This window comes from Aedes albopictus, chromosome 2 (genome assembly GCF_035046485.1).
Source record: "Aedes albopictus strain Foshan chromosome 2, AalbF5, whole genome shotgun sequence".
NCBI lineage: Eukaryota > Metazoa > Arthropoda > Insecta > Diptera > Culicidae > Aedes > Aedes albopictus.
This window is the reverse complement of record NC_085137.1, coordinates 197,257,934-197,371,156: the sequence shown is the minus strand read 5'-3', so window position 1 is coordinate 197,371,156 and position 113,223 is coordinate 197,257,934. Positions and strand designations below refer to the sequence as shown.

Below are 113,223 nucleotides of genomic sequence, written 5' to 3'. Positions count from 1 at the left end.
TATATATTTTGGACACCCGGTGTTTAAACTCGTTAGAAACTATTTTGGAAGATTATGCCGCTTGAATATGCTGGATCACATCCTAATTACTTGATTGACAAAGGATGATTAGACGAACATTGCGAATTTAATGCGCTAGAATGATAAACGTTTTTGTTTACATCTGCAAGTTTCCTCAGCACCGCAATCTCTTTTTGTAAACACGATGCGACACTTGCACGGATGACGAGATTGGCAAAATTTAATTTCAAGACAAATAAGGATATTTCCAGTGAGGAAATGATTGCAGCCCGTGCAGAGCAATCTTACTTAGCGAATGATTCTAAAATTTTCCGTCATCTCATCATTAAACCTGTGTAAGTTGTGATAATACGACCCAGGGGGTCCAAAATATATGGGGGTCCAAATTATATTGGTTACCCTATTATTCTCTAGACCACCAATATTCTATTGACAATAATTGATGGTATTGGTGGAACCTATACCAACAAATCAGTCAGAAGTCGGCTCCCGATCCGAGTTTGTCCCTTTCCCCTGTCGCTACAATCCGCTTCGGTTCATCGGGGTTCCTCTCCCGATCTCTCAACTTTGGCAACATTGGCACATACTCCCGATCTACAGAAGGACTGCGGGTTCGGCATCGTAACGCTGCAGGAGGTGTATTGGACAGGAGAACCAGGGGTGAACGTTTAGAGGTAACAATACCTTCTATCAGACTTGTGGCAACACACGCGAGCTGGGAACATCTTGCTAAGTGATGGGCGATATTCAGATGCGTGTGATCCGTTGATGGCCGATCAACGAAAATGTATAGATTGAGAATTAAGAGCCGATTCTTCAACTTCAACACGATCAACGTGCACACTGCACAGCCCTCACTCCGGAATCACTGCTGTTGACAAGGCCGCAATCTATGCGCAGTTCAAACGCGGGTACGAGCGCTGCACAAACCACTACGTCAAGATCTTCATAGGAGACATAAACGCTCAATCATATCGGGTCTGGTACGTTTGGCATAAGGCCGTTTGGCATAATGCCATTTGGCATAAGGACGTTTGGCATAAAGGACACTTGGCATAAAGGACATTTGGCATAAAGGACGTTTGGCATAATGGACATTTGGCATAAAGTACGTTTGGCATAAAATGATTTCAGTAAAAAGTGACATACATACTTAACGTAAAAGAAGGATAAGTATACAAAAGAAGGATAATACATTATAATGCCATAACTTTTATGGATATAATATGCAGACAAGGATGATTTGCTAGAAAGAACCATTACCGGAATCTAAATTGCTTGTATCGATGAAGAACAGCCTATATACAAAAGAAGGAACATTCCCCTTCCGAAAAAAAAACAAATTCATGGAAGCAAAAGGTTATTTCGAAAATATGAGATCCAATATAATGCACCAACAACAAGTTTGCCTTCTTTCCCTTGAAGGCTGTTCTTTAATTTTTCTCCAGAGGGAAAATATATTTCACATATTCTTTATGCCAAACGTCCTTTATGCCAAACGTCCCTTATGCCAAACGTCCTTTATGCCAAACGTCCTTTATGCCAAATGTCCTTTATGCCAAACGTCCTTATGCCAAATGTCCTTATGCCAAACGGCCTTATGCCAAACGTACCAGACCCATCATATCGGCCAGGAGAATAAATTCAGATTGACAATAGGAGAGTTCAGCGTCCCCCAGTTGACGAACGAGAACGGCCTACAACTCATCGATTTCACTGCTTCCACGAATATGGCCACCACAGCTCACGGAATCTCAAATCGATCATGTTCCCTATATAACGGATGGCACTTCTCGACATTATCGACGTCAGGAACTATCGTGACGGTAATATCGAATCTGACCACTATCATCTGGTGATGATCGAAATGCGCCCAAAACTTTCCTTCATCAACAATGTACGGTACCGGCGAACGCCACGGCACAACCCAGGGGGACTGAAACAACTGGATGTTTCTCAGCACAGAATGTCGAGGTAGCGCTCTAGAGGACTGCTGGAGTAGGGGTAGGCGGGGCAATATGGACACCCTAAGGTTTTTGCCAACTTTAACTGGCAAGATGTCAAAAAAGTTTAGTTTTTTGATACATGTACATATCCTTTTAAAGTCTATTTAGCATCTATTGCATAAGAATGCTCACGAAGAAAAATGATTCATCCACTTCAAAAAATGTTTTGAAAAATGTTAGTTTTTCATGACCGTCTTCAAGCATACGGGGCAGAATGGACACCCCCATGGGGCAATATGGACACCATGAGACTTTTACGAATTTCGTACATTATCTACACTTATAAAGTCATTTCATTACAAAACAACTATTATGGATGAATAATACGCCGAAGTAGTTCATTTTTGTTCAGTTAATTTAAATTCAGGCTGTTTTGGATAAAGCTTCGTTTTTGTCGGCATGTACTGCTGTGCCTAGAACAACTATTTGCCACTTCTGTCGTTTTTTGACCAATTTGTTTCACCCTATGTCTACTATAGTGAACATTTAACCGAAAATATACTGAAATCGAAGAATTTGATTGGTTTGTGGTTTAGGTTATATTTTTCCCTTGCCGCTTCTTTCAAAAAGGTGAGTGTCCATTTTGCCCCGGCAACTGAAGATATTTCCAAACTTGATTTTTTATATAATAAAGAAGAAAATATAAACATGTTAAGCATGTAGATACAGCAAAACTACTTGCATGTGTTCTAGAAATATCAAGTTTGAATCGACCTGCAATAAATTAATCACTAAATCTTATTTTAGATGGTGTGAAAATTATAATTTCCATGCACAAAAAACGGAGGACGCAACTTTTTCGTGTAAAATCAAGTATAATTTTAACTTCGAATGTTTATTTTCTGAAACTACGTTTTAGACAAATGGACTATATTCTCCATTCATTAAAAGTTCAAAAAAGTTCGCATATTTCAAAATATTGAGGGTGTCCATTCTGCCCCGGGTGTCCATAATGCCCCGCCTACCCCTACAGTAAAAGCAGTCATCAACGACGCAGCAGAGAGCGCCGCGCCGAGAACATGGAAAGGATGTGACGGAACGAATAGTTCAACAAGGAGTGCAGATGGATTTTGGGAAAGAAGAAAGTAGCGCGAGCGGTAATGCTGCAGCATAGAATCCGGTAGAACGTGAACGGAAATAAAAGAGCCGCGTCTTTCGGAAAGAAAACGCTGCCAGGAAAAAAAAGCAAAACATATTTCCCTCTTGTTTTTTTTTCTCACGTAAACCTTCACGCACATTCGACAATTTCATAGTCGCGAACAGAAATGCCGTATCATTCATTTTTTAGTATATATCTATTGAATTTATTCTTGAGTATACAGCTCTATACACTAATACCCTTCACACAATTCACATCGTTGACACAAAAGTTCTGTACCTAATAACTACATTGCATGCATTGTTTTGCCATTCTAAATGCGTTCTCTAAATAATACAGTTCTATTGTGAACCCTGGCAGCTTTATGTTAATACCTGTAACTTATACTAGACTAAATATAGTATATCCGGTTAATATTTTGTTCAGTCTTGCTTAAAACCTACCGTTGTTGGCGTACGAAACTTAACTATTCTAGGTTCAAGCATAAGTTAATACATTTCCTGACCGGTTTCCAAATATAAAAATCAAAATCCTTGGCAAATTTCGTTTCAATATCATTAAGGTGTCATCCCTCTGGATCCGGTCCCCTAGATCAGAACGTCGTTTGTGCTGTTAATGTTAATCGGTGGGAGGTAGATCGACCGTATTTGCGACCGAAGTCGAGCGATGTCCACGTCTTCGCGCTCGAACTCTCGAATGATTTGCTCAAACTGCACCAGGCCTTCGCGATTCGGTGGAAATCCGTACTCCTTGATGACGTTGATCTGCAGTTGCATCACCAGCGGAAACACGTACTGCATCATCTTGATCATCTCCTTGCCGGAGTTGGTCTTCGCCTCCGATAGTTTCTTGGCGTTTTCCGGCAGGTTGGCCGTCTTCAGCACATCGATCAGGATGGTTTTCCCGGTGTCGGCGGTGAAGTTCGAAAGGTACGACATGGCTCACTGTTCACTGGGATGTGCTATAAGCTTCTCTTTGTGTATATTACTAGAAGCGATACAATTAGAAGGCAGCTTTATTTCGAGATTGTTTATTTACCATTCACTTTTTTCTCGACCAAAATGACATTAATGATGGCCAGGAGAGCGAGTACGTTTACCCTTAAAAAGTAGCACGCAATGTTGTATGCAAATAAACTAGACCGGTTAACAGCCGTAATTAAAAGAAGTGTATGCATAGATTTTGTGGAATATAATTCATTCTGTAGAATGGAAATCTGGGAAACAGTTTTGTGAGTAATGGTTAAGTTTAGATAACATTAAAACATGTAATGATGCTCTTTAGTTCAGACAATACCCATGCATAAATCATGAATAGGTCGTAGGTGGGAGCTCAGGTAATATATCTCCTGGGCGTCCATGAAAAACCACCATATGAGGAATGAGAGCAACCCACCGTACCAGGACGCTGATTAGACCGGTAGTCCTCTATGGGCACGAAGCATGGACTCTACGTCCAAAGGATCAACGCACCCTTGGAGTTTTTGAACGAAAGGTGTTGCGTACCATCTACGGCGGGGTGCAGATGGAACACGGGACTTGGAGAAGGCAAATAAACCACGAGCTGCATCAGCTGCTGAGAGAACCAACCATCGTCCACACCGCGAAAACGGGAGGGTAGATCGCTACGGTGGGCCTGTCACGTCATCAGGATGTCGGATAGCAACCCGACAAAAATGGTTCTCGAGAGTCATAACAAGACAACAGTACAAAAAGACGTGGTGCGTTGCGAGCTAGATGGGTCGTTCAAGTAAAGAATGATTTGCGGACCCTTCACAGAGTGCGGAAATGGAGACAGATAGCCATAAATCGAGCAGACTGGAGACGACTCCTACGTTCAGCAGAGGACATTGAAGCCTTAGTCTGGCCGGTAAGGTAAGTACTTTTAGTCCACTCAAGTTCTGCCTTGCAATGAACACCCTCAGCAGAGCACTCAGCCATGGCAGCTATGGCTATCAACTGAAAAGTGGGACAAGGAGCACAAGAATGACTCACTCCTTTATGGAAGACCTGAAGCTGTTTACGGGATTAGTTCAGAGGCTACATCAACTGTAGCAGCTTGCGACGGTGTTCAGCAACAATATCGCAAGTTTACAAAATAAAACGAAAGGCGTGAACTTCTGTCAACGACCAAAATTTTTGAAGCACAATTTAGTGCTGATTTCGAAACCGACCTTGAAAAAATTTTAAGCAGAACAGTTTTTGAGTTTTAGCTCAATATCGAGTTTTGCAACTTTTCAAAAATATGTTATTTACTAAAATTCAAATATATTGCGTTTTGTTCAACCAATTTTAAATCTTTTTTCATAAATTAAAAGCTGAATACAATACCATTCGATCATCTGAATACAGGTTTTGCGTCACATTGATGAAAATTCAAGTTATTGGCGAGTTTTAGGGACGATCTTCTTAAATTTTAGCAAAATTCTCAAAATTTTTTGAAGAAATTTTTTTTTTCAATAAGTAAAAACCAACTTAAAAATTCTTTCTCGACGTTTATTTGACATATCATATGTCGGCGAGTTACATTAAAGATTTCAACTCAATCGGATCATTGATTACGGAGAACGAGATGTTTGGAGTGAGCGACTTTGCTAAAAAATAGATTTCAAATCATCAACCTTGTATGGAAAGTCGAAAAAAATTCCGCTCTACTGTAATTTTTTTCTTTCACGTTTTCGAACTCAGGGCATGATTCTACACCAAAAATGATCATCAGCTTACCGAGTTCAAAAATGCTGTAAACTAGTGTATCCGGATGGAGTTTGGAATTGACAAATATCAGTTCATCTTCGCCTGGGCAAATAGTGGATGCCAGTTGTTTCTGCGTCAACGAATAGGAGAAGATTCGGAATAAGGTTTGAATGCCAAGCGTACAAATACCTTGGCTTCCTGCAACTTAGAGGTATCCGCCACACAGCGATCAAGATGGAGCTGCAAGACAAGTTCTTGCATCATGTCAACTACTGTGTTCTGAGAGCAGTACGAGTGGCGTTCATCAAGAACCGAATGCGTCACCCAAAGTCGGTCATAGAGAGTGTCGCCCTGCCACGCGCAGTAGGAGGAGAAGGCGTAACCGATATTCAGGCACTATGTGTCTCCCAGATACTGCAGTTGCGACTATATTTCGTAGAAAACTAGAACCGCCACGAAATGTACCGCTGTATGTGAAGCTGACCACGGTTACTGTGCCCTGCATATGGCGCAGGAAGATTAAAAAGCTAAACTGCGACATCAAGACTGTAGACGAAATGATCGTAGCTTGGAAGCAGCGGGACGTACCCCATCAACTAGAACTCGAGCACATTGATAAGGTGGTGTCGAACGCGTGGCTGGTACGGGGTGACCTCTTCTCGGAACCAGAAAGTATCATGGTTGCCATCCAGGACCGGGTAATTGCGACGAAGAATTACCGGCGGTCAGTGGTGGGACATGCTTGCCGTTAACCATTAACGCATTTCAGACAAACATTTGCTTCTATTCCCACAAAGGTCTCTTAAAAGTTCACTATCAATGTTGTCCAATTTGCAAGTGAAGTGTACCTTTCTATTGAGATGGAAAAAGTTCAATTTGAACTTTATGTTTTTGAGTTATTGATAGGTTATTGAGTTATTGAACGGATAGTTCTCGTTAACCGTTTAATTGTGTTTTCTCATCAATAGCGCGTAAACTAAAAGCTCAAATTGAACTTTTTCCACCTCAATAGAAAGGTACACTTCACTAGCGAATTGAACAACATAATTAAAAGTGTCCTTTGTGGGAATAGAAGCAAATGTTCGTCTGAAATGCGTTACCGGTTAACGGCAAACGTGCCCACCTCTGACGGCGATCCATAACGAAGACGTGGAGGACCGCTGGAGGAAATGCAATTCAGTAGGAGAAACTATCGAACATGTCGTTGCAGGCTGTTCAGTGTTAAGTCTAGTACGCACCTGGTAAGAAAAGCACTCCAGAAAAAATCCCTCCAATTACCAAAGGAATTTTGACATCTGATTAGTATGGGAAGAAATGTCACTTTTCCTTGAGGAATAATTTAACGGAATATTTTTCCGCAAGGAAAAGTAACAGCTCCATTTGATTTACCCGGCAGGCGTTAAACAATTTTCATTTCTTTCCAGCTGCGGACCGCTCAAGAAATTTTGATCTTTTTCCACAGTACTTATCAGGTGCGTACTACCTTTTAGCTGGTTTAGCTGGATCAGCTAAAGATTGTGCGCGCCAGTGCTAAAAATTTCATTTCATCATATCTAAATACAATCACCAACAGCTCATTTTAGAAGCTGAACCTGAGAATATCATATATAAAAAACTTGTGCGGCTATACCAGTTCTGCTAGAGTCACGGAAAAAACCGCTATTTTTCGAAAATTTAAGGTAAACTAGCTGTACCCGGCAAACTTTGTCTTGCCTACTGCGTTTTTTGACGTTTTTAGTCTCTAGCTAAGACCGAATCCCCGGTCCCCGGTATGGAAGATCGATTTAAAAAAAAAAAAAAAACTATCAATTTTTCCATGCTTTATGTCTCATAAACCTTCCTTGGGTGAAAACTAACAGAACAAAACTAAGACGACCAAAATCGGACCTTCCGTTCGCAAGATATGCGCGGTCCCACGTATGCCACTGCATTTTTATATATATAGATAGATGTCACGGACTACCTTTGAAAAATGCCAATTGATATTCATCGTGAATATCATTGGCATTTTTCGAAGGTAATCCGTGACATTTACCTTAAATATTCGAAAAATAGTGTTTTTCCGTGACTTTCTTGCAGAACTGGTCTAGCCGCGCAAGTTTTTCATTTAGGGTAAGAAATCAAACTTTGAACTAGTCAAATTGTAATCTTAATTTGAACCATTTCAAAATTCATTAAAATGAGTTGACTGCCAACACTTGCATACGTCGGACGCTATTTATTTCGCTCTGTTTCGTTGGGAATCGGTGAATTATCATGTGCGCTGCTCGCGAAAACGTCCTAGTTGTGGACGTGAGTGTTCTCCCGGTTCGCCCCGACGTGGGAACAGTGAAAGAGTTCTTGGAGACTCAGTTAAAAATTAATTATGCTGATGTCAAAGGCATACAATTGCATCATACGCGCAATTGTATTCTTATTGAAATGGTGGACAAAAAGGTCGCTTCGCGCTACCAGTTGGAGCACAATTGTAAGCGAAAAATTGTGGCTGCCAATCAGGAATTTAAAATTCCTGTCTACGTAGATGGTGACGCAGTGACGGTTCGCGTTAACGATCTCCCATCAACGGTTAGCAACGTTGCTATTGCCGAATTCATGTTAAAGTTCGGAGAAGTGATTTCCATTAGAAACGAAACATGGAAGCACTATTTTCCCGGGATTCCTAATGGAGTAAGAGTGCTGCGAATGAACCTCATTCGCAACATACCCTCACACGTAATCATTGCAAATGAAAGCACGACGGTTTCCTACATGAACCAGCCAATTACTTGCCGCCGGTGCAATTACCCAGCGCATCCGAATAGGAGATGCGCCGATTCTTCCGGTACCACCACCGACGCTGCTGCAACAACAGTGGCACCGAATTCTCCTTCGCCGGACACGCTGTTTACTGGGGACGATTTCCCACCATTGACGAATTTCGCACCAACTCGTCTTCGGGGTTGGCAGCACCCCCTCAGAATGTTATGAAATTTTGTAGGTTTCAAGACTTTACCTTTTCAAGCAACTTTGCGTATTTTGTTTTTTCAAAATTAACCTAGACTAACATTTAAAAAGAGTCAAAGTTCTTTAACCGTTTTTTTTTTCACAAAAAATAACTCGAATATGATAAGATGTACAAAAAAGTGATGTATGGGTGACATTTAGAGAATTGTCCAAGCTTTCATGAAAAAATATTTTAAAAATTCTAAATACATTTTTACACGCTAAAAAATATATTTTTAAAATTAAAAGTCAATTTACAGAAAATGCCCACTTTTTTATGTTTTGAAATTTTTTTTCCAAGAAAGTCAATATTGTTGCCTAACTTTCCTCCATACATCACAAGATGGGCACTTTTAAGGAAAAAAAGTTTTTCTAACAAAAACTTTTTCATGTTAGTTTTTTTAGCGTGTTGCGCATTAGCCGTTTTTTCACAAAAAATATAACTCGAATATGATAAGTTGTACAAAAAAGTGATGTATGGGGGACTTTTAGGGAATTGTCCAAGCTTTCAAGAAAACATATTTAAAAAATATAAAAAAATGTTTTACACGCTAAAAAAATATCTTTTCAAAATTAAAAGTCAATTTACAGAAAAAGCCCACTTTTTTATGTTTTGATTTTTTTTTTCCCAAGAAAGACAATATAGTTGCCTAACTTTCCTCCATACATCACAAGATGGGCACTTTTAAGGAAAAAAAAATTTCTAAAAAAAACTTTTTCATTTTATTTTTTTTTGCATGTTGTGCATTAACTCGTACAGTAATGTATCCAGAATCCTAATGACAATCCATTAAAACTTAATGGGCTCAACTACTTTTTTAATATCTTAACGTGCTTGACATTGAAAACGTGCTTGATATTGGAAAGGGCTCAAGACAAATGTGCTTTTAGGGTTTTATATCAATGAAAGCGCTTGTGTATTGATGAAATATGTACATATGTATATGTGTATTCAATTATTTTCTTTTCTACAATATGTACATCCTTCTTTTATACATTCTATTGTAACGTTTTTTGAATATTAGATCTTTAGTCTATCTGAAACAAAGACAACTTTTTTGGATTATCTTTTGAATCCTAAATTGGCACAAATGAATGAAATTTTTGTGTACCAGGTATTGTTTTTACATGACTGTATGTGTATAGTTCTTCAAGTTCATCCGTCATTTTTGCATATTGTTCATTTGAAATAAAGCAGAAATTCAATTTTGTTATATGTATATCTGACTGTTTAACTGCCCAGTCATACAGTTCTCGAGGAGTTGTGATTGTGTTTCCATAATCTCGAGCAAGATTTGCTCGTTTTGCCATTCGCTTGAGAGTACCTCCAACAGCGTCACATGGACCTTTGCCATGTGACGTTGCGAAGAAGTGCCATTCTGCTTCCAATCCATAATTGGACCGAAAACTGCACAAACTGGCAATTTTTTTTTTGTTCTTATAATGAGCTGCTGCTCCATCTGACATGAAAGTAAGTTTTGAGAAATCAATCGATTGTTTAATGAAATCCAGCTGTTTTGATATAAATAACTGAACTGCTGTTGTATCGTGTGTAAGTACTTCAGATATTATTATAAAGCTCAAGTTTTCCAACTTATTTTCTTTTCTGTAGTACACTTCAAAGGGGTGAATGGTAGCTTGAGAATTATTCCAATGGTAACCTTGAGCTAAATTTTGAATGATAAATGAATAATTTTCTGAAAAGTCACAAATTGTTAATACTTCACCCTGTTTAAGAGATTCTTTTTTATCCCGCAAAAATGAGGATTGTTCTTTATAAATGAAATCATGAGTTATAAGCTTATCAACTTTTTCTACAAAATACGGAACAAACTCGTCTATAGTCTTAGTAATAGTTTCCAAATTGTATCGATCAGTGGTTAGCCATTGTTGAAATAAAACCGATTCTTTATCATTCGCTTCTAATAATGATGTTTGTTCACTGGTTCTAGGCACACAATAATACAATTTCAGCAAACAGAATGCTGTTTTAAGCATTCAGATATCAAAACCAAGCTGAGAAACAGGTTCTATTCCAGTTGGGATGTAACGCCAAGAAAAAGAAGGCACCCAATCAAACAAAGTTGTAATGCCCATTGAGTGTTATTAAATGGGTATAAGGATTCTTGATACATCCTGTACGAGTTAATGCGCAACACGCTAAAAAAAATAACATGAAAAAGTTTTTGTTAGAAAAACTTTTTTTCCTTAAAAGTGCCCGTCTTGTGATGTATGGAGGAAAGTTAGGCAACAATATTGACTTTCTATGAAATAAAATTTCAAAACATAAAAAAGTGGGCATTTTCTGTAAATTGACTTTTAATTTTAAAAATATATTTTTTAGCGTGTAAAAATGTATTTAGAATTTTTTAAATATTTTTTCATGAAAGCTTGGACAATTCTCTAAAAGTCCCCCATACAACACTTTTCTATAGGTCTTGTCATTTTTGAGTTACATCGATTTTAAAAAATTCTTCGAAAAAAAGTTAGACTCTCTTCAAATGTTACTCTTGAAAATTTTCGAAAATTTAAGTATGCAAAGTTGCTTATAAAAACCTAGTCTTTATGCCCACCAAGTTTCATTCGATTCTGAGAGGGTGTTGCCAACCACTGGTCGAGTTGGCGTGAAATTCGTCCATTGAGTAGCCAACAATTAGCTTCACCTCGTGCATCCAAACCTGATGTGCAAGAACAAAAGCCTCAAAACGACGACGAATGGACGGACGTCGACGATAATGAGCCATTTTACGAAATGACAACAATGTTGATGATGATATTGGTTTTCACGGGTTATGGACGCTACCTCCTGTCAAAATTCATTCATAAAATCGGCTCGTAAAATGGACTATCACGCTCGTTGAAAACTACTCTAAAGTGAGTCGTTTTCGACTCACTTTGGCAAAAAGTGGAACAGCTCAAAAGAGAGTATTCGATAGTTACTCACTTTAGAGTAAAGCTGATTTTTTACAAAAATAGAGTAACTCTAACTCACTTTTATTTTATTCGAAATTATCAAAATGAGTAGATTTCTACTCAGTTTTACAGATTTGTTTTGTTTTTTTCTTTCTGATTTGGATTGAAAAAAATTGCAAAAAATGAAACATATCACACACATTTTATTGCTAATTAAAAAGTCTAACAAAATAACAATGTTACAAATAATCTTAAACAATATTTTTGATCTTAAATTAAAGGTACAGATCAGCATACAGTTGGGATCAAGGTTGGATTCATTCGAAGGTTCCTGCGGTTCCTGCGAGGCTTCGAGGCGATGCTGCATCTCTTTGGGGGTCATGCATAATAATGTTAATTTGATGTTAATCGTGTTATATAATCCTTTTGAAACATAATATCGTCATAATTCGCGTAGCACCGCGGGGCTCTGGGCAAGTTCCTGGCTCGGTTCCTGGAAGACAATAATAATGAATTATTGAACAATAGATTCATTTTTCCGTATGTAGCTAATATAAATAAACTTACCATGCCTTCTTAAAACAAACTTCGCAGGAAACAAGTGGTCAATTCGTCTAATTACTCCAATATTCAACGAAGAATGAATATTCGGTGAATACTTTCACAGCAGCAACTTAGGATTATTTTACAAGATTTGACCGTTACGTGTGAGTAAACTTAAACAGCCAATACTCAAAATAGAGTAAAGCGCAGTTTTTTGTTAACTGAGTAGAAAGCTACTCAGTTCGTCAAAATAATGTTACTCACTTTTGACAGTTATTGCCAAAGTATTGAAGTGAGTCGAAAACTACTCACTTTAGAGTAGTTTTCAACGAGCGTGTATGGGAGCTCATCAAGTGACTACAACGAGGTTACAAACAAACGGCGGCGGTCGACTCGAAAGACAAACGAGCCCAAAAAAGTTTGTGTAAACCAGTGTTCCCCAAACGCGGGCCATGGGGAAACAGTTGGAGTTGCTTCGAAAGAAAAATCTTGTGTGAAAAATAAAAATGGAAAAAATGGTAGTTTTACTAGGTTTTACTGTTAGTAGTAACACAGACAAACAGACGTAACACTCTGATATTTTGCATCGTACACCGATTTAACGGTCTATTTAAATATTTGGTAGTTGGCCAACTGACCACCCGTGGCGCTCGCATCGTTTTTGCTTGAGTTTGACGTTTGCCCACTACCGCCACCTAGTTGATGGTCGGCCAAACTCAGTCCTTTTAGCATTGGGCGAACATGTTTACGTGACTATGATTTAATTTGAAAAATGATTGAAGTGTTACGTCTGTTTGTCTGTGGTAGTAAGAAATGATTTTCGGCCACGTAAAGCTGCATACGGCGAATTGGGTTTTTAAATTAAGAAAAATGTATTGATTTTTTTTTATTTTATACAAAAGAGCACCTTTTTCTGAACCATCATGATTTTTTTCAGATTTTTAGAACTTCATTTTGCTACCTAAAATCGCGTTCGAAGAGATTTTTCGAAATCACCTTTTGACAGCTGGCCAACTGCTTGACAGCTCCGCCCAGTACAAAATGCGACGAGGGGTGATTCGACAAATCGCTCCCATACAAACTTCAAAGTGATTTCTAAATAGGTTCCCGGGCACCAAAATTCGTGAAAATTTGGATTTCGGCTCAGTTTTGCATGCAGATTCTGAATATGGAATTATCTCAACACCGCTAAAGAAGCCAATTGGCCTTTAAATAAACGATTTGGATAAAAAAAAAAAATCATTAAAACGACGTACTTTTTAGGCAAATATTGTCCCGAAAAGGATGTTAAACAACTTTCCGTAATAAAACCTGATAACATGGACTTTAAAAGCATTGAAAAAAGCGTTTTTGTCATGGAAAACAGGCAATTGAAAATTTATTGTGATTTCACCCATTTCCCCCAGAGAAAGCACATTTTCGGTGCACTCGTACAGCTAATGCATTGTATCACACGCAATATGTGAACACGTCAAATGAAAGCTTTTTTAACGTAGAATCGACCAACCGAATAACAGGGGTAGGCGGGGCAATATGGCCACCCTAAGGTTTTTGCCTACTTTACCTGGCAAGATGTCAAAAAAGTTTAGTTTTTTGATGCATGTATCCTTTTAAAGTCCATTTAGCATCTATTGCATAAGAATGCTCACGAAAAAACATTATTTATCCACTTCAAAAAATGTTATGAAAAATGTTAGTTTTTCATGACCGTCTTCAAGCATACGGGGCAGAATGGACACCCCCATGGGGCAATATGGACACCATGAGACTTTTACGAATTTCGTACATTGTTTACACATATAAAGTCATTTCATTACAAACAACTATTATGGATGAATAATACGCCGAAGTAGTTCATTTTTGTTCAGTTAATTTAAATTCAGGCTGTTTTGGATAAAGCCGCGTTTTTGTCGGCATGTAAGCTGTGCCTAGAACAACTATTTTCCACTGCTGTCGTTTTTGACCAATTTGTTTCACCCTATGTCTACTATAGTGAACATTTAACCGAAAATATACTGAAATCGAAGAATTTGGTTGGTTTGTGATTTAGGTTATATTTTTCCCTTGCCGCTTCTTTCAAAAAGGTGAGTGTCCATTTTGCCCCGGCAGCAGAAGATATTTCCAAACTTGATTTTTGATATAATAAAGAAGAAAATATAAACATCTTAAGCATGTAGATACAGCAAAACTACTTGTATGTGTTCTATTCGACCTGCAATAAATTAATCACTAAATCTTATTTTAGATGGTGTGAAAATTATAATTTCCATGCACAAAAAAACGGAGGATGCAACTTTTTCGTGTAAAATCAAGTATAATTTTAATTTCGAAAGTTTCTTTCCTGAAACTACGTTTTAGACAAATGGACTATATTCTCCATTCATTAAAAGTTGAAAAAAGTTCGCATATTTCAAAATATTGAGGGTGTCCATTCTGCCCCGGGTGTCCATATTGCCCCGCCTACCCCTATTCCGCATTATTTGTCATAAAATTATCAAATTTAAGTAATTCTTACTTGGAGAATGTTATCTTAAGTTGAACCATTTGTTATCTTAATTTGAACTAGTAAACGAGGGCGAGCTTCCAGTGTCGGCCTGCAGACTGCGCTAGTGGTTGTTTTGTTTACTCTTGGAGGATGAAAAATTCCAAATTTAGTTTCCAATTTCCTGAAGAGTTTAGAACATTCTTAGTTGAAATTCCACTGTCTAATGAAGAATATTTATGGGAATTAGCAGATTCATGTGTTTTTCTATTGTTCAGCACAAAATTGGCTGTTGTGGGAGATGCTCGAGCAGCTGCCGCCAGTAGTTCAAATTAAGATTAAAATTGATTAAAATTATGATTACGATGGTTCAAATTAAGATTAAAATCATTGTTGACGAGAAATCGAATTTTTCAATGAAATTCGGTGCAAATACAAACTTTTTACCACTTAACAGAAAGCTTATACCCGTGGTTCATGTAGGGTAAGAAATCAAACTTTGAACTAGTCAAATTGTAATCTTAATTTGAACCATTTCAAAATTCATTAAAACGACGTACTTTTCAGACAAATATTGTCCCGAAAAAGATGTTAAACAGCTTTCCGTAATATAACCTGATAACATGGACTTTAAAAGCATTGAAAAAAGCGTTTTTGTCATGGAAAACAGGCAATTGAAAAATCACTGTGATTTCACCCATTTCCCCCAAGAGAAAGCACATTTTCGGTGTACTCATACAGCTCATGCATTGTATCACACGCAATATGTGAACACGTCAAATGAAAGCTTATTTATCGTAGAATCGACCAACCGAATAATATTCCGCATTATTTGTCATAAAATTATCAAATTTAAGTGATTCTTACTTGGAGAATGTTATCTTAAGTTGAACCATTTGTAATCTAAATTTGAACTAATAAACTGGGGTGAGCTTCTAGTGTTGGCCTGTAGATTGCGCTAGTGGTTGCTTTGTTTACTCTTGGGGGATGAAAAAATCCTAATTTAATTTCCAAATTCCTAAAGAATTTCGAACATTCTGAGTTGAGATTCCACTGCCTAATGAAAAATAGGTATGAGAATTAGCAGATTCATGTGATTTTTTCATTGTTTAGCATGGAATTGGCTGTTTTGTGAGTTGCTCGAGCTGCTGCCGCCAGTAGTTCAAATTAAGATTAAAATTGGTTCAAATTATGATTAAGATGGTTCAAATTAAGATTAAAATCATTGTTGATGAAAAATCAAATATTTCAATGAAATTCGGTGCAAATACAAACTTTTTACCATTTAACAGAAAGCTTATACCCGTGGCTTTCATATACATACGATTTTGCCGTAGTAAATTATTTCCATGTGGGAGAAAAAATTACTTAAAATTTGCACTGCTCCAGAAAGCCACAATTTGGTTCAAATTTTGATTACCTACCCTACATAAGATTTTGCCGTAGTAAATTATTTCCATGTGGGAGAAAAAATTACTCAAAATTTGCGCTACTTCGGAAAGCCGCAATTTGGTTCAACTTTTGATTACCTACCCTACCATATTCTCAGGTTCAGCTTCTAAAATGAGCTACAGGTGGTTGAATTCAGATATGTCGAAAGGACCGGTGCACGCACCAACAGCTTGCTTTGGAGCACAACTTGATCGACAGATTTGTACCTTACTACAAATACCAGCCAAACCCGGTTCTGGAAAATAGTTGAATAAAGCTAGATTATTACGGTAGTGGCTCGGGTTGTGGCACCTGGAGGACGTCCAGGTAGTCCCGGTTGTCCTCTTGGCAACTGGAGTTGTCCCTAAATCTCTCCTGAGGTCCCTAGACGAGCTGGAAGTGAAGAAAGACCTGATCCTGAACAGACAGTTCCTAAATCATCACAACTTAAAGAACATCCAAATACAGACTCATTAGGATATATATGCAAAACCGGCCAATGAGATCCACAGAGTGTAACCATAGATTTAATACTTTAATAATTTAATATGTTGGTGTAACCCTCTTTGGATTGCCAGATTGCCCGGAGTAGGTGAAAGTGCCCAGCATTTTTGCGGAAAAGTGCAAAATTCTATAATGATAATAACGACATTATTAACCTTCCGTAACTCGCGCGGTTGACTACCTGCGTCAGCACCACACTAATGCTGAGTACAAAAAGCGAGATTTTTTCAACGTGTTGTACAAAATACAACAGCGCGATCGCTCGAGGGTTAATAGGGGGATTCACTAAACAGCGTAAACCGATTAAACTGATTAAACATCGCGATCACCAAGGCAATCTTTGATTATTTCATCCGCAAAATCATGAAACATTTCAAATAATCAGAAAATCATGGCTTACGCAGCAATTTAATCTGTTTAGTGAATACCCCTAATAATAGAATCATATATTCCAGTATGCAAATAATTATAATTGATTAATGACTTACGCTTCGCAATAAAACTGGTCGTTTTGAATATGCTGCAAGAAACTCATTTTGTCACAATATAGTTCTTGCATAAAATAAACTCTAACCAAGTTGGATGGGTACTCGAAATTCATAGATGCAATCATTCGATTTCCCCTTGAAATGTCATTTTATATTTACCAACAATAACTGTGAATGGTAATTTTCCCAATTGTTGGGTAATATTGTAATACTCAGCATAGCTCATTGAACTTAGATTTAATAAACAAAATAGTAGGTGCACATGTTAATGTAATACCTTCAAGTTAACCAGTGTTTAAAACTTTCTATTAATGCTTTAGTGAAAGGGTAACCGTGACAACTGCACCAAAATGTTCATCTCTCGATCGATACCCCGACTGCTGAAAAACAGTGCCAGTGTGAATGCCTTCACGAGGCAAAACTTCTGTGCTGAGGCGTTGAACACTGCGACAGTTCCCACAGTCCGAAGCATCAAAGACAAGTGGATATCACGATTCCAAACCGAGAACATACCGGAAGCGGATGCATCTATAACCAACATTTTGGCACACGTCCTCAAGGTGCAGTGTCTCAGCGATGTGAACAACCGTCACCAGGAAACGAAGCTGGACGAATCCCAACTAGCGAAAATCGATGAGCTATGCGAGTGCCGGCTGGCTCGGATGCCGATTCAGTATATCATTCACGAGTGGGAGTTTCGCGATCTCACGCTGAAAATGATCCCTCCGGTGTTCATTCCTCGACCGGAAACCGAGGAGTTGATAGAGCTGATATTACAACAGATTGACGCCGAGAAGGAACTGAAGTTCCTGGAGATTGGCTGCGGAACGGGAGCCATCAGCCTGTCCATATTGAAGCACGTCCCGAAGGTAAGTGCATACAAATTATATTAAGAAAATGTTCGGCAATTTAATACTCGCATTTTAGTGTGAAAACTATTGAACTTTGGACATGCACGGTGCTATACCTATGTCTTATTTAAAGTGTTATAATAAGAATATACAGGGGATAGACAAAATGTTCGGGAGAGGCACAATTTCCACTTTACAAAATATGTTCAACTGTAACTTTACAAAAAGTGCATCAAAGATTCACAAATTGTCACTGTTAGTTGATCAACTAGTTGTGTATCAGTTGTCAAAATTTGGAAAATGGGCTATTGTGCACGAAGTTATAAAGATTCTAGAAATAAGATATAATTATCCGATAGCCAACTTTGAGCTGTTGTATCTCCGGATTCAATGAACCAAATGCAATGAAATTTTGACCATATATGACTTATATAATAAAATCTGAAAAATGTTTGATTTAACTTGAAATTATTAACAAGAGAAAAAGTTATAGCAATTTCCTTTAATTTATGATTTAGAAAATTGGTCTTTTATTTTAAATGCATCGCATTACTTCTTCAATTTATTGCCGTTTATGTTGTTACATTCTGTTCGCTCCCAACGCGAAGAACCATTTTGATTTTGACCTCATCTCCTCAACCAAACTAACCTCGAGTCGCCGCGAGTATTTTACGGCTCCAACCCCACTAACGTTGAGCACATAGTGGGTAAGGTGCGATGCAAAGAGATAAGAGATCGGATAAGCGTCGAAGCACACTCTGTGGAAACTATATGCAGAACGCATGAACCGTACATAGTAGATGAGTTGCGATGAGTGCGGAGATGCGATGGAGCTGCTTCGACGCATGTGAACGCAAGAGAACGCAAGAGAATGCTTGTCGGGTATAAATTTTATGATTTCGCTCGTTGTGTATGTAAAGCAATGCGGATTTAATGTGTTGGGAATGCTAGTAGGTAATATAAAATGCGTTAATATGTTGTTGTTTTTCAATATAACCCAATGCTTTTTCACATGACTTGTATTTTGATGAACCAGACGTAATAAAAATTTATCATACTGTCTATCGATCGCCATGTAAAATAACATATTTCATTGCATATAAAATAGTATTCCATCAAATCGTTTAAGTTTTTTACAGCATATTTTTGTTATTATATGTGTATAAAAAAACATTTTATTTTCTATGTTCGGGATTTAAATGAAGTGATCAATGTTTGATATGGTCGTTTGTTCAGTGCATGCTATTCATGTGCAAGTTAGAAAGTTTAAGGGATTTATGGTATTCAACTCAATTGCTAAAAGGATTCTGATTGAAAGGTTCAGCTTTTTTCTTTGTCAGGCAAAACTAGAAAAGAGTGTGACATCGATTTCAATTGATACTCTTTTACCTAATATATGACGAATATTGTGTACTTGGGTGTCTACTCATAACTCAAAATAAAATTCCCTGAGTTTTCCAGGTTTTTCCAGATGAAATTTTGAAAGTTTATAATTAAAAAAATAACCCAAATTTTCTAAAAATTATAAAGGGTGACTTAGGGTATCATCACCAGGTTTGTTCTCTTCGACATGAGGGATTTATGCCGGTCAAATTTACTGAAACTTGATCATATTCAATTTGGTTGGGAAGGATTTGATGCCAACTCTGAGTTCAACAGGTTTCAAAAAACCCCCCATGACGAAGAGAACAAAACTGCCAAAAATACGTAAGTTCCCCTACTCTTCAAAAATTCTTTCAATATTTCTGAGCATTATTCCTGGAATTTCTTCCAAAGTATCTTCCTGGCTTTCCGCAAGATTCTTTCACACGAGATATCTGTTTGAGTACGTCCCGATATTTCTTGCAAAGGTTTTCCGATATACTAGAGATTCTCGCTGGATTCTTCCTGAAGATCCATCCAAAACTATTCAAAGTTTCTTCAAGAATGTCGTAGCCATGCGATTAGAGTCCGGGTGGATGAGGGTTCGATTCCCGCTCCGACCGATGAAAATTTTCACGAGAATAGCTTCTAATCCGTAGCCACTCCGTGTTAAATTTCGTTCAATCGGTACAGCCGCCGGCTGAAGCCAGTGTCTATGCCTTTTTTAACGATTTTCCGGGACAGCTATCCATAAACTATTGGATTTTTACCGATAGTTTTCCGATATTCCTCTTGTTTTCTTCGCGGAACTTCGTCCGCAGCTGCTTTCAAGATTCCATATGGTTTTCAGAATTCCACCTTGGATGTCCTTAATATTTTTTCTCGGGATTACTATTATCTCGAACTTTTTTCGAGATGCCTCATTTTTTCTCAGGTTTTTCCTGAAGTTCCTGTCGAGATTTCTTCAATAACACTTTGCGGAGTTTCTCGCAAGATTTTATTTGAATTCCCTCGAATATTTCTCCATGAATTTCCTATAAGGTATTTCGTAAGTTATCTCAGGAGACATTCTGAGGAAAACCCGTAGAAGAATCCCTGCAATTACTTTGGTAGAAATTCCTGAAGGAATATCCAGAATCTCGGGACAATTTCTGGTAAAGATTCTGGGAAGAATTTTGGGAATAATGCACAGAAAATCTGTAAAAACTCTCAGGTGGATCACTATAAGAAATCCGGTACAACTACAAGAAACAGCCTGGCTCCGAAAATATGCAAGAGAAGAATTCAATGAGAAATATCAGCAATAACTCCTGTAGAAATCCCAGAAGGTACTCTGGAAAAAAATCTTAGGGGAAAATCCAGGGTATTTTAATTAAGAAAAGCTCTGAGAGACATCTCATGACCAACATCGGAAGGAATCTTCTGAGAGAAGTTCCAGGAGATACTCCGAGAAAAATCTCAGGTAAAACTTCAAAATAAACATTGCAAAAACTTTTAACAAATTCCTGTAGGAGACCAGGAAAAACATCTCGAAGAAAGCCCAAAGCAATGGTTTGAAGATATCACAGGAAAAAATAAAAGAAATCTCTTGAGGAACTCTTGCAGTAAATTCCTGAAAACTCCTTCAGAAATCCTTGGAGAAACTTTAGTAGGAACCCCAGGAATAACTTCTTTAGCAACTCTGAAAAACGTTCTGTGAAGATCTTCTGGGGAAGTCCCAAGAGGAACACCGGAAGGAATCGGGTAAAATTTTCGTGAGGAGTGCCGAAAGAAATTCCACGATTTATCCCGACAGACATTCTTATAGAGTATTCGGAATAAATTCTGGTAGAAATCCTACGAAGATTTCTTTGAGTAAAACACTGGAGGAACTCTGAGAAGAAATAGCATCCCCGTGAAAAACTCCAGGAGAAATCGGTTGGAATTCAGGAATCCTGGAAGGAATCCGGAAGTATACCTTTCCGGAAAAAAATCAAAAAGGAATACCAAGAAAAAAAAGCGTCAAAAATGCGGAATGGAATTTTATAAGAAATCCTGGGAGACATTCCAGGAAATATTGTTAAAGAAGTTCCAGAAAGAAATTCTGACGGAATTTCTGGAAAAAATCCTTGTAGCGAAATTTCTATATGGATTTTTACTACCAGGTTCATACGACCCAATGATTTTTTTTTTCGGAGTAAAATTTCCCTGAGTACTCAAGAAATTCCCAGAGTATTCCAGGTTTTTCCCTGTTCAATAAAATTCCCTGAGGATTCCCGGTTTTCCAGGTTTTTCCAGGTAGTAGACACCTAGAGACATCTTTTCTCGTAGATGTCGCAAAAAATTTTGTAATAAAAAAAATCTATACCCTTAAATAATACATACTTGCCGAATATTTGTTTCTTTTTGCCGAGATCAGCACAATGCCGAAAATCAGTATAACAGTCTCATATTGATTTAAATTGAAATCAACACTCAGATAGCTCAGTCCGAAAAGTAATAATATGTGTATACATAAAGACATCCCTCATGCGGATATAATTACATTTTATAATTCTTTTATCAAATAATTAATTCAATAATCTCAATCTCGTACAGTTACACCAAATTTGTTTTTTGAACTGGTCGGTTTTTGCTATTGCAACAGGATCAAAACTAAGTTATAGCAAAAAAAACGGCCCGCGCAAAACAAAAAGCAGGTGCATTTTATCTTTCCGCTCTTACAGATGAAACGATCATTTCACTACCCACATCCAAAGAAGCGCTTCAACATACAAGCGACTTCATCGATCAAATCACGCGAGTCGTTGATGCGCACGAAATAGGCGAAAAAGGATGTGAAAACAACATGCGCACCCTCATTGAAAACCTCATGCACTATGGCCTATCAAACTTCCCTCTTCTCATCTCATAACTTATCGCATCCGATCGCATCTCACCTTACCCACTATGGTCACAGCCTAACAATCACCCTATTCTCCTCACACACACCATGGCGTTTGTTTGCCCATCCAACCGACCGAGCGACAACGTGAACAAGCATGTGCGCAAGGATCAGCCGACCGACCACGCATGCATTGCGTGTCCTTATGTGCCAGCCGCCGACGACGCCCGAACCACCGCCGCATTGCCTATATACATACAAGGAAATTTCCACCACCGCCACAGCGCAGCGCAATTTTCTACCTCCATTCAGTCTCTACCGATCCTTCGAGAGGATTGCGTGCACAACAAAATAGTCTTCATTCAACCACGAACCTGTACAGACGTGAAATACAGTAGTTAAGTAGTTTTTAGTAGAAACCGCCTTTTCCTCCCCAGTGGAAGCCACAGCCTTTTCGTAGGCTAGTGTCCCCCTCCTTCCTATCGAGCTACCGGTCCTGTGTGTCTGTTCCTCCGACGGAACATTTGGTCCTAGCGAACCGGATAAAGGATCCAGTGCCTTGAGAAGCTGCAACCGCAGCTGTGTTGTCGCCAATCATCCGATTGGGGCAATTCCCTTCCATTGCTGTCGCCGACAGCATACAGTAATCCTACCGAGAGGATTGCTGGTGTTCCTGCCCCGGTAGTTCGACCCCAGTGTGTTTTGAAGTGATTTTCCATGGCTTTCATTGGCGGAGTGAAAGCTTTATCAAATTCCAAGTGAAGTGAAAAAACCCCACAAAGAAAAAAGAAGTTCGAACCATTCATCCCGAAAGTGAATCGCGCGCGTGAGCAGTGGTTCCCAATCACTAGCGGTTCCCAACCCCAAGAATGGCCGAAGTGAAAGTGCTGTTCGCCCAACGTAGCCACGTTGAGGCAAGTGTGAGCAAGATTCAAGAACAGATGCGATGTGACAGTGGTATCCAACCTGATTACTTGCGAGTGAAAAAGTTTGAGCGTGAACTTCAGTGCCACTATCAAGAATACCAGAGAGTGTATGGTCAACTTTTGTCAGCACTCCCAAACGACCGATTCGATGAGCTAGATGAGGATTTCTGGCGATTCGAAGATATCCACAACGAGGCCTGCGTTCTGGTGGAAACTCTGTTGATTTCCTGCCCGACCACCAGAGACAAAGGTTTCAACAAGCGAAGGTCGTCATCCAGTTGCTTTGCTACGACCACTACACGCTGGCTCAGCCCTCCTACCCGAAGAAGCCAGTCACCGAGCCAAACGACGGAACAACCGGTTCCGATTCCTGCCGTGGTGGAGAGGCCACGCTCGTCATTGCCGAAAGAGAATGAGGTGAGTACGAGTGGTACCGATCCAATCCTGACCGAGAACCCGTGCCGCTTCGAAGATTCCATCAAGAAGATTCCTTTGCGTGGACCAGCCGAGGTCCCATCCGAAAGTGATTTCGCCGAGGTCACTATTCCTGAGTCGGCAGCCCCGCCGACCGAAAAGGCAGCCAAGCGTGAAGAAGAGGCGACAACCGTTGCCTTCAAGAGTCCACCGTTTAAGGGTAAGAATCCTTCGACGAGCCAGGATGTCCTTGTCGGCAACGAGCCAGCCAAGTTTGTCGGCATTCCATCCGAAGATCCAGAGACACCGACGTCAAGCAAAGCGCCTTCCGGAACCAACCCGGTGGTGAACCCGTTCCAAATTCCATTCAACCCGGGTGGAGTTCATTTGAAGCTGACGACAGTTCCGATTCCTACCGGATTCCATCCGGTGCTGAAGCCGTTCCGATCGCCACCAGGATTCCATCCCAAGTCCATGGAGATCCCGAAGCCAACCGGATTGCCTCCGGTGACCCAGAGTCCGATCGGACCCTTTCCGGTACCACAGCCGCCCCAGTGCAAGACCGGTTCCCTACTGGCATACCAGCAGCAGCAGAGTCCGACCGGTCTCCTTCCGTTGCAGTCCGTGACCGAATCCAGTTCGGTAGCCCCATCGCTCCAGTGTAAGGCCGGTTCCCTTCCGGCATTCCAACCGCAACAAAATCCGACCGGTGTCCAGTCTACCACCGGTTCCTATCCGGTATCCCAGAAGCTGCAGTTCGTGACCGAATCCCGTTCGGTAACCCCGCAGTTCGAGTCTACGACCGGTTCCCAGTCCGGAGCCAGTCCGGTGGTCGATTCTGCCCTGATGCCCGTCGATACCCGTTCGGCGGCCAAGACGATCAAGAATTCTACCGGTACCCGTCCGGTAAATAACTCCGATATGATGTTCGTCGGTTCCAGTCCGACGGTCAAACCAAATAAGATGCCCATCGGTGCCCGTCCGATGGTCAAGTCCAACGAGATGCCTGCCGGTTCCCGTTCGGTGGTCAATTCCATCCAGGTGTCTGCCGGTTCCTGTCCGGTGGAAAAGCCACTCCTGATGTCCGCTGGTGCCAGTCCAGTGGGCAAGCCTAGCCTGCGTCCATCATCTATCGGTACCAGTCCGGTAGTCAAGACAACCGTCGATACCCGTTCGGCGGCCAAGAAATCCAAGATGTCTGCCGGCACCCGTCCGGTGGTCAAGTTGCACGAAATACCTGCCGGTTCCCGTCCGGTGGTTGAAGCCAACCTGATGCCCATCGGTTCCTGCCCGATGGTCAAGTCTTTCCAGATGTCTGCCGGTTCCCGTCCGGTGGATAAGCCACTCCTGATGTCCGCTGGTGCCAGTCCAGTGGCCAAGCCGATCCTGCGCCCACCGTCTATCGGTACCAGTCCGGTAGTCGAGACAACCGTCGATGCCAGTTCGGCGGATAAGACGCCCAAGATGTTTGCCGGTCCTCCTCCGGTAGCCACGCCGATCCCGATGTCCACTGGAACAAGTACGGTGGGCAATTGCGCTCCGATGTCCATCGGTTCCCGTCCGACGCTCAAACCGAATCCGATGTCCGCTGGAAGCAGTCCAGTAGACAGTTTCGCCCTGAAGCCCACCGGTTCCTGTCCGGCAACCAAACCGAAGTTGACGCCTATCGGTGCCCGTCCGGTGGTCAAGTCCGTCCAGATGTCCACCGGTTCCTGTCCGGTGGTCAAGCCACTTCCTGAATACGCTGGTACCAGTCCAGTACGAAAACGAATCCTGACATCTGCCGGTGCCCGTCCGGTGATGAAGTCCATCCTCCGATCCACCGGTGCCCGTCCGGTGTTCAATATTTTCCAGATGCCCGTTGGAACCTACCCGATGGTCGTGCGTGTCCTGATTCCCACCGGTGCCCGTCCGGTAACCAAGCTGTGGTCTGTCGGCACCTGCCCGATGGCCAAGATGTTCCTGAAGCCCGTCGGTACCAATCCGATGATCAAGCCATTTCCAAAGTCCACTGGAACCAGTCTAGTGGTGAAGCCGACCGTGTTGTTCGCCGGAACTAGTCCGGCAGCCAAGCCCTTCGTAATGTCAGCCGGTCCCCTTCCGGTAGCCAAGCCGTCTTCGATGTTCGCTGGAAGCCGTCCAGTGGATAAACCCTTCCTATTTCCCGTCGGTACCCGTCCGGTGACCGAGTCAAGCCTGATGTCAACCGGCACTCCTTCAGTGTCCCAGCCGGTGATCCTTCCTGTGATGTTAGCTGACATCCCTCGACCAGTGAAACTAATCCCGAAGCCCGCAACGTGTTCAACCTAGAAGCTACCTCCAACGACAGCCGGAATCGGTTCGGCACTCAAGCAGATCCAGAGCCTGGAAGAACGAGTTCCAAGACCGAAGATAGCCGGAACCCGTCCGGTAGTTAGAGAACCTCCCGAGAAGAAGAACTGGATCGTGGTGTTGTCGATGATGAACCAACCACCACTGGATCCACCGCCGGTCAGCCCGACTGGTGAATGTAAGCAGCTCCATTCCGACCCAAGGCCGAGGAAGCCTCCCGACGAACGCGTCCACCGAACGACCCGAAGGAAGACGATCCAGACACCACAGGTGAGCAAGCATTCGATCCGTGGTGTGTGAGTTCCCTATCCTGGCTTAACGTGGTTCCCCCAGTCCTCCATTGAAAACTCCTAACAAATTAACAAGTTCCTTTTCTCTGTCGTCTTTGTGTTGTCTTACCTTGCCTTTCGTACCCTTGCCTAACCCAGAATGAAGTACATATGAATAGAAAGATCTCCTTGAAGTTTGCGTCCTTTGAACCTCCTAATAACACACTATAATCCGAATCTGATTGCCTTGAGATTTCCTGTTCCATCGAAGATGAAGACCCTACTGAAAAATACAAGATCCTTTTCCTGAACTGCCGTTGCCTATCGATGTGGTCCTGCCCCACAATTCCGCTTGCTCTTCAAACGTTCTATGATGTGCTCCCCTGTGTTGAACGTGAATCCTTTTCCCCAATCTAAGTTAGTTTGAAGCCTCCAATCTTTAAGTCAGACAATCCAGCCAAGTTAAGTCTCCAAGGTGCCTAATACCTATTCTTGAATGATGCCCATGAACCCCAAGTTCCAAGTTCTACCAAGATATCCAAATACAGCCAGAAATACAGTCCACAATTGAAACGATCCACCTCCGGTAGAATTTGAGTTCCTAACATGAAGCACAAATTTGTCATAGATTGCTCTTCTAGTTTCTTTTCTACAAGTCCACATGATAAATTTCCCACACCTTGATGTTTCCTCCTTACCAAAAGACACGAAGTGATGATCCTAAATCTCCAAAGAAGCTCATAGTCTTCCATAAGAATTGAGTCCATGTCCAGTTTGAAATCTGTAAGTCCACCTAAGAAGTTTCCTAATGTTGAACAGTGAAGTGTGTCCGCCTAAAGTATGTCCTAAAACCCTCATAAATGATCAATCCTCAAAGTACCATTTGCAAGTTCCTTGTTCCTGTTATCCCTTTGAAGATACCCGAAAGTCATGCTCTTGAAAGTTGTCATTGTTTCCTCCTGATTGTTAGTCTTCCTAAGTTACCTCCCTGTCCAAACCATCCTAGCAAGTTCCACCTATTCCGGCCGGGGAGTATGTTCGCTCCCAACGCGAAGAACCATTTTGATTTTGACCTCATCTCCCCAACCAAACTAACCTCGAGTCGCCGCGAGTATTTTACGGCTCCAACCCCACTAACAATCACCCTATTCTCCTCACACACACCATGGCGTTTGTTTGCCCATCCAACCGACCGAGCGACAACGTGAACAAGCATGTGCGCAAGGATCAGCCGACCGACCACGCATGCATTGCGTGTCCTTATGTGCCAGCCGCCGACGACGCCCGAACCACCGCCGCATTGCCTATATACATACAAGGAAATTTCCACCACCGCCACAGCGCAGCGCAATTTTCTACCTCCATTCAGTCTCTACACGGTAAAAATTCTGCACGCTGGATGGAAGTGAAAAATCCCTTACTATTCAACGTCCCAATCAACATGATTAGAAATTATTTTCCTTTTAAATCGCAATGCTGTCAGTTTTGATTTGAAAACCAAAAGAAACCCACCGAAGAAATAAACTGAAAATCACTTCGATTTGCACTAATGTACAAAGTAATACAATCCAAAGGGAAAAGCTGTTTATTTGGTAATGACTGTTTTGGGCATGAAAGTAAATATAGATGACAGGTGGTAGAAAGTGTTTCGCTTCGATTCGTACCTCATCATCAGATGTGAAGTAGTGTAGTGGTTAAGCAGAAGACCGTGAATGTCAAGGTCCTGGTATCGAATCTTGGTGTTGCTGCGGGGGTACACTTTTTTATTTTATATTTTGAAATCAAAATATTGTCAACAATGAATTGAAGTGCACTTCCAGTAAAACTGAAGAGGCATTGGATGTTCTTTTGCAAATGATATTTAGATGATAACAAACTGTTTGGACAGTAGTGCGAATTCAAGTGCCAATCTGTTCATATCAGAGTGCATATTTTTTACCGTGTACCGATCCTTCGAGAGGATTGCGTGCACAACAAAACAGTCTTCATTCAACCACGAACCTGTACAGACGTGAAATACAGTAGTTAAGTAGTTTTTAGTAGAAACCGCCTTTTCCTCCCCAGTGGAAGCCACAGCCTTTTCGTAGGCTAGTGTCCCCCTCCTTCCTATCGAGCTACCGGTCCTGTGTGTCTGTTCCTCCGACGGAACACATTCCATCAAAACTTATTCCTACAAGTCAATTAGAGGGAATTTAATTGAACTAAACGGTGTTGAAGTTTTGGATAATTTTGTGTTTTATTAGAAAAATAGTCTAATCACAAATCACAAGTTTTCCATAGCACATTATATAAGTCATAAATGGTCAAAATTTCATTGCATTCGATTAATTGAATCCGGAAATATAACAGCTCACTACAGCTACTTGAATATCTTTTTGAAAAGTGAACATTTTTCTGTCCCGATAATTTTGTCTGTCCCCTGTATGTATACCTACATCTGTTAATCGATTATTGAATCAATTAGACCCTATTCTATTGACTTACGCTGAAAACACATCTAGGAAATGAGAATTTACCTCAAAACTGTTGAAAATTTAGCATGTGCTTTTAAAACCCCCGAGAGGCAGGGGCATGCAAGAGATTACAGTAGTTTACAAAATAAAATGAGAGTCGTGAACTTCTGTCAACGACCAAAATTTTTGAAGCATAATTTAGCACTGATTTCGAAACCGTGCTTGAATTTTTTTTAAGTAGAACAGTTAATATCGAGTTTTACAACTTTTTAAAATATGGAGTTTAATAGAATTCAAATATCGTGCGTTTCGTTCAACCAATTTTAAATTTTTATCCATAAATTAAAAGCTGAATATAATACCATTCGAACATCTGAATGCAGGTTCAGCGTCAAATTGATAAAATTCAAGATATTGGCGAGTTTTGGGGACGATCTCCTTAAATTTCAGCAAAATATCCAAAAATATTTGAAGACATGTATATTTTTCAATAAGAAAAAAACAATTTAAAAATTCTCAATCAACGTGTTTTCGACATGTCATATGTAGGCAAGTTACAGTAAAAAATTGAGCTCAATCGGAGCATTGATAACGGAGAATGAGATATGTGAAGTGAGCTACTTTGCTTAAAAATAGAACAAAATTCGATTTCAAATCATTAACCTTGTATGGAAAGTCGAAAAAAATTTCGCTCTACTGTAATTTTTTTCCTTCGCGTTTTCGAACTCAGGGCATGATTCTACACCAATAATGATCATCAGCTTACCGAGTTCAAAAATTCTGTAAACTAGTGTTATAGGCTTAGGGCAACGGTCAAATTTTGAACCCTAGAGAATTAAAGTTCGAGTTTACACTCTGAAGAATTTTCACGTCCGATTTGCGTGAAAAGATAGGTAGTTTTCGTTCACCATATTTTTCACGTAGCCTTCGCCGGAATTTCAGGTAGCTGGACACATTTGAGATTCGGTAATCGACGTGATGATTCAGGTAAATTTGACATGAATTTAACGCATCGTTCACGTGAAATGTGGGTCAGAGCTACTAGAATCTTAGGTAAATTTTACGTGAAACCATGATTAGTTCTACATGAATTTCACGTAATTCATACATGATTTTTGAATGAAAATAGAGCAGCCGCACCAGCTTGCAACGTATTTGAAGAGGCAGAAGTTTTAAAATCCTTACAAAATGCAATAAAAAGCCACCGATTTACCCTACCGTAAAAACGTCACAGCATTGCATAAAAATTTAAAAACTCTTGTCTCTTGAAATACGCTACAAGCCGCTACAAATATGTAACAATTAAATAAATAAATAATAATAATAATAATAATAATAATAATAATAATAATAATAAAAATATCTTCACCACCCAACTAATATTTATTGTGAATGTAAACGTCAACAAAGCGTCCTCAATACGGCTTGATGCTGAGTTACTGTGTTGTACATATAGATGGAAGCTTCTATGCAAGCCCTATAGAGATAAGTGACATTTCAACACACGAACACTAGCGCAAAATTTTCCTCACACAAAAGTGCACGCCGATTGAAAGGCTATTCAGATTGCATATGCAAATATTACCCAATCGAATTGGGTAAAACGGGTAAATAATGATAAAACTAACGTCCGGGGCAAGAGTGCAAATATTTTCCTCGCAGTTTCACAACTACGTCTACAAAAAAGGCACGCATACATTTGAACGTGATTACCTCTATACCAATGAATCTGGCGAACTTAATCAGCATGTATATGCTGTGCGAGAAGCTTCTATGCCACCAGGTCATAGCTCTTTTCTCGGCTCCTATGTAACCACTAACTGAATAACATCTTGAGAAGGCGCTTTTTCAGCCTTTTCGCAGTTGTTAAATAATAGTTATACGGCATCCCCAAATTAAACGATTAAATATAACTAGGTTATGGATATCGTGACGCAATACATGTGGAACTGGAATTATCACTTTTAAAATTGAATAATTAAAGTACTTGCCGCTCTTTGGAATCGAACTCCCGATCTCCGTATCCACTGGTCCCGATGATGTCCTCGCTGCCACACTGCTATATATAAAAACATAGAAAATAGCCCGTTTTCTTTTACTCCAGACAAGGCTTCATAATTGTGCCACAAGAAACCTTACCCAACTTCATCTTGCTGCAAAAGCTTGTGAAACGTCAAACGCAATAATGTTTACATTGAACAAGCTGTGTGGTTGCGCCAACAGATTCTTCTTCACAGCTTCTAGCTGAAAGAGTGTTCTTTAAACGGCTACGAAGCGCTGCTGTTCTGTGTTTTGGCAACATTACAAAACGTACTGTATAAAAGCAGCTATTGTAGTGGCTGGGACTCTTACTCGATTTGCACATCTTCCGGCATTGAATTAAAGTGCAATAAAAGCAACCCAAATAATTTCACAACACATACAAGGATAGCTGTAAAGAATTTGTGTAGTAGCTATATATTGCGACATTTGCACCCATTTAGACTCGGCCGAAATTCATTATCATCACAGTCGAATTTCGCACACGACTTCGCAGCGGCTGGCATACACAAGTTCGGTTGAGTTCATGACAGGGGCGTCGGATGCATAACAGGTAAACAAAATAAGTTTGATTAGTGTGAAATTTTGCTGGGAAATGATGATTCAGTGGATTCTCAAATTATCACAGTAGTCTAAACATTAATGAGAAACCCAATATCTAGCTTAAAGTTTATTTTGACAATAATGTTTATATCCGACAAGCCCTGTTGGTAAACCAACAGTTTCTTTATTACAGCTTCTAGCCGTAATGAAATCGCATAACGGCCTTTAAAGCGCTGCTGGTTTGGGGATTTGTCAGTATAATGAATTGTACTGTATAGTAGCAGCTGTTTTGTTAGTGGGGACTCCTATTCGATGTGTTCAAGTTTTCACATCTTCCGGGAAATCTCCCGGAGTTGGAATAGGGTGGAGTAAAGGCAGCCCCAGTGACAAGCAATGGATTTCTGAAAACCGAGTTTGGTAGCTGTATGGTGCTTGTTTTGCAGTCGTGTATTAGCTTATGATTTATATTTGACTAGCTTTCCTTTTATTCAGCGTTGACTGCTTTTACTCGATGGTTACACAACAGAAAGCAAATGACTGAAGCTTATAGCGCTGAAAATGTTAGTTGGGGTATTTGTTTACATCTGCAAGTTTCCCCAGAATTACATTTTTTTTTTTGTAAACAGGTTGCGACACTTGCACGGATGACGAGTTTGACAAACAAAGGATTTCAAGACAAATGAAGATATTTTCTGCGATGATTGCTACCGTTGCAAAGCAATCTAATCTTGAGAATAATTCTAAAAATTGTTGTCATGTCTTCATTACATCAATTACGTAGGGTCCAAATTATATTGGTTACCCTACGCTTCACAGTCAAAATTGCTTTCGTTAAGGTTTTGATCATCAGAAATGCGAAGTACAGTCATAATACAAGCGCATAAGAAACTTTGTAACATAATCGATCGGTTTCTAAGCAAGTTAATTTACATGTGTTCTAGCGTTGTCATCATCATTTATCATATTCTGTGCTCATACTGAAAGAGCTTCTGGTACCAATTGGAGTTCCCTTGGGTTTTTGATTTTTCTATTTTTTTTTTGTTTATATGTTTCCTCGAAGTCTATCGATTTTTTGAAACGAAAACATTTTGTGATTTGTTAGAATAGGGTAATTCGTCAATTGTTGAGCGGTTAGCACTGGAATTTTTTATGTGCATTTGGTTTTCCATGCATAATTTCACGATAATAGAAACATATCCAGTGTACTGGGATCTCGACCCAGTCAATTCTTACACTTTCCCTTGAATTCTATTTTCCAATAGAAAATATAACATTTCTATCGGAAGTCTTGAATCCAAATGTTAAGCGCATTCTTAAGGCGAAACTGGAAGCATTTCCTCACTTTTTGAATTTTGATTTTTTATTAAATAACGAAGTAATATTTTCAAAATCGGGTTTTGTACACAGTTAAAGGAAGGATCAAGGTATCTCCTGAATTTTTTTCAGGTGGAAAATGTTTTAAGGAAACCATTTTTGAATGAAATTTCACAAAAATATGGTTTTTGAAAATTTGGTAAAAGTTTTACACCTGAAAAAAAATCAGGAAATAGTTCGATCCTTCCTCTAACTGTGTATGAAAACCGATTTTAAAAATAGTGCTTCGTTATTTAATAAAAAATCAAAAACCGAAAAAAATGATGAAATGCGTCCAGTTTCGCCTTAAGCTAACTAATCGTATTGCTGACCGACTCTCGCTAATTGTTCACCCTTAAACGAAAGTGCACAGCGAATGAGTAACTTGCGAAAAGACAAAGGATTTTTCACTCATATTTGCGTACGACTGGATCAGCACAAAAAATGTGCTGATCCGGTGTTACACAAATTTGCGTTAAATTTCACACAAGTTTGCATAAAATCTTTTGTCTTTTCGATCGCTGCGTGAAAGTTACTCCTTGCTCTGTGTACATCGATCTTTCCGTGTTGAACGGTTCACTCCGGCAGCCGAAATTTTAAATTATCCGTTCCACATTTGGCAAATATTCCATTTTCATATTTATGAGAATTTAGAAGGGTTCCTGGGAGTTCCTTGGGGGGAACGCCATTCAAACGTTCAAAATTGACCTAAGCTCAGACAATATGTACCTATTACTTACGAATGATGCCGATTCATAAATTTGGATTTCTTTCGCTTCTAATATAACAAATAACACGCTCAGCTTATCTCTCCTAATACTTTCTTATTTTGGCCTATAATTTCAGGCCTCAGCGATCGCCCTGGACCAAAGCACATTGGCCTGCGAGCTAACTCTGGAAAATGCCACACAGCATGGCTTGACCGAGAATCTACGCATTTTCCGACACAAGCTAGTCGACAAACTTCCTACCGAGCTCGAAAGCCACAAGTTCGACATGATCGTCAGCAATCCGCCGTACGTTCCTTCCAAGCAGTTGCTCGCTTTGGAGCCGGAGATTAAAATCTACGAAGACCTGCGGGCGCTCGACGGCGGTCCCGACGGATTGACCGTGGTCAAAGCAATACTAGACATAGCGGGAAGGCATTTGGAGCCCTCTGGCGTACTGTGGCTGGAGGTGGACAGTTCGCATCCTCCGTTGATTGAAAAGTATTTGGAAGAGGCGGTTCCACAGTTAGGTTTGAAATTTATGTCGTCCTACAAGGACCTGTTTCGCAAGGAGCGATTCGTAGAAATAATGAAAGTTTAAACATGTTTCAATGCAATTGAAAAATAAATGCTTTATGTTGATGATTCACAGTTATAGCTAACCATAGTGGTTTTATTTATTTCTATACATACAATCATATTGTTAGGTGACTCACGATTACACACTGCTTCCTGAAAAAACAAGTTTGTGAAATAAAATCACGGGTTTGATCCCAGGAATCGAGACTGCCGGATTGGCCTATCAGTAACATGAAAGAACACAGAAACTACAAGCTACTAGTACTATACTAACCTTCGCCCGGGTCCGACAAACTTAAAGCAAACGCTGACGGCAGTTCTCCGCTCCACACTGACAGTAGAGTACCTTTCCGGGCACCGAACCTACGTCGTAGTTATAGTTCCAGGTCAACTCCGAACCGGCCCGTACGTTACACAGGGCAAAGAACGCCACCCAAGGGAAGCGGAGATCATGGGTGTCGACAAATACGTTTTGCACGAAAAGATTGGGATTACAGGAATGCTGAAATCGAACGAGATTAATTACTATGAATGTCATTTCGTTACTGAGTATAAATGGGATAATTACGTTGAAGTATCGGCCAAGGTTTCCGGATTTCTTGGCGTCCATGATGTAGATTTGTTCGTGTTTACCGAAATACTTCCGAACTGATCGATACTTGATGGCAGGGCTGGGAGCGTCTTCCTTCGTCATGTCCGAGTACGGTATCAGGTTTACCATCTCGCGCTCTGGAAGTTGGGAGAATGCTATTGAAGTACAATGAAATAAACGCGAAAATAGACAAGCTTACCATCATCTGATCCCGTTTTCGAATCTTCCTTTTTCTTCGAGGATTTCTGAAAAGACGCATCATGTAATCAATAAACAATATTAAACAATAATAAACAAATAGTTATAGCGAAACACTGATGGGCTACTGGATAGACCTCAGTCAGTTAAAAAATGCCAACGAATTTGCATGATGCAGAAGAACTCCTCCAGGAATTCCTTTTCAAAGTTTTCTATGAATTACTTCTGACATTCTTCCAAAAGGTCCTCCTGGGATTCCTGTAGAAGCTTATTTTTTCTGCTTTTCTTCTGAGAACCCTCCATAAATTATTTCTGGTTTTCCCAAAAGAGTTTCTTCAGAGATTTTGAACTTTTTCTTTCAATAACTTTCTTTCTGAGATTCTTTCAAGATTTTTATCCAAGATTCCTCTTTTTGAAATCGATTCTAGAGTCAAGGATCCCTCCTTCTGGGGTTTCTCCAAGAGTTCCTTTTAGCATGATTCCTACTGGAATTTCTGCGCAGGTGCCTCCCACAGCTCTTTTGTGTTTTTTCAGGATTTTCTTCTGATACTCCACAAGTAGTTGCTTCTACAATTCTTAACGGGATGCTTTCGAGCATTCCTGCAGTTACTAATTCAGGAACTCCTTCCGTAATTCTTCCAGGAACTCTATCCAAATTCCTCCACGAGTTTCATCTGTTATTTCCTTGGGTAAGTGGAACGGAGCCGGAAAAACGATAGATTCGATGATGAGTGTAGTGAGATTTTGGAAGAGTAGAACACAGCAAGGGCGGTCATGTTGCAGCATGGGACTCGGCAGAGCGTGGACGATATAAAAGAACGCAGAAACAGCAGACCCGTCTCTTCGGAAGAAAAAGCGCCGCCTGGAAGAAGCGAATTGCGGCCAAATGGAACTGCAATGCTGTTCACAAGAAACACGGAAGTTCTACCAGAAGCTCAACGTAGCCCGCAAAGACTTCGTGCCGCGAGCCGAAATTTGCAGGGATAAGGACGGGAACATTTTGACGGAAGGACGTGAGGTGATTAAAAGGTGGAAGCGCTACTGACGAACACCTGAATGGTACTGGGAGGGCATTCATGGAGGACTAAGGCAGCGGAAGAAATGACTACTTCAGTGCAGTTGGGAGCAACAACGAGCCAACACCCACGTTGAGGGGAGTTAAGGATGCTATCCAGCAGCTCAAGAACAACAAGTTTGCTAGTAAGGATGGTATCGGAGCGGAACTCATCAGGATGGGCCCGGGCTGCCTGCACCGGCTAATAGTCCGGATCTTGGAGGCCGCACAGCTACCGGAGAAGTGGAAGGAAGGGTCCATATGACCCATCCACAAGAAGTTGGAGTGTGAGAACTTCCAAGTGATCACAATTCTGAATGCCACCTACAAAGTGTTATCCCAGATCATCTACTGTCGCCTTCCATCTTAATTGAATGAGTTTGTGGGAAGTTATCAAATCGGCTTCGTCGATGGCCGCTCGACAACGAACCAGATCTTCACCGTACGTCAAATCCTCCAAAAATTCCGCGAACACCAGGTCCCAACGCACTACCTGTTCATCGACTTCAAGGCGGCGGCGTTTGCCAGTATCGACATCGACCGCATAGAGCAATGGAAAATCACGTACGAGAACGGCTTCTCCGAGAAGCTCACTGGACTGATGAAAGCAAGGATGAAAGCGACGATGTAAGAAACTGCGTATGGGTTTCGGGCGATCTGACCAGTTTGTTCGAATCTCGCAGGGGAATGCAACAACTCTCACGCCCTGGAAGGTGTTATGCGACTAGCCGCGCTCAACAGCCGGGGTACGATTTTCAAGAAATCCGGCGAATTTGTCTGTTTTACGGATGACATGGACATTATTGCAGGATTTCATTAAGAACTTTATTCGAGATTCCTCCAGGAGTTCCTCCTAGATTTTGGCCAGGAATTCTTTCTAGGGCTCATCCAGGAACTCATTACTGGATTCCTCAACTACTTCCTGAAGGACAGAAGGTTTCTGAAAGAATCTAGGAAACGACTCCAGGAGGAATCTCTCAAGGCAGACAGAAGTCATGGTGAAATATTTGATGGAAGCTCTTCAGGAATCTCAGAAAAAAAAAACCAAAATGTCAGAGGGAACATAAGAATCCTTCTTAAGGCCGACCGGGAATCGAACCCATCACCCTTAACATGGACATGCTGAATACCCACGCCTTTACAGCTTGGCTATATAAATCTTAATTAACCTATAGAAGTCTCAAAACGACCTCCCTGAGGAATCTCAGAAGAAACTCCTAAAGGATTTCTACACTGTAATATCCATTCAGAATTAACTAATCGGTTTACTGCCGGTGGACGCATAAATGTCCCATGTGCAAAAACAGACAATCGAGAAAATCGCGTCCAAAGTTCGAAAAAAGTAAATTGTCTCAACTATGAAGTATAAGCGCTGAATCGTGTTCTAACATCAACCAATTATTAATTTGAGCACTATTTTTTGTTTTAGAGCGATTTTATAGTTCCATAGGATTTCCAATGAAACGTGACGCTTATGCGTCCACTTTTAAGAATGTTACAAATCGGCCATGCATTTTTTCAACAATTTTCGGAACAAACTACCTATTTTTATTTCCCCATATGATAGTACCCCACGATACAAGGTCATTGGCTGCAAAATCTCAATATTTCCAAAAATGCACATGGGACAATTATGCTTCCACCGGCAGATTTAGTTCAGTGCAACACCAGTTGACAGGTCTCGGACTGTTATAATGTAATACCACCATAACAAAGTAAAGTGTTCGGTGAATCGTATAAAACTTGAATAAACGGAGCGATCAGCTCTCTTGTATCGTGACCATCGTAGAGTACAGATCACTACTCCAACCGAGAGAAAACCCCCCAGTTCATACTGTTTAGTGGCTACGAGGTTGAAAGTTTTAGTGCGCGTGCGTGAAGGAAAATAGTGAAGTGAATTTTCGGGAGTGAATAATTTGCTTTTCTCGGCCCGTTGAAGCAAAATAGTTTGCCTGTACAAATATTGCATCAGTCAGTAAGTTTTTACACGGAAGAATTGTGCAAACTACGTTTAAAATCATCGTCATTTTGTAGAAGAAAAGAATTTGACCTTGAAAGAACACTGTGTATTGTTGCTTATTCCTGCTTTTGTTCTTTTGTTCATAGCCGGTCGTTTGCGACGCTGGAGTTTGCTTTCGATACGCGGCTGCGCTTATTGCGACGCGTCGGCCATTAGAATTGGTGAAAAATTAAAACTAAAGAAACCGGTTCGGATTATTCGCTGCTGCTGCTGTTGCTACGTGTGTGTTGTTGCTGCTCTCGCTGCCGTCGTCGGCGCTGCCGGTGTTGCCATCGTAGTTATCATCTTCGCTGCTGCCTACGGAGTTCTTCGCTTCAGCTCATCAATTATCGCCTATTTTGACGGTGGTTCCCACTGCAGTATAGACGGAACACAGTGGTGAAGCAACAGAGTCAGCAAAAATCCAGAATACAGGAAGTAGATACAGGTACGTCGACATTTTGATCTAATTTCGTCCATTTTTTGCCCAGTGCGCTTTGTTTAAACAGAATACCTTTTGTGTGTGGTCCAGGCAATATGGCGTTGTATGGAACAATTGATCCTTACATCCCGGGCACTTCTTTTTCCAATTATATCGAACATATAGGATACTGCAAGATGACGTCACGAAGCCGTGCACTGACAGTTCAGCGAGCTTGTTTACATGGACTTAGTCTCTGGCGGAGATCCGGCAAAACTGTTTTTTGATTCAATTTCAGTAAAAGGGTAATTAGACGATTGGTTTTGTATTAGTAGAGTTGAATATAATCGATATTTCCATATCATAATGGTTTCGGGACGGAAAACATAAGTTTAATTTTCGCCGCTCGTTTAAAATTCTAACACCTTGTAAACAAGCTCGCTGAACTGTCAGACAAAGTGAGGTTAGATCACGTGCTTGCAGTACCCTATAGAGTATTTTTTCTCTAGTAACAATGTCCCTGATGAGAGAAAGAAAGATTTGTTCATGACGTTTGCTGGCATGCCAACCTTTGAGGAGCTTAAGCTTCTATATCCATCGACTGATTTAAAAACGCTGACATATTCTGAGATTACGAAGAAACTCAAGGAAAGGTTTGATAAAGTTGATAATGAGCTAGTGTCGAGATACAAATTTAGATGCCGCAAGCAAGGACCGTCGGAATCCAATGAGAATTTCATTTTAGCGGTAAAACTGTTAGCTGAGTCGTGCGATTTTGGGGAATTTAGAGATACTGCAATACGAGACCAGTTACTTTTCGGATTATCGGACAGGAAATTACAGAAACGTTTACTAAGTGAGGATGAATTAACATTGAGAACAACAGAGAGGATTATCAAAAGCAGTGAAATAGCGGTAAATCAGGCGGATGCCATTAACGATGGTTCGGCAAATATCAACTCGGTGAAGTATCGGCTTGGAAGGAATCGTAACTATGGCGGGCATGGAAGAGAATACCGTGGACGAGAAAGAAGTAGAAATCGTGATTATAGGATGCAACATGAGAGATATGAAAGAAGCAGGTCTCGTTCAGGCCCGAGTTCAGGACAAATGTCGTCTGGTAAGGGACGATATGCCAATTTTGTTTGCCATTTTTGTAAAATTCGTGGGCACATTCAAAAACATTGCTACAAGTATAAAAATTCTCAAAGAAGCTCAGTAAAATTTGTAGGAGAGGCTACCAAACACGACGAAGCTCGAGACAATGTACACGATTATTTCAAGAGATTGCGGGTCGACTACAGCAGTGACAGCGACAGCTCAGGTGACTATCCATGCATGATGATTAGAACCATCAATAAAATCAGTGAACCTTGTCTCCTGGATGTTGAAATTAGTGGAAAGATGTATAAAATGGAGGTGGATAGTGGATCAGCTGTCTCTGTTATCTGCAAGTCGGACTATTTGAAGTTTTTCAATGAAAAACCGTTGAAAGGAAGCAAAAAAAGATTGGTGGTAGTAAATGGATCTAGTCTTGAAGTTCTTGGCATTATTTCAGTGTATGTTACGTTAAATTTTAGGAAGTTTCAATTAGATTTAGTTGTACTGGATAATGATCATCGTTTTGACCCCCTCATTGGACGTGATTGGCTAGATATGTTTTTTGACAATTGGAGAACTTGTTTTTCAAACTCATTGATGATCAAGAATATTCCTGGCTCAACTGGAAGCGATTTTTTTACAAATGAAATCAAGTCCAAGTATAAAAGTGTTTTTGACAAGGATTTTTCTACACCTATTAAAGGGTTTGAGGCTGATTTAGTACTCAAAGAAGAATCACCTATATTTCGTAAAGCGTATGCTATTCTGTTCTGCTATTATCAACGCATCCCCTGGCTTTCGCCCATCTGCGTTGTCTTTTCACTAGGCAATACGTCTACCAATTGATGTTTATGGGCTTGCCGGACCAAGTCATGTAGCTAAGCCAAACACCCCACCTACAACTGTTGGGTAGGCACCATTGTCCCGCCCACTGGTCTTTTACAGCTAGTTGTAGGTGCATGTGTGCGTGTAAGTATTGGTGTATGTGTGTTAGTGTTGGTGTATTGTAGGCGCCAACTCGTTCTAATCCACTCTGATTGCTAACACCCTATTGAACCATTACCCTCAAATCTGGCAATCTATGAAATAGAATGAGTTAAGCGCCTGGAATAATAGTCAGTTAATCAAACAAGGAATATTAGTATTAAAGTGAAGATACAATGAAGCAACGCCCCGAACCTCGAGAGCACAAACCCCAAGAACCAAATGACAGGCTGCATGAACAGTCGATCGACTGGCCACCACCAGTGAATAACCAATCGAGCAAACCCTCCAGCACAAACCGCCACCAGCTCTCTCGACCTGCGCCCAACAAATCCGAGGCACAGCCCAGCCTTAGCTTCACCTTAAAACCAAAATCTAGATTACAGAGCACAATACTTCCCAAGTAACCACGCAGCTCGGGCCGCAAATCACGCACAACACGTCACAAATAAGACAAACACTACCCCGCCCGTACAACCGAAACCGATCTAGGGTAGAGAAGGATCTCTTTCCACTCCAACCCAGACTCAACTGCACCGACAGGGTAGCGCACCCCACACACACTGCACTCATGCATCCATCACGACCCGAGCCGCACGGTCACCTGGGTTGCTTCTATCTGCAATCTGCATGACCTCACCCAACCCGTAACGCAGAGTTTAAATCCCTCTCTTGCATTACAAAGCAGTCCCTCTTCCCAAAGTTTGTGCGTGGTATAAATGAGATTATAAAGCTGAAGAAATCGTCACCAACACAACCGTCAACAATGAGCACTCAATGGTGTCGGCAGAATCAATGACGACCCCCTCAGTCCCAAACCCAATTATCCTACACTACCCAAGTAACCACAATGCTGAAGCCGTACGCACTGCACGTACGAAGTACATACAGACCTACCCACACCGCCTAAACAAACCACCTAGGCCGAACACAAGCGAAAAGCGGCGCCACCACTGTTAAACCACGACCATACCAGTAGGTATAATCGCAATTAAGCAATCGTAGAACCATTTCCCGTTCCTACTCAGCCCTAACGATCCATAGCAATGCTTGTCAATATATGCACCCCACACACGCAACCCCCACAACCCAACACTATGGTCACTTGAGTATCCCTGGGATTATGATTACATGATGGTCAGGGATCACAGCCATCAAAACGTTCCACACTTTACCAGGGCTTGCGACCTGTAACTATGATGATTTCCGCTATGGGAAACCATGATAGCTAGCGGTGTTACCTATATTTCGTAAAGCGTATGATGTACCATATCGATTGAAAGAGAAAGTGATGGATCATTTGGAATCGTTGGAACGAGACGGAATTATAACCCCAATTAAAACGAGTCTTTGGGAGTCGCCGGTAGTGGTTGTGATAAAAAAGGATGGAGATATTCGTCTTGTAATAGATTGTAAAGTGTCAATTAACAAGGTTATAATTCCAAACGTGTACCCATTGCCTACTGCACAAGATGTGTTTGCATCTCTAGCAGGTTGTAAAATATTTTGCTCTTTAGACCTTGCAACTGCCTACACTCAACTAAATCTTTCAAAAAAGTCTAGGAAGTTCGTTGTTATCAACACGCCAAAGGGGCTATATTCTTATAATAGACTTCCACAGGGAGCCTCATCCAGTGCGGCTATATTCCAGCAAGTCATGGATACAGTTTTACATGGACTTGAATTTGTGTCATGTTATCTTGACGATGTGTTGATTGCTGGAAAAGATTACGAAGACTGCAAAAACAAGTTGGCTTTAGTTCTTGATCGGTTGGCTAAGGCTAACATTAAAGTAAATTATAAGAAATGTAAATTTTTTGTTAGCACACTACCATTTTTAGGGCATATTCTTTCACAAGATGGCCTTCAACCTAATCCTGAAAAAGTCGCTACTAGCAAGCTGAAACACCTGACAATATAAACAAGCTTAAAGCTTTTTTAGGATTAATCAACTACTACAACAAGTTTTTACCTAATTTATCAACCTTATTGAATCCGCTATATAATTTGCTAAAGAAAGACGTTAAATATGTGTGGGATGAGAAATGTGACAAAGCATTCAAGGACTGCAAAAAACAACTGCTTACTGGAAAATTGTTAACATTTTACGACCCGAAAAAGCCGATAATTGTCTGTACAGATGCCTCGTCTTACGGCTTAGGAGGTGTTATTTCTCACGTAATTAAAGGTGCTGAAAGGCCAATATCTTTCACCTCTTTCTCTTTGAACTCGGCTCAAAAAAAATACCCCATCCTTCATTTGGAGGCACTTGCGGTAGTAACGACAGTTAAGAAATTTCATAAATTTCTTTATGGTCAAAAAATTTTAATCTACACAGACCATAAGCCTCTGTTGGGTATCCTTGGTAAGCCTGGGAAAAATTCAATATTCGTCACACGACTGCAAAGGTACATTATGGAGTTATCCATTTATGATTACGAGATATTCTATAGACCATCTGAGCGTATGAGCAACGCAGATTTCTGCTCCAGGTTCCCAATGATGGAGGAAGTCCCAAAAAAGTTGGAAAAACATTACGTTAAAAGTTTGAATTTTTCTGATAATTTGCCTTTGAACCATAGTTTGGTAGCTGCTGAAACGAAAAATGACACATTTCTTCAACAAATATACTCGTTTCTACAGCATGGTTGGCCGAGTAGGGTGGACAAATGTTTTAGAGATATTTACTCACACCATCAAGGATTAGAGGAGGTAGATGGGTGTTTGTTATTTCAGGATCGAGTAATTGTTCCAAAAGTACTGCAGACGAAGATCTTAAAAATCCTGCACGCCAACCATGCAGGTGTAATCAAAATGAAACAGGAAGCGCGCCGAACAGTTTATTGGTTCGGAATCAATTCCGATATTGAGGACTATGTAAAACAATGCACCACTTGTTTGAAAATGGCAGTAGTTCCTGGGAAAAATATAACGTCTAAATGGGCTCCTTCGGATCGCCCTTTTGGGCGCGTACACGCGGACTTCTTCTTTTTTGAAAAGCAGACCTTGTTCCTGATTGTCGATAGTCATTCAAAGTGGCTTGAAATATATTGGATGAGATTTGGCACAGACGCTGCAAAGGTGATCAGGAAGTTGACTAATTTTTTTGCAAGATTTGGACTGCCAGACATTTTGGTAACTGATAACGGCCCACCATTCAATTCGAAACAGTTTATCAGTTTTCTTGAAAGACAAGGCGTTGAAGTTATGAAGAGTCCTCCCTACCACCCACAAAGTAATGGACAGGCAGAAAGGTTGGTTAGGGTAGCGAAAGAAGTTTTAAAGAAATTTCTCGTGGATCCTGAAATGAGAACATGGGGTTTTCAAGACAGGTTGGATTACTTTCTCTTTAACTATCGCAATAGCTGTCTGACGTCTGAGGGTACCCATCCTGCAGACAAGGTGTTCGCATATAAGCCCAAAACCCTCATTGATTTGATAAACCCTAAGTCAAGCTTAAAAAAACGTCATGCGGTAACAAAAGTGGAAGAACCGTTAAAGAGTAATGTTGATAACGTTAAGAAAGATCCACTGAAAAAGTTAGTTCATGGAGACAAGGTTTACTACAGAAACTATAATTCCAATAGTATTGAAAAATGGATTGAGGGAGTATTTATTAAACAAATCTCTCTCAATATTTTTCAGATAGCAATCGGAGCGAATCTAATCTCGGCCCACAGGGGGCAGATAAGACCGGGACCGGCCAATAGAACCGAACACAGGCGGAACATCCAGCTTCGGTTGGCCGATATGAGAACACCACGAGGAACCAAACGATCATTCAAGGATATGGAGGACATTGAGAATTCGGAATCCGAGTTTCCCGATCTGAGCGAACCTGATAGCGTCACTCCAAGTCCGTCAATAAGCGAAGTACATCCAAGCGTTCTGCAGCCGACGCATTCGAATAGTGAACTAAGGAGATCCAGAAGAAAGAAGAAGTCCAAGATGCATGAAGATTTTGTATACTATTCCTAAACATATTTTCAGTGAAATCATCCAAGTTTTTTCTTATAAGTAAGGTGTTGTTGCTATCAAACTCGTATTTTCAAGTTGAATTAAATATATTTCCTAAGATTGCTTGTGATCTACTCTGAAACAGTTTACTTAATTTTAAGGGATAAGGAGTGTAATATCCATTCAGAATTAACTAATCGGTTTAGTTCAGTGCAACACCAGTTGACAGGTCTCGGACTGTTATAATGTAATACCACCATAACAAAGTAAAGTGTTCGATGAATCGTATAAAACTTGAATAAACGGAGCGATCAGCTCTCTTGTATCGTGACCATCGTAGAGTACAGATCACTACTCCAACCGAGAGAAAACCCCCCAGTTCATACTGTTTATACACAAGCCTCGGAAGAAATATCTGATGAAATCCTAGTAAGTATTGCTGTTGGAATCTTAGAAGGTATTTCTGAAGGAATCTTAGAAGAAGCTCTCCATTCTCATTCATGTTGCTTCATTGTAATTGTAATTGTAATTGCTCAGTCCACACCCAGGCCGACAACTGTCAGCCCATCTGCTTGTAGGCAGATGTGGACTAGGCCGTCCCTTATTTTGCAAAATTTAGAAATGTTATAAGTTCGTTAGTGGAAAATGATCGTTTTAGCTAAAAAATGATCGTGTCAAAATTTGAAGTCCGTATCTCAAGGCTAAGTGGTCCCTCAAGGGGCCTAAAGTTGTCAAAAATTGTATGGGACCAAAAAAACATGAAATTTTTATCAACAAAAAAATACGCTATTCTACTAAAACCGGTGATTTTAGGACCCTAAAGGGCCAAAAATGTGCTTAGATTTGCGATATCTCTACTCGTTTCCAAGATATTGACAAAAAACAACTGAAAAATCAGCATTTTTGACCATTTTTTTAGATTCCGAAGGAAACTTACCTTATTTTGTTCAATAACTCAAAAACGAGTAGAGATATCGCTAATCTAAGCACATTTTTGGCCCTTCAGGGTCCTAAAATCACCGGTTTTAGTAGACTAGCGTATTCTTTTGTCGAAAAAAATTTCATGTTTTTTTGGTCCCATACAATATTTGACAACTTTAGGCCCCTTGAGGGACCACTTAGCCTTGAGATAATGACTTCAAATTTTGACACGATCATTTTTTAGCTAAAACGATCATTTTCCAACAACGAACTTATAACATTTCCAATTTTTGCAAAATAAGGGACGGCCTAATGTGGACCTACTAAGCCTCCCCCGTTAACATGTCCTACACCGAATTAGCACACCGGGATCTTCCACAGGCAGGCGCTGGCGTTACCAGTCCCAACAAGTGTCAGATACATTAAATAGATGGGGTAGGGGATATAGGAAGATGTGGGAATAGGATGGGAAGAGGCAGAAAATGAAGAGATAGTAGAGAGGTTTCGATTTTGTTGCTGAAACGAGAAAAAGAAAGAATGAATGATAAAGAACATTACGATATGTTCATAGATTATGATTTGGTCGATAATTTCTCATCTATTTTGTTTCCATATCGTTGCATCGGTGACCATTTTCATCGCCTTTCTAGTTTTTGTTAGGGCCATCTCGCGTTTTTTCGTCATGTCCTCTTTGCCGGTTGGCGACGTTCGGGATGTAAGTAGAAAAGCATGCATTTAATATGATTAGTACGACAGTAATTTATTGTGATTGCTCAGTACTTCCAGTCCATTTGTCCGCAGTACATCTCAGGCATCCCGTTTTAACAAGTCCTACACAGAATTAGAAACCCGGATCTTCCACAGACAGTCCTAACTAGTGTCAGATAAGTTCAATTGAGGATATGAAGCGGCGAAACGAGAAGACAGTAGAGAAGGTTTGGTTCATTGGTAGCTGTGTTCATGATATGTTTGTCTGACATTGAAAAACTATTTTCCGTAAGTGTTCAACTCTCCACCCGAAATTTAATACCGGAAAAATATCTGATCAGATATATAGTTTGGCAATTCTATGTCCACATTGAAATGCTTTTGTTAATACATCTTTTATCAAGAAGGAATAATGTTGTTTACTGTTATAAAATAATTCAGTTAAAGGGCAGCTAATGTATTGTAATCCAGAATAAACCTACAGAAAATGTCTCAATAAAAAGTTAACTCTAGTTCAACTAACTACACAAACTAAAAAGTGTTATTATATTTCACCAATGATTTCATCCTAATCTTGACCCTAACATAGTTATGCGCTTAGTGTAAGTGGACGCCGCTTATGATTTTGGCTGGACAATGACCAAAAATAGTGTTGTTTCGACAATAGTCACATACTATGCCCTCCGACATTGACGATTCTATTGTCTATGGCTCACCTATTTAGTGCCACCCAGCAGGGACTTGGTCTGGTACCCAATTCAGTATATCCGCTCCACGTAATGTACCGTACCTCTTTTGTTTTGTGATATATTACGCGGAACATTACTCTCTTCATTCGGATAGCGGCTATGTAACCCATTGGATTAAAAACCTCCATCAAACATGAAGCGATTAATCGGAGACTGAAGACTCTATACCAAATTTGGCTCAGAGACAGGTAATCAGTGAGGTCAGTTTTTCTCGTTTGTCAGAGACGATTGATACGTATTAAGACAAACTTTCCACTGCATCTGTCAGCAATAATCGGTGATCGATCAACATTTCGAGTACCCCAATTTACACAGGAATGCCAAGGATCACCGCTCATGCTTTACAATACAGTTGGAAAAACTAGAACAACACCTGGCCACAATGATGCATAAAGCACTAAAGCGGACCGGAAGTGTTGGTGAGCCAGCCCACCCTCTCCATTCTCATTCATGTTGCTTCATAAGAGGAAAATCTTTTTTTTATATTTGACGAGTGTTCCGAATATGGAGTTGTCTATAATATGGTGGTGAAACTTTTGAAATTTTACTTAGTTCAACCTACTCACCTTCTCAGTTTTTGACTCCGTCTTCTGGGTAGACGACCGGCTATCTCTCCTAACCTGCGATCTCGTTTTCACAGCCGCATCGGTCGGATTTGTGCTTGCCGTGAAATCATCGTCCGACGCAGCGCTGTCCTGCTTGGCATCGTAATCCGGCTCGTCGCTATCCGCTTCACTTTCCGACTCAACCACATCGGCTTCGTAGCCCTCCTTCAGCTGTTCCACCGTTTCGATGTAATCCAGATCGGCAAAGTACTCATCGCCGGCCTTGTTTTCGTTCATCTCGCAAATCGTATTACCCGCCTCTTCCGTGAGCAGATGTCCCGAGTAGATGCAGATGAAACTTCCTTTGGCGACGTCGTTCAGGCACCGAATGCCCCAACCACGATTGCTGGTTTTGAATACCTGGAGCTTCGTCATCAGCGGATGCTGCACAACCCGGTTCAAGCAGTTGCTCTTACACTTACATCGGGAATTACACTCGTAGATACCGGTCACTACGGGTTCCTGTAGCCGCTTGTACACGTATCCGATGTTATCGATCTGCGTATTGGGATTACCGAATTTGGCTCCGGCAATTGTCAGCTGCCAACACTGGCATCGACTCTTGTCGATACAATCGTCCTCGCAATCACACCCACAGAGGAAGTCCGAATCCAGGTTCAAATTGACACCTTCCGTGGGGATACGTTCGGTGGAGTAGATGCACGGGGGCGGTTTGGTGTCGTCAAAGTAGTTGACACAAGGAACAGCCATAAACTCCTTTCCATCCGAGAGATCCTGCAAATTTGAGACCAGAAGAGGTGTTTTAGAATACGGACAGATTTTCTGTTCTGTTCTGTTATATTCTGTTATAATCCGGACAGAATACGGACAGATTTTGAACTTAAAATGGAAATCATATATCACATTAAACAAAATTAGATTAGACAATGTCAGAACATGGTTTTCCGGCGAAACTTATTAGGCTGCATTTTGATTGATGGGGATGCATTTGAAATTGGTTCTTTATCTTGGGGCATTTGTGACAAACTCAGCTAAAATTTTCATCGCAATCAAACTTTTAACTAGTGAAATACTCACCGGATTGTGATAGATGTGATTCTCGATCACGTACTCCGCCAGGCAGTGAATCATCGGATCGAAGTCAAAGTTCTCCACATTCAGGGTGGCCTTTGTCATCCGAAGGTACATGTGGAGTTCGTACATATTGCGTACCCGGCGACCGCACGGTGCCCGATAGACGACGAACACCTTCTTGTACCGCATCTTGCAGAGCTGCCGTTCCCAGCCGGAGAGCAACGGTTTCGCCATCGGACTGTACGATTTGAGATTGTGCGTAATTTTGAACAGGCAGTTGGGATTGCAGTCGTGTGGTTTGTACTTTAGGGGAGGTAGATGCTTCTTGGCCGTGTAGTAGACTATCTTGCCCTTGGGGCGATCATCCTCGCAGTAGATCGTGGAACTGTTCATGAACACGGCGGAAGGTTGTGAGGCTGGTGTCGAGCGGTGGAAGGTGCTCTTCTTGGCCACCGAACGATTAGCCGAATCGGCTTGACTCATCTGGAGATTCTTCAGAGCTTGCAGGGCCTGTTCCTGAGGTGTGATGGCCTTCTTGGCGTCCTGCTGTTTGGCTTGATCCGATTCATCGTCGTCGTCATCCAGGGTGATGTATTCGATTGAAGGTTCGTTCCTCTTCTGGAACTTGGAGAACTTGTTGCTTTGCTTGCTCATGCTAAGCGCCTTCTCTTGGTAAAGGGGACCCAATCGAGTGGAACCGCGGTAGATCCACTCGTACCGGTTATCATCCGGGAAGTGTAGCTGGACCAAGCTAGCGTCGATGTCGATAACCTTGGCGTAGATCCACTTACCCTTCCATTCCGTGATGATGCGCTGGCCGACCTTCACCTGCACCATGGGTCTCTGTGACCGATAGTTCATCAGATAGTTCTTGATGAACTCCTGCGAGTGCGGATGGATGTCCAACCAGACTTCCTTCGATTCCTCGCACACCACCCGGACATCCCCGTGGGTCACATATTGGGCATAGCCGTCGTCGAAGAAGATCAGATAACGATTTCTGTTATACTTACCGAACGATTCGGCAATGATACCCGGATAGAACGAGGTGCTCTTAGCTTGCTGGGATTTGTTCAAGGTCGGTTGGGTAGTTCCGGCGTCGAATCGTGCAATGACTCGGGTGCCCAGCGGCAGTTTTACGTTGAATGAATGTCGATAGGCGAGGTATTTGGCTGGAACCACTTTGATCGGGGCGCTGCCACCTCCTATGTTGTAGAGGAAGTTGACTTTGTATAGAGATTTCTGCAAAAAAGTAAATTTTGGAAGTTTGTTTTGCCTTGCGTATTTTGAAACTTAACAAATTAAACTTACATCAGCAACGGTAACCGCTTCGACGACCTGACACTCGGACCAATTGCTGAGAAGCTTGTTCTTCACGGCAAAGTAGAACTGCCCGACGGAGACCGCCGGCCGGCTGAATTCTTCCTTCGGCGGAGAAACCGAGGCTCCTGAGGCTTGAGTTCCCATGGTCGTCGTCTGAGAGGTCTGCTGTTTCTGCTGGTGTGGTTGCTGTTGCGTTGTTTGGTTCAACGGTTTCTGAGGGGAATACTGACGATTGACCTGGATGGGCTGTTGCACAACCGGTTGGCGATTGGCATCCATTTCGAATATATTGATCGGTGGTAGATCTTGGTATCGCGGGCGAGATTTACTGTACAATTTGAGATGAATCTTGTCAACCTTGCGTTGCAGTTCGTTCAACTCGTTGTTGATCTCGTCGGAGAGTTCTGAAAAATTAAAGATTGTTTATTGTGTTGTTGATCTTCCTTTACAATGTTTTACTTACTTGTGTTATAAGCAATTTTCTGTTTCATGATCTGCTCTGTCCAGTCGACCTGTTGACTAATGTTGATTTTTTCGAATGTGCTGCTAACAATGTCATTCAGCTCGGATTCCACCAGCGCAATAATATCGGCCGGAAGTGGTTTTTCTGAGAATAAACACGAACATTAAAATACCGGCATATTGAACATTCGAACCCACTTCATGTACCTGCTTCCAGTTTTACGTCTGCATCCTCCTCCTCTTCGCTGCTGTCGGAGATTTCGACAAGTTCGTTCTTACGAGGCATCTCACAAAACAACAACGGCTGTTGATCCAGAACCGCTGCTCCCAAGATCTGCAAAATGATAACAATAGCAGGGTGTATAATAGTATAATACTCATAACTCAAAATATATGTTCTATAGCTTTAAGAAATGAAACAAAGAAATGTATGTATGTATGGATATGTACTAATCTACGTTGGTTGACGAAACTGAATAAATAAATAAACTAAAATTCCCTGAGTTTTCCAGCTTTTTCCATGGACAATTTTAAAAGTTCATAATGTTTTTTTTTGTTTTTATTTTTGTGTATTTTAACTTAGATGCTAATTCTACACTCTAAAGTTCATAATGTAAAAAATAACAAAAAAATTTCTAAAACTTATATACCGTGCGAGCACCATATTGTAGACAGCTCCATATTCTGAACAGGCGGCAAATACAAAATAGATTTTGAAGCAACATTCAGAATAGAGAGTGGAGTCGTTAATTTTATTGGATCCCTCTATAAAGCAATCGTTACAAAAAAAATCGTTTTTAACTCAACTGCGCACTTAGAATATTTGTTTGCATATAGTAAGTAGCACTGTGTGTTCAGAATTAGGCTCACGGCGTCTTATGGTGTCCATAATTAGGAACACGTCGACCAGTAACAAAAATACAGGGGATGGCCAAAATGTTTGGGATAGGCAACTTTTTTTTCTCTCACAAAAAAGTTCAGCATGCTATAACTTTTCATAGAGCGCATCAAAAAATCTCAAATTTTGACTGTTTGTCAACCTATTATATGTGCATCATTGGTACAAATTTGGGCTTGATTGATTAATATTTCGCAAAGTTAGAACCGTTCGGGTAAAACACCTTTTTTTTAGACAACGCATTTTTGAGCTGTCATATCTCGAAAACCAGTAAACCGAATTGACTGAAATTTTGAACGTACACTAACAATATGTACATGCTTCACAAACTATTAAAACATAGATACTTTTTAAACGTTGAAAAAAGTTATCATGGATTGACACTTTTGGGACTTTTCTCGAAAAAATGTAATTTTTTTACATTTTGTGAATAAATTTTAGTGTTGATATCCAAAGATTTTTCACTTCTGTTCTCAAATTATCTCTAATCAGATATATTAGAGCCTATTTAGATTGAAGGAAAAACACATTTAATAATTTTTGTGTGGTATTGTTAATTTTACTTATTTTCCTCTATATGGGTAAAAATTTCAACCCGATATAACTTAATTCGCCGTGAGAAAATATTACATTTTATAACGTCGTATTGAGTATCAATATATTGTTGATAAACGTTAAAAAATTCATTCAATTTGGTTCACTGGTTTCCGAGTTATGACAGCTCAAAAATGAGTTGTCTAAAAAATAGTGTTTTACGCGAACGGTTCTAACTTCGCGAAAAATTATTCAATCGAGCCCAAATTTGTACCAATGATGCATACATAATAGATTGACAAACAGTTAAAATTTGAGATTTTTTGATGCACTCTATGAAAAGTTACAGCATGTTGAATTTTTTTTGTGGGAGAAAAAAAGTTGCCTATCCCAAACATTTTGGCCATCCCGTGTATGTCTAGATCATAGACTGCAAGTTATTATGAGATTTATTTTATTTTATATATTTAGCTAGACAACAAACCAACTTGATGGTATTGTGGAGAAGTATCCCTAAAAATTAGCATCACCATTTATTTGAGCCTTTATTGTGAGATTGTCTTAACCGTTTAGAATATGGGTACCTACCGCACGGTACTTTTCAAAACTATACAAGAATGTGCCAAAAATTAAGTAAACATCTTTTAGGATTTCTAAGAGTTATTTTTGGGATTTCTACTAGAGTTCCATTCTGAATTTCCGCAGAAGTTTTGTCACGAGATATCTGTTCGAGTACCTTCCGATTTTTATTTCAGAGGTTGTTTAAACACCGATTCGGGATGTCACTTAGTGGTTTTCCGGGATAGCTTTCCAACTGTTTATCACGGAGTTTTACCGATAGTTTTCCGATATTTGTCTTGGATTTTCTCACAGAATTTCGCCCGTAGCTACTTCCAGGATAACAAGAGGTTTTCATATCCTCCTTGGACGTCCTCAATATTTCTTCTCGGGATTACTATTTGAACTTATTCCCGAGATGAATTATTTTATCAGTTTTATCAGTTTTTTTCTGTTATTCCTGTCAAGATTTCAGCAATAAGACTGCGGAGTTTCTCGGAAGATTTTCGAATGAAGGAATCGCGTAAAGTCTTTAAGAGAAACCTTGAGAGAAATTCTAGGAGAAATTCTGTGAAAACTTCTACGAAATTCCTATTGAGAATTCGGGATAAATTCTGGTAGAATTCCTACTAGAATTTTTTCGCGCAAAACGTAAAAGGAACGCTGGGAAAGTCCCATGAGGGGATCTGGAAGCAATACCAAAAAAAATTCTGTAGCAACCCTGTGAAAAACATCAGGAGAAATCGGTGGAAATCCTGGGAATCAGGAAGCCTGGAAAAAAATGTTGGAAGATATCGAGAAGTATACCTATCAGCCGTGAAAAATTCCAAAAGAAATACCAAGAAAAGGAGGAAATCCTGGTGGAACTTCTGCAGAAATCCTTGTAGCGGAATTTCTTTTTGGATTTTAACCCTTTCCTTCTCACAAGTCGTTAACTACTACTTCTATACCAGGAAAGCGTTTCCGATAAAAGTGCTTCAACAAATTGCCCAAATTTTACGAAATCAACGAAAAAGTTTTTAGTTGTAAATCAATAGTTTTTTGATTGTTTATCAATTGTTGCACTATTGCAACAAGTAGTTGGTAGGTGGCTTTAACCTAGGTTTTAACTAATGATGTTGCAATCACATCAGGCCAAACATTTCAAGAGGTTTGCATTTGAGGGGCTCTCTTTGTTCACTTTCTCTATTATTGCAATGGTACATATGGTACACTTTTCAACTACTTTTGCAGTACAAATCAAAAGACGATTGTTTTGACCATCGCGTTCAATGCAAGGAGACAATCATAATACAAATAAACAGCTAAGATATTAACGAAAGAGAGGGAAACCAAAGAGAGCCGCTCTTCTGCAGATAGGACCTTGAATGTTCTGCAAAAACTATTAGATCATGTTCATCTAATTCCGTTTGTCGAGATCGTTAAAAATCGATGGTGCAGTAGAGCAACCATGGGAAGTAGAGGGTTAACTCCCAGATCCATTTACGTCCACGTGGCATTTGCAGCACCTCATCGGAATCGCCGGCTTATCGAAAATACCTGCTAGGTCTAGGAGCCCTCCTTGTGTTCCACAATTATTCAGATTCCTTCTTGATTTAAGGACAGACTTGTTAGAATCCCAAAATGGCCGCCACAATGGCCGACTTCGGCACCTACTCACGATTTTGAGCGCACAAATCTCTTCGTAAACAAAACCAGCGCACCTCATCTTCTGATTTTAAGCTTATCACAAGTGAGCAAGAACAGAATAATAAAATTCACTGTTGTTTGAAGCTTGCTTCTTGAGATTTGTGCGTCTGAAGTTCCAATGCATTGTTGAAGCGGGATTTCAAGACGTTTGTCCTTAAGTTACTTTGCGAGAAAATATATTTTTTAGATTTTCCAGGGAGGTATTTTGAAAATTTATTAATTCAAAAATTAATCCTAATTTTAGACATATATCTCCAAACACTTTTTTACTCTTTCGAAAATAAAACAGAAATCGGTTATATAGCCGTTAAACTCCTTACACAGTTCTGAAACTGGACTTGGAAGATCTCTGTGCTAGTGGTGTAGTAATGGCATTCTTCCTTAGATTTCTATCGTAATTCTTTCTTTAAATTCTTTCACAGCTAGTCACAAATTTCTCCCCGTGAACTTCTGACTTTCTCCTTGGGAGTTTCATCCAGTGTTTTTTTTTACGTATTTGCTCTCATAAATAGCTCCTTCCGAGATTTTTAAGGTGGTCTTTCGGGATTTCGAGAGTTGTTCCCGAGATTTCTACCAGAGTTCCTCCCAGGCTTTCAGCAGGAGCAACGGGGTCTCTGTCTTTTGGAATACGTTCTAGGATTTCCTCCAGAGGTTTTTCCGATATGCTTCCAGAGTTTCTCGCTGGATTCATCCTAGAGATCCTTCCAGAAGGTATTCAGAAATTTCTCTTAGTGGGATAGCTTTCCAACAGTTTTTCTCGTTATTTTTGTAGAAGCTCTTCTTGTTATTTCTTTCAGTGTTTTCCAACGTTTGTCTAGGGTTTCTTCGCGGAAATTCGCCCGAAGTTCTTCCCGGGATTTCCTATAGAGATTTTCAGAGTTTCTTCTGCAATTTTCTTAATATTTTCACCCGGGATTACACCCAGAACTTTTATATCGGGATGTCCTAGTTTTCCCCATGATTTCTTCTCAAGATTTCACCAATAAGTCTTTGCGAAGTTTCTTGCCATATTTCATCTGAATTTCTTCAGCTATCCTAGAAGACATTCCAAAGAAAAATCCTTGCAAGAACTCCGGTAGAAAGTACTAAAGCAATCCTAAAAAGAGCATACGGAATCTCGTATAAAATTTCTGGAAGGGGTTTCTGGAAGAGTTCTGGAAGTAATCCCGAGAAAATCTGTAAAACAAATCTCAGGTAACTCTCCAGGCAAGGAAACCGATAAGCAACTACAAAGAAAAGCCAGGTAAAAGCTCTGAAAGAAACCCCAGAAGAACCTTATGAGAAATATCAGCAATAGATCTTGCAGAAATCCTAGAAGCCTCTCCGGAATCATATCCAGAAGAGAAGTGACTCTGAGAGCAATCCCAGGACCAACACCGAAAAAATTATCTGAAAGAAGTCCCGGGAGAAAGCTCTTGTGAAACAAATCCCACAAGGCTTTTGAAAATATCCTTGTTGAAGTTCCAATAGAAATCTAGTGAGAAACTTTGGAAGAAAGCTCACGAAAATTTATTGAAAAATAAAAATACTGGACAAATATTGGTTGAAATCTCAGAAAATCTTCATGAAATTCTATTAGAACTCCCAGGATTCTTCTTCTTCTTTTTGGTTTTACGTTCCAACTGTTACTTGGCCTCTCCAACTTAGTGTTCTTTGCGCACTTGCATACTTATAGCCTCAACTACTAGGCTAACTGGAGACCCCAACTCCCAGGATTAAGGATCTTATAGCAACTCTTCTGGGGAAGCCACAAGACCAACGAAAGGACTTGCGGTTGCGGAAACTCTTCGAGAGGAATCCCGAGATAAACTTCAGCAGAAACTCCACGAAAACCTTTGTATCCCCAGAGAAACTCTTGTGGGGATTGGGGCAAAACGCAGGAGGAACTAAGAGAAAAATCCGACGAGGGATTCTGAGAGCAATCCCGGCTAAATTTCTGAAAGACGTTCTAGGATCCCCTTTAAAAACGCCAGGAAAAATCAATCGGAATTCATGAATCCTGGAAAATATAGGTACAAGGAAGAATTCTAGAGAGAATTGTTTGAATCTTGCATAAAATGATAGTAGGAATCCGAAAGAATCTTCGGGAGGAATTTAAAAAAGAATAAGTACCAAGAAAATGGCCTGAAGAAATACGGAAAGAATCTCGTGAGAAATCCTGAAAAGCACTTCAAGAGGTATTTCTGCAGCATTTCCACAAAGAAACCTTAAATTGTCTGGAATAATCCTTGTAGCGGACGTTTTTTGTTTTAGCAAAATTTCCCTGATTGTTCAAGATATTGTAGGAGTATTCCAGTTTTTGCTCTGTTAAAATTAACCCTTAGGATTCCCAGTTTTACAGGTATTTCAGGAATTAGACATCCTGTATAGTCTTACTCAGTGGATAACAGACACTAAGGAAGATTTCAAGGGGTAGTCGAAATATGCGTATCTGACAAAGGATCTAATGGGTGGAATTAAAAGGCGCAAAACTGATTACACTCATATGGAGAAACTCCTGGTTGATCTCACAAGAAAAATCTGGAGGAATCTCAAACGGAACTCCAGGAGGAATCCTTCCTAGCGGAATACCAGAAAGTGCTCCAATCTCAGAAGAAGACACCCGCAAAAGGAGCAATTTCAGAAGGTCTTCTTGAGAAATCTCAGATGGAACTTCTCAAGGAATTCCAAAAGGAGAAATTCTCAAAAAGGTGAGGAATTTCAAAAGAAAAACCTTGAGTTATTTCGGAAGCAGGTATCAGAAGACCGGCTCCATGGGCACGTTATCCTTTATTTGGGAAGTCTCGGAAGGAGCTTCCTAAGGAATCCCAGGTTCGTCCAGGATTTTTACTTGATTTTTTTTTGCGAATTCCACCTGGGATTTCTCTGTAAGTTGTTTTTGAAGTTCCTTCAATTTTTTCTAGCAAATGAAGACGAAGCATAAAACAACTTTTGGCAAGATGTCTCGAGCATATTTCAAAGAATGATTGGAGAAATTTGTGCAAAGAGATTTGGAGAAAACCTATAGGAGTAACATTCTCTGTAACTCCTGTCAAACATTTTGTAGAATGTGTAGCAAATTCCACGAAAAAAGCAAAGATTTCATTGAAAATTAAAGTAGAAATTGTCCAGGGAAGTTCTGGATCTCACTGAGAAACAAACCATAGCCCAGTTGGGGCATTGCGTCAAGAAAAAATGAAAGTAATGCAATTCACTTACCGAGTACTTTTCCACCACCTCATCGTAACAGCTCAAGCAAACCCGCTGCTTCTTCGTTTTCTTGGGAATCCCAAAAAAGTTCAGCACGAACGGAGGCGCCGGAGCTGATTCCCTCGTGTTCTTCTTGCACTCGGCGTTGATACACTCGACGGACACGGTTGACGATTTGGGCTTGGATGGCGGTTCCTTGGCCGTCGCATCTGCCGGCTTCTTCTCTTGAGCCGTTGTCGGAGTTTTCTGTTCAGCTGTAGCTGTGGTAATGGCCTTAGTCGTCGAAGCCGTTGCTGACGGCTGCTGCACCTTTGACGGCGGTTTGGATGCCGATTTTCGATCGGTTGTAACGTAATTGTCCACCATAACGACATCCTCGTCCGAGTCGCCAAAGACCTGCGGCACGGTCTCTTCTGGTTGGGTTTCCTTCTCTTCGAACATGCCCGTATTTTCATCCAGAACAAATCGCTTGGTCGGTGTGCCGTTTGTGGGTTTATCAGTTTCTGTCGTTTGGTCGGACTTATCTTCCGATTTGCTGGCTTCATCCGTTTTGGTCGGCTCTGATTTATCGATATCTTTCTCATCTTCCTTCGTTGCTTCATCTTTTTTGTCACCATTCGTTTCAGCAACTTCCTTCACTTCAACTTTCTTTTCATTTGGTGGGTCTTTCGAATCTTCTGCTTCAGAATCTACCAGCATAACGACATCGGAGTCATCTTTACTGTTGTCCTCTTTAGCAGGCGACTTTGTTTCATCCGCTTTCGGAATGTCATCATCTGCCTCGCTAGTTTCAACAACCACAACAACGTCGACTTCCTCTGATTTGTTCTTATCAGCATCTGCTTGTTCATCTTCTTTTTCGTCGACTTTGTTCTCACATTTCGAATCATTTTCAACCAACACGACGTCTTCGTCTTCCGACATTACTTTGTCCGTTTTAGGCTTATCTTCGTCGGTCTTCAAATCGCTTTTTGGCTCTTCTGCATCTTTGTTTACATCCGCTTCCTTAGATTCCTGATCGGTTGTATCCATCTTCGATTCTTCTTTTTCTTCAGTACTCAGCCTTAACTTCTTCGTCGCTGGTTCTATCTTCTCTTGCTCGGCAGATTCTTCGAGTTTGCCTTTTTCTACATCGGTAGTGCTCTTTTCGTCATCTATTAAAATAATGTCGTCATCTTCTTCGGGTTTCTTTTCGTCGTCAGTCTTGGTTTGTTTTTGCATGCAATTAGACTCTTCCACCGGCGCTTTCTTCTCCTCTTCTGTTACTTCTTCTAATTGCTTCGGAGATTCTACGGAGTCAGCTTTTTCCTGAGGCGCCGTGATAGAGTTTATGTCATCCTTTACAACCTCTTTGCATTCTTCGATGCTGTCAGCAGATTTGACTTTCTCAATGTTGGAGTCACCTGCTATTGCAATTTGTTCTTTGGATTCATCTTCCTTAGTAATCGCCATTTCTGATGCTTCTTCCGCTTTGTCTGTTTCTTCGGATTTTTCACATTTTTCTTCGTTTCCTTCGGTGACGTCAGCATCTGTTTTGTCCACAGCTTTTCCGCGAGATATCGTGATAGAAGTTGCATCATCCTTCATGTTTTCGTCACTCTTCTCCGTAGTGTCAACACATGTAGCTTCCTCATTCTTGGAATAATCTTTCACAGCACTTTGTTCCTTCGATTTTTCATCCTCTGAGTTCACTTTTTCCGATGGTTGTATAGCTTCGTCTGTTTCCTCAACGGTTCGTTCTTTGATATCAACCTTTGCATCATCCACTATCATAGGACTATCAGTCTTTTGACTTGTTGTTCCTACTGCTTCAACTTCTCCTGGTTCGTTACATTTTTCAGCCTTTTTCTCATCGGTTTCTGCTATTTCGGCAACATCCTTTGATACATCCAGCGAATCATCTTGCTTTCCAGTTTCAGTTATCTCTGGACTATGCTGCTCGGCTTGTTTCGCTACGTTAGTAGGTTTTTCATCATCTATATCCGTTGAAGCTACTTCTGCTGGTATACATTCCTCAACTTCCATCTTTTCTCCTTCTTCTATCTTCAACATTTCCTCTGCTTTATCATCCGTGACATCCATCGGCTGTGTCACTGGATCTTCTAAAGTGCCTTCCTTTTCTTCGACGATTGACGTCTCCTTTGTATCATCCGAGGCAATCTTCGATCCTGTTATCAGTTCTTCCACAGCACCCTCTTGCTCTACACTCTTTTCCTTCTGTGATGCTTTATCTTCTTCCGTTTCCTTCTTCGGTTCCGAACGCTCAACTTCATCATCACAAACGGTTTCGGCTGGAGGCGACTTTTCAGCTTCATTTGGATTGGTAGCTTCTATCGCAGCGGAGCCTTCCTCCGGAACGATCAACTCAACCTTATCCTGTTGCACCGCATCTTCCTGATTCTTTCCCTCTACGGCTTTTGGATGATCTACGTGTCCGTCATTGTTGCTGCGCCCCGGATGGTCGCCGTCCTTCCCTTCATTGGCTGTCAATCCACTTTCATTCTTGTCGTCGCTCTCGCTAGTACCAGATCCGGCGACGGCCGCTTCCGATGTTACTGCCGGTTCATTCTCCATCTTTGCTTCCAACCGGCACAACCGGATCAAAATCAATCAATGGACGACGGCACTGGAAAAGTACAACAAAAGCGATTCTAACCTCAATTCCACCAAACAACAAAATATTTTCATTTTTTAGCAAACTTACCTGCTTCTTTCCAGATATCGCCACAATTAAAACGAACTAGAACACTAACGGAACATTTGGACGTTAAAATAAGCTATTTTCCAAAACTAAGCACTAGCGAAAAAAGAACTTTTCCGCGAGCAAAACACTTTTCTTTTCGCTTTGCTTTCGGACGCTCACTTTTGTTTGATTTTTTTTTCCTTTGCGGTTGTTTTCTTTTCTACCGACGCTTCGATAGGTGACAGCCGGGGCGTCGCGGGCCCACTGCAAAAAATATGAAACATGGTTGTGGTGAGGGGCGCGATGATGCGAAAAAAGCTTGGATACAAGTTCCGGCTTTTAAAACCTTCCCGAATAAAAAATACAGTCGGAACCCGCTCGTTGGGCCACAACCTCCACCCAACCAACGAATTCAATTCGCTAGTTCGGTGAAGTGACAGCAGCACAAGGGGCGTGCGCATTGTTTTTTTAATCATGTTTAGGTTGGAAGTAAAAAGTAGGTAAACTTTTTCAATTTGTTTTACATTTAGAGCAAAACTGATACGTTTTGCAAGATACATATATGGCCAATGCGAGAAATAATTATTTTCACCCATTTTTAGCCGGTGAAGTGAAAATATAAATGTTTATGAAACCGCCCGGACCAAAATGCAAGCACAAAATGCTTTCAATGATCGACAAAATAAAGATTGCCGATGTTTTGCATTTGTTTCGAAGTAATTGTACATATTGTTTTTTTTTTAAGAAATCCCTGATAAAAAAGATCATAGAGATACAACAGAATGGATTGTTACAATACGCTGAATTGAATGATACTTACCATTAATTCAATTGTTTAAAACGATAGAGTAACAACAAATCTTATGGTTTTCAACCATAGCATGTATTGTAAATGTCACTTTTACAATAGAAAATGGGAGTTGTTATGTATCTTTACCATAAAAAAATCTAAATTTTCTGGAATAAAATCAAGTCAACTACCATTCAACTTATGGTGTTTTTATTATTGAAATCTCTAGTGCCATTGATTTTATTGTACACGTATTGTAGTTCCAATACACCATTTTCAGCAGGAAAATACGTACACAATATAATTTGTTGTTGAATAGTCAAATTTATCATTATTCAATGGTAGTTTATGGTGATATTATTGGAAATTTTTATCAGGGATATGAAATAGAAATTCTTCTCGATTATCAGTAAAGTTTAAGAAACCAAAAACTCATTAGCTCGCCCCTCGGAATTACAGATTGGTTGTCATTTTCAGTTTGACATTGAATTCTGATATCCAGGTGCTTTTTAGTTGGCTGACAGCTCAACTAACGGAGCCCCAACTAAAAAGCCACCCAACTATTAAGCCCCCAACCAGCGGGTCATGACTGTACAGTAGAAAAACCGAACGTTGTATTGCAACAGTACTATTTAGAACCATATTTTTACAATCCAGCTTTTTACGCTAAGCTGAGGGGTGATTCAACTTTGACAATTCTTGCCGACAGCCCTTGCAGCAGCAGAGCACATCAGAGTAGCCAAACAAATTTCAGTTCAATTCTATCAAAACGTCAAAAATTTTCCCCATAGTTGTTTGTTTGAGTTTTTTTTGCAGGACTTGATTCTAATATTTAATTTTCTTTGATTTTAGGTTCGTAATTGCCGTCACAATTTGTGGTACCGAAATGAATGAAATCAAATATGTAGATGGGAGAAACCATGAGCTAACGTTAATGGGCCAAATGGTGTTGTTCTAATGGCCGAAACATCCATCCATTCACTCGGCAGTACATACCGAGGAACATACTACATATAAATCATAAACATGCAGATATCTACATTAAACGTAGGGCTAAATGTAGAGCGTATTATAAAACTATTTTGGTTACCAAAAAACCTGAAGCGCGAGGTTTTTTTCTATGCAAAGATTCAGAGAAGAAAGATTCTTTTTTTTTTTTTTTTTTTTTTTTTTTTTTATTTGTAATTTGTAATTTATTTAAGTAAGTACGATAGCCTGCTAGTTACAAAACTTTTGCTCAGGTCAAGGAACCGATTCCATTATAAATTAACTCTAGAGCGATTGGGCTGTTGTATTTTGTACAACAGTTTGAAGAAAATCTCGCTTTTTGTATTCAGCATTAGCGTGGTGCTGGTGGTGGTGGCCAACCGCGTGAATTACGGAAGGTAAATTGCATTGACCAATTACATTCTGGAACAGCTAAGGTGCAGGAAAGGATCTTTAGGGCAACGTTGCTTATTGTAATGATAATGATTTTCTTTGGAAACCTTTTTTTAAATGCGTCGCGTGGCCAAAGTGGTTATGATATAGAATGACCACTTTTTGTGACCTATAAGTATATGGTTTATTTTCAATAACTTAATCCTATCTCCCAGACTCTTGCTAAAGCTAGAGAAAAGTCATTCCAATTTTGTAGGATTTCATTACATAATAACGGTTTTATACTTTCATGAATTCATTTAAAACATCATCCTAGGATTTCGATAGGTTGGCAGGGTAAGCGATACAAGTTTAGAGAAATTGGGATTTGTCTTTTTAGTTGATAGAATTGCGATCATTGGAACAAAATCATTCCTTTTTTCGACATCCTTTGCATGTTCTATACCATTTGTTTCGGTATTAGAAATGGTTGCGGCAATCGTGGACCTAAAACAAAAGAAAAAGCCTTAAAATATTTAATTCAAACAGAAATAAAACTGGAAGATAAACTTGAAAACATCAAAGGTGAAAATTTTTGACATTTTGCTGTAGTTGAACTGAAATTTACGGCTACTCTGATGAGCTTTGATGCTGCAAGGGCTGTCGGCAAGAATTGTCAAAATCGAATCACCCCTCAAGATAGCGTAAAAAGCTGGATAGACACCACTGTAAAAATAAAAATACAAAAACAATAAGATGTAATGTAGACACCTTACCGTGAATTGTAAATAAGATTTTTACAATATATTATACACTGGGAAAAAATCTTCATTCCTTCTATGTGTCCGGGACATGGATTTTTGCAATGGGGGTAAACAAATGATTTCCATTAGTGCGACTCATACTTTTGATGAGACACCATACAGCAGCGACTCATACAATTTGGAGCACATACTATTCATGTGCTAATTTGCCTGCTCAAGCGGGTATTGGTTGCATATACTTTGGATGTGGTTTGGCACATGGATATTTGCCATTAAGTATGAGGCAATTTTCCTGAGTGTACAGGTTGTTAAGTATCGTAACAATATGAAAAAATATTTTTCTCCATATATATATTTTTGCAAAACCATACATTTTATGGTTAATGAATTGTTCTAAATACTGATATGTGGGTTTAAATATACCTTACATTGTATGGTACATGAATGGTTTGAAACAATAAAATGTACCGTAAATAAATTGTTTTTAATAGGACAGATCGATGAAGTACTAGATTTGCAGTAATGAGCTGAATTTTAGTATGGTGAGAAGGTCCATTCTCCGTTTCTGCAATGAAATGGTGCAAAAAGCGTGGGTATTATGATTCCTTGCCTAATTTGATGCTGTTTGAGCAAAACTTTGGATAACTGTGTTGTTTATGTTGCAAGAAATGGTGAAAACAACAACACTGTTGCCCAAAGTTTTGCTCAAACAGCATCAAATTAGGCAAGGAATCATAATAACCACGCTTTTTGCACCATTTCATTGCAGAAACGGAGAATGGACCTTCTCACCCTACTAAAATTCAGCTCATTACTATAAATCTAGTACTACACCGAACGTGCCCCATAGTAATTTCACTACTGATTATACATTTAATCAAATGGTTTTGGAATGGTTCTCTTTTGTTATGTTGTATTGTTTTACATTACACAAACCATATCTACATCTATATATATAAAAATGAGTTTGAAGTTCCTTTGAGGCAACAAAACTCAAGAATGGGTGAACCGATCAACATGATTCTTGCACGATTTGGTTCATAATCATGGTGGCTGTGTTTATATGTACAAAAAATTACGAAATTAAACTGAAAAAGTAAGAAAACTGATAAAGTACTGATTTTCCATGAGCTGGGAAGAAAATCAACACGATCGCAATCAAACCAATCTAGAGTGCGGTGCTATTTTGAGCTCAACAGTTGTCAAACCACCACAAGACGGCAAGACAAAGTTTGCCGGGACAGCTAGTATATATATATAAAAATGAGTTTGAAGTTCCTTTGAGGCAACAAAACTCACGAACGGGTGAACCGATCAGGATGACTCTTGCAGGGTTTGATTCGTACTCATGGTTGCTGTGTTTATAAATAGTAAAAGTTACGAAAATCATCAAAAACAGTAAGAAAATTGAAAAAGTGCTGATTTTTGCTGATCTGAGAAGAAAATCAACATGATCGAAATGAAATCAATCTAGAGTGCGGTGCTAAATGAGCGCAGTCTGACAATCCACCACAAGATTGGTAAGACAAAGTTTGCCGGGAAAGCTAGTAATCTTATATTATCTTGTAATTTTCCTCCTGCTAATGGCATCTTAGGCTTACTAGATTTATTAGAGTGCGCTTTGGGAATTCTCCAGAGCGTTTTGAATAACCCTTCATATAAAGTATTGCCCACGTCTAAGTCTGAGTAGTCTCTGCGATTGCATTAACAGTTGAAGCCTACTCAAGTAACTAAAAGTTCAGATAAAAGGGTACTTTATAAGCTACCCAAGTAACCACGAAGCCGTATATAAGTGCATCAATTTTGCTATATATTCATATTAAAAATTGTGAATATAATGCTGCATTACTTTAAACGCCTCATTGAAGCAATATTAAAGTCGAAAAGGGCCCCACTAAAATCACATTAACATATTACAGCACGTTGACAGCCATTGCTAAAGTAACATAAATGCATGTGCTGTACATTTGCATTTACACATGCTAAATACGTGCAACACGAAAAACCAAAACAAAAATCTATTTTTAGCACCGCTTCATTATCGGCGGTACTAATGCCCCCCCCACATGAATGTTTTAATCATTATTTTTTTGTCGGCGGGTCGGGAGTCGAACCAGAATAATTGTTGAAGACCGCTAGATGAGTTCCATACGCGCTGGCTCCTTGGACCGTTTCTGCTGCAGTGATAACAACAGATATTTCATTAACTAAAAGGAGACTGTTCTTTTGTCTCAATCATTGCAGTAGGGGGGAAAACGACTATGCCATATGTAATAGAGTCTCTGTAATCACATTCTGATAATCACTGATAAATACATAATGCATTTTAGAATATATTCAATCAATATAAGAAAATTAAAACACCCTTCGCATACTGCTCACATGCCTATTGTGGTTTCCATCATTATTGGCATGTAATAGCAGCCAATATAAAAGAGAAAAGGTAATCTCTCAAAAGGTTTTTCTGAAAAAGGTCGTCGATCGGTGGTTCAAACGGTGATAGGCCTTGACAGCGCCGCAGTGCTGCCGCCTGGCGGGAGTCGTATGGCAAACGTGAGAAAAAACGAGACAAAACACGTTTGTTTATACTTCTTCACGCACACGATGACAGATACAAATGGGATTTCCCATTGGAGTGAGTGCATTTTTGCTGCCGTCAGAGCCAATTAAGTTGGCCAGGAGTCGAACCAGACGTGTTGATGACCGCTAGACCGCTCTTCTTGATTACATTAAATGTTGTTTTGTTTACCATTAGAGTCAAGCTTTTATAATTGTATTGTTAGAGCCAGTGTTGGTAAAATCACACTCAAAGCAGACTCATGAACCGCTCCTGCGTGAGCAAACTCGCGAGCGATTCTGAATCATTTTCTCACGCGCGAGATTTTCATGCAAAATCTCGCTCTCACGAGTCAAGCGCCAAAATCTCATTCGCTTGTAAAACGAATCCAAATCAATTTGAACGGCATTCAATGTTATTGTACGCTAGATTTGCATTTGTTCTATCATATAATCCTAAAAACTTTTATGTAAATAATAAGAACACCAAGAAATAAAGCAATGAGTGAAATCGCGAGTCAACTCATGCATGATTATTTCAGCAGTGAGTTTGGCGAGTCAAGAATCGCACGTGAAACAATTCAACCGTGAGATTTGAGAATTTGAGTTTTTACCAACACTGGTTAGAGCAACCTTTGCTAGTTTGTACATTGCATTTATTCAGTTTTTGCAGTGTTGAGTTATTGAATTAACGTATTTCAGCATTTACACCCTAATGTAAAGAAAAATGTAATGCATCATTACATTGATAATGCCAATCTAAAGGATTATTGCATGACAAGTGTGGAATTACTGCATTTCGCATTGCAAAGGTTGATATTCAGTCTAATTCGTGCAATGATATAATGCTTGTGGTTACTTGGGTAGGGCTTGAGCAAAAATAAAATTGCCGCCCGTCGGATTCGAACCGATATTCGCTGCGTGAGAACCCTTCGCTCTACCACAGTACTGCAGTTTCGATTGAGTGGACAGCAGGTAAAGTCTGACTTTAATCGATTTTCTTTCGGCAGTTTTTTTTCCTTCTAAACCATAGGGGGATAAATCTGCTCATCAGACACCCTAACAGGAAGGTTAGGGTAGTGTGGGGTTAAGGCCGTCTTCTACAACGCCGGTAGAAGCCAGGACTACTCTCTCCTCGACCCACTAAAACACATTCCTATGGTCGCCAAACCCTACGTCTCTCCGGAACCACCAAGAAGGTATTGCTTCAGAGAGGGGCTAGTGCATATCGCACCCTCAAGGTTAGCTGCCCTAGCCTAGCAGCAACGAACATCGATGACTCGCTCTGGAGAGTCCATCACGATAGCATGCTGGCGCTTAGCCAGTTTCCCGAGTGGTCCTCGCCACTCCCTTTGTCCTCGGAAGGCGGGCAGGGTCAATCCCGCCCGCGCCCTACTGCTGAGCGGACATCAAGAACTGATGCCCACGTGCAACCCGATCTGACCTGCCCGTAAGGAAGGGTATCACTACCCTTCAGGCCCTATCAGATGCACCCGTAGGTTGCAGACAGCAGGATCTCACCTACCCCGACCCTTGCCGGGGACCCCTTTCCAACCGCGGGCTCGGATCCAACCCAGTAGACCGACGCCACGACAGCACCGCTACCGGGACTTCCTCTCCGCGGCCACTTAATCGCTGTAAGGGTCGATCTCGACCGCTGGGCACCGGTATGACCTACGAAGCCGACTTCGAAACCCTGGACCACCTCTTGTACTGCATCTGGACTAGCCATTCTCCGAGTCCACGCGCCACCTCCTCTGTAGCTCCCAGACGATATGGGTGATAGCCGTTGAAACGGCATTCCAGCTAATCTCATCCCTACACATTCTCTGGACCAAGTTGTCCGGAGTTGTGTCTTCCCCGCATGTGGCAAGCATGCGGTCACGCATTGTGCGAAAACGCGGGCACACGAACAAAACGTGTTCTGCCGTTTCCTCTAAACCATTGCACACTGGGCATTCGGGAGAATCCGCATGCCCGAAACGATGTAGATACTGTCGGAAGCAACCATGACCTGTAAGGACCTGTGTCAGGTGGAATGTAACTTCCCCATGGCGCCTATTAATCCAACTATCTACCCTCGGTATCAACCTATGGGTCCACCTTCCTTTGGTGGAACTGTCCCACGCGCGCTGCCATTTGACCATAGAGGCCATCCTGACAGCCTTGCGTATGCCTCTTGTGCCGCGAATTTCGAAGCACTCCATGTCCTCACTGATAAGAATGCTGATAGGCACCATACCAGTAATGACACAGAGAGCGTCGTGTGGCACGGTACGGTACGCGCTTGCAACCCTCAGACACATAAGCCTGTAAGTACTTTCCAGCTTCCGTCGGTAGCATTTAGTACTTAGCGCGGTGCCCCACGCCGGGCCGCCATACCTAAGTATGGACGTAGCAACACTAGCCAGAAGCTTGCGCTTACTGGCGTACACCGCTGAGCTATTGGACATCATCCGGGACAGTGCCGCAATAGCTGTGGAGGCTCTTTTACAGGCATAATCGACGTGGCTACCGAAGGTAAGCTTATCGTCGATCATCACGCCCAAGTGCTTGACAGAGCGCTTCGACAGGATAGTGCACTCTCCTACACTGATCTCCGTCTGCTGCGCCGACTGCATGTTGTTAACAACCGTCACCTCTGTCTTGTGGTGAGCCAGCTCCAGTTTTCTGGATCGCATCCACGCCTCCACAACCTTGATCGAGTGGTCGGTAGTCAACTTCACCTCCTCGATCGTTTCACCGTAGACTTCGAGCGTAGTATCGTCGGCAAATCCGACAATCACCACTCCCACTGGGTACTCTAACCTCAACACCTCGTCGTACATGACATTCCATAACACCGGACCCAGGATGGAACCTTGCGGGACTCCTGAGGTTATGTGAAAGCACTTCCGACCCACCTCCGTGTCGTAAACTAGTACGCGATTCTGGAAGTAGCTTCCGAGAATCTTATACAAGTACTCCGGTATCCCCAGACGTAAGAGCGCATCGGCAATAGCAGCCCAACTGGCGCTATTAAATGCATTCCTTACATCCAGAGTCACTACCCCGCAGAAGCGAATTCCCCTCCTCTTAGGCTCGAGTGCTTTCTCGGCGGTTTTTGTAACCGACAAGATAGCGTCTACGGTGGACCTCCCCTTCCGGAAGCCATACTGGTTGCTCGAGAGACCATTTACGCCCTCAGTGAACTTCAACATTCTATTGAGGATGATCTTTTCGAGCACCTTCTCCGCCGTGTCAATCAAGCATATTGGTCTATATGCCGACGGGTCTCCGGGTGGTTTCCCCGCCTTTGGCAATAGTACCAGGCTCTGCCTCTTCCAAGCTTCTGGGAAAACTCCCTCGTCCAGGCATTTCTGCATAGCAGACCTGAACATCTCGGGAGCTTCTGCAATAGCTACTTTTAAGGCCAGGTTCGGAACTCCGTCCGGACCAGGGGCCTTACCTACGCTAAGGGACTTAGCTATCCCCGCAAGTTCCACATCGGTGATCCTTTCCTCATCGCCAGCCCCAGTCCCCGGCTGTCCTACGAAAGGAGGCCAAGGACTAGGATCATGACGCGGAAAAAGTCCTCCAATGATCCCCTCCAACATCTCTGGAGATTGCTCTGTAGGAGCCATCACACCTCTCGTCTTGGCCATAACGATCCTGTAGGCGTCACCCCACGGGTTCGTATTGGCACTCTGACAGAGACCCTCAAAGCAGGCCTTTTTGCTTGCTCTTATCTCGGTCTTGAGCGCGGCTTTTGCAGCGGCGAACACCACCCGCCGTTCGTTTCGCTCTTCCTCTGTCGGCAGTTAGTTTTGCACATTTGTACAGTAGTGAAGTTAGTTAGACTTTGTCAAGAAAGTGTCTTCAGCTGCGCAGCGGTAAGTCGGCAGGCTGTCACGCACGAGGTTACGCAGGAGGATCCAGTTCAAATCTACGTAGCAGCGACATGTTTGAAAATATAATTATCAGAAGCAATTTCCAGACATGAATCACAAACCCACCAACAGAGTTGTGATACTGAAAAACACATTTTTGTTTCTGTATGAATTTTGTCAAAGTTCTGTCAGAAGCTGCTTAGAAGGCTATCCAGCGTGCTTATGTGAACTTTCAAGTTCCAAAATTACTTAAAAATTAAGCTGCTTAGAAGGCTAATGAGCAACCTTGAATAAGCTGCTTAGCTTATAAAGTACCCTTGTATCTAAACTTTTGGTTACTTGATAATGTTGAAATAACAGTCGGAGAACTCTCCATCGACTGGAAGCGAGAAGTGAAAGTGGGGTGTGGATTGATGATCGGCTGGACTTCAACAGTCGACGTGGCTGCGAGGAGGCATCGAAGGTGTTCACAGCGTTATCCCGAATCCTGTCCAATAGCTCGGCATATGAGCATGAGCATGAGCGTTTCACTTCCTTCTCGAGAGCTGAACAGTGCTGATGGGCTACGGCTTTGGCTCCTCGTGTTTTCGCTCGCTCTATCGCGGCTTTGTCGTTTATTTGCTCCTCTATCTTCCTCCAGATATCATCTGTGATCCACTGCTTTCTTCGGGTGCGTAGTTCACCCAAATTATTCTCGCCGGTGGCGATGAAGGCGTTCTTGATGGCACTCCATTGATCTTCTACGCTTCCACCTGCTGGGATATCCGCAGCACGGTTCTCTAGCTCCTCGAAGGAGGACCTTTTCACTGCAGCGTCTTCCAGTAAGCGTGTGTTGAACCGGCGTCCGATTTTCTCCTGTCGATGGATCCTAGCAATGCGCAGTCGGATCTCGCCGATTAGGAGATGATGGTCGGACGCAATGTCGACGCTACGTTTGTTCCGCACATCATGAAGGCTCCGTCTCCATTTTCGACTGATGCAGATGTGGTTGGTTTGATATTCCGTGACGCCATCACTGGAAACCCATGTAACTTTGTGCACTGGTCGATGAGGAAAGAGCGATCCCCCATTCACCATGTCATTTATGCCACAAAACTCTGCATACAGCTATCCGTTTTCGCTCATTTCACCGAGACCATGGCGTCCCATGACGTGCTCATAGTCCGAGTTGTCGGAACCAACCTTCGCGTTGAAGTCGCCATTGAGGATCTTGATATCACCTATTGGAATCTTGTCCACGACAGCGTTCAGTTGACTGTAAAAGTTCTCTTGGTCTTGCAATTCGGCAGCATCGGTTGGCGCGTAACATTGAATCATGGCATGGTAAGGTTTCGAACCCGTGTTCTGAATCTGGCTACAATTATCCTCTCATTAATAACTTCCCACTTCATGAGCGCAGCGTGAGCGTGAGCGCTGAGCAGGAAACCAACTCCACGGTGGCGTGGAGCGTGTTCATCTAGTAGGGCAGAGTATAGCAGAATTTGACCGACGCCAATCTGAGTTCTCCAAAGTTCGGCTAACGGACTTCCCTCAGTCCTAGGATCTCAAGCTTCATACTGCATGCCTCATTAGCTAGTAGTGCCAGTTAACCCTGGTGGGCTGGGGTTAATACATTCCAAGTGCCAATTCTTGTCCGTTGTTTCGCGCTAAAAGTCGTTGCCGTTGAATCAGTTCGTAATCTTTCATTTTCGGTTTCTGTAATGGTTTTTTGGTTTCGGAAACAGTAGGTTGTTGGGCCAAGGTCCCCTATCCACCATGGTGGGGCTGCCACCTTAGGTAGAGGAGGTGGAGGAGCATTTCATACTCAGCCGCTGGATGCCATAACAGATGCTGTTTGAGCTGCACCTCCTTGATTAACAGATGCTCGGGACGTAGCTCCTCAATCTAGCTGAAGTCAGAAGGACAACAGTGTCCAGGCTGCACTACCAGCTAAGCACACAACTTTTAGCTGGCGGTATTTGTCATTGCTTGACCCATGAAGCATGAAGTAGGAACTTGTGAGGACCATAGCGATGTTGGACACCCTCCATTTCGACTCACCGTTTTGCAGCCCATAATGTAATGGCCTTAGGGTTTGCGTTCTAAGATTTCGATGAAATGAATCCAATTATTCGACGCGCATTGTAGCCTAATCTAGTAAACCGTGAAAACTCGTTTCTAAACAGTCATCCGTCATATTCGCGCCAAATCAAACCAACAGCCGGTTCTCCCCAAATCAAAAGCACGTGCTACTTCCGGCGCATGCGTTCCACTTTGGCACCGAACCCTGTATCAGGTATCGATTTTCCGTCAATTTAATAACATACACATCGGTTTTAAAGTCCTTCTTTCTTCCTGATCCTTAATCAGCTGATGCTGACACATCCTAAATTATTTGCACTCCTTTCCGATTTCCCCCCGTCTCCACTGCCCTATCCTTGCAGGAGAGAAAAAAAATTCGGCCCTCGGCCTATACGTTTAGCGCAAGAGAAAGGATTCACGCCCAGTCTGCAGCGTCGATAGGCATTGAGGGCAAAAATAGAAACCTGTGATGAGCCTTCACACTAAATAATCGGCGAAGCAGTTTTCCGATACTTTCGACACGTTGGTTGGTTAATCATTTGCGGCCCGGTTATGAAATTGTACAGTTATCTTTTGAAGCGTGAAATTTATCAGATTTTGTACGTGCAGGATGTGTAAGTAAGGAGACGCTTGCCAATGAATCACCCTTGTGAGCTATACCGCAGCACTGATTTTGGAATTCGGGTCTGTTTTGTGTTCTGTTTCTCTAAATTGATTTTCAGCTTTTCGCGATATGAAGACTTTCTGGCCCTCGTCACCAAGGCCTTCGACCCGAAGATCCTGTTCCTGACGGTGATTCCATTGGTGGCAGGACTCAGCACTCGCGTGTATTCCAGACTGCTGTTGAGCGTTCTGCTGACCGAGTACGCTAATACTTTGATAAAATGGTAAGTTGGACTGATTTTTTTTAGTGGTATGTACCTATTTGTATGATTTTCTAAAATTCAGTAATCTAGACTTTAGCCAATTGAAGCTGTTACCGTACGGTAACACTTTGCTTACTTTTCTACGGTGTGGGAAGATAGGGAAACCACACGGTGGACTTATCCACCGATGAACCAAATTCATCGCGGTCCGAGAATTTTGACACTAGAGCGGGGTCTGTTCCAATTAGAATCGTCCAATTCTGATTGGAACGGCCCCGCTCTAGTGTCAAAATTCTCGGACCGCGATAAATTCGGTTCATCGGTGGATATGTCCATTGTGCAGATAGATTTTAAACGATCATTTCAATCTGAGTGTACGGTGTTGGTAGCAGAGTACTAAAACACAGATTGGTGAGGTGGGTGGCGGTTGCAAACATCCAAGTGAAGTATGGTGCTATGGGAACGGAAACAAAAAGGCGAAGATTGACGAACGAAGTAGGGAGTCGGGTCTTCGGACCGAGTGAAGTGATGAACGGGGAGTCAGTGATCACCCAGATAACAGACAAGGTGTGCCGGAAAGTAGCTAGAGCCATCGAGTTGCCGCCCAAAGGACTCGTGAAGGCTGAAGTTCGCCAATCAGTATCTATAGCCGAGGGTCGGTCGCCAGAGACGTCCTCCCTTGAGCCGACCCGAGATCCGACAATGTGGAAGCTGACAAGCATCTATCCGCGAATTTGATGGGACACCTGACGCTTCAACTCAACCACGAACAACCCCCCCCCTCATTTAGGGGATGGTCCGGCCGTGTCGCCAACGAGCTTCAGGCCCTAGCACAGATCGCCATTCGACATCGATTTCGGCTGAACGTCGGACGACCGAATTTACCTCCGCATGACCTCTACGCCATCCATCAACAGACACTGCGAACACCCCCAGCCCCCCCTTTTCATGGGGCGGGCCGTCAACCACCAGTGCAACTAACAAGAACCTCGGACATCTGCGATCGCGTCGGGATCCAAGATCGCGGGGCAATCGTCAACCGCCATCCCCCCCTCACCCAGAGCAGCGGGGCGGGTAACTTCAAGACACGTGGTTGCTTTCCGCGTGTACTCCTCCTGCATGAAGATCCACCGCATCACTACCGTGTACGTACCAGTTTGGATGAATACACTAAATTAAAAGATAATTGTTTAGCTTTTAGGAAACCCCACCGTCCGAAAACTTCCCCAGCTAAACGCCCTGGGACCCGGGAGCCCAAAAGACGGCCTTGAGTGCCCACCCCGAAGCGGCCGCTGGCTCAGACCAGCCGCTTGGGGTTTCGGCCCGTCCCCCTCTGGGGCGGAGCAAATGACTCCCGGGGTCAAAGTTCGTTTCAAAGCATAACTATGGAAAAGTAGTTTGGTTTAGGAAATTTTATGTGGAATTTCAGTCAAGATATATGGACTGAAATTCAGTAAAAGAAGATAAAGTTTTTTTTTGTGAATTATAATGAGGCAATTTTTTATATACCAGTAGGCGAATTCCGGCGCACTTTTTCTTCGAAGAGAAGAAAATTTTCTTGCTGGTAGGCAATGGAAGAAAATTTCTTCTCTTCGAAGAAAAAGTGCGCCGGAATTCGGCCACAGGATTTCAATAAAATTTCTAGAGAAATTGTTGACTGAATTCCTGCAGGTGCTACCGAAAAAACCTGTAACCAAATACAGTGGCGTAGCTAGATATTTGGTGGCCTGGTGCGAAAGCAAATTTGTAGGTCCTCGTGAAGCTAACTGAGGTACTTTAGGAAATCCTTCAAAGATTGCATAAGCGTTTTTTTTTTCAAGAAATCTTTATTGAAGAATAATTTGTTCTCAAGAATCTTTTAAGTGGTTAACGCAAGGCTGTCATTCAGTATTTTTTCATGTACTCCTCTGAATTCTCTGAGAGTGTTGTCTCCGAGGATGTTTTCAAAAGTACCTCAGAGTACTTCAAACGATTCTTGCAAAGACTTCATCAAGAATTTCTCGAAATATTTGATCAGGAAGTCCACCAAGGACTCTATCAATGATATCTCTGAGAACTCGTCTAGAAGATCATTCAAAAAACAAATCATAAAAAGAACTTTTTTAGAAAATTGCAGAGAGAATTATTACAAAAACTTTCTCAATGATTCCTGCGGAACTAGATATGTTTGCAAGCAACTATATCGGAATTCCGCCAGAGTCCTTCTTCCATTTCTTCAAACATTCCTCCATGGTTTCTTTCTGAATATCTTCCAAATATTCCTTTATTGATGTCAATTACTTCTCCAAAGGTTCTTCATGGGTTACTGTTTTGTCACTTTCTTCAGGAATTCTTTAAGAATGACTAGACGCATCCCTTTGGTGATTGAATCAGGGCTAAAATTTCATAGAGGATTCTTCAAGAATAGCATCGGGATTTTTCAAGGTTTTTTGAAAATTATACATAGATGTTTCCAAAAGTTTTTTAAGTATCTTCTTACAAACTTTTTCAAAGGTTTCATCAATCATTCACCCAAGCATATCTTGTTTGATTAATTGAATAATTACTCCGAGAATTCTACCAAGGATTCCTTTTGGAATTTCTCTAGGGATTGCTTTAGGAATTCTACCAAAGTTTTATTCGAAATTCTAAAGGATTTCCTCCCAACATTCTTTCAGCAATTTTTCCAAAGATTTCTTTAATAGTTCATTGAATAAATCCTCTTGCGATTTCTTGAAAGATTATTTCAGAATTTATTCATCTTTTCTTTTGGAATTTCTTAAAAATATTTCATCAAGCAATTCTCCTAGTAGTCCACTGAAAAATTCAAACATGATTTCTTCAGAAATTTCACAAATAATTTTGTAAGAGAATCTACCAAAAATCCGTCGGAAATTTTCTCATGCAAGGATTTTGTCAAGTACTTTGACAAATACTCCTGCAAGATTTTTTTCCGAAGATTCTTACGCAAATTATTTCAAAAAATCAATTGAAATTCCTTAAGAGAATTCTTTTGGCTAGGAATGCTTCAGAAATTTTCCCAATAATCATTCCGAGGATTACTGAATTCCTCCAATGATTTCTTCAGGAATTCAAATAAATAGTTTAAGAATTCTCACAGAAATACAGGGGATAGACAAAATGATCGGGACAGGCAAAACTTTCACTTTTCAAAAAAAGTTCAACTAGCTGTAACTTTTCGAAAAGTGCATCGAATATTCTCAAATTTTTACTGTAAGTTCAACAACTAGTTGTGTATCAGTGGTCCAAATTTGGGTAAGATCGGCCCATTTTCCACGGAGTTATAAATATTCTTGAAAAAGGTAAAATTATCCGATAGCCAACTTTGAGCTGCTACATCTCCGGATTCAATGAACCGATTGTAATGAAATTTTGACCATTCATGACTTATATAATGATCTCTGAAAAACATTCAAATTAACTTGAAATTTTTAACAAGAGAAAAAGTTATAACGATTTTATTTTTTTCACGATTTTTTAGAAAATTGGTCTATTTTCAATATGTATTCCATTACTTTTTCAATTTATTGGCGGCTATGTTGTTACTTTCCTTCAAAACACATTTATATATTAGTCAATTAGAGGGAAATTAAATGAACTATAATTTGCATCTTGAATTTTGAAATGATGTTGAAGTTTTGGATAATTTGGTGTTTTATTAGAAAAATAATCTAATCGTTTTAATTTTCTTCCGTGTTGAGAATTTTAAGTTGCGTCAACGGTTTTTCATAGCTCATTATACAAGTCATAAATGGTCAAAATTTCATTACATTTGGTTCACTGAATCCGGAGATATAACAGCTCAAAGTTGGCTATCGGATAATTTTACCTTTTCCAAGAATCTTTATAACTTCGTGGAGAATAGCCCGATCTTTCCCAAATTTGGACCACTGATACACAACTAGTTAATGAACTTACAGTAAAAATTTGAGAATATTTGATGCACTTTTCGAAAAGTTACAGCTAGTTGAACATTTTTTGAAAAGTGAAATTTTTGCCTGTCCCGATCATTTTGTCTATCCCCTGTACCTACAAGAAGTTCTACTGGAATTCCTTCAAAAAACGTTACAAAATTTTTCCAAGGTTTCCATCAGGATTTTTTTCTATTAATATTTTCAAAGATTTGTTTACTGCCGTGAATCGTAAGTCAGTCCCATCTGCATTTTGGGCAAAATTGAGTTAATGGTAGTTTTCGATCTTTCTTCGGATGGTCTTACAGCTGTGTGAATAAAATTATATAGTTTGTTCAGTAAAATCGAAAAACTACACCAAGTCAGATTGTCCCATAATGAAAAGTAATCGCAAGTCAGTCCCATTATGAACTTATTAACCTTGCAGTACAAAATCGGACACTGTATTAGCCAGTTTTATATTTTTCGCAGTTACGTTTTCACGTTTGAAACAATTTGTGAAAGTTTCATGATGATCGCAGTAGTATTCAATTTATGGCGATTTTTTGAAATTTCACATAGAAATCGTTTTTTAAAACTTCAGAGTCCATTTTCTCAATGCCTACTTTTTACATATGGGACTGACTTGCGATTCACAGCAGTTTAGCAATAACACCAACAACTCTTCCACATTTCTTTCACGAAACCTCTAAGAAGTTTTTCCAACGCAATCATCGAGTATTTTTTTTCCAAATATTCCATGAGAAGCATCTACAATAATTCCTTCTTGAATGTCTTTTACGAATCATCTAGGAGTTACTTCAAGGAAAAATAACAAATTCCTTTGAAAGTTGCTCCAGTGAAAGCTTTGGGAACTCCTTCAAACGATTTTTCTTAAAGTCATTTCAAAGATTTCATAGCAATTTCTTCAAGCATTTTTTTTTAAGGTATACCTGCAGGGATTTCTTCAGAAATTCCTCCAATACTTGCTGTAGGAAAACGTCCAAAGATTCCCTAGTCAAGTCCTCTCTTTCTCTCATATTGTTTAAGAATTCTTTAAGCAATTCCAGTAAAGATTTAATCTTTTTCTTTGAGTATTCAAGAGATTCACCAAGATTTCTTCAAGATATGTTACGAAGATTCCTTCTGGGATTTTTCTACGATTTTCCTTCAGATGGGCGTCCTACAAGGATGGGCACATTCATCCTCAAAGCAATCCTGCACAAATTTCTTCAAGGGGTCCCACAGAAATTTCTCCAAGGAATTCATGGATGGATTAATGAACACATGCGTGGATAAAATTCTGAACGATTTTTTGGAGAAAAGGTTGCAAGAATTCATTGATGACTTCTTGAAGAATTTCCTGGCTCCTGTTTATTTTCCTCAAAATTATCTTGAGGAATTCCGATACAAATCGGTGGAGAATTTCCTTTAGCAATCATTATAGAAATTCAAAAAAATCTTCATATCCATGAAATTCTGGAGGAATTCTTGGAGGAAGACCTGAAAGAATTCATGGAAGAATTCTTGATGAAATTCCAGGGGGAAACCCTAGAGGAACTCTCAAAAGGAATTCCAGGAGGCATTTCAGAAGGAATACATATAGGAATTCCCAGAGAAATTTCTGGAATATTCCCTGCAAAAAAAATCCTGAAGAAAGCCCTGCAGGAATCCCTAAATGAATTTCTGAAGGCATACCTGGAGGAAATAGTGAATGAATTCTAGGAGAAATCCCTGAAGAAATTCTGGGAGGAATCCCTGAAGAAATTTTGGGAGAAATTCCTTGAGAAATTTCAGGAGACATTCCTTTCTGGAGAAATTCTTGGATGAATTTCTGGAGGAATTCCTGGAGGAATCCTTGGAGGAAATACTAAATGAATTGCTGGAGACATCCCTGAAGGAATCTCTGGAGAAATTCCTGGATGAATTCCTGGCGGAATACCTGGAGGAATTTCTGAAGGAATCCCTGGAAAATTTCCTGGAGAAATTCTTGGAGACATTCCTGGAGGAATTCTTGGGTAAATTTCTGGATCAATTCCTGGACAAATTCCTGGAGGAATTTCTGAAATTCCTGAAGAGAATGTCTAGAGGAATTCTTGGAGGAATCTTTGGTAGAATGTCTGGAGAAAACCCTGGAAAATGCCTGGAGGAATGTGATGATGATGATGATGATGATGATAAATGTGTACCCACCATCAGCGCAAGGATTACCTATGACTGCAGAATAATTCCGGTAGGGAATTATCTACCTGATGGTTTGTTGTAGCAGGGTGAGTTAAAATTGCTGAGTCCCTTCGGTAGTCAACAAAAGTTGCTATCTCATGACAAAAGGCTGGCTACTCCACGAACTTGAGTCCGGTCATCAGTTCTTTTAACTCCCTTAGGCTACCCCTCCCCGTGTGTATGTGTGGGTGTGTGTGAGTGTTCTCCCCACAATATAAAAATGGAAATTATAAAAAGCTGTGTCAAATAAACAGTGAAAGGAATAAATAGATATATGTCATCAAATTACAACAATATTTTATCGTTCAATAATGACTTACCTTTGCTGATATAAACCGATAATAAAAGTACGCTCACATGCCTTGGGTTTTTGATTCCTGTGCCACTTACCCCAATTATACCTTGATGCAACTTACCACCTGGGTCGTTGTTTATAACCTTATTCGCATAAAAATCAGTCAGACTTACAACAATTCACCATCCGCACCTTGGTTAGTTACCGACTTACTCTCGTTGGTTTCTTCCGAATTTCTAATTCAATCCTCTCGAAATGCACATCCCCATTTGCCAACTGAACAACGACATACTACCCAACACTATTTTGTTTGCGACCACACGATCCAGCTTCCGTGATCAGCGCCGCTCGCTTTCCTTAAAATCAAGCTATTTCACACTAATGTAAACCTTCTATCACAAGTTGAAACCCGCTACCACTCACTTCCCTCTCTTCTCAACAATTAGCAGACCGCACAAGATCACAAGCCCGGTTCCGGACAAACCCACTTAGCCGGCCGAACTCCACCTCAATTATTGGAAAATGCCTGGAGGAATGTCTGTATAAATTCCCTGGATAAATCACAGGAGGAATTCTCGGAGGAACCTCTGCATCCTCTGGGAATCTCTAGAGGAATCCCAGAAAAAATCCTTGGAGGAACTCCTGAAGGAATCTTAAGAGGAGTATCAGAAGAATTCCCAGGAGGAAGTAAATCTGAAGAAATGGCAGAAGGAATACTTGGAAAAAATACTGAAGGAATTCCCGGAAGAATCCCTGAAACAATTTCTAGAGGAATCTCTTAAGGAACTGCTGTAGGAATACCTAGGGTAATCCTAGGAAAAATTCCTGTAGAAATGTTAGGAGTAATACATGAAGGAATCCTAGGAGGAATTTATAAAGAAATCCAAGGAGGAAGTAAATCAGAAGTAATCGCTGAAGGAATTTTTGGAAAACTACTGAAGGAATCCCGGAAGGAATTCCTTGAAGGACCTCCTGGAGGAATCCATAGAGAAATGCCTCGAAGAATTCCTCCCTGGCCAAGTTCGCAGGGGTAGACGGTATTAAAGTGAAGGAGTTTCATTTTGATTATTGTCATGTAGTGTTCTTTAGTGAAACATATCACCTTTTTAACACTTTAATGCGCCTCCAACGGTTCATCACGAACCGGCTGCTGCAGATGGAGTATGGCTGAACATATGCATCAGACATGCTCGATAAACACGGAGGAACCGCCGGGGCTCACTAGAGTCTATTCCCAAGCAATAATTCCAAGACGGTTGGATTTGAGAAGGTTTTGATGATCGTTACAAATCCTAATAAAAGTATTGTAGGATTTGTGACAGGTTTTGGAACCTTTTACAGCCAGCTGACTTCAAAATGTTGTTTGGGCTCTATTTCCCACGTTTCTCGGTTGATTTTGATTAGTAATTTATTAATGTCATAGTCGCGTTTTCGAATTTTTAGAAAAAAAAGAATTTTTAGAAATAAAGCAATTAAAATCGACCGAAGAATTAATAGTGGGAAGGAGATTTGCAGCACTTAATTGTGCTGATAGATTCGAAGCTAACGTGCGAACACTTAAACGCATTGTTGACGTCAATGCGTTCGACGTGACATTTTGGACAAAAACTGACTGCTTTTTATTAACTGAACAACGTTACTTATGTATGACTAGGTTGACATTTCTAGGCTACGCTTGAGAAAATGACATGGTTTATCTAGGTAGGACCGATAGGACAATTGAAAGAATTTGAACATTTTTCATAGTATTTGTAGGGGGACGAATACATAATAGTTGATTTTATTGCAATCAACTGACCAACTTGACGTATTTTTGTTTATCTCTTAGATGGTATTTTGAACCAACAGAAAAATATCAGAAATTCAGTTGCATGTTTTTGAGGGTTTTGGACCGATGACAATTTAAGGACACAAGAGATGAACACAGAGAAGTAGAAAACGATTAGCGAAATCAAGAAAACAATTTGACACAGGATCGACTATATTTTAACATACAGGGTTTGATTGATTCGATGAAAAAAAAAACATACGACCACTGACTTAACGAGAAGAAAAAAACATATTGAACCATACCACAAAATCGAACAAGACGACAAACACAAACCGTGTGACCATAACACTACATAGGCAAATCCTGACTGACTGACCAATTGAAAACTTTCCAACCTTCTACCGTAACTTTCTGAGTCAGTAAGCAACAGTGTCTTAATGGATATCATTTTCCGCGTACGTCTGGCAAACTGCTTCTGAAAGATCACGTACTCTTTTCTATCTTCGGGTCTAGTGTAGAGGTTTCAACTCTATTCAGAGTGCAGCTAGAAACCTAGCAAAAAAAAAAAAAAAAGAAATGCTTCGAAGAATTCCTAAAAAATCCTGAAGGAATCCTAAGAAGAGTTCGTGGAGGAACTCCTGTAGCAGTTCCTGAAGGAATACCTGGATGAATTTCAGAAGAAATTCCAGCAGGAGTACCGGAAGCAATCCCAAGACAATGGGGATAAAGTAATCCCTAAACAATTCCTGAAGGAGTTCCTGTAAGAATTCCAGACGGAATTCCTGAAGAAAACTCAGGAAAAGTGGAAGAATTTTGCAAATTATTCCTGGAATTTCTTGAAAGAATCACAGAAGGAATTCCCGCGGGTATCCCTGGAGGAATTTTTGGTGAAATACTTTGATAAACTCCTGAAAAAAAAAAAACATGAGAAATCCTGGAAGCAATTCCATGAGGGGTCCCTTAGGAAGAGCTGAGTTTCTTTAACTAATTCCTGGAATCATTGTAAAAAAAACTTGTAGAAACCCATTTTTGAATAATCTTTGGTAAAATTGGAGCAATCTCTAGCGGAATTCTTGAAGAAATATGTGGAAAAATCCCTGAAGAACGAATACCTGCAGAAATATCTATAAGGATCTCTGGTGAAATTCCTTTGAAAATCTCGAAGAAATTCCTGAATTAATACTCGAAAAAAAAACACAGAAACAATCATTGGAGAAACCTCTAAAGAAATCCCAAGAGAAAATTCCGGAGGAATGTCCGGTGAAATCCCTAGAGAAATTCTTAGGAAACTCTGAAGTCTTCTATGATGAACCCACTGATTCCTGGAGGAATTCGTCGATACATCCTTGCAGAAGCATCTGTAAAAAATCTGAAGGAATCATGTTAGGAATTCTTGGAGCATTTCACGAAGGAGACATTTCTGGAGAAGTCTCTTGAGAAATAACTGAAGGAATCACAGGATGATTACTTGAACAAATACTGGGAGGAATTTTTGAAGGTATTGGTAAGTTTCCAGTTCCCAAGTAGAGCGCTCAAGTAAAATTCCTCCTTTTTCCGTAAGTAATTTTGACATTTGTTTAACCGACAGCATTTTTACGAAACGATGCTGTAAGAAGGATGTGAAGAAAAGGGCACTGCATACGGCGGTTGCTAGATAAATTGTTCGTTGTTCGTGTGGCGTTTCGTGACCTTGTTGTTTACGATTTGGACTTAGAGAAATTTTGTTCGTTTCCTCAGGAAGTGTGATTGAAATTTAAATTTAACTTTTGCGATAGTGAGATTTCAACGCCACGGTGTCAAAATCTCGATTTTTATCGAACTTTCATGTACCTCGGATTTTTCTTCGGAAATTGTTAGTATTTGGGCTATATATTCATAATCGGAAGGCGAGAAAATATTTTATCGGCGAAAATTTTCCCATACATTTTGTATGGGACGTTTTTTTGGTTAAAATCAGTATTTAATTAATTTTAGTATGGAAAATAGCCAAAAACTTAGATTAATCAAAATTTCCCCGATGGAATATTTTAAAACTTTCCAATTATAAAGTATAGCCAAAATGCTGACTTTCTGTGAAGAAGATCCGAGGTACATGGAAGTTCGGTAATAATCGAAATTTTGACACCGTGCAACGGAGTTCCAAGGGAAATGCTAATGAGAGACGCTGGGATTCTGAGGGAACTTTTAATGGGTGTGTGAAGAATTAGCCTAACTTAAAATTCACAAATAAAAAGAAATTAAAAAAAAAACTTTTAATGGTATTACAGCGAGAACTATGGTTGGATACAAATTATAAATTCTGCAATATTGGAGTTCGGACTACGGTGGGAGGAATTCAGCTGGGACTCTGACGGTTACCTTGTGGAGTTTTAGATGAAATACGAGGTAGGACAAAGCTTCACGGGGAATTTAATGAAGAACCACGAAAGATTCTTTGTGATGAATCTTTTGGCATTCCGTACGAAGGTTTTTCTTTGGGGTTTCACAGAAAGTCCTCTTGAATTTCTTCCAGATGTTCCACCGAAAAATCCACCTGAAGTTCGCAGGGGATTCTTATAAAATGTCTCTGAGATTTTCATTAGAAGTTCTACAAAAAATCCCTCCGTGAGTTTCTTCTAATTCAGGATTTATTTATTTTGTTTTTTTTTTTTATTTTGGGATATTCTAGGAGTTCCTTCAGGGTTTTCTCCAGAGGTGTTTTCTAAGATTCTACCAGGACTTTTTCCGAACTATTCTACAATATTTCATTCGGGATTTCTTAAGTATTTTTTATCCGGGGTTCACTCAGATATTTATTTGGAGATTGCCGCAGGAATTCCTTCCGGGATCATTTCAGGAATTCCTTCTAGGATTTCTATAGGAATTCATTCTTAGATTCGTCCTGGAGTTCTTTCAGTGATTCTTCCAGGATTTCTTTCTAAGATACAACTTTTTGAGATTCATCTAGGTTTTCTCTGGACGTTTCTTATGTGAATCCTCAAAGAATTCCTTTTGTAATTCCTCTAGCTTCTTCTGGGATTCCTCCAGGAACTCCTTCTTTCCTCTAGGAGTAAATTTATGGGTTCCTCTCATAGTTTCTTCTGGTATTTTTCCAGGATTTTCTTCCTGGCATCAGGAACCTCTCCAGAAACTTATCTTCCGGGAATTTTCAAAAGTTCTTTCCGGAATTTCTTCAGAACTTCCAGACTCCTGGAAAATAAGTCAAGGTACTTCCAGGAGTTCCTCCTAAGATTTGCCCAATAATTTATCCAGGATATCCTTCCGGGATTCCTCCAAGAAATTCTACTGGGATTCCTTGCAGATTACATAATTTGGAATTCATTCTGGAAGTTTCTTAAATTTTGCTCATGGAAACACTCCAGAAGTTTTTTTTTTCTTTATGGAAGTACTCCAAGACTTGCTCTTGAGTTCCTTATAAAATTCCTCCAACAGCTTCTTAAGGAATATCTCCAGCAGTTTTGCAGGGAATATCTACACCAGCGATTTCAGAGATTCTTTCAATAGTTTCTTCCCAGATAAAAATCTGAAGACATTCCAAAAGGTTCTGGAGAAATCATAAAAAAAACTCGTGAAAGAATCCCTGAAAGAACTTCTAGAATAATTTCATATGCATCTTCTGGAGGAATCTCGGAAAGAATTTCTAGAGAATTCCATGAAGGAACATCTGAAGGAATCCCGTATGGAGTTACAGGAGTAATCCTGGAGAGAAGTCCTAGAAGTTATGAACAAATCCTAAACAAATTGCTGGAATAATATCTGAGGGAACTCCCTTATCTCAGAAAGAACTCCTGGAGCAATCCTGAATAAATTTCGAGAGAGATCTAGGATGGAATTTCTGGAGGAATCCCAAGCAGAAATTCTGAGGGAATCCTAGAGCAATTCTCGTAGGGATCTCGGAACGAATTGTTGGAATTCAGAAAGATTTCATAATAAAATGGTAAATGACTAATTTTTTTACCAAGAATAGTGTATTACGTAAAGCTAATACTATACAAATTTCATCAAAATCGATTGAATATTGGTGGAGATATCGTTGAAACAAGAATTTTGCCATTTGAGAAGTTTCTTCACCGTTATAGCTCTAGATTCAAAAATACTGAACCGATTTCAATCAAAACTGTTCTGTATGTAAAGTATACATGAAGAAATATTGTGTAAAAATTTCATTTAATTTGATCTAGCCGTAATAAAGTTATAGCCGTATATGTGGCACAAAGTCACAATAATCAAAAATGTTTTTTTTGTATCGTGACATTCACACAGTTATAACTTGAAAAGTTTTCAAGCAATTTGGCTAAGAACAGTTTTTATAATGGTTTTACAGTTTCAAATGCTAACAAAAATCGGAACAGTCATGACAGTTGTACAAACAAAATAGTAAATACACACGGAATAAAATGGTTAAAATGTACCTAAAATATGCCTTGAAGCGATTTGAGTTTTGAATACTAGAAAAACGTATTGAACCGATTTAAAGATTTTTTAATTAGTTTATCGATACTCTGTTAAGAACTTCGAGTCAAATTTTCAGACGTCTTGACGAGTTACATCAAAATAATAGCCTTTACAATTTTTAAAACGGATGAAAAAATTTGCTAAAATCTTATTTTATGATATTAACAATAACTGCGCCAATACCAAACTGAATTTGTTGTCATTGTTATGGTATTAGCTACACATTATATATTATTCCTGATCAAAAAAAAAATATTTTATTTTGTGAACGCAATCAAAAGCTATACATTATTTTCTGTGTCCAAATTTCATCGAATACAGTCTTTACTTCTCATGGTTCTAGTGTACCATAGAACATTTTATTCAACAAACGAAATGGAATGATTATGATGCAACAGTTTTTAGAATCATTGTCTCCTCATCAGCTAAACTCAAATGCTATTTACTTTTTTCAATAGTCGAACTATTTATAAACAATTCAGTTTTGGGGTGTCTTTATAAATTTTTAAACTACGTAACGGCAAATTATTCAACCTCAAGAAATTCAATCTCGTGTTCAGATGCAGCCATGCTGAGGGACAACGGAGCACACATTATAGAGCGACACGGCTAAATACTAATGCACACTGTGAACGCGCAGGCGCGAAAGAAGAAACACAAAGAAAGAGAAATGTCCCTTTTACTCACGGAATAATACATCGACATATTATTCCGTACGGAAAATCAACAACATGACTGACAGCATCGCATGACAGTGCCATCTGTTGGCAAATCTTTCTGGCTGTGAATTACTTATCAACTGCGAACGCCTAAGTAATTTTGATTGCAAAAGTTTTACGTGAGCATTACTTGTCCTATCCTTTTACACAGTACTTATCAGGTGGAAACCAGCCATATCCCTGGAGGAATTCATACAGATTTTAGCTCTTGGAATGACGTTTGTTTGTATTGAATACTAGTGAAAATTCGTGAATTTTGAGTTATTACACTCTGTAGCAGAATATAATTCTGGAAAACCGGAAAATTTGAAATATTGTGCATACCATGAATAAAAATCACAAAATTACAGAAATACCTATGTACTTGGCGAAATTTCTTGTATTTTTCGAGAAAAACCGGAAAATTTGGCATACTGTGCAAACCATGTACAAAAACCAAAAACATACAGAAATACCTAGGTATTAGGCATTCCCGAGCAGGAGAAAATAGCTGAAGAATAACTAACTCAGATATGGAAAACCGAATACCTACAACCTGAATAAGGTATTAAGTAGCCCTGCATAAGAGGTATAATACCTAAAATAATAACTGGTGTGTATTCTGTGCATAACGCGTGAATGACATCAGGTATGGCAATACCTAAATAATAATCGGCGATTTTTCCATACAAATAGCGATATTTCCATAATTGAATAATCCCTCAAGCAGTCCTCAACACCAAACCAATAACTCGTTTAGGTATTCCTTCAATACCTACAAAATACCAAAAAAAGTTATTTCCAATACCTGGATAACCGACCAATACCTTGTCTTGGTATGATAACTGACTTTGGTATGCTCCAGTTATGTGGCAGTTATTCATTCCTATTCGGGTTAGGGGGTAGGGGTGGTGCAAGGCCCCCCTCTAGCTACGCCCATGTAATCTTTCCTAAAATTCCTTAACGCCCCATTTTCATATAAAATTCGCACAATTTCTACACAAATTCAAGTTTCATATTATCGTCGCACCACCAAATCGAAGTCGTCGCTAGAAGCACATGCGAAGTTGCAGCTGCAAAGTAAATTTGAATCTATTTTATCTGTTGCGCATCATTAAGCTAATTAAGAGTAACAATATGCACTAATCCAAATTGAGTTGCGACATTTCTAAGTGTGTTAAAAATCAAATTTCGCACGTTCGGTCGTATTTCGACCGTTCGGTGTATTTCGACCAAAAGCATTTTTCAGGCAGGTAAAGACAAGCTGAGGAATTCGTTAAACCTGAACTTTTTGACGTTATTTTGAAGCAGATGTGTCATTACATGAAAGAATAATAGTATTTCTAAAAATAATGCCAGAGATTTCAAATTTCAGGTGCTTACATGACATTTTCTCGAAATCATTGAAAAACAGATGGTCCGATCTGACTTAACGTTGACCATATATAGATTAAAGCGCGATTGGGTTGGTTGTTCTGAAAGTTTCAAGAAGTATAACGCGTAAATGTATGGGGTTGAATTTTTTTTCGTCCCTTAAAGCCTTATTATACAATGATTGCATTTAAATTTCACAACAACAAAATAGCATGGAACGAGCTCACCAATATATGTGCATTCGTCCTTGGAGTTTTACTAAAGGAAATAGTGTGCTAGAAAATCCTGAATGTGATTCGAGACTCGAGTGGAGTCTTCTATAGAATTCTTAGTTATGACAAGAAAAACTGGAGTTCATATTTTATTTGCAATGTTTTTGCTAAATTCGTGTGAGCCATGGCAAAATCCAACGAATTGTGTAAGTGAATTTGTTTCCCATGATCAGCAAGTATCTCATCATATCAACTCAGACCAACTTTTATATTCCTGATATTCCGTATGCAAGATAAAGTTTTGGATAGTATGCTAGCCATTTTGGCAATTACAGCTGGTTATCATAATCAACTAAAGTTCATGCTGGTGCTTTACTTTCAGGATCCTCGCAGAAGACCGCCCGTTTTGGTGGGTTCGGGAAACCAAGGAATTCACCACACTCAACCGTCCAAAGCTGTACCAGAACGAGCTGACCTGCGAGCCGAGTCCGGGAAATCCGTCCGGTCACTTGATGACTTCCACAACCTACTTGTATGTGATATTTTCCGTGCTCGAAGAAGCGGGGATGCAGTACGGAAGGACGGCCGTGATCGTTCTACGCGCTTGCTACTATCTTTCGTTGCTGTTGATTTCCGTTTCGAGGATGTATTTTGGGTGTCACTTTTTACACCAGTGCATCATTGGGATCTTACTGGGCATCGGGATGACCAAGCTGACTATGTCACTAAGCTTCGAGAAGTATTTGACAAAACTGACACGGAAGCGAAGACTGGGATATTGTAGCCTCATTTGCCTGATATTGTTTGTGGTCTATTGGGGTCAGAAGCTTTTCGGAGTGGACCCGCAATGGTCGGTGAAAATGGCCTTCAAGTGGTGTGATGATCCGTTTTACTTGGATCCGAGCACTACCTTGGTATTCAGTATTATACGTCTCACCGGATCGTTGGTTGCCTTTGCCGTCGTTGGACCCGTTTTGAGGTAAGTCCGTTTAAACACGCCATTTAACCATTGGTTATAGCTGGTTAATCTTGTTTCACGCCTTGCAGATCTGCGCCGCTCGACTGGAGAAGGAGTGTCCCGCTGACGCTGATAATGATGACTATCAAATGGATAGCCATTAGCTACACGCCACGTTACTACGGGGTTATAATTTACTATCTCTACACGTTTTTAATCCATCTGCTTTTTACCTACGGCTATATGCGCCTCGTGCCGGCCACAGCCAGCGTCCTAGTTGACTCCAGAGTACAACGCAACAGTAGGCCTAAAATCAATTAAATTACTACTCGCTGCTGCAGTAGGCTGTCATTTGAAGCATAGTTTATTGTTAGAACGACTACTTTGATAATGCTTATTTCATCCACATATCAAGCGCATAATTTGCCATCTGCTGATACTGTTACTGGAACATAAGTAAATTTCCTACGATGATTCTAAACTAAACTAAATAAACATCTTTTCCTATGAATGCTTTATAGAGTACTCCTATATGTCAAAAATAATTAATCCGATCTTTTCCTTATATTCCTTATATTAGATAATTGGGTTTAGAATTGATATAAGCCAATAACACAGCGTAACAAAAATTGGCTTTCGATCTGTCTCAAGAGCAAACTTATGTGTCTCCGAAGGATTTTGGGCCGCTGAATCCGAATCCGGGCTCAGATTCGCTCCAACACGTCACAATTTTGAGCTATACCTCAATTTATAGGGCAAAATATGCGATTTTGGGCTTTTTTGATTGCAAGTTATTAAGCATGGAAACAGTTTTTTAAGCAATCAAAAGGTTAATTGGTCAATTAACATCTAAATTAACGACTCATGCAAAATATTTTGTTTTACCAATTCGAATTTGATAATTTTAAGCGATTTATGTTAGGTACGACATTTCCCATACAAGTCACCCTCCAAAAGTTGCATGCAAGTTTTCATACTAACATAAAATGCCTAAATCTAGCAAATTTGATTAGGTAAAACGAAATATTTTGCATAAATCGTTAATTTAGATGTAAATTGGCCATTTTACCCTTTGATTGCTTAAAAAAAATACTTCCATGCTTAATGGCTTGCAGTCAAAAAAGCCCAGAATCGCATATTTTGCTCTATAAATTGAGGTATAGCTCAAAATTGTGACGTGTTGGAGCAAATCTGAGCCCGGATTCGGATTCAGCGGCCCAAAATCCTTTGGAGACACATAAGTTTGCTCTTGAGACAAAATAATGTTGCGCTGTGTAATGGATCAAAATGCCCATGAGAGTGCTGTGGATGCTGAGTAATGCTTCTCACACTTTTCATTTTATTTCTTTTGAAACATCTCTGAACTGCCTGAAGAAATATTCAAAACGTTATATAACTGTTTATCTTCATATAATTTTAAGACAGAGCTTTGTAACTAGCCTAAAATCCCGGGTTTTTCTTTGTTGTCCTGGGACTAAACTAGAGCCAAGACATGATGGCGTTAGAGTTTCGATGCATGGATAAATATCAGTATTGTCGTTTTGTTTCTAATGGACAGCAAAATGGTGCGTCGAAGAGAATCGCTCTCGAGAGCGCCCAACATAGCTCTGGTCCTCATCTATCTCATGCTTCCACGGGTCAAGCGATGACAAAGACCGCCAGCTAAGAGTTTTGTGCTTAGCTAGTGCAGCCTGGGCACTGTTGTCCTTCTGACTTCAGCTAGATTGAGGAGGTACGTCTCGAGCGTCTGTTCACCAAGGAGGTGCGGCTCAAACAGCGTCTGTTCTGGCATCCAGCGGCTGAGTATGGAATGCTCCTCCACCGGAAGCTATACCTAAGGTGTCAGCCTCACCAGGGAAATGCTAATGAGAGACGCTGGGATTCTGAGGGAACTTTTAATGGGTGTGTGAAGAATTAGCCTAACTTAAAATTCACAAATAAAAAGAAATTAAAAAAAAAACTTTTAATGGTATTACAGCGAGAACTATGGTTGGATACAAATTATAAATTCTGCAATATTGGAGTTCGGACTACGGTGGGAGGAATTCAGCTGGGACTCTGACGGTTACCTTGTGGAGTTTTAGATGAAATACGAGGTAGGACAAAGCTTCACGGGGAATTTAATGAAGAACCACGAAAGATTCTTTGTGATGAATCTTTTGGCATTCCGTACGAAGGTTTTTCTTTGGGGTTTCACAGAAAGTCCTCTTGAATTTCTTCCAGATGTTCCACCGAAAAATCCACCTGAAGTTCGCAGGGGATTCTTATAAAATGTCTCTGAGATTTTCATTAGAAGTTCTACAAAAAATCCCTCCGTGAGTTTCTTCTAATTCAGGATTTATTTATTTTGTTTTTTTTTTTTATTTTGGGATATTCTAGGAGTTCCTTCAGGGTTTTCTCCAGAGGTGTTTTCTAAGATTCTACCAGGACTTTTTCCGAACTATTCTACAATATTTCATTCGGGATTTCTTAAGTATTTTTTATCCGGGGTTCACTCAGATATTTATTTGGAGATTGCCGCAGGAATTCCTTCCGGGATCATTTCAGGAATTCCTTCTAGGATTTCTATAGGAATTCATTCTTAGATTCGTCCTGGAGTTCTTTCAGTGATTCTTCCAGGATTTCTTTCTAAGATACAACTTTTTGAGATTCATCTAGGTTTTCTCTGGACGTTTCTTATGTGAATCCTCAAAGAATTCCTTTTGTAATTCCTCTAGCTTCTTCTGGGATTCCTCCAGGAACTCCTTCTTTCCTCTAGGAGTAAATTTATGGGTTCCTCTCATAGTTTCTTCTGGTATTTTTCCAGGATTTTCTTCCTGGCATCAGGAACCTCTCCAGAAACTTATCTTCCGGGAATTTTCAAAAGTTCTTTCCGGAATTTCTTCAGAACTTCCAGACTCCTGGAAAATAAGTCAAGGTACTTCCAGGAGTTCCTCCTAAGATTTGCCCAATAATTTATCCAGGATATCCTTCCGGGATTCCTCCAAGAAATTCTACTGGGATTCCTTGCAGATTACATAATTTGGAATTCATTCTGGAAGTTTCTTAAATTTTGCTCATGGAAACACTCCAGAAGTTTTTTTTTTCTTTATGGAAGTACTCCAAGACTTGCTCTTGAGTTCCTTATAAAATTCCTCCAACAGCTTCTTAAGGAATATCTCCAGCAGTTTTGCAGGGAATATCTACACCAGCGATTTCAGAGATTCTTTCAATAGTTTCTTCCCAGATAAAAATCTGAAGACATTCCAAAAGGTTCTGGAGAAATCATAAAAAAAACTCGTGAAAGAATCCCTGAAAGAACTTCTAGAATAATTTCATATGCATCTTCTGGAGGAATCTCGGAAAGAATTTCTAGAGAATTCCATGAAGGAACATCTGAAGGAATCCCGTATGGAGTTACAGGAGTAATCCTGGAGAGAAGTCCTAGAAGTTATGAACAAATCCTAAACAAATTGCTGGAATAATATCTGAGGGAACTCCCTTATCTCAGAAAGAACTCCTGGAGCAATCCTGAATAAATTTCGAGAGAGATCTAGGATGGAATTTCTGGAGGAATCCCAAGCAGAAATTCTGAGGGAATCCTAGAGCAATTCTCGTAGGGATCTCGGAACGAATTGTTGGAATTCAGAAAGATTTCATAATAAAATGGTAAATGACTAATTTTTTTACCAAGAATAGTGTATTACGTAAAGCTAATACTATACAAATTTCATCAAAATCGATTGAATATTGGTGGAGATATCGTTGAAACAAGAATTTTGCCATTTGAGAAGTTTCTTCACCGTTATAGCTCTAGATTCAAAAATACTGAACCGATTTCAATCAAAACTGTTCTGTATGTAAAGTATACATGAAGAAATATTGTGTAAAAATTTCATTTAATTTGATCTAGCCGTAATAAAGTTATAGCCGTATATGTGGCACAAAGTCACAATAATCAAAAATGTTTTTTTTGTATCGTGACATTCACACAGTTATAACTTGAAAAGTTTTCAAGCAATTTGGCTAAGAACAGTTTTTATAATGGTTTTACAGTTTCAAATGCTAACAAAAATCGGAACAGTCATGACAGTTGTACAAACAAAATAGTAAATACACACGGAATAAAATGGTTAAAATGTACCTAAAATATGCCTTGAAGCGATTTGAGTTTTGAATACTAGAAAAACGTATTGAACCGATTTAAAGATTTTTTAATTAGTTTATCGATACTCTGTTAAGAACTTCGAGTCAAATTTTCAGACGTCTTGACGAGTTACATCAAAATAATAGCCTTTACAATTTTTAAAACGGATGAAAAAATTTGCTAAAATCTTATTTTATGATATTAACAATATCTGCGCCAATACCAAACTGAATTTGTTGTCATTGTTATGGTATTAGCTACACATTATATATTATTCCTGATCAAAAAAAAAATATTTTATTTTGTGAACGCAATCAAAAGCTATACATTATTTTCTGTGTCCAAATTTCATCGAATACAGTCTTTACTTCTCATGGTTCTAGTGTACCATAGAACATTTTATTCAACAAACGAAATGGAATGATTATGATGCAACAGTTTTTAGAATCATTGTCTCCTCATCAGCTAAACTCAAATGCTATTTACTTTTTTCAATAGTCGAACTATTTATAAACAATTCAGTTTTGGGGTGTCTTTATAAATTTTTAAACTACGTAACGGCAAATTATTCAACCTCAAGAAATTCAATCTCGTGTTCAGATGCAGCCATGCTGAGGGACAACGGAGCACACATTATAGAGCGACACGGCTAAATACTAATGCACACTGTGAACGCGCAGGCGCGAAAGAAGAAACACAAAGAAAGAGAAATGTCCCTTTTACTCACGGAATAATACATCGACATATTATTCCGTACGGAAAATCAACAACATGACTGACAGCATCGCATGACAGTGCCATCTGTTGGCAAATCTTTCTGGCTGTGAATTACTTATCAACTGCGAACGCCTAAGTAATTTTGATTGCAAAAGTTTTACGTGAGCATTACTTGTCCTATCCTTTTACACAGTACTTATCAGGTGGAAACCAGCCATATCCCTGGAGGAATTCATACAGATTTTAGCTCTTGGAATGACGTTTGTTTGTATTGAATACTAGTGAAAATTCGTGAATTTTGAGTTATTACACTCTGTAGCAGAATATAATTCTGGAAAACCGGAAAATTTGAAATATTGTGCATACCATGAATAAAAATCACAAAATTACAGAAATACCTATGTACTTGGCGAAATTTCTTGTATTTTTCGAGAAAAACCGGAAAATTTGGCATACTGTGCAAACCATGTACAAAAACCAAAAACATACAGAAATACCTAGGTATTAGGCATTCCCGAGCAGGAGAAAATAGCTGAAGAATAACTAACTCAGATATGGAAAACCGAATACCTACAACCTGAATAAGGTATTAAGTAGCCCTGCATAAGAGGTATAATACCTAAAATAATAACTGGTGTGTATTCTGTGCATAACGCGTGAATGACATCAGGTATGGCAATACCTAAATAATAATCGGCGATTTTTCCATACAAATAGCGATATTTCCATAATTGAATAATCCCTCAAGCAGTCCTCAACACCAAACCAATAACTCGTTTAGGTATTCCTTCAATACCTACAAAATACCAAAAAAAGTTATTTCCAATACCTGGATAACCGACCAATACCTTGTCTTGGTATGATAACTGACTTTGGTATGCTCCAGTTATGTGGCAGTTATTCATTCCTATTCGGGTTAGGGGGTAGGGGTGGTGCAAGGCCCCCCTCTAGCTACGCCCATGTAATCTTTCCTAAAATTCCTTAACGCCCCATTTTCATATAAAATTCGCACAATTTCTACACAAATTCAAGTTTCATATTATCGTCGCACCACCAAATCGAAGTCGTCGCTAGAAGCACATGCGAAGTTGCAGCTGCAAAGTAAATTTGAATCTATTTTATCTGTTGCGCATCATTAAGCTAATTAAGAGTAACAATATGCACTAATCCAAATTGAGTTGCGACATTTCTAAGTGTGTTAAAAATCAAATTTCGCACGTTCGGTCGTATTTCGACCGTTCGGTGTATTTCGACCAAAAGCATTTTTCAGGCAGGTAAAGACAAGCTGAGGAATTCGTTAAACCTGAACTTTTTGACGTTATTTTGAAGCAGATGTGTCATTACATGAAAGAATAATAGTATTTCTAAAAATAATGCCAGAGATTTCAAATTTCAGGTGCTTACATGACATTTTCTCGAAATCATTGAAAAACAGATGGTCCGATCTGACTTAACGTTGACCATATATAGATTAAAGCGCGATTGGGTTGGTTGTTCTGAAAGTTTCAAGAAGTATAACGCGTAAATGTATGGGGTTGAATTTTTTTTCGTCCCTTAAAGCCTTATTATACAATGATTGCATTTAAATTTCACAACAACAAAATAGCATGGAACGAGCTCACCAATATATGTGCATTCGTCCTTGGAGTTTTACTAAAGGAAATAGTGTGCTAGAAAATCCTGAATGTGATTCGAGACTCGAGTGGAGTCTTCTATAGAATTCTTAGTTATGACAAGAAAAACTGGAGTTCATATTTTATTTGCAATGTTTTTGCTAAATTCGTGTGAGCCATGGCAAAATCCAACGAATTGTGTAAGTGAATTTGTTTCCCATGATCAGCAAGTATCTCATCATATCAACTCAGACCAACTTTTATATTCCTGATATTCCGTATGCAAGATAAAGTTTTGGATAGTATGCTAGCCATTTTGGCAATTACAGCTGGTTATCATAATCAACTAAAGTTCATGCTGGTGCTTTACTTTCAGGATCCTCGCAGAAGACCGCCCGTTTTGGTGGGTTCGGGAAACCAAGGAATTCACCACACTCAACCGTCCAAAGCTGTACCAGAACGAGCTGACCTGCGAGCCGAGTCCGGGAAATCCGTCCGGTCACTTGATGACTTCCACAACCTACTTGTATGTGATATTTTCCGTGCTCGAAGAAGCGGGGATGCAGTACGGAAGGACGGCCGTGATCGTTCTACGCGCTTGCTACTATCTTTCGTTGCTGTTGATTTCCGTTTCGAGGATGTATTTTGGGTGTCACTTTTTACACCAGTGCATCATTGGGATCTTACTGGGCATCGGGATGACCAAGCTGACTATGTCACTAAGCTTCGAGAAGTATTTGACAAAACTGACACGGAAGCGAAGACTGGGATATTGTAGCCTCATTTGCCTGATATTGTTTGTGGTCTATTGGGGTCAGAAGCTTTTCGGAGTGGACCCGCAATGGTCGGTGAAAATGGCCTTCAAGTGGTGTGATGATCCGTTTTACTTGGATCCGAGCACTACCTTGGTATTCAGTATTATACGTCTCACCGGATCGTTGGTTGCCTTTGCCGTCGTTGGACCCGTTTTGAGGTAAGTCCGTTTAAACACGCCATTTAACCATTGGTTATAGCTGGTTAATCTTGTTTCACGCCTTGCAGATCTGCGCCGCTCGACTGGAGAAGGAGTGTCCCGCTGACGCTGATAATGATGACTATCAAATGGATAGCCATTAGCTACACGCCACGTTACTACGGGGTTATAATTTACTATCTCTACACGTTTTTAATCCATCTGCTTTTTACCTACGGCTATATGCGCCTCGTGCCGGCCACAGCCAGCGTCCTAGTTGACTCCAGAGTACAACGCAACAGTAGGCCTAAAATCAATTAAATTACTACTCGCTGCTGCAGTAGGCTGTCATTTGAAGCATAGTTTATTGTTAGAACGACTACTTTGATAATGCTTATTTCATCCACATATCAAGCGCATAATTTGCCATCTGCTGATACTGTTACTGGAACATAAGTAAATTTCCTACGATGATTCTAAACTAAACTAAATAAACATCTTTTCCTATGAATGCTTTATAGAGTACTCCTATATGTCAAAAATAATTAATCCGATCTTTTCCTTATATTCCTTATATTAGATAATTGGGTTTAGAATTGATATAAGCCAATAACACAGCGTAACAAAAATTGGCTTTCGATCTGTCTCAAGAGCAAACTTATGTGTCTCCGAAGGATTTTGGGCCGCTGAATCCGAATCCGGGCTCAGATTCGCTCCAACACGTCACAATTTTGAGCTATACCTCAATTTATAGGGCAAAATATGCGATTTTGGGCTTTTTTGATTGCAAGTTATTAAGCATGGAAACAGTTTTTTAAGCAATCAAAAGGTTAATTGGTCAATTAACATCTAAATTAACGACTCATGCAAAATATTTTGTTTTACCAATTCGAATTTGATAATTTTAAGCGATTTATGTTAGGTACGACATTTCCCATACAAGTCACCCTCCAAAAGTTGCATGCAAGTTTTCATACTAACATAAAATGCCTAAATCTAGCAAATTTGATTAGGTAAAACGAAATATTTTGCATAAATCGTTAATTTAGATGTAAATTGGCCATTTTACCCTTTGATTGCTTAAAAAAAATACTTCCATGCTTAATGGCTTGCAGTCAAAAAAGCCCAGAATCGCATATTTTGCTCTATAAATTGAGGTATAGCTCAAAATTGTGACGTGTTGGAGCAAATCTGAGCCCGGATTCGGATTCAGCGGCCCAAAATCCTTTGGAGACACATAAGTTTGCTCTTGAGACAAAATAATGTTGCGCTGTGTAATGGATCAAAATGCCCATGAGAGTGCTGTGGATGCTGAGTAATGCTTCTCACACTTTTCATTTTATTTCTTTTGAAACATCTCTGAACTGCCTGAAGAAATATTCAAAACGTTATATAACTGTTTATCTTCATATAATTTTAAGACAGAGCTTTGTAACTAGCCTAAAATCCCGGGTTTTTCTTTGTTGTCCTGGGACTAAACTAGAGCCAAGACATGATGGCGTTAGAGTTTCGATGCATGGATAAATATCAGTATTGTCGTTTTGTTTCTAATGGACAGCAAAATGGTGCGTCGAAGAGAATCGCTCTCGAGAGCGCCCAACATAGCTCTGGTCCTCATCTATCTCATGCTTCCACGGGTCAAGCGATGACAAAGACCGCCAGCTAAGAGTTTTGTGCTTAGCTAGTGCAGCCTGGGCACTGTTGTCCTTCTGACTTCAGCTAGATTGAGGAGGTACGTCTCGAGCGTCTGTTCACCAAGGAGGTGCGGCTCAAACAGCGTCTGTTCTGGCATCCAGCGGCTGAGTATGGAATGCTCCTCCACCGGAAGCTATACCTAAGGTGTCAGCCTCACCACGGTGAATAGGGGACACAAAAACCGTCACAGAAAACGGAAATGAAGGATTACGAACTGATTCAACGGCAACGACTTTTAGCGCGGAACAACGGACAAGAATTGGAACTTGGAAAGTGTTAACCCTAGCCCAGCAGGGTTAACTGGCACAACTAGCCAATGAGGCATGCCGTATGAAGCTTGAGATTCTAGGACTGAGTGAAGTCCGTTGGGCGAACTTTGGAGAACACAGATTGGCGTCGGGTCAAATTCTGCTATACTCTGGCTTACGAGGTGAACACGCTCCTCGCCACCGTGGAGTTGGTTTCCTGCTCAGCGCTCACGACCACACCCAGAACACGGATTCGAAACCTTACCATGATCCAATGTTACGCGCTAACCCATGCTGCCGAATTGCAAGACAAAGAGAACTTTTACAGTCAACTGAATGCTAGCAGCTGTCGTGGACAATATTCCAAAAGGAGATATCAAGATCCTCATGGACGACTGCAACGCGAAAGTTGGTTCCGGCAACTCGGACTATGAGCACATCATGAGACGCCATGGTCTCGGAGAAACGAGCGACAACGGAAAGTTGTTTGCAGAGTTTTGTGGCAACAATGGCATTGTGATTGGTGGTCGCTCCTTCCTCATCGCCAAGTGCACAAAAGGACACGGGTTTCCCGTGATCAAATCGACCACATGTGCATCAGCCGAAAATGGCGACGGAGCCTTCTTGATGTGCGGAACAAACGTAGCACCGACACGCAATATTGCGCCCGCGCCCGACATCATATTCTAATCGGCTGCGTATTGCATTGATTCATCGACAGGAAGAGAAAATCGGGCGCCGGCTCAACACGCACCGACTGGAAGACGCTGCGATGTAAAGGCCCTTCGTAGAAGAACTAGAGAACCGTGCTACGGATATTCCGGAAGGTGGAAGCGTTAAAGATCAATGAAGCGTCATCAAGAACGCTTTCATCGCCACCAGCGAGAATAATTTGGGTGAGCCACGCACCCGGAGAAAGCAGTGGGTCACAGATGATACCTGGAGGAAGATAGAGGAGCGAAGAAACGCCAAATCCACGACAGAGCTAGCGAAAACACGAGGAACCATAACCGTAGCCCGTCAGCGCTATTCGGCTCACGAAAAGGAAAGGGAAAAGGAAACGCTCATCTAGACGGGACAAAAGATCTCGGGTAGACTCCCTTCCCTAGCTGACGAAGGCGAGAAAGCTGCAAACACCGGCGACATCCGTCTCCTCTACGATGTCTCACGTCGCCTTAGTGGGACCAAGATGAATGCTGCGATGCTCGTGAAAGACACGTCTGGACAGTTACTGACCGACTCGGCTAACCAGTTGAAACGCTGGTTCGAGCACTTTGGAAACCTTTTTCAAGTGTCGGCCACGCCACCAACACCTCAGCATGATCCGCCAAGGGTTCGACGCATTTCCCGTGTCAACACCGAAGCTTCATCAGTGTAGGAGATAGAAACAGCCATCCGTAGCATGAAATCGATCAGGGCCCCAGGGGTCGATCGCATATCAGCTGAGATGCTCAAAGCTGACCCCGGATGCACAACTAGTGCATCAATTATTCTGCAACATATGGGAAACCGCGACATTTCCAGCCGACTGTATGCAATGCGTCTTAGTAAAAGTATGCCAAAAGGGTGACGTCCTGACTGTATGCGATAATTGGCGGAGCATCATATCACTGAGTATCGTTCTCAAAGTCCTCTGCAAACTGATCCTAAACCAGATACAGGATAAGATTGAAGCAACTCTCCAACGGCAGCAAGCAGGATTCCGTGCCGGACGATCCTGTGTGGACCATATTGTAACGCTCCGTATCATCCTGGAACAAATCAATGAATTCTAAGAGTCTCTCTACCTGGTGTTCATTGATAACGAAAAAGCTTTCGACCGTCTCAACCACGAAAACATGTGGGAAGCTCTCAGGCGCAAGGGTGTCCCTGAGAAAATCATCGGCCTCATTGAAGCACAGTACAGAGCATTTTCATGCAGAGTACTGCACTACTCTGAGTAATCAAAATGACTGTTTTAGATTTTTTCATAGTTTCGTACACTATATGAGTACGAACAATTCCTCCAAGATTTTTTTCCATAGCTTGCTTCAGTGATTCCATCATGGCTTCTTCCAGAAATTCAAACAAGAATTCATCAATGGATTCCACTAGACATTTTTTCGGGGTTTTATCCTGGGACATCTTTAGAGGTTCCTCCAGCAATTGCTCCAGTGCTTTTTTCGAGGTTTGCTTTAGGAATTTCTCCAAAGATCCTTTAAGGTATTTCTGCAGGTAATCAGAGATTTCTACAGGGATTTCTCCATATATGCTTCCAGAATTCCACTAGAGATTGCTCCAATAATTACATCTGGAATGATTTGAAGTATTTCTGCAGGAATGTATTCCAGAAAATCTTTTAGAAAATTTTACTTAGAGATTATTAAAAAATACTCCAAGAATTGTTTGAAAAAAATGTACAAAAAAAACCTTTAGGGTTCCTAGTATTCCTTCAACAATTACTGCAGCCATTGATTTCTTCTTTTTATCCAGGAATATTCCTACTAAATTTTTTCCAGGTATTCGCTAAGAAAGCTCTCCTGACATTCCATAGAGCTCCTCATGGAATTGCTTCCGGGATTCCCATCGGGTTTCTTCAGAAATTACTTCGAGTTCCTCCAGGGATTCACCGGAAATTTCTTCTGTTATTCTTTCAAAAACGAATTCCGGGATTATTTCAAAAATGCCTGCAAGAACTCTTGTTGGGATTCCTTCAGACTCCCCCAGGAATTAATCCAGGATTTCAGGATTTCCTCAAGAATTTTAGCGGTTTCTTCAGTATTTCCTCTAAGAATTCATCAGAAACTCCTCCTGGAATTTTCTCAGAAATCGAACTTTGTATTTCATCATAAATCTTGAGATTCCTCCAGAAACTCCTCAAGGGATTCCTTCGGAAATTCCTCCCGGATTTTTTTTTCAAGAACTATTCCAGGTATTCCTCCTGCCAATCCTCTAGGATTTTATTCAGGCATTTCTCCAGGGACTTCTGCAACAGTCGGACTGTTGCCCATCGGTCGGACATCGTCCTGTTGATGGGCAACAACGAGCCCGAAACCGGTCGACTCAAAAAGGTAATATTATCTCCTTTTTAACGTTTTGTGAGAATAATAAGTGTTGCGTCTGTCTAGCGTCGCGTGTTATAAGTGTCTTCTGCAAGAGTTCTACCAAGAATTTCTACGGGAATTACCCCAGGTATTTCCTCAGGAATTCCTTCGGGAATTTATTCTAGAATGGATCCAGGAATTCTTGCAGGGTTTCCTCCAAGAATTAATTCAGGAATTTGTTCTCTAGGGTTTCTTCTACACATTCCTCCAGAAATTATTTCATGGATCCCTCCAGAAATTCCACCGATGATTCCAGCAAAAAATCCTACTGAAAATCCTTCTGGAATTCCTCCTGGAATTCCTCCAGAAATTCCTCTGGAAATTCCTCCTGGCACACCACCCGAAATTCCTTTCAGAATTCCTCTAAAAAATTCTCCAGGAATTCCTTCAGAAATTTCTCCATGGATTTCTACCACATTTCCTCTAGAGATTCTTCAAGGAATTCATTTAGGGATTCCTCAAGGTATTCGTTTAGGGATTGCTCCTGGAGTTCTTCCATTAATAGTTCTACGGAATTTCCCCTTTAAGGATGCCTCCAGGAATTTCTCAAGAGGTTTCTTAAGAATTACCCCAAGAATCTCTTCAGAAAGTCCTCCAAGAATTGATCCAGGAACTCCCATAGGAATTCATTCATAAATTACTACCGCAATTCCTCCTGGAATTCGTCCAAAATCTCTCTGGGAATTACTCTACAAATTTCTATTGGAATTTCTTCAGAAATTTCTCTTGGAATTTTTTTAGAAATTTATCTTTGAATTTCTTCACAAATTTATCTTGGAATTTCTTCTGAAATTCCTCCAGTAATTGCTTCCAGAATTTCTCTCGAGATTCTTCCAGGAATTCATTCCAGGACTAGTTCCTCGGAATTTCCCCGAAAATTCCTTTACAAATTTATCCAGGCATTCGTCCTGGGATTCCGCAAGGAATTTGTCCAGAACTTCCTGCAGGAATTTGTCCAGAACTTTCCAGGCATTCCTCTTGAGGTTCCTCCAGAAATTGCTTCAGGGATTCCTCCAGGGAATTTTCCAAAAAAATTCCCAGGAATCTTCCAAGAATTTCTCTAGAAATTTCTCTAAGGATTCCTCTAGGAATTTTTCAAGAGGTTTCTTTAGAAATTTCTCCTGGGAGTTTCTCCATGGACCCTTCCCAAGATTTCTCTAGGAATTCATCTAGAGATTGCTCCGGGAGCTCTTCTAGAGGTCCCTCCCAGAATTCTTCTAAAAACTCCACGAGGAATTCCTCTAGGAATTTATCCAGAGATTGCTCCAGGCATTAGTCTAGGAATTTCTTCAGGGATTCTTGAAGGAAATTCTCCAGGGTTTCCTCAAAGGATTTCTTAATGAATTTCTCGAGATACTCCTCCAGCAATTGATACAGGAATGTCTCCAGAAATTTATCCACGGGTTCCTCCAGGCATTCCTTCAGAAGTTCCTCCAGAGATTTCTATAGGGATCCCTCCAGGCATTCCAAGATTCCTTCAGAAATTACTACCGCAATTTCTCCAAGAATTTATCTATAAAATCCTCCAGGGATTCATTAAGAAATTTTCTCAAGAATTCCTCCCAGAGTTTATCCAATAATTATTCCAATAATTTCTCCTAGGATTCCTGTATGAATTCCTCCTGAGATTTCTCTAGGAATTCTTTCAAATATTTTTTCAGGAATCCTCCAGGAAATCCTCAAGGGATTCTTTTAAAAATTTCCCCAAAAATTTTTTCCAGAATTCATTCAAGAATTATTCCAGGTATTGCCCTGGAATTCTTCCAGGAATTCTTCCAGGCATTTCTACCACGAATTTCACCGGAATTACCCCAGGTATTTCTTCAGGAATACCTCCGGGAATTTATTCAGAAATGGATCCAGGAATTCGTACAGCAATTGCTTCAGGAATTCTTCCAGGAATTCCTCCAGAAATCCTTCCAGGGTTTCCTCCGGAAATTAATCCAGGAATTTCTTCTCCTCGGTTTCCTCTACACATTCCTCCAGGACTTATTTCATGGATTCCTCCAGAAATTCCACCAATACTTCCTCCAGTAATTCTTCCAGACATTCCTTCTGAAATTGCTCCTGGAATTCCTCCAGAAATGCCTTTTCAAATTTCTCCTGGAACTCCACCAGAAATTCCTCTCAGAATTCCTCTAGGAATTTCTTCAGAAATTTCTCCATGGATTCCTTCCAGAATTCCTTTACAGATTCTTCCAGGAATTCATTGAAGGATTTTTCAAAGAATTGATTTAGGGGTTCCTCCTGGAATTCTTCCATGAATGGTTTCATGGAATTTCCCCAAGATTTCTCCACGAATTCCTCCTGGGATTCCGCATGGAAGTTGTCCGAAAGTTCCTCCAGGAATGCCTTCTGAGGTTCCTCCAGAAATTTGTTTCAGGGATTCCTTTAGAGTTTTTTTTTTTCAAGAATTCCCCCAGGGATTCTTCCAAGAATTTCTGTAGAAATTTCTCTAAGAATTTTTCCAGGGGCTCCTTAAGAAATTCCCCCAGAAATTCCTCCCGGAGTTTTTCCAGGAATATATCCAAGAATTCCTCCAGGGGTTCCTGTATGGATTCCTCCTGAGTCATCTAAAGCCGATAACGACAGAAATTCGGGAGCGAAAGTGGAGGTGGATCAGCCACACTTTACGCAGGGGCGGAAACGAAATCTGCAAGCAAGCGTTAGATTGGAACCCAGCAGGACAACGCAGCAGATGCAGACCCCGAGGCTCATGGCGGCATAACCTCAACAACGAAATTGTCTAAGTATGTTGTTAAATTCAATGGTGAATCAATAATAGAACATATATAACATTGATAACCCTTTGAAGCCGAAGGGGTCATACATGACCCCAACATAGATACGGCCGTATAAATTCACCCATTCGATAAAACATAATACTGTCTTCGGCAAAGTTGTTGCAAATTGAGTTCTCTATTGGGGAAAAATGGAAATATTTGTATTTGGGACTTCATTGATAACCTAGAATATCCTGAACCCCATGAAATTTGGGAAAACGAACTAAATGGCATACCAGCTGTTCTAAATGCTGAACTTCGATGTGTGTTAAGTTTATGTATATTCATTAAGCCTTCGTCAAGAATTTCAAAAGGGGTTTTATATTCCGAGATTAGGTGTTCCAAACTGTCCTATAGTGAAGTCCTTCAAATCTACAAGAACAATTTTATGTATTTTCACCACAAATAATAGCATTGTTTAACCTACCGGGATCCGTGAAGCTCTTGACATCTACAATGTCATTTATAGAATATTGGGATATTCTAGGTCAGCCAACCCAAGTAACCAAAAGTTCAGATAAAAAGGTACTTCATAAGCTAAGCAGCTCGTTCGACGTTGCTCATTAGCCTAAGCAGCTTCATTTTTAAGTAATTTTGGAACTTGAAAGTTCACATAAGCACGCTGGATAGCCTTCTAAGCAGCTACTGACAGAACTTTGACCACATTCATGCAAAAACAAAAATGTGTTTTCCAGAATCACAACCCTGTTGGTGGGTTTGTGGTGTGGAAATTGCTTCTGATAATTATATTTTCACACATGTCGCTGCTATGTAGATTTGAACTGGATCCTCCTGCGTGATAGCCTGCCATCTTACCGATGCGCTGCTGAAGACACTTGACAAAGTCAAGCTAACTTCACTACTGTACAAATGTGCAAAACTAGCTGCCGACAGAAAATCGATTCAAGTCAGACTTTAGCCGCTGTTCACTCAATCGCAACAGCAGAACTGTGGTAGAGCGTAGGGTTCTCACGCAGCGACTATCAGTTCGAATCCGATGGGTGGCAATTTTTTTTTGCTCAAGCCTGGTATTCATTGATTTGATAAGTTCATATTTGTCTTCTATTCGTGTATGCCTAATCAGTTGTTTTCTGTAAAAGAAATAAATTTAATCTTCATTGAAACACAATGCTACTGAACTGAACTTCTATGAACTTGAAAGTTCCGACAAAGTTCCGAGTAGCATCTTAAGCAGCTTTAAAGATCAGTGAAGTTCAGATAAAGTTCCGAATGGCACTTTCTGGCTGCTTAAGAGGCTAACAATGAGCCTTGCCGGCACTTGTGACCGAAGTTCCAGCAAGGCTCATCGTTAGCCTCTTAAGCAGCCAGAAAGTTCCATTTGGAACTTTATCTGAACTTCGCGGAACTTGAAAGTGCATTTTGTCATGGGAAGCGGAACTTTAGGTTACTTGGGAAACTACCTTGGCGTTCAGAACTTCAGGTCTACACTCGTAACAGTAGCCATATCTGCTATACTGAGTAACGCTGTATAATCAACCACAGTGACTGGAGCAATCTGAATTCTTCTAGCTTTTTAACCTTTGGGACATCCAGGGTCGTCCAAACTGTTCTAAAATGAAGTACTTCAAATCTACAAGAATAGCTTTGTTATTTTGCCATAAATTATGATATTGCTTAAGGTGCTGCGATCCGGAAAGCTCTTGAAATCCCAAATTTCATTTATAGACACTATATGGATATTCCAGATCAGCCAAACTACCTTGGAATTCAGGACTTCAGGTCTACACTCGTAACAATAGCCATATCTAATTCACTGGGTAACGCTGCATTATCAACCATAATAACTGTATCAATCTGAAGTCTACGAGCTTATTATAAGCCTTTGGGACAGTCAGGTTCGTCCAAACAGTTTTATAATGAAGTCCTTTATATCTACAAGAACAACTTTTTGTGTTTTCGCCATAAATAACAGTATTGCATAATCTGGTGGGAGCCAAACTACCTTGCCAGCCAAACGACCTTGGAGCTCGGGACTTAAGAGCTACACTCGTAACAATAGCCATATCTGCTATACTGAGTAACGTTGCATACATATTTATCCGTGGTTACTGGACTAATCTAAAGTCTTCTAGCTTATTGTAAACCTTTGGGACATTCAGGTTCGTTCAAACTGTTCTATAATGAACTCCTTTAAATCTACAAGAAAAACTTTGTGTGTCTTCACCATAAATAATGGCATAGCATAATCTACTGAGATCCGTGAAGCTCTTGAAATCTCAAATGTCATTTAGAGACACTATGAAAATGTTCCAGGTCATCCAAACTATCTTTGAGTTCAGAACTTCAGGTCTACTCTCGTAACATCTGCTATATCTGACATACTGAGTAAAGTTTCATAATCAATCGCGGTGACTGGCCAGCCTGAAGTCTACTATGTATTATTATGAACCTTTGGGACATTGAGGGTCGTCCAAACTATCCTGAAGTAACATTAGTTATTCTCTCAATGAACTTTAAACTGTATAATCTGCATCTGAATCATTTCCAGTTTGTTTTGAGATATTCCAGATCAACAACTCTACTCCGGAGACCATAGCTTTAGGTCTACACTTATGATAATAGCTTTTGCCACTGCGTTAACTGCAAAGTAGTTAGAGGAACAATAAGCGTTGATATATATTTTTGGGATATTATGGGTTTCATTACTGTTATGAAGCTTAGTTTATAAAAATAACCACTGTAACTTTCAGAAGACATACTGGACATGCTAGATTACAAATCGTAGCTTTTAAATAGAAGTTACCGTTACACCCGTAGACTATGAAATCTAAAATCAAAAACAGTTCTGATGAAGAAGGATATCCCGACTGATCTGATATTGTATATAAAACTTTCAGAAGACTTACTGGACATGGTAGATTACAAATTGTAGTTTTGTACAAATAAAGAAATTACCGTTACACCCGTAGACTTAAAGATCTAAACTCAAGAACAATTTGGAAGACCTAAGATATCTCGACTGATTTGATAATGTTCATTAACTGCCCATATTCGCATAGTCGATGTAACCACCACTGGCAATGCCACCGTTCAAAAGCTAATATTTAACGCGTGTGCATATTTGTGACCAATGTTATTCAATTGATCACAAGATCTAACACTTAGTTAGATGTCAACGTGGTAAAAAACTTGAAATTTATATTTATTCATTGTTAAAATTCCAAAAGCATGTTGAAATGTACAGTGGCGCTTACATCGACTATGCGAATATGGGCAGTTAACCTTTCAGAAGACTTACTGGACATGATACATTACAAATCGTAGCTTTGTGTAATGAAAGAAGTTACCACCCGCAGACATAGGGATCCAAAAAACTCAAGAATAGTTTGGATGACCTAGGATATCCAGAAGAATAATTCTGCATAATGTTCAACCGTTTAATGCTATTGACCACCAAAGCTACAGAAAAACGTAGAAAAAACTCCATAATAACGCTTGGAAAAATTCCGGCTTCAAAGGGTTAATAAAAATGGTGTAACCGAAAAAAACGTACAGTCTATCTTTCATCAGTTTAACCGTCCTAACTTCCTGGTATTTATTAAGTCAGTCTTTTATAGATCAGATGTTCATTATAAGCACACTGTGCGTATCAAACTTTAATATACTTAATTTAAAAAAAATCACACTATTGAACATTGCATATAGTAAGCAACAAATGACCCAGAAATATGCTAGACCGTAAAAAATCATGATTTATGAACCATTTGATAGCCACCGACGACGATCATAAACTTGTCTCTAACAAGATTTTGATCAGAAATCTTCGATCATATCTGCTATACCTACTATCATATTGAGCCAATCATCAACATTTTATGATTATGGTATCACCTATCTACATAAGCACCGCTCGCGCGCGTTCTCAAGCGGCCGATGAAGTCGTTTGCTGGTGCTAAACAAACAAAATAAAGAGGCATGAAATACGCAGTGCAAATTAGATTTATCTTTACGATCTGCGATTAAGTGATCTGGTGGTGGCGCATTGAACACACATTCTGCCCGTTGACAGCTGGCAAGCTATTTTCATATTTTATTAGGTCTTTCTTCCGACCCGGCGAAGTTCTATTCTACGAGGAACGATATATACCTACTACACGAATCTATTTATTGACCAGTTCTACGACCGACCGGCGAATAATATCTATACACACATTAATATAATGGAGCACCGTGAGCAATAACTGCGGTAGCGAAACCGATATGCATAAGACCCAGAAGCGACAGACCAGTCTCTCCGTAGATAGGCTTCCACAGGCCAGCGCAGGTTTACTATTTCCTGCAACATTGAGGCAGAGCAACCCAACCCGTCTTTGGCAGGTTCGCGGAAGGAATCGGTATGAAATGCTCAAATGAAGTAAAACGACTCCCTGGAAATCGGCATCTTGTTGAAGTCCTCGACGTGATTAGACCTGGACAGTTCACCCGATACCTTTACGAAGATGTATACAGCCTCCATCTTTGATCAGTCTGGTGAGCTCCCTATAGTATTTCTTGTATCGAGGTGGAAATCGAGCCTTTCTTTAAAGGACGCATTTCACCCCGACATTTCCCGACATACCCGAGCGTTGATGGTTCAAAATGCCTTTGAACGTTGAAGAAAAGTTGCTCTCCGAGCTGGTTGAGCGTGCAAAGTGTGAACCTTCCATTAGCTACGCGGTATAGGTACCCAACAAAAATGGGCGAAGCCTGCGCCCAGTCAGATGTGGTGTGGTCGTAAACGGGGAAGTATGATGCCATGTGAAGTAACATTGGCATTGATCTTATTTATGGTAGCAGCAAGCAAAACTGGATAAGTACTGGACATGATGGTGGTGCACCTACTACTTGCTGCCATGCCGCCAGATGGACGACCCGACCCAGACCTGATCGACTGGATTGAATTGACGGCTGAAAGGAAAAGTGAATCGGATCGAATGACCAGTCGACAACAGAATATTTGATTGGGAGATCAACATTCAATGATTTTGTGCTTATTGGGGTTTGTCTACACCCTAGGGATGTCCAACCTTTTTCGCATATTTCCGACATTTTTGGTCGAGCAGTGGTACTGTAAAATCTGATAAAGTTGATAGATTTTAAGCATTTTTTCTCATATTACAGCCTATATTCTCTAGCATTTAATATTTTTAAACCCTAGGTACTAAAATCCATAAGTAGAAAACCGCTTTTATTAAGTTGCCTCAATAGCATATCTGCTACGAGATTTTACAAAAGTGGTGACAAGACTCCTGTTGGCGGTCGGCCAACGGATTGGGGATGATTTCCGGGATTATAATCTCCGCACACGCTTAAACTGCTTCACTCATCGCATGAGTAACAGTTACTCACTGTGGAGCATCGCTGCAAATCCGGGAGAATGCGTGAAAATTATGTGTACGGCTTACTCACGCCGTGAGCTGATGGCCAGTTACACACTTTTGTGCTGGCGATTGTGTCCTGACTTGTGTTGACGAACGCTTCAAAAAGAGAGCGTTTGTCAAAGTTTCCAACAAAAAAGAAATAAAAAAAATGTTTCTTTGTGATGATCACAAGAAGTCCCCAAAAGTAAGTAATCAATTAAAAATTAAGTAAATTAAGTGCTTAAAATTAGTTTTTGTTTGATTTAGGTGAAGAACTGCATCGCTGGAACCAAGGCTGAAACACTCGGATGAATCCGGTCATCGATACCCGATGCGGAACCGCGTCTAATATGACGACTTATGCGACGACGGCATTTTTATTATTTAGGAAATTGAATGAGAATTAACATTTATGTATGTTATGATGTCAATTCCTACAGATATTAAACTTTTAATACAATGAATTACTGTATTTTATTCAAACAGTTATAAAAAAAAAAACAATTTAATCAAAATGAGTAGCTATCACACCTTTTCAGAGCAAGCGAAGCATACGCATTTATGTGTATCGGTTACTCATTCTTCCCGAATGGTGACCAAACGCTTCAATGTGTGAAGCTTACTCATGCTGCTTTGGCTTTGAAGCATTTGCTCAAAAATGAGTAAGACCCCACTTGCTCACTTTAGGAGTGCCATGGGATGAATATAAATTTGAGTAGATCTTGCTCATTATTGAGTGGACCGATCTCTGCGTGCAAGATAAACACGAGAACTTAGCGTAATTCAGCGGTAGATTATAATTCTCCTGATAAAACATAGTTGTGGATACAAATAGGAGGTAAACAATTTTAGAGCTATAGATATTTTAACAATTTCATTTTTGTATATATGGAAATAGGATAATCAATTTTAAACTTACGTTTAGTCCCTTCAGTAAGTTCGTCTGTCTTCAGTGGTGTCGTTTGTCGAATTCTAATAATTTTAAGATGTTATTTATAGATTTTAGTTTAGAAGAAATCCACTTTAGCTTACCGTGATTGTATAAGGCATGAATTTTTGGTTAGAATAGAAGTAGCACAATAATATCTTCACAGCAAGTACCTAATATAAGTGTTTAACAATTAATTTTAAGTAGAACTGTATTGTAATTCATGGGTAATACCTGTCTGTGGAAATTTGTATAATTCGGTGTAGCTTAGATAATTTTAATTAGTTTTTTAGTTAGAAAATTGTAACAGCGTGCACTTTAGCAGTACCGTCAAATGGGGTAACTTGCAACACTTTTCGACTTTGAAGCAATATCATTGAAAATCTAAACATTTGAAACATCCTGTGAAGCGTCGTGTACGCTAATTACCCCGAGTAGAATACTATGCAGCACTTGATTTACCAAAATACGTTGCCACCTAATCAGGAGGTGCGCAATACATGCTTGTTGCAAGTTTCCCCATCTGTGGGGTAACTTGCAACATAGGACATGAAGCTAAGTTAGCTATCATTAAACAGCACTAACATTCTAGCATTTAGTCGTATTGTAAAATTTTGATGTTATGCATGAAACATACCATGAAAAGATGTATACTAACCAATTGACATGTAATTTTTCATGAAAGGATTGATAGTTATTGCAAACGAGAGCATATCGTTTAGCAACAGGTCTCACGTCCTTCGAACACAAAATATATATGATTCTCTTGACTTAGCACTCATTACAAAATGTCAACAATGATTATTGTCATTTCTTGAAAAGGTAGAGTGAGTCATCTTCAAGTAGTTTTCAGTTTGAAGAGGTGTTTGGCAATTTCAGCTAAATTAACATGATCAAAACACACCTATTCTACTTTGTACATTTCAAACTCGCTAATTTGGGCATTAAACTGAAATAATTTACTCCATCTAGGTTCAGAATTGATATTGGTGATTGCTTTACAGCGTTCATAAACAAAAATTGAACTTTTAACATGATGAAACATGAATGAAACTTCAAAATGTGGTATTTCCTAACTATGTTTGAAGGTCACGTGCAAAAAAATGTAAAAAAGGAATTGTCATTTGAAAATGAACGCGTTACGTAATCAATAAATGATCCATTTCGGTTATTTCTGTCAAGTATATCGTGAAATGAAGATAAATAATAGAAGGTTTCGTCAAATTCAACTGTTGCAAGTGACCCCATAGTGGTTGTCGAATATAATAATGATTTTTTGCATTACTTAGTCGATAAGTTTATCAAACTTTTATCGTTTAGCTAAGCTTACTATTTGGTACCCTAACTGCAAGCAAGGTCATCAGACTTATCACACTAACCATAAGGGAGAGGTCAAGCACGATTTTCATACTGGTTTTTATGGCATAAAATGAGCAATCCGTTTTAACAGTGTAGCTAAACCATAAACAAAGAAACAAAGCTAATTTTTATACTAAATCGATCTTTGATACACATAATCTCTATAACTGAAGTAGTAGGGCATACTAGTTTTTATTATTGTTAGAAAATGCTTCACATTTAGTGTATGCCATCGTGTTGCAAGTTACACCGCTGTTGCAAGTAACCCCGTTTGACGGTATGTTTATCGTTGTTTCCTCTTCGTTTTTAGACTATTTTTGTTTTTACTTACAATTTGGCCGCATTCATACCTGTCACCAGAAACGTCACCTGGACAGTTCAGTTTTCGCTGTGTGTGTAGCTCAAGGTCGATGACGGATGGTGCGCGTTGACGGCCTGGTTGCCAACACTCCCCCCCGGTACGTCGCCCGCCTGGACGACTTACTCTTCCTCGCGCATGACGTCGAGAACCGCTAGTTTGACTACTGGACGTTCGTAAATCCCACTAGCCGTCCGAACCGTTGCTGATCTGACCTCTCCATCCTTGCTGATCCGTGTCTCGATGATCCTGCCTTTTCGTCAGCAGTTTCGTGGTAACTTTGGGCCGACAATGATGACTACGTCACCAACTTTGATAGGGAGCACACAACGTGTATGCCATTTGGTTCGCCTCGTTATTTCCGGAAGATAATCCGTTAACCATCGCTTCCAGAATTGATTGGCTATGATCTGGGATGCCCGCCAACATTGTCGTACCGCTACGCCGCTATCGTCTAGCAAGGTGAGCGGTTTTGAACCATTAGAGCTCCCAAGAAGGATGTGATTTGGCGTTATAGCTGGAGCACCGTAGTCTTCTATAGGGACATGATTCAGTGGTCTTGAATTCAAGATGTTTTCGATTTCAATTAGAGCATTTCGCAGCACTTCATCGGACGGTCTGCGAGGTAAGCTAAGATTCAAAAGATTGTTCTTTACGCTGCGAATCAATCGTTCCCAGCATCCGCCCATATGTGGTGACGATGGTGGGTTAAATGACCACTTAGTTTCCGGGCTTACGATTTCCCTTAAGACGGCTTCATAATTTAACTCCTCTGTTACGCGAGCCAATTCACGATTGGTGCCCACAAAATTTGTTCCACGATCGCAGTATATGACATTGGGGATTCCACGGCGCGCCATCATGTTGCGGATGGCCATTACGCACGAGTTTGTGCTTAGGGAGTGAACTATCTCAATATGCACCGCACGTGTAGTCATGCATGTGGCCAGCATCGCCCATCGCTTCTCTACCCTTCTGCCGATAGCTACTTCTAGAGGACCGAAATAGTCTACGCCGACGTGAGTAAATGGTCGACTAAACGCTGCAAGTCGTGCGGTTGGAAGGTCAGCCATTATTGGAGGGCACGGTATTACAGCTTCATTCTTACATCGTTGGCAATGTCGACGCACTTTGGCATAACAGATACGGATGCGTGGTATCCAGTACTTTTGGCGAACCTCGTTCACTATGGTTTCATGGTGTGATGGTGAAACTTTTTGTGGTAAAATGAGAGAATCAACGTGGTTATGTGGTGGTCACGTGGCAAAATTATGGGGTTTTTGGCATCCTTAGAGATGAAAGTACAACTGGATGTTCGGCCTAAAACTCGAAGAATGCCTTCATCGTCCAACCAAGGACTGAGCTTGACTAATGCGCTGGTTTTTGGAATCGGCTGTTGTTTCTGCAGTGCGTTTATTTGATTGGCGAAGGCTTCCCGTTGAGCTAGACATAGTAGATACCTTTCAGCAGCACTTAATTCTTCTGCACCGAGAGCTCCAGTTCGACTTGCTGAATTCTTCCTCTTTTGACTACAGTTGACAACGAAGCGGTACACGAATGCAATTACACGAGTCAGTCACTTCCACGAAGAAAAGTTTTCATAAACCACCAAGGTCTCTGGAGCTGATAGATGTCCTACCAAGGTGGAGCGAATTTCTTCAGAGGTTGAATTGTTCCCCGAGGGTTGCACTGGCCAGCTTTCCTCCATTTGCCATAAGAACTTGGGCCCTTTGAACCAGCGACTATCACTTGTCAAATCTGGTCGTGTTGTCCATTTTGTGGCATCATCTGCTACATTCATTTTTGTTGGAACCCAAAGCCAATCACTTGTTTCCGTTGCATCCAGAATCTCGCTGACACGATGAGCTACGAATTGCGAGAAACGGCGATGATCCGAATTTATCCAACATAGGACATCACGGGAGTCGGTCCAAAAATAGCGCTTCTCAAATCGACCAGCGAAGGATTCCGTAATCGTTTGTGCCAATCGCGTCCCTAGCACAGCGGCCTGAAGCTCGAGTCTCGGTATAGACTGAAACTTCAGCGGAGCTACCCTGGTTTTAGACGCCACGATGATACATTCCACTTGGTCTCCACATGTGAAACGGAGAAACGAAACGGCGGCGAATGCATCCTCGCTGGCGTCGACGAATGTATGGAGTTGTACATCACTGCTAGTAGGCACACTGGAACGATAACATCGCGGAATTCGAACTTTCTCCACTTCCGGTAATATACGAAGCCATGTTTTCCACTTTTCCAACAAGTTGTCGTTGATTTCGTCGTCCCACTGTATACCAGCTCGCCAGATTTCCTGCAGTAGCACTTTCAGGTATATCAGGAAATG

The 113,223-nt window shown here is 40.4% G+C and overlaps 6 protein-coding genes across 8 annotated transcripts; 4 read left to right on the top strand and 2 right to left on the bottom strand.

The window, feature by feature from the left end:
* Positions 1 to 3,303: 3,303 nt before the first annotated feature.
* LOC109429416 (protein C10) lies at positions 3,304 to 4,180 on the bottom strand. Its single transcript, XM_019705369.3, has 2 exons — positions 4,165 to 4,180; positions 3,304 to 4,113 (listed from the first exon to the last, which is right to left on the bottom strand). The coding sequence occupies exon 2, from the start codon at positions 4,062 to 4,064 to the stop codon at positions 3,714 to 3,716; it is 351 nt and encodes a 116-aa protein (XP_019560914.3). The 5' UTR covers positions 4,065 to 4,113; positions 4,165 to 4,180; the 3' UTR covers positions 3,304 to 3,713.
* A 13,100-nt stretch (positions 4,181 to 17,280) lies between these two features.
* On the top strand, positions 17,281 to 33,936 carry LOC109429414 (MTRF1L release factor glutamine methyltransferase). The gene is made up of 3 exons (XM_019705367.3): positions 17,281 to 17,414; positions 17,483 to 18,031; positions 33,414 to 33,936. The coding sequence occupies exons 2-3, from the start codon at positions 17,513 to 17,515 to the stop codon at positions 33,873 to 33,875; spliced, it is 981 nt and encodes a 326-aa protein (XP_019560912.3). The 5' UTR covers positions 17,281 to 17,414; positions 17,483 to 17,512; the 3' UTR covers positions 33,876 to 33,936.
* On the bottom strand, positions 33,920 to 59,720 carry LOC109429413 (histone-lysine N-methyltransferase eggless). Its single transcript, XM_062850963.1, has 10 exons — positions 59,535 to 59,720; positions 56,840 to 59,456; positions 50,170 to 50,296; positions 49,964 to 50,107; positions 49,489 to 49,904; positions 48,181 to 49,419; positions 47,104 to 47,877; positions 34,645 to 34,690; positions 34,422 to 34,582; positions 33,920 to 34,355 (listed from the first exon to the last, which is right to left on the bottom strand). The coding sequence occupies exons 2-10, from the start codon at positions 59,402 to 59,404 to the stop codon at positions 34,149 to 34,151; spliced, it is 5,679 nt and encodes a 1,892-aa protein (XP_062706947.1). The 5' UTR covers positions 59,405 to 59,456; positions 59,535 to 59,720; the 3' UTR covers positions 33,920 to 34,148.
* LOC109428770 (uncharacterized) lies at positions 38,612 to 44,488 on the top strand. Its single transcript, XM_062850962.1, has 2 exons — positions 38,612 to 39,441; positions 43,848 to 44,488. Exons 1-2 carry the CDS (start codon positions 39,382 to 39,384, stop codon positions 44,178 to 44,180), a joined length of 393 nt encoding a protein of 130 aa, XP_062706946.1. The 5' UTR covers positions 38,612 to 39,381; the 3' UTR covers positions 44,181 to 44,488.
* An 11,251-nt stretch (positions 59,721 to 70,971) lies between the features above and the next one.
* LOC109425088 (glucose-6-phosphatase 3) lies at positions 70,972 to 88,179 on the top strand. 3 transcript variants are annotated; one of them, XM_062850966.1, is made up of 5 exons: positions 70,972 to 71,126; positions 71,201 to 71,526; positions 71,635 to 71,799; positions 87,079 to 87,675; positions 87,744 to 88,179. In XM_062850966.1, the coding sequence occupies exons 2-5, from the start codon at positions 71,465 to 71,467 to the stop codon at positions 87,973 to 87,975; spliced, it is 1,056 nt and encodes a 351-aa protein (XP_062706950.1). In that variant the 5' UTR covers positions 70,972 to 71,126; positions 71,201 to 71,464; the 3' UTR covers positions 87,976 to 88,179. The 3 variants fall into 3 exon arrangements, with proteins under 3 accessions (XP_062706950.1, XP_019555832.3, XP_019555835.3); XM_019700287.3 differs by lacking the exon at positions 70,972 to 71,126 and having other exon boundaries at positions 71,140 to 71,526; XM_019700290.3 differs by lacking the exon at positions 70,972 to 71,126 and having other exon boundaries at positions 71,140 to 71,530.
* Positions 88,180 to 94,329: 6,150 nt separating this feature from the next.
* LOC134286314 (glucose-6-phosphatase catalytic subunit 1-like) lies at positions 94,330 to 95,587 on the top strand. The gene is made up of 3 exons (XM_062847919.1): positions 94,330 to 94,388; positions 94,463 to 95,083; positions 95,152 to 95,587. Exons 1-3 carry the CDS (start codon positions 94,330 to 94,332, stop codon positions 95,381 to 95,383), a joined length of 912 nt encoding a protein of 303 aa, XP_062703903.1. The 3' UTR covers positions 95,384 to 95,587.
* Positions 95,588 to 113,223: the final 17,636 nt, after the last annotated feature.

Bases quoted from the DNA above. Each gene is read 5' to 3' on its own strand.
- LOC134286314 (XM_062847919.1), top strand. From the start codon at position 94,330: ATGATCAGCAAGTATCTCATCATATCAACTCAGACCAACTTTTATATT. The intron at 94,389-94,462 runs GTATGCAAGATA...AATCAACTAAAG, and splicing joins TTTTATATTCCTGATATTCC to TTCATGCTGGTGCTTTACTT. The intron at 95,084-95,151 runs GTAAGTCCGTTT...CACGCCTTGCAG, and splicing joins GTCGTTGGACCCGTTTTGAG to ATCTGCGCCGCTCGACTGGA.
- LOC109425088 (XM_062850966.1), top strand. From the start codon at position 71,465: ATGAAATTGTACAGTTATCTTTTGAAGCGTGAAATTTATCAGATTTTG. The intron at 71,800-87,078 runs GTAAGTTGGACT...CTTTACTTTCAG, and splicing joins GCTAATACTTTGATAAAATG to GATCCTCGCAGAAGACCGCC. The intron at 87,676-87,743 runs GTAAGTCCGTTT...CACGCCTTGCAG, and splicing joins GTCGTTGGACCCGTTTTGAG to ATCTGCGCCGCTCGACTGGA.
- LOC109429416 (XM_019705369.3), bottom strand. From the start codon at position 4,064: ATGTCGTACCTTTCGAACTTCACCGCCGACACCGGGAAAACCATCCTG.
- LOC109429414 (XM_019705367.3), top strand. From the start codon at position 17,513: ATGTTCATCTCTCGATCGATACCCCGACTGCTGAAAAACAGTGCCAGT. The intron at 18,032-33,413 runs GTAAGTGCATAC...CTATAATTTCAG, and splicing joins TATTGAAGCACGTCCCGAAG to GCCTCAGCGATCGCCCTGGA.
- LOC109428770 (XM_062850962.1), top strand. From the start codon at position 39,382: ATGTACACGATTATTTCAAGAGATTGCGGGTCGACTACAGCAGTGACA. The intron at 39,442-43,847 runs GTGACTATCCAT...AATATTTTTCAG, and splicing joins CAGTGACAGCGACAGCTCAG to ATAGCAATCGGAGCGAATCT.
- LOC109429413 (XM_062850963.1), bottom strand. From the start codon at position 59,404: ATGGAGAATGAACCGGCAGTAACATCGGAAGCGGCCGTCGCCGGATCT. The intron at 50,108-50,169 runs GTACATGAAGTG...GTTTATTCTCAG, and splicing joins AGACGTAAAACTGGAAGCAG to AAAAACCACTTCCGGCCGAT. The intron at 49,905-49,963 runs GTAAGTAAAACA...TTAATTTTTCAG, and splicing joins GAAAATTGCTTATAACACAA to AACTCTCCGACGAGATCAAC.